At 45.9% G+C, this 125,298-nt stretch overlaps 1 protein-coding gene across 7 annotated transcripts; it reads right to left on the bottom strand.

The window, feature by feature from the left end:
• Positions 1 to 4,733: 4,733 nt before the first annotated feature.
• On the bottom strand, positions 4,734 to 63,481 carry LARP1 (La ribonucleoprotein 1, translational regulator). Of its 7 annotated transcripts, none has more exons than XM_066590454.1 (19): positions 63,061 to 63,481; positions 37,346 to 37,407; positions 34,361 to 34,426; positions 29,033 to 29,192; positions 27,023 to 27,151; positions 25,335 to 25,487; positions 22,877 to 23,039; positions 20,639 to 20,783; positions 20,355 to 20,529; positions 18,159 to 18,331; positions 16,784 to 17,170; positions 13,357 to 13,480; positions 12,732 to 12,937; positions 10,906 to 11,012; positions 10,366 to 10,523; positions 10,127 to 10,271; positions 9,936 to 10,045; positions 9,731 to 9,858; positions 4,734 to 8,290 (listed from the first exon to the last, which is right to left on the bottom strand). In XM_066590454.1, the coding sequence occupies exons 1-19, from the start codon at positions 63,266 to 63,268 to the stop codon at positions 8,090 to 8,092; spliced, it is 3,000 nt and encodes a 999-aa protein (XP_066446551.1). In that variant the 5' UTR covers positions 63,269 to 63,481; the 3' UTR covers positions 4,734 to 8,089. The 7 variants fall into 7 exon arrangements, with proteins under 7 accessions (XP_066446551.1, XP_066446552.1, XP_066446549.1 ...); XM_066590455.1 differs by having other exon boundaries at positions 25,335 to 25,484; XM_066590452.1 differs by having other exon boundaries at positions 16,784 to 17,173; positions 63,061 to 63,480.
• Between the last annotated feature and the right edge of the window lie 61,817 nt (positions 63,482 to 125,298).

The raw sequence follows: 125,298 nt of genomic DNA, 5'->3' as shown, positions 1-125,298 counted from the left end.
GGGAAAAGTGAGACGGAAAAGGACCTGGGGGTACTAGTGGATTGTAGACTAAACTGGAGTAACCAATGCCAGTCAGCTGCTGCAAAAGCTAATAAAATCTTGGGATGCATTAAAAGAGGTATAGGGGCGAGGGATGAGAACATTATTCTCCCACTATATAAGGCACTTGTCAGGCCTCACATGGAATACTGTGTACAGTTCTGGTCACCGGTGCTCAGGAAAGATGTTACAGCGCTTGAGGGGGTTCAAAGAAGGGCAACTAAATTAATAAATGGAATGAAGGGACTGGAATACCCAGAGAGGCTAACAAAATTGGAATTATTCACCCTGGAAAAAAAGACAGCTAAGGGGCGATCAAATAACTATGTATAAATACATGAGGGGACAATACAAGGATCTCTCCCATGATCTGCTTATACCCAGGACTGCGACGGTAACAAGAGGGCATCCGCTACCTCTAGAAGACAGCTTTCATCACCAACACAGAAGAGGGTTCTTTACTGTAAGAGCAGTGAGACTGTCGAACTCTCTGACTGCCATTATGGAGTTGAGAACAAATCCCCCCCACCACCACCACCTCCAATGGGCTAATTGGCTTCTGCTTGTTTTGTTTTCTTAACCTTCCTCTGGATCAACAAAGGGGGTGGGGGCTGGAAACAGGCTAAACTAGATGGACATTGTCTCTCTTCAGCCCAACATACGTTACTATAATACAATATACAGGTGGGTATCCTACTTTCCCTAATTTCATTTGAAGGCTCAGGCCCAAACAGAGATGTTTGCTAAAGATGTGTGTCCGTAGAAAAGAATGAAAGCCGATGAAACTCAAACCAGAATAAGGGGACGTCTGGGTAGGCTGTCTGTAGGGAAGTAAAGGAAGGCAAGGATGTCCCTCTGACTATCTGTTGTACCCGAATGTCATTAGTCATTTTCCAACCCAGAAAATTAGTCATGTGCAGTTCCGGAGAAAATCAGGGTGATGAAAGAGTGGAGTTAGAGGGCCAAACTTTTTACATACGGATCCCGTGCCCACCAAAGGATCACAGGTACTGAAGAGACTTGAGAAAGAGTTTGAAGAATATAATCGGGTCTGCTGTTAGCAGGTAAGCATAGAGGTTTATGAATCTGGGCTAGACAAACCCATCTCCAAACTCACTACTTTTTCAGACTATGGAAATACCAGTCTAAGAGACTAAGCAGGATTGCTGCGGAGTGGTACCATCTTGGGTTAGGGTTTGAGACAGGACAAAGTATGAAAACTAAGCGGACTCCTTTTCGCTTCCCACACTAATTTAGAAAAGACTGCCTAAAGTCATTTAAAGAAAACGTTTGGGGGCCTAAAAGGAATCATATCCATTATTAGAAAATTAATAATGCTGAACCAAGACTATTTTTTCCCATTGTACGTCGGAGTCAGTCAGGGTGTACAGCTGAGGGGAGTCAGAGAAAACATTAATGGCCAATTAAATAATTCTGCCACTTAAAAGGAAAATTGCTAGGACAGGTGAGTTACTTTCCCCATCTGGAAGCGACACATTTAGGTGATCAGACTTCGTTAGATTCACTTTGAAATTACTCAGTTGACCGAATCTGGAGAATTTGTGAAGGATAGAGAGAAATTACATGCTAGGTTGCGAAACATACATAAAGTCTACATACAATGCCAATTTGTAACACTAAGTCAATGTGAATAACGTATGCATTGGGGTTATTGTGAATAGTAAGTGAGGTGTTTCGTCACTATCATGTACAGTAAGGAGGACAGAGTATCGCTGATAAGTACCATTCTTAACAGGGAAGGCTGCAGACAAGATACCATTGGTATGAACCTGAGCCGTAGGATCCCCTAACAGAGCCAAGATTTTCCTGAGGATCTTCAATCTGTTCAACTGATGAGCGGAAGAAAATGTGGTGAAGTCTTTACACGTGGGTGGGGGTGGGAAACGCACACAAAACAAAAACAGTATTCCGGACATCCACCAGGTGTAAGGAAATCAGTCCCTTAATTGTATGTACCATCCCATACGAAAGACAAAATGTGATTGTTCTCAGAAAAACAAAGTAATCTTGTAGATAGGATACCTTTTAATGGCTAACAAAAATACATGATGTTATAACAAGCTTTCAGACATCTCAGGGTCCTTCTTCAGGCTCGATGGAACAAATCTAAAGACATATCTAATAAATACACATGATCACATGGGAGGACATGAACAGGGTGAACTTAATTTACACAAGAAAAATACCAGAGACAGAGGGTAAGAGGGCACAGACATGTTGGAATTAATACCATTTAGATAATTAGGGAGGGATGATCATAACAGTAAATAATTAGTCCAGTGACAAGGAATACAAAATCTCTCCTTAAGACCTGCAAACAAGGAAGATGGAATAATACCTCTACTGCACCACCTGTTGGGATGGTAGAACTTCAAATCAATGTATGAGTTTTTACCATGTCTGTAAAACAACTATTGGGAATAGCACTCCTTCTGGGTGCTCTCCTTGGGGAAAAATGATGCCCCCCACCCTCCGGGTGCTCTCCTTAATGACACCTCTCCGGACCTCATTCAGACCTTTCATATTCTCCACTGATGCAAGAGCCCCGCTCCGAGGTTGATTCCATTCTTCAGGGTATCAATTAAATAAATCTTTATATTTGTTCTATTAAGCCTGATGAAGGACCCTGGGAGGGCCAAAAGCTCGCTATAACCATGTATTTTTATTAGCCATGAAAAGGTATATCTACAAGATTACTTGATTTCTTTTACTGAGAACAAATCACATTTTGGTCTACTGGCTAACATGGTACAAAACCCATTTTTTTTGTTTTACCCAATAGGATAAAATAGATGACCTACGCAAAGCAAATGTCCTGAGATACATCCATAAAAAAAAGTGGAGATCACCACGCAATACAAAATTGGGAGGCCACCTGCAAACTCCTCCATGTCTGAGGACGAGGAAGCAAAATCAACCTGGCCCTAGTTTGGGAAATAGACGTTCGCCACAACCAGCGAATATGAACCCTATTCTTTTGAATGGGATCATACACAGGAGAACTTTTTTCCCCGCATGGCGGTGCAGGAAAAATAATCGCAGCATGTCCCATCTTTCTGTGTTCTCTTGGAACGCATTGCCCATTGTTTTACATGTGGTGGGAAAACACACCGCACAGTGAGAATAATGGGAAACACTGGCCAATGAGCCACGCCGGAGGATCGCAGCTGTACTGAAGTGATGGGAGGCATTTAACACAAAAGCGCCTCGCATCTGCGGGGATATCACACGAGCGCGATATCAGGAAGAGTTTCACAGCCCGATATCAAGCTCGGCCTTGTGAAACTAGCTCATCAGAGAAATCTGCCATTAATTTCTGACTTAAGGTCCATTATAGTATGTGGCAGGTTTTTATGAATGGCTACAGTGACCCCCTCAGCCTTTGACGCTTCGATAGCCCTATGGTGCCACACAGTATAATATGAATTCTTGCAAGCTGGGAGATGCTTAAGCTGAAAAGGAGCTTCCTGGAGAAAATCAACTGAATCTATGAAGAGAATATAAAACTTTGTTCGTTGAGACCTCCAGAATTGTACAAGTAGATTTTTACAGTACCCTTGATGAGCAAGGAAAATTAAAGTGGGGAAGAGACTCCAAAAGAGAAAGAACATTGAGGAACACACACTGGGGAGTGGGGAAACCAAGACAAGACGACATACCAAACAGTCACACAAAGGGAAACAAAAACAGCTGGAAGCATTCAGCCGCTGGCAATTTAGGGAGGTGAAAGCCACACTAAGAGCTCATGTCCATGGGCGGGTTTGAATTCCGAGATCCGTGTGGGGCACCCGGATGCCCATAGACAATCATGGGCCCCCGCAACTTAATTGAAGCACACGGGTTTGTTTTTCGTACCTTCCAGTCTGGTAAACAAATCACAGCATGCTCCATTTTGCCACGGATCCCGCAGGGACCTCTTCCATTGAAGTCGATGGAAGCAGTCCGATCTGCGGCACACCCAGAACTGTCGCTCCAGGTGTGCCGTGGGTGCCGCAGGAAAGCAGATTTAAAGAAAATCTCCACTGCGCATGTGCAGAGGCATGTCGGCCGGTGGGCCCGCCCACATGCACAGTAGAGACGACCTGCACGCATCCGAACTGGCAAGTGATAGCCTCACGTCGCAGGCAGGGTGGGATCCCACGGCTGGGCTCCCGCACACGGAACCCAACCCACCCGTGGACATGAGGCCTTAGTCAGGGGTGCACAACTCCAGTCTTCAAGGCAACACAACAGGTCATGTTTTCAGGATATCTTATAGTAAGAACACCTGTGGCAATGTCTGAGGCACCGACAATAATTACATCACCTGTGCAACACTGAGGAAATCCTGAAAACATGACCCATTGGGGCCCCATGAGCACTAGAGTTGTGGACCCCTGCTCGAAGTGGTAAGCAGCTCTCCCATACCCCAGGCCATAGTGATGGCTAAAAGTTATTAAAAGTTTTTATGCAAGTGCAGTCCCAGAAAACCCCCATTAAACTCATGTGGCTTGCCATAAAGGTGCACACCACAAAATTCCCCCGCAGTAGGATGTCAAACCAAGTTCTATACCAGCACCCATTCCCCACAGTCGTGTACCTTGGCGCTACATTATGTCACAGCCCATCTCGGTAGGATGATGAAATCCCAAGAGAGTAAATTAACTAAATAAATCATAACACATAATTTGGTCTTTTAAAGGTTTTTATTTTTATACATTTTTTTTTGTATTAAAAAGGAAAAAGTAGAATTACCACAAATTACCATGACTAAAGCACAGCTATAAGCAAATCATAACGCAATAAGAATGGATACTCTGAATAATATTAATGTTATAATACAAGCGTCATTCAAGTATTTTACATTTTATTTTTTTTTTATAATTTTTTTGTGTGTTTTTGCTTTAAATTTGTCTGTTCTTTAATGATTTACTGAAGTATAACGGGCAAGATTATGTACTTGTAGCATTCCATGTTGAGGGAAAGCAGCTTGCATGGAGTTTTAAGTCAAATCTTTGCGTGTGTGTGGAATTTTGGAGGTTGGCATATGATTGCATGGGGAACAATTGGTAATGATGACCATGCCAGAACCTGATTAATTAAGAGTTTCTGGAAGTCTGATGTCTTAAGAATCTAGAACAGTTGTGAAGCCTAGAACACAATAGTGTGCACTCCCATACCAGGGCCTAAATGCCACTGGAATACCAATTACACACCGGGTAGCATGAAATGAATGGTATGAAGAGATTCCCTGTGCTGGCAACTAGGTAGCTTGGTACCGGTAAAAGAACGTCCAGTACTAAAGTAATGAAATATCTTGTATAAGGTGCAACGGATTTGGAAATGGCCTTTTTTTTCACTTCCTCGAAAACCAAAAAATTCAAAAGAGGAGCAAATTAAACCAAAACTTGGACATGTAGTCAAGTCTATAAAAATGGAGGCCAAGAAGGGGGTTTGTAGTCATGACCGATATCTATATATAATATATCTATACATAATAGAAGATATAGGTTTTCTTAGCACAACCATCCTCCCCCCTCACCTCCGCCCACCCTGGAAAAAGACTAATTTCGGGTTACAGTTTACCCTTTCCGCTGCATAAAAGTGTAAAAAGGAGGAGGGGGTACCAAGAGGTTGTCTTAAAGCACCATCAAGATGTCTTCAAGGGGATTTTGAGGGTTCTATAGACACTCATTCCTGCCCCTCACCCATACTCCACAAAAGACCACTCTACTAAAAAAGAAGAAAAAAAGTAGGGAACCGCTGGCAGCCAGACACCAGCGATGGTGATCGCAATTTTGATTTTTAGCTTCAGGCAATACGAAGGGAACCGTTCGCTTCCCTTAAGTCGCCAGCAATAAAATATTTCCTTAAGGATCCAGCCCTATATTTATTTGAATGCAATAAAACCCTATTGCAGAAGAAATGACATCATGCAGCGAGAACCAATAGTTGAGGGGAACAGGGGTATAAAATTTCAAAAAAAAAAAGAGGAAATGACGACCTCTCGATTTGTGAGTCAGCAGCAGCAGCAGCTGAATCGGAAAAGAAGCAGGGAAGCAATTCTGCATGGTGGCCAAAACCATAATCTATTTGCAATGAACACAAAAATACCATGGTCCGGCCCACAAAACAGCTACCCCCGGGGGACACTAAGTTTTTTGTTGAAATCTGAGACTCTTGTAAAAATATAATTGATCAATGCACAGGCTAGAGGACCATATGTGCGTGAAAGCCACAGGAGGATACAGTAACTTGAGGATTGCAACATTGTGTTTGTCTTGTAGCGTCACGAACACGCTTCTGAAGGTTGCCCTAAATCGCCTGCCTTGACCCGCCTAACCAATTATATGAAATGTCAGTTCACATTGTATGGAATTGGCAGTTTATGCCGAAGCCAAAAAGTTTACGTAAAATGTACAAAGGATTCTGCACCTTGTTCAGACTGCTCTCCCATCAGAGGCGGCCATGAGTTGGGAGGTTTTTTTTTTCCCCCCCTACCAGATATACCAGCTTCAAAAGCCAAGATGGTAACGTGGCAGTGATGTGGTTAACTCAGTCAAAAAATGAAGGATGTTCTTGTTATCTTCAGCCTGTAGAGAACTCAAAATCATGGTGGACATGGAGGACCTGGACTTTTCCCAACATTTGGTAGATTTATATGCCTAAATGACACAGCAGATTCACAACAACCAACCCTGTGTGTATACGTCTATATACGTGTGTATACATGCTTATATAAAAAGATATATATACGCACGTGTACACACCCCAACACCTCAATTCAATACTTGCCAGGATGGGGGAGGGTGGGGATGAAGGAAGGAGGGGGGGGTTACAGTTATTTTCTGCATCGAGTGACAAACAGTCCTGTAAATACCCGATTGGGTACAGCAATGGTCAAAAAAAATCTAAAAAACAGGTGGCAGTGATGAAAGGGGGTTGAAATCGTTGCCACACGCCGTCACCACTCTGCAGTCTTTGCTTCTGATTGGCTGCTGCCGATCCTTGTGTAAAATGGCAGCTCTCTGCAAGTTTCAAGGTTACAATAAGGCAACTTTTTGTACTCTGTTTAATCATCGCTTAGAATAATTGTAAAGGGAAAGTGAAGGCAGTTTTTTGTGATTTTTGTTTGTTTTAAAGTTTTTTTTTTCTAGTTTTTTTTCCCATTTTTTTTTTCTTACGCAGCCACTTCCTATTAAAAATTTTTCTGTAGTTTTCTCTTTCATAGTCTGAAGTAACAATAAAACAAAAAAAAAAAAACAAATAAAAATATATATATATCTTTAAAAAGAAAAAGGAAAAAAAAAAAGCAGGGCAGTCGTGAAAGCAACGTGCTTGTGTGAAGGTGTTGTTTTAACAATTCCGCTGTAGGAGCAAGTGAAGCCTAGAAATACACCGCCACCTGGTGGACAACTGTTAGGTCCTCCACGTTGCAACTGGAAGAGGAATCCTTCTCAGAGCCACAAGATGACAGCAGATAGACCCCAAAAGGGCTTCAAAGCAAATTGTTTTTTTTGTTTGTTTTTTTAACTAGCTATGTATGTGATGACATCTTGTCCTTTCAAAGCCAGTAACAGCAAAATTCTGGTAGTCCATTCAGCAAATCAGGAGCAGAGATGATGCCTGCAATTGTTTTGCCACCCAGGCAGCCCCTGCTCACAGGGAGGGCAGCATTTCAATAATTTAAAGGAAAAAAAAAAAGATTAAAATAAAAAATTCTCTCCCTCCCCGTACGAGCCCCTCCCTCCAGTTTCCTGCTAAAGGGGAAGAAAAAAAAACAACAAAAAAAAAAAACTAAAATTTTTATATCCCTAAGCAAACTAAAATTTTCTTCTTTCGTTTGGGATAAGCATCCGCCACCCTTGCAGGAAAGCCATGGGATCAGTCAGTTTTCTCCAGAACGTGGAGTCTCTGATTACGGTATAATCATTTCCGATAGGAAGTGGAGGGAAATCCCACTCTGTGAACCATACATTCCTCCCCACCGCCAGGAAATCTCCCATATGTTCACCCCCATAAAACCAGCGCTCTTTTTTTTCGGAGCCTTCTAATTTCCTCCTCCTGATCTTTCGGAATCAAAGGCGGCAGATGAGGGTTGGCTTTGGCCTTTGGCGTCCTCCTTTGTTGTGTTACTGGATGACTGGTGACCTGATCCTTTGCTGGAAGACTGAGAGGGGTATCTTCTCCTACCTTCACCTGCGGACAGAGAGGGGCGCCTCCTAGAGCCTGCATCTTCTCCCATCGGTGGCTGGAAAAAGGAAGGGTGAAAATCCCATTAAACAAAAATTCCGATGAGGTTTAATACAGCTGTGTTAGATTAGAAAAACATGGCTGCCGTCTTCCAGAAACAGCGCCATTCTTATTCATGGGTGGCGTCTGCTATATCGGCTGTGCGCCATTCACCTGAAGTAGCCTGGGCTGCAATACCACACACAGCCTATAGACAAGTGTGGTGCTGTTTTAGAAACAAACACCCACCCTTGTCTAATATTGTACATGCCTACACAACCTCAGCCATCATTACATTAGGACCTTTTTTTAAATTACACAATTGAAGGCTTTTCCTGGACTCAAAAAGGGCTTCGTTGCAACCAGGAATTAAAGGGGTTGTACAACAATCAACTGTAAGCCCCACAGATACCCAGAGCAGGGATGCGGTGATCCCCTCTTCTCCTCACTATGGGCTCACTGCACCCAGACAGTGATGTGGAGATTATATGGAGAAGCAGTTGCACATGTGGGGCGCCGGTCCCTGGGGCTAATGGAAATAGCTGAGTACAAGCACTTTTCAATCTCCTCTTTACTATGAGAGGGTGCGATGAGTCCACAGTGAGGAGGAGAGGGCGACGAGACCCCTGTTCTAGGCATCAGTGGGAGTCTCAGTGGCGAGACCCCCACAGATCAGACTCTTATCACCTACCCTATGGGTGTAAAAGTGTCAATTGTGATGCAGCTCTGTGCTCACGCATGTGCACTGTCACTCATTCATTCCAGCAAATCAATGGGTGTTCTGGTAATCGTAAAACTGAAGCGCTCGGTATCTCCGCTGATCAATGGAGTGGAGAGTGCACAAGTGTGACAGCCTCTCCATTCATTCCTGGATGCTCAGGACCCCCGTTTTTGGAATTGGCATACCCACACCAGTCAGCAAGATATCCCCTATCCTGTTGATAGGCTCTAACTTGAGCCTATCAACAGCATAGGGGATATCCTTGACAACCCAAGATTAGCAACCTGTCCTAAAAATTGATAATCAATATAAAATTGGTAGGGGTTCGCCTCCTGGCACCCAAACCAACTGCCAGTGACATTATGTTCATCAGTCACATCACCTGACAGCAGATAGAAGTAAATGCGACAGCAATGCCAGACCTTGCATGGTGCTGTGTCTGCCGCAGCATTTGCCCGATTGCAGTGATCACTTGAACACCTGATTGGCGAGGCTGTCGGACTTCCATCACTGTTATATTGATAACAAATCCTAAGGACAGGTCATCAATGTAGGTCCTGGATAACCCTTTTAAAGCGCATCAACCCATTCTATAATGTAGGCCATGATACATTATAGCTGAAAGCCATTTTCATTTATTACAGCTCTGCATGAGAAAACATTTACAGTCGCTTCCTAACAAGCATATTCCAATATTTAACACCTTCAGGGCCACCACACGTGTCCAGCGTTACTTACATCCACTCGGAAATCCTCTAGCCGGCGGAATTTACTCAGGTATTCCTGCAACTTTGGATCGATATCCAAGTTTTTGGCTTTGGAATATTTCAAAAAGGCCCAAAATTTCTCAAGTCCGTACAGTTGACCTTTGAAGAAAGAACAAACGATTACCTTAATGCAAAGACGAATGTATAAGTATACATCAAGAGGTCCCAATCCTCACCTGTCTCATAATCCCTCCGGGTTTCTTCCTGGAAATCCCGGAATATGTCCACTCTGAACTTTTTCTCGAGGCCATAACTGTAATATCGGAAAAGGCACTCCAAGCCATACCTGAAGACAAAGGCAAACGTTAGGCTTGGAAAAGCGAACAGCCAACATATTCACAAATAAACCCAAGAAACTGTCACCGACCTGTAGCCTTCCTTTCCATCCTCAACCGCAAGCTGCCGGAATTCTTCATACATCTTCTTGTTGAAGTGATCGCGAAGGAAGAAAGACCAGAAACGGAAGAGGGTGTTCATCTCTTGGGACTGGCCAATGCCTAGCCGTTTCCTCTCTGGGAAGGAAAACAAAGAAAATAAGTAAAATTCCCAGCGTGAGGGTAAAGGGTGATCAGCAGTCTTCATGGTCACGAAGCCTTGTCTCCTTACCATTAAGGCAACGTCGGCGGTACTTGTGGTAAACATGTTGTGTGAATCCATTCTCTTTCAGCAGCTCATGAGATGGATGTTGGAACTTTGGCAGAGACTGAGGTGTACATCCGTAGTTGCTCAATGCTGGAGCACCTTCAGAGGGACTGGTGTTGGAGCTGCAGGAAAAATGGATGTATTTCTTAAAGGGCAGCCACTTAGGATATCTATACATTCTATACATTCATCTCCTATGAGCTAGGCCAGATACACCTGGCCATAATGCAAGTTGCACCTAAAGAACGTGGGCGCAAATCTCATTCAACAGCAGCACATAGACACCCATCGGTAAGCAAGAACACGGCCCATTCACTAATATGCCATGAAAACAATACTTCGTGTGAATAGGTTTACAGGTTATAAAGGGCCCGTTTGTGGAATTACACAAGGGCCCGAAAATACGTCCCTGTGCATCTGGAAGAGTCACATGGGTACATACCGAAACCAACATAGCAGGCATCCAAAATTCTTACTAGATTCTACTATAAGCTCCCAACTTACCTCACGGAGGCAGTTCGTGGTCGATGTTCCCTTGAATCCATTACCCACCCAACGTGGCATTCCATGGGTGGGTTAGAGCTGTGACGCGTTTTTCTTTTTCTTGGCGTCTGAAAATTGAAAGTGTTTCAGGATGTTAAATAATGGGCAATCCCGTCATACTGCCATTTTCCTGTCTCAGTATATGCTGCTGTTGCTAGACTATGCCGTCACTTGACCCTTTGGCGCCACAGTGATCACCATGATGAAGGAATGAAGATCTCTTTGGTATTCCCCCCGTACAGTACCACCACATTCTAGTAATCCTTGGGGTCTCAGTTGTTCAGTGTGCAGCTCCAGGACATCAAGTAAACTAGATAGGGTGGAGCGTAAGAGGGGGGAAGCTCAAAGACCGCAGGACCTAATGAGGCATAAAGGCAACTTTGTAATCCTAAAAAGTTTGCTCCATTGATGTACAAGGGGACTCTGGCCATGACGCAGCCAAAGCCGGGCTCATAGGTTTACCGCGTATTACGCGGGCTCTGTACACAGCATTACATTACCTCATAAAGTTCCGATTGCATTAGCGTCTCGGAATTGCTTAATACGTGAGCGTAAAAAATATAAAAGTGTAGCATGTTCTATTTTGTCGTGTATATATGCAAGATAGAGCCCATTGTTCTCTATGGACATGTGTGTATATATATATATATATATATATATATATATGTGTATATATATATATATATATATATATATATATATATATATATATATATGTGTATATATATATATATATATATATATATATATATGTGTACATACATACATACATACATACATACATATATATATATATATATATATATATACACACACATACACATACATACATATATATATATATGCGTGCCCATAGACATATAATTGAGTATGGGCAGTATGTATATACACCATTGCGGGAATTTCGCCACCATACGCAGCAGTATACAGGGTCACGGCCGGCTCCATAGCTGTTAAAATGCTGCTGGGCCCCTGCAGTGTTTTACGTTTACTGCTGTGTGAGCCGGGCCAAAGATGACAGTGAAGCCCTGCAATCTCCTAATCATACAGAAACCAATGCAGGCTAGTTGCTGTGACCCGCTGTACATATCGAAAGAAATCCAACCCTGCTGGATTCTGTGAGCTGCAGGTCATGGCGGCGGCAGCAACTTGCAAGGCAACCGCATTGAGTTCTACCAGATTGTGAAATCACAGGGCTACACTGCGGAAGGCAAAGTCACCATGTAACCCTAGCCTAAAGGTCCTATCAATGTGACATGACCCCAAGTCAAAGATTGGACTATATCTGGCCATTACTCTAGGGCTTGCACAGCCACTCTGGCCGCGCACAGGAAGATTGCAGTGTCACACTACAGCATGCGTCTAATTACTGTTCATAGGGTTGTGTTATCTGTAACCTACTGTGACATGACAGTCACAAAAAATCCAAAACTCTTGAATTTTTAGTCACCGGACTAAGTCATACGTTACTTTGTATCAGACAGCAAGTTACCTGTAAGCTGTGTGCAGTTTGGCCATTTTTTCTAAGATCCAAATCACACCAAGTCGTACAAGTTTCTTGCTCATGCGACCTTTCGGTCAGGGCGCTTTCACACGTCGCTGATTTGCTGCAGATTTTGGTGCAGATCTGCAGCATATTTCACCATTCCAATTTAAATACAATTGAAAGAGTGAAATCTACTGCAGATCCGCAACAAAATTTAACAATGTGTGAAAACACCCTAAACCAGGAAAAGTAACCATACCAACTTCTATCTGCATCTGAAATCATCAAGACAATTCCTCACCTTTGCATCAATCGTTCTTCCCTCTTTCACTACAGGGTAAAACCGAGGAGTAAGCGTGGGATCTTTCAACCGGGGCGTCCGTGGGGTGCGGGGCGTCCGAGCATTGCGGTAATTTGGAGATTCAGGGACTGTGGTCGGTAGGGAACGGGCAATTGTGGAGGGTTCAGGAGCACCAAACAGCTTGTTTGCCAAGGCATCAGTGGGAACTGCAAATTAGTAACAATAGCAGAAAGTGTTAAACTCCAGGATACACAAAGTTACATTTCTCTACCTATAAAAACGGTAACGCCCCCCCAAACATCTCTTGCAATGCTTTTTGGATCTCACAAAACAGACCCTGCTGGCCATTTCCAGTACTGCAGGACAACTGGAGCATACAGCAGAACGCCCATCAAAATAATGTGCGTCTATTAATTGTTATACGAGATCAGCCCTCTAGTGGAGAGAGCAGAGAGCTGCACGCAATGCATTTGTTAATGGAGAGGAGGATCCACAAGCAGGGGGACAAAAATTAGCATATAGCAGTAGTTTCTCAAAACGTTTAATAGGAGCATGTCATGGGAGTAAAGGTCCATCAATTAAAGTCATTACCATTCCAGAAATGTACGTGATGCTAAATGATTACCTTGCTGAAATCTTGGAGGTCCGGGTGGAACTTCCTGATTTGGATCGACAGGCGGTTCTGGGGTTAAAGTGTCAAACTGCTCCCGAGTGATCATGTTCACCTTCTTAAAGTTCTCCACTTCTTGCTGCAATGAGAAAGGATGCAGATTGATATTAATAGCACTGAACTGGTTGTACTACACCGGAGATCGCCACATGTCATGTAACCCTTAAAGGAGTTGTGCCAAGTTTAAGCTTCTGTCCTGTTCACAGGATAGAGGATAAAGGTGTCTGATCAGTGGTGGTCTGACCGCTGGGACATTCACCGATTACAAGAATGGGGTCCTTTGACCATTATGAATGGAGCGGCGTCGGAGCACGTGTGCTACTACTCGCAGAGTACGGCGCTCTGCTATAGGCACACATAAAGGGGGACATGATGGACGCCAATTCTTGTGATCAGTGGCGGCCCCAGCGGTCAAATCCCCACCGATCAGACACTTATCACCTGTCCTATAGATAGGGGATACGTTTAAAACTTGGTACAACCCCTTTAACAGTCATGTTCATCTAGATTTCTGATTGGTATATTCACCTCCATCTAAGTACTTGGTAATTAACATGTTCTCTAGTACAGGAACCAGTGAGGTGATAGGGACGACTTAACACCACGATAACCCCAACAACTTTTTGGGTCCCCTTTACATGGAACAGTTCACTCCCAGCGACCGAACGATGAATGATAATTTGTTTGCTATTCAGTTTATGCAGGTATAAAAAAAATAAATAAAAACTATGATCGCGTTGTGTAAAACAGACAGACCGTCATTAGTCTGTGAATTACTGCCCAATTACGCTTAATGAAGTTGGGCGGGCAGAAGCGATCTCCGACATGCTCCACCTCCATCCACTGAGCGATTATTGCTTCTGCGTAAAATCACAGGAGAGATAATCGTTGGGGGTGACTTTTACATCGTTCTGTGTAAAAGGAACCATAGAGCTTACAGGACCTTTACAGAACAGATATCGCCTCCTAATGGTGTTCAGGGGGATACAGAGTTGGGTGATCCTTGCTTAATAACTCCTACAAATGCAGCCATCATCAAAAGGGGTTAATTAAAGACACGTATAAGAAAGCAAAACTAAATATCAAAAATCGAAAATGAGGAATTACAGCAGTCGGAGCAACAAACCAAGTAATCCCTAAGAAGTGAAGACCATCTAGCAGTACCTTTAAGATGCACAGGCTCTGGAGAGAAGACCACCACCTCTACGAGAAGTACAAGAGGACGCTCACTGAAGTGAGGCCAAATTTTAACGTTAACTGAAATGAATTGCTGATCTGTTCTAGAGAAGCTTCATAAAGGGGCAACGTACCGTGTGCCTCCCCCCCCACCCCCAATCATGCCCACCACTAGAATGTGCCCATTGACAAGTCACAGGGCTATACTATCCCACAATGCAAGGTGAGAGTTGGAAAGTGCTGTGAGGGCATGTGACTAACACATCACACAGTCAGTACACCACAGGGTACATGCCTATGCTAGACCATGTGTCAGGCAGGGGGGGAATATATACCATAAACGCCATCAAGAGAACCGGGGTATAATGACCATTTACTTTAAAGGGGTTTTCTAAAGTTCGGGAGAGAAAAAAAAAAAAAAAAAAAGCCCCCCCCCCCGCTCAGAATGGTGTAAAGAAAACAGATCTACTGGGCAGCTTACTATCCTGCGCCGGAGCCCCAGTGCCGGCCGATGGAAGTCATGTGCAGTTCGTTGTACATATGAGCGATCACAGGCTTCAGCGTCCGTGGAGGAATCACCACTAAAGCTCGGCTGAGCCGTCACACGTAAAATGAATGGCATCTGATCGCCAGCCAGGTTCTTCTGGGTTTCGAGCGGCGGGCACCAGGGATCCAACACTGGGCAGGGAGCCACAGCAACAGATACGTCCATTTTTTAAATTTTTATTTTACACAATTTTCAGCCTGGATTTTTAAATTTTTTTAAAAAAAGGTGACCTTCAGGTTTTAGTACCAAATCTTGTTCCGGGACTGATTGAAGCAGTTATACTACCTGCTGTTGGTCTTCTATGCCAATGTCCCTCCCATCCCACTGCTTCAGACTCACATTTTTAGCGGATATCTTCAGACTGACTAATCCCCTCAGTGGACTGGTAGTGTTAGACTACCAATGCACTATACCTGCTGTCTGATTGGCCATCAGTGTTCACGTGGTTGGTGCTGGCCAATCAGAGAGCAGTGCACAGTATGTATTAGGTAGCTTAAAAATCGCAGCTGCCATCCTTAACAGTTGAAAACAGGATCCCGAACCAGCAGATTGGAGGGGGGAAATAAATCAGCAGAGGACGACAGTAGCAGGTAATATACTCCATCTTCTGGTCCTGGGACACAAAACCCAAGGGTTGTTTTAAGTCCAAAAAACCCCTTTAAAAGTGAAACACTTCCCTGGAGCCACTTACTGAAAGACCAGAAATTGCTTCTAAACCATTTTTATATTAAAAGTGATCTAAAAACCATAAGAAATCGGACATTCCGAAAAATTTTTTTCCTTAACAGCATTAGCAGTTTTACAACAGCAGCCTGCATTAAGAAGAAAGTAGCCTGTATTCTGCTGATAGCTCTTGGGAATATCAGATTACCCATAGTTTTTCGGGAAAGCTCTTAATCATTTTCTCGGAATGCTTGCCCCCAGAGGTAGTGTTTAGGCGATTGCTACTTAAAAGGTGTTGTACCAAGATTACAAGTTACCCCCTCCTGTCCATAGGATAAGGAATAACTTGCTTATTGTTGGGGGGGGGGGGGGGGGGGGGGGGTCTCGTTGCAGAGAGCCCTGCTGATCTTAAGAATGGGCATCCCAGGTCCTCCATCCCCCATAACTTGCTTATTGTTGGGGGGGGGTCTCGTTGCAGAGACCCCTGCTGATCTTAAGAATGGGCATCCCAGGTCCTCCATCCCCCATAGGAAAGAGGAGACTGAATGGAGCTTTCAATGGAACTTTGGAGATAGCCAAACGGTGAGCACTCTGGTATTTCGATAAGCCCTACAGAAATGAATGCGCACTGAATATGCACATTCAGCCAGTGCTCAATTCATTCTATCACTGCCGGGAAAGAAGTGACTGGCAGGAGGGCACAGGGGTCCCCTGTTCTTGAGATACTGCTGAGACTCCCCACCTAAGATGCCAACTTATCAGCTAGTTATTCCCTGTTTATAAGATAAGGGATAACCTGCAATCGTGGTTCAACCCCTTTAAGTAATGCTCTTCTAAACATGATCTACAACATGATTGGTAACTGCTAAGTGAACAGTTGTGTACAAGGGGCCTACCAGAACTTCTAAACTACAAGAGTCCTCAAAGGGCCTTCAGTGACCTCCTTGAGGAGTCTGGTAGGGACCTGGAATTTGGGCAACACCCCCTTTTGCTTACCTTGATCTGTGAATACTCTGGTTCAAACTGCTCCGTCCACAGGTCCTGCTCGTAGTAGTACAGACCATCATTGATTACTTTGGCCCATTCTGAACTCATCTTCGCCCGAGACGTGTGGTTGCCGGTCCGATCTCCGCCAGGATGCTTGCGCAGTGAAGGTGGGGTTTGAGTGACAATAAGGATTTTGTTTACATCCCGGTCATCGATCTCATAATCCGAGTCCTCATCCGACCAGTCGGTGAAGGTGTTCTTCCTGCCGTCTATCTGCTCCATCTCCTCGTCGAACATGAAGTCCAGCTCTTCAGGCTCATCCTGCTCTTTGGGAGGTTTTGAGGGTGTCACTGCGGTGGGTGACGTCTGTGCTACGGGTTGTTTCGAGTCATCTGGCTTCTAGGTGAAATCAAAAGAAGCATTACTACCAAGTATCAGCAGTTGGAAAGAACAGACGGTTACGGAAAGAACATCGAGTCCCTCATCTAAACTTTCAGCAGGATTTACTACATTCATCTCAATCACAAAACATTGCTGTAAAAAGGGATAAAAATAGACAAAATATGGATGCATGAATGAAATTAGAAGGGAGCAGGCTTTTTTTGTCCTGCGATAACCAACCAGGACACTGTAGACCACGAAGAGGCCACGCTGCTCGTCAAGCGCCCTCCAACATCATAACATATCGATGGTTTGTCCTTACGGGGGGTAGAATTGATGGCCCTCCCTTAACAGCCAGCATTTTTTTTTAGAAGGCATGGATGTGCTACGTGATTGTCTGGCATACAGCCCTGGAACATGGATTTCAATATTTTTGTTGTTGCCCCTGTAAGAAAATAAGACCTAATCCCAAAGTTGAAGAGTATATGAGAAATCTGCATTCCGCGACCGCTGCTACGACTGAAGTAAAGAAAGCGTACCTGAAGTGGCCACTTCTGCTACAATACATGCATGGAGCAGTCGTTGGACCTGTATACATTCCAAGGACTCAACGTGAATCTCCGTGCCCATCATAGCAGGAGGCGGCCATTTTGAATACACTTACTTTAGTCAAAGTAGCGGAAAGTGGATTTCTGCTTCTCACCTTCTACTATTCAACTTTACAATTGGGTTTTACTCTCTAACTCTTACAAATGCCACAAAATTGAAATTAATCTTCCAGGATTTTGTCACGGATCATCCACTATGTGTGAACACATATGCCCTTGCCGCCACAACTAGTCACCTCCACGCCTAACAAGCCCTAACTGCCTGGCCGTAAGGAGACTGTACCGACAGGGCATCAAGGTAAAACGAACACAGGTCAGTGCACTTATCTACAGGTCAAGAAAAAGGTTGCAGTGTTACACTTTGGTATGTAAGACGCTTAGTCTGAAATCCTAACCTTGGTTTTGGCTGGAGAAGGCCGTGGCCTCTTCTTCACTTCTATCCAGCTCTCAGAGTCCAGGTCTGGTAAACTGGCAGAAAGCCCTTTTGGCATGGTCTTTAGGTTGCTCACTTCCTCGGTTTTAGTAGCCAAATTAGGGCTGGAGGTCCGTGGAGAGCCAGGTGCAGATTCTGGAAACACAATATGGTCATTAATACAAAGATGGCTGTACCACAGCATTGCTGTGGAATGGGCAAGATGGAGGATTAGGCATTTTAGTTCAATTTCATACATTTTACCATTTACACCTAAGAAATTTACATATCCGGCTCTACTCTGCTCTGACTCTTAACAATTCACTCTTATCCAAAACTATATACAGAACTCTGCCCCTTGTTGCTGACTTCACGTCTCCAAGCATCTTCTGCTGGTTCAATGTCTTTAATCAGTCCAAGCAGCTGAACTGTTTTGAGGGACATTCAGGGTGGAATTTCTGAAAAATGGCATTTCATACACCAATCAAAAGCTCATTGGACTGGAGTAAGATGCGCCAACTTTTATTAAGAGGTACATGTCTTTATGGTAAAATTTAGAACATCTTAGGGTGTCCCTGTGCCAAAAAATGAGATCTACACCAGCTATTATCAGACTTACACAATAGTTTGGCGCCATCTACTGGTACAAATGTAATAAATCCACTGGTCCAATGGTACTCATGCCCTCTCCTGGCTAACTTTAAACTTTTTTAAGCAGTTCCTGACAGCCAACAGACTATCAATGCCTGGGGTGAGGAGCGTGGTTACAAAAAGCTCATAGTTAACAAGGAAGATGCAAGACCACTATCAGGCCAGTGGATTTATTACATTTTTGCATAGATAGATGGCACAGAAAAAAATCTATCCCTGATAGCATCATATGGGAAATATGTCATGCGCCAAAATTTGTAACTTTTTCTACCAGAAAATTGCTGAAAAAGCCATGGTTAAGATAAATATGCTGCATAATACGCAGTAAATGGAACCCATTGATTTCTACTAATTCATATCTGTGCATTTTTTGCATGATTTTCAGTTGTGTGGGCAAAAAAACCCCCCCAGCATGTCCAGTTTTGACCCATTATACAGACCAAAGCAGGCCATAAAAGTGGATGGGACTTTGCAAATCCGAGAGACACGTGTGTGTGCACTGCGTATGTGTGCATAAAACAATAGTCCACTCTTGTGTGGTCTTTTACATAATACACATAGCACACACAAAAAAGGGTAAAATAAAATATTGTCCTCTTGTATGTATGGAGTGGTGGCTGAATACACATGCTGTTGCTCTACTAGTCTCTATGGGACTGCGAAGAAGTAGAGCGCTTCACTGTCTCCAGCAGTCCCACAGATGGAATGGCAGTGTGCATACTCAACTACCATTTGAGAAACAGTACGACTGTCCTCAGATCAGTGGGGGTCCCAATAGCTACTCCCGCACCAATCGAACATTTATCCCCTATCCTGTGGATATGGGCTAATTTTAAAACTTGGAAGAACCTCAAATTGGGAATGGGATCGAGCTGCAATACCACATACAAGCTGCGGGCAGGCGTGGCACTGTTTTCGGAATGCTTTTCTAATCCTAGACAACCCTTTTAAGATCATTAACTCATTAATAAAATGTCTCTTTTTGCAAACCAATTTTGGATCTAGGGTTTTCTGGGGAGCTCTCTCTTTCTGCTATTATACAATGGCGCCATCTGCTGGCTAGAGCCAGTACTGCGGTATGTGACATGCTGGAGAGGCCCCCAACAGAGTGGCCAGTAATCTACAGTAACAATACCCTGTCGGACGTCTTCAGACATCGGAAGCTGTACAGCGTTCAATCAGAATATCTTTAGACGTCAGACAGTGGATTGGAAAGGGTTAAGAGTTCAACCTGTTTCCTGAGAAGCACGGAGCAAAGTATTAAGTCCTCGCTCACACATTAGGCAATTTACGGCGCTTTACTTTGCCCCGGCATTAAGCATTCCTCATCATTGACGAGGAGTGCTAAACGCTCAAAAAAAGAACATGCACCGCTCGAAAATCAAGAGTCTCATGCATGGGCCCACAGCAACCAATCACAGTGCTGCTTTCATTTTCCAGATCAGCTTAAGAAATGAAAGCCAAGTTCTGATTGACTGCTATTCGCACCAAGGCTAGATCAAACAAACAAGTCCACAAACGCACTCACCCGTCTCCTTCTGGAACCCCTGCCTTGGTACAAACTCTGGGCAGTTAATAAGCTGGGTGAAGTCCGTCTGAGAAGCATCAGAAAGAGAAGGTCCGGGCAGAGGCCAAGCATTGGGGTCCTCTTTTCGCCTGATCTTCTCGTCGATTATTTCTACAACTTTACTATCTTTTAGTGCCTAAAACAAAACAAAACAGTTAATAAAACAAGCGTTGCACCCCGCCCTTCTGTAAAACAGGGCAGGGGCCAGGAAAACGCCCAGGTGCCACGCGGATTAACCGCCTCACCTTAACTATAAGTCCAATGTCAGTGGTGAGAGCCTGCACCCGATGAAAGCTGGCTATTAACCCAATGGGCAAGAAGCCCTCAGAATCCATCTTCCTGCGCAGGAAGAAGTCTCGCTGTAGATTGTCCACACTGAAGTAGTATTCACTGAAAACAAGACAACTGAAGGTTAGTTTCCATCAAACTACATACAACAAGTACAACGCTGCTTCAGTTTTTTTGGATCTGGTGATTTGCCCACGACATAAGTAATAGATCCCTTAACCCCTCAGTGACCAAGTTTTTTGTTTTCCCCCCTATTTTCGCTTTTTTCTTCCCCCTTTTAAAAAATCATAATTCCTTTATTTATCCATCGACGTAACTGTATGAGGGCTTGTTTTTTGCGGGACGACTTGTATTCTTCAATGGTAATATTACTGTACAATACAATGTACTGAAAAACTTAAGTGGTGAAATATGGAAGAAAAAAATGAAATTCCGCCATCTTTGGGTGCGTTTCTACGGCGCACAAACTGCAACAAAAATGATATGATAACTTTATTCTATGGGTCAGTATGATTACTGCGATACCAAACATGTGGGTTTTTTTTTTTTGGCTGTACTACTACTTCTTTTCAAAGATATTTCTTTTTTTCAATTATTTTCTGCCGCCATTCTTCTGAGCGCAATAATTTTTTTATTTTTCTGCTGACGTAGTTGTGTGTGGATTCACTTTTTTGCGGGATATCCTGTAGTTTGCATTGGTACCATTTTGGAATGCATAAGCATTTCTGGCGTTCTGTACCTTTTTTTTTTCCAGATGACGTTTACTGTGCGGTGTAAATAATGCATTACTTTGATAGATCTGACTTACGGAAACAGCAATACCAAATATGTATTTTTCTTTTATTAGATTTTATTATAAATATGGCCAAAAGGTTTTTAATAAAACTTTTATTGCCTTTTTAAAATAAGTAAAATTTATTGATTTTATTTTTTTTTTTTAGTCCCACTGGGGACCACAACTTGCAATGCTTTGATCGCTCCTGCCGTATGATGTAATGCTATAGCATTATCTCATACTGTAATCTGACAGGCAGTCTATCAGGCCAGCCCACAGGGATGGCTTGATAGGCATTCTGCCATGACAGCCCTGGGGCCTTTCAGAAGGTCCCCAGTTGCGATGACACTCGCACGTCTCCCTGTGATCTTATCGTGGGGTGCCGTACGGGACCCCCGAACATCGGTCAGGGGATTTAAATGCCGCTGTTAGAATTGGTAGCAGAATTTAAGAGTCAACAGCCCTGATGAGCCGCGCGGCTCATTGGAGGGGATGCTTTGCGGGTGTCAGCTGTTAGAAACAGTCGATGTCCACTTAGGATAGGGGTTAAGTGTCTTGATTTGTGGGGATAAGTTTATATCTCGGGATAACCACGGATCTCAAGACTGGCTTCTATCTGAAAAAGGGATCGGGATGGAAGGTGAAGTGAAACTACTACACCCAGCATGTACTACATGACAGGCACGCTGGGAGTCCAGTTATCAACATCTGGAGTCACATGTTGAAAATCAATGCACTGGGCTGTGCAGTTGTATTATGTGAGCTAGCAGAGAATGGCGCAGCCTGCGGCTTTCTAGCGGTTGGGAACCTATGCCCTGACAATACATGGTGGGAGTGGTAGTTACACAACACTGGACTATGCTGCTGTATAACGGAGCTAGCACAGTCTATGGAGGAAGATTAGGCTACCATCCTAAAGTTTACATCTGGAACTAATTAGCCATTTCAAATCAGTACGTCCGTTTGCAGGCGCAAAAAGTACAGTAAGATACGCCGCTGCCTGCGCAAAAACACATTGCTTACATGCGCTTACGTTCGTTTGAAGCCGGCCTTTGACCAAAATTCACAAGGGGCGGATTTTCCACATAGAATATTCGCAGCATTTACATCCGCAGCAGCGTTGCGGAGAGGAGCACGAAATCAATGCAGAAATGGACCTGCGATGCGGCGTTTACATGTGCAGCATATCGCTTCTAGCAGTGGATTGGGTGCAGAAAGCGTGCGAATTTCTGCCACAGACGCAAGTGGAGAAGACGAAATCCACAATAGCGGCTGCTGATGTTCCAAGCAGAAATACGCAGATAATGCGCATCAGGAATCGTGTATTTTGAAATCATATTTTATCTGTGAAAACGCTACAGATTTTCCGAGCGCCAAACCTGCGGCAAATCGTTGTCATGTGCCCGCCATTCCCACTTACATCTGCCTCTTGATGTAGTCCTTCAGCAGCTCCTGGTCCACGCTGTACAGCTCCGAGCTGCTCATGTTGTCGTAGTAGTAGGTGATGTTACTGGAATATTTCGGACCTCGGGGCCCGTCGGTACCATCAAACTTCCTGTACCCGTACGAATAGTCAAAGTGAGCTGTGGGAGAAAAGACGAAAAAATGAGGAGGTGATAATCAAGATGGCTGCCCTGTACCAAACTACTATGGTAGAGCGGTGCATGTGGTTGTAGTCACCGGCATCAGAGGAAGCACCCAAATGAGGCCAAAATTAAACTAAAACTCTCTAGACAACTTTGTAGCAGCTTTTCTCACACCCCTGTACTGTAAGGTTCCGCTGTTACTCCTCCTGGAAATTTTGCAATACACTGACAGGCGGGTATTACCATTCGCCTTGTCAATGTCACTACGCAGAGTCCAATCAGGGCCTGTGTAGGAGGCACGCCTCATTGACAAGGGAATGGTATCAATCTGGTGGTTTGAGGTACAATAAACATGGATACTTGCACAACTACAGGGTTGGCGTCCACGGAAAAGTAGGCCGCACCACACTCCTATGACAGCTGTCTGAAAGATCTCTGTTGCCCCTAGCAACCAATCACAGCGCACCTTTCATTTTACCTCAGCAATATAAGAAATGAAAGCTGCGCTGTGATTGGTTGTTACGGGGAGCAAGGACAGGTTTTCTTTTAGACAGTGTTCATAATAGTGTGGTGTTGGTCTACCCTGTTAACCCCTTAAGGAAATGGTCTATTTTGGCCATAAGAACGTGACGATTTAGGGGGAGAAAGGGGCGATTTTCATCTCCACTTTTCAAAAGCAATAACTGTAATTTTTCCATCGACACGGCCGTATGAGGGCTTGTATTTTTTGTGTGGCAAACTAGTTTTTATTGGTACCATCAACTAACTCAAGGCCAGCTGCACACAAACGGGTCAGATTCCCCATGCGGGAGCCCGCAGCAGAATACGGCCTTGTGCCCAGCCAGCAACCACGCTTACCCATCTTCTTTCTTTACCATTTGTACTGCAGGACATGCGCAGTACAGATTCTTCCCATCCCTGCTAGGCGATGACACAGAATTCATGACCCGTCCGCAATTGCCATTGCGGACAGGCCGTGGGTCGGACGGCTTCCATTGATCTCAATAGAAGTCGTCCGTGCTGACGCCTCACAAAAATAGGTTGTGCTGCAATTTTTTCCTCAACTCGCGGAAATTGCAATTATGTACCAGCCTGCAAGCAATGCAGACTGGTACTCTTGACTATAAAAAACTAAAAAAAAAAAAAAAAAGTTAATTAGTAAGCTTTTGCCACTTTTGCAAAATAAAACCCCTTTTGTTCTCTTTTTTTTTTTACATAGTTACATTTAACCCTTTGCAATTTTGGATTCAGGGTTTCCTAGGAAGGGAGGGGGCGGCTTTCTCTTTCTGCTATTATACAATGCCGCCGTCTGCTGGCTAGAGCCAGTACTGCGGTATTGGACATGTTAAGAGAGACCCCCAACAGAGCGGCCAGTAATGTACAGTAAGAATACCCTGCCGGACATCTTCTGACATCGGAGCTGTACAGCCTCCAATCAGAATGTCTTCAGACGTCAGACAGTGGATTGGAAAGGGTTAAAGTCCCATAACGTTTTTATGTCTCCACGGAAATTGTTCTGTGAGGGCTTGTTTTTTAGGTGACGAGCTGCAGTTTTTAGTAGTACCATTTCGGGGCACATACTGCTTTTGGATCACTTTTATTGTATTCTTTTGAAAGGCAAAATGAACAAATTAAGCATTTATACAAATAGGGGAAAGTGTATAAAAAGGGTTTTTCTTTTAAGTTTTTTTTTTTGCATTATTTATTTGCATTTTTTACGTTCCTGTGGGGGACTTGAACCACAAACGCTCTGATCCCTATGATATGGCATTGCAGTACTTCTGTACTTCAATGCATTATCGCTCACAGGCCATGGCAGGTCCAGACATTAGTGTACGGCAACCGGTAGCCATGGCAACCCATCGTCCCTCCATTTGTGTACCCCTATTAATGCCGCAATTTACATTGATTGCGGCATAGAAGAGGTTTAACAACGAGAGGCTGGCCAACAGTCACAGCCGACTCCCGCTTCTGGATGGGGCGGGCTCACTTACATCCTGTTGCGTTTACCATGCTGCCAGGATGAAAAACGTACCGCCTGTGACGTCAAGCAGTTAAAATAAACTAGTTATAGGAGGTCTTATTTCTAGTGTTACTATATAACGCAGATACATCATGTGCCTACATGGGAACAGAGAGGCTGAGCGCAGGGTCTTCTGGTGGGCCCAGGTTCTGCTTCGACAAAACACCACTAGTTCTATGTACTTGAGAAAGTTTAGAACCCAAAATGAAGTGGACGTGCCCTTGTATAGTATATGGGAGGCTGGGTCCCAAGGCATCCATTTTACTTACAGCGAGTGCCCCCACGACCACGTCCTCTCCCTCTTCCCCGTCCACGACCCCTTCCTCTGAAGCCACCTCGGACCGCACCTTCGCTCTTCACACTGGAAGTGTCATCATAGTCAGGCCATTCCCTTTCCTGCTTGTTATCAGGATACCAAGCTACTGGGGAGAAACCACCACATTGTAAGAGCAAAATCTAGTCTTTGGAGCATGAAATTAGCTTTTAGGCAACTTTAAGGTAAAGACCCCCCCCCCCCCCCATACACATTAGTGAAAAGTTATCTGAACCCACCGATTTCACGATAACCCCTTTAAAATTAAAGCAACACTCCAGTATTGGGACAAAACCAAAAGGCGTATTTATAGACCTGTTGCCCTCATTAATTGCCATATAGTCTTTGATCTGCTGCTCTCTTGGGCCCCATTCTGGTGACCCAAGATGGCCGCAAAGCTTTCTAGACTACTCGATATGCATAGTTCATCAGCAGTCTAATGCATTAGACACTGAGTGACCAGCAGCACTAGCCAATCAGTGCAGAGAGCAACATGTAGTGGCCAATTACAACTTCAGTGTCTATCGAGTAGGTTAGGAAGTGGCGTGGCCATCTTGGATCACCAGAACAGGACTCCAGGAAGCAGTGGACCGGCAATAATACAAAGGGAATCGGGTAGCATACATTTATATTCCACAACACTTCTGCTTGATTCAACCCAAACAACCAATCGCTGAGAACCAGCCAACCCAAACAACCAATCACTGAGAACCAGCCAACCACTGAGAACCAGCCAACCCAAACAACCAATCAGGTTGTGAATCGAGCAGAAGTGTTGTGAAATATAGATATATGCCATCGGGTAATATAACCTTCCCCCTTTCCTGGCCAGGGACAAAATTTTGCTATAACCCCTTTGTAACTTGGGCCTTCGTTGGCAAATTGTCCACACCAACATGTCACAGTTTGAAAACGATACATTCTAGGGGTTAATATTTTTTATTTGATGCTTTTTTTCCCTCTTTTAAGATATTTTTTTGGCATGGATTGGCCTTTCTTATGGTACCAGGAGAGGGCCAGTACCATTTAATTTCATGTTTCAAACAGAGAAAATGGGCAGAAATACAAAAAAAAAAAAAAAAAGAAAATTTTGAATTTTATACTAATTTGGTGGGAGAAGAAAATTCTAAAAAAAATCTCACGCTGCGCATAACAAAATGTGTACTCCAATTTATAATCACTGGAATACCTAGTAATACTATTTTTTAGCATTACCTGGCTCACATTTCATTGGTGAGAGCTGATCATTGCCACTACTTCTCACTTTATAAGGGCAGAACTGACACTGTGCCGGCCCAGTCTGGCAACCATGTGGCACTTCTGGATTTCAATGAGGGTAACGTTATCCTGAAGTTATTTCCTATCACACCGCTGGATGAGTTGATCATTTAGCATTAGATTTTAATTTTCAAATAAAGTAACATAGTAGCAGAATTCTAATTGCGGGACTTATTTAATGACATCTGAAAGAAGCAGCCACATCCTCTTACTACACAAGTATTTGCTCAAGTCATTAGAGCTACAGAAACAAGTGAATGTAACAGACTTAATCTCCCAGAAGTCGCCACCCAAATAAGTGCAACCTGTTTTTGTGTCAATATTGCCAAGTACATAGACTGTACAATGTTAGGAGGAGGAAGGTACCTTTGGGGTCACTGCTATTGAGGGCGTGACGCTGCTGCTCATTCTGACGATTGTTTCTTGAAGCGGTTTTCTCTCTCGGTCCGTCTGCCTTCATTTCTATCTGCAGGGGAACCCACTTGTGTTTATTTCCTGTTAGAAAAAAAATACATAAACTTGTTATATATCATTTATACTAAAATCGAAAGTATTTTAAATATAAGCCCTACCCTGAAAATAAGCCCCAGCTACACTGTTTTGGGTAAAAAAAAGAAGAAGAAAAAAAGCAGTAGTTACCTAGCAGGCGCAGGCCAGGCAGACTTGCTTGCAGTTCTCAGCGCTGACAGAACATCGCTTGCTGGTAACTGTTTGTAATGAATGGTTCTCAAGCACCGCGCTTGAGAACCAATCAGAACAATCGCTTGAGGGAGGCGGGGTTTACAAACCCCATTACCAGTAAGTACCGCCTGCCAGAACTGCAGAGACCCGCGGAAGGGACCCGCACTGCGCCTGCTAGGTAAGTATAGTACATGCCCCAAAAATAAGACCCTGTGCCGCTTTTGGTGCAAAAAATTAATATAAGACAGGGTCTTCTTTTCAGGAAAACATGGTAATGCGTTTTGTAAGATAAGCCCCTTTAAAAGAAGTCAGGCCATCCATACATTTCCAATACAGGGGAAGTGTAACATTACATGCTGGCTAACCATGTAATGAATAGACGGTGCAGGAGCTAATCTTACATATCGCCTCTCTCCATTGGCTTATGGCGGGGTGCTGATGCACGCTGCATTGGTAATCGGTCCCTGCAAGCTGCTTCATTACATGCCAGGAGATTGCTTGCCATGTTGGAGCCAGTTTAATATAGCGATATTGCATTACTAGCAATTCCCCAAACTCATTCTACTACCCAGACCACTACTGCAGAAACTGGGGCAATTCAGGTAAAGCAACCACAGAGAAACTGAACTCCCACCAGCTGTTCTTCCATTCCCATCAGCATAATACCCACATCATTAACGGAGTCTGTATTCTGTCAACAGTCAGCCGTAGCCCAAGAGCCCCTACAACCTTCCCCTTCTCCACTCACAGAGCTATAGAATGTGCTTATATGCACTCCTTGCCAAAACAAAAACAATCACACCCCTGGAAGAAGTTGCTATTTTGCTGCAAAACTCGTGCATGCAGTTCCATCTCAGGGAGAGCTACAAAAGATTAGAGGTGGTGTGATGAGATGAACGGTCTTGTCACCCGAGGCCCTAAAAGTGGTTCTCCGCTTGGCCTATAAGAGGCTCTCCGAGGCTCCTTTGGTGTAGTGACCTCTTCTTCCACTTGTGTAGAGCTTGTTGGCAACTAGACACCTCTACGATGCAGAGAAGAGATGTCACCCCGTTACCAGTGTCTTAGAGGGGCGCATTATTGGGATGTGAGAAGCTTGATGGTCGTATCGATGAATTGCCGCCACCTGGGCTGCTCTGACCAGACTGTTAGAAGGTGTTGGGACCAGTGGATGTGTGAGGGCACACAAGGCAACCGGGCTCAGGACCCCTGACAGACCACCAGTAGAGAGGAGCGTCTGACCAGACTGTTAGGAGGTGTTGGGACCAGTGGATGTGTGAGGGCACACAAGGCGACCGAGCTCAGGACCCCCGACAGACCACCAGTAGAGAGGATCGTCTATCAAGAATGAGCAGCTCCAATCATTTCATTGTTCACCATCCAGAGAAAGGTGGCTCCATTGTTTGGGCCCCAGTGTCCGTTACACCTGATGATAGGCACTCTGTGTATATCAAGAGTTAGAAGGTCTAACTAGACCCCAAGTAACTCTACTGGTCATTATAGGATGACATCGGTCACCAGCAACATAAAACTAAACAGCCATTCATCAAATAAGAAACCACCTTCTACACCGAACCAAGGACAGCCATTTTTAAAAGAGGTTTTCCAGAAATGTGGTTTTGTTTTTTTTTTAATTCCTCCACTGAAAATATCTAAAACGCGTCAGTCCAATATATATGGTGGACAATGTAAAAGCACCTTTCTTTTTGTGAGCCGATCTTTGCCCGTCATCATCTCCGTTCTTCTCCTCGCTGGACTCATCGGATTTGACCCTTTGATTCTCTTTCCCGTCTGCACTCTCTTCTTTCATCTCCTTCTTCCCAAACGACTTCCGGGCTGGCTGTAATTTCGGAGGCGGCTATAAGGCAAGAGAAACACAAGTTAAAACTACGGACTGGTCCACACAGTATAAGGCACTCGCACAATCCTAAATATTCATTACAGTTCCACTTCCAAGGGAAGGCCTTCAAAGGGAACCCGTCATTATGCTTGAGCCCCATAAACTACATTATGGGACTTAAAGATGATGGAACGCAGAGTCAGGGGAGTGGCGTCCGATACTCACCAGGCGCCCCGTTCCAACGTCATGTCAAGTTGCGGTGCGCAGACAGCGTGACTTCACCTAGCTTGCACACGCCAACTTCTATGTTGTAAGTACTACTTAGGGTGAGAACCATCAGCTGAATATACACAAAAAATAGTCGCTAAGGCGTACAAACCACTACTTTTACACACAGCAATGGTTCATTTGTTCTCGCTAGTTCTTTGGTTGATGGCGGCGTTTATGCGCAGGAACCACAAATAAGCAGGACTATCCAAAGGCCCCCCTCATACATCTACAACAATGGTCGGCAAACAATAGTTCGTTGACAGCCATTTCCATTGGCTGCCCATCCACATGAACTTTTGCCTTGACCAAATGTTTGTATATTTGGGGAGTTAACCACAGCCAGTCACCTCTGGCATGGACTTACCCCCCCCCCCCAGAGAGCAGAAGGATCAGGGGTTGAAATCCGCCGTTCCCCCAGCATCATCTATCAGGGTAAAGTTGAGCCGCCCTCAAACACAGATTCGGGTGACTAGACACTAATGTCTATGGATGCCTCTACAATGGGCCAGGTAAGCCTCCCCGACTGTTGCTTTTTTCATGCATGTTGCGTACGCGTCAATGCGGGCAGTAAATCCAACCTGATTTAACCCCCGATTCGCAGAAGCCGTTGTTGGAGACTTTGCATCATCTGACCAATCACCCACATTGCAAGAGACAGTCATAATAGAGGATTGTCTCCATTAGGGATAAAGCATGAAAACCCGTGATGGAGGGGAAAGTAAGTAAACTTTAAGGCCCTGCATCACTCATCCATCAACCACCACAACAGAGATCTTCAGGAGGTCCTAACGCCGGTCACAGATCCCGAGATATGCTAAAGAAAGCAATCAGAAGTGGGGAGAGAAACAGTCTGACAAATGAATTAAAGGGAATAGCAAGCGATCGCACATTGCTCGGACATGGTGATTGGTGCGTGTCTCCGGCACTAAAGGCGCGTCTAATATAGAGGGAGGTACATTGTTTAACCCCTTAAGGACACGGCCTATTTTGGACTTAAGGACGCAACGATTTTCGGGGGATTTTCATTTCCACTTTTTAAAAAGCCATAACTTTATTTTTCCGTCAACGTGGCCGTACAAGGGCTTGTTTTTTGCGTGGCGGACTATACTTTTTTATTTGTACCATTTTTGAGGGGAACACAATGTATTGCAAAAGGTTTTTTTTTTTTTTTTGACAGCAGAGAGAGAAAAGGCAAAATTGTATTTTAATTATTATTTATTTTAACAGAATCAAAAGAGCATAAATGACAAATTTTTTTAGGCGTATTGGTACGATTACAATACCAAAAACATAATTAAAGGTTTTTCCACTTTTGCACATTAAAAACTCTTTTCTTTTGGAAATAATTATTTTTGCATTGTTGAATTCAAAGCCACATAATTTTTTCTTTTTTTACTTCTCCATGTTTGGAGCTCTGTGAGGGCTTGTTTTTTGCATCATGAGCTGTGGTTTTTATTTTTACTATTTTCGGGTACATATGGCTTTTTTGATCGCTTTTATTGCGCTTTTTTAGAGGTAAAATAAATTTTTTTTTAAAACGGAGGAAAAATGCTTTTTAACGGTTATTGCTGCAGCAGATCGTGTGCTCAAATTATAGCACAGGTTGTTACGGACGTAATGATATAATGATACCACATATTTGGTGTTTTTCTTAAAAAGTTTTAATTTTTTCTTATAAAAAGAAGGTAAAAGGAGCAAAAAAAAAAAAGGCTTGGTTTGTTTCATAACACCGGTTAGGTCCCTGAAGGGGAACTGATCCATACCAGCTATCCATACCAGCTATAAATCGCTGTGGTATGGCGTTGCAGGACTTCTGTACTGCAATACCTTATCGCTGGTTATAGCGATCATAGGCAATGACAAAGCAGGACACCTGTAGCTGGCATCCTGCTGCCATGGCATCCGGTCGGCCCTCAGTGATTACATTGAGTGGGGGTGTCCGATGATATCATAGAGGGAGCGCGCTCCCTCTGCGAACCCTTTACACGGCGCAAGAATCGCGTTTTTTGGTCACAGTCCCCAAGAAAGAAAAGAAAAAAGTTGCGATCAAAAAGTCGTACGTTTGGTATTGCCATAATCCTACTACTTCATAGAATAGAAAAAGTCCTTTACGTTGCAATGTGAACGCCATTAAACAAGAAGAAAAAAAAAAAAAACATTCAAAAGTTATGATTTTTTGAAATAAGAGAAAGTGAAAAAACAGTCGCAGCGGGAAGTCGTTAAGCCAGGAAGGGGCACATCCATAGACCAATACATAGAAGTTTGCTTCCGGTTTGGAACGACTGACGGATGACCTTACTGGCACACTGGTCTGTAAGACTTCACCCATCGCTGGCATAAAGTGCAATGCTCCACCATACAGATGCAGGAACCTTCCCCTGGCCTTTACAGACACACTGAGAAACGCCGTTCAAAAATACTCAAGCTATTCTCTAACAAAAGGTGAAGAATGACTATGTACAACTTTAAGCACTTAAGTTGCAGGTGAAGAAGTCTTGGTGCTCGGACCATTTAACGGTGTTATGCTTTACCATTGATTACTTAACCCCAGGACAGGTCCTCATTAGCTGATCGATGCAGGTCGGGATCCCCACCGATCAGCTCTGTCAGAGTGAATACGAACAGCCCTGTCAGCATTGCAGCAGCCCATTTGTCATTGAATTCAATGAAATACCAACCTGGGCCATTGCAATACTGACATGCAGGCCCCGTGCAGAGCTGATCAGCGAGGATCCCGAGCGGCAGACCTCCACATATCAACTATTGATGAACTATCCTAAGGATAGGTCATCAATAGTCAAGTCTTGGAAACCCCTTTAAGCGAAACTCTCCCTCCATCTCCGAAATTGCAAGGCAGAGGACTATCTCCGATTGCATGTCACATCTTCACCTTGGCAATAACCAGTCCACTTTATGCCGAACCCCACAGACAAAGCCAAGAGCTTACAAAGAGCTCTCCAGTGATCAAAGCCAGAGTGCCCACTACGGGCACAGGGCTCTTAGCACCTCATTAATAATCAATTAGCCCCCAAAACAGCAGGCGCAGCATGCCGGCACAGATTTACTCATTCCTAAAAGTACAAGAATCCACATTGCGGTCCAGGCCAGTAATCCACCGAGTCCTGGAGGTGAGAGGAGGCATAATCTGCAGATTAACCAGGGGATAAAAGCCCGTGTCATCAGAGCTTAGGCTAGGACCATTTGAGCAAGAGGAAAAAGATGACAATAGTATAAGTAATGCAATGCGGTGTCCAGATGTAGCAGAGTCCAATTTGTCACTTGCTTGCAGTCGTATGCAAAAATCACAGATAACACAACATTGTATCGAGTCGTGCATCCAGTTCTGCAACAGGCAACAAACCCAGCTCTGCTACATTTGTATGCATAACCGACACATCCTCTCCGCTTCTAAACTGCAGGAAAGCGGCTAAAAACAGATTCTCTCTTTGCATACAAGTGACCACACATCTCCCTTACCTGTGTCCTCAAAGAGCTAATGAAACCCGAAACCTCCACGTGCTCCCAAGCCAAGTTACTCTACCCAGGATCCTAAAAATACTCCCCGGGATGAAGCTTTCACCCCGAGAGCAGTGCATGCTGCATCGGAGGCTTCCAGTCCCAGAATAGAGACTACCAGCAGCAGGCCCGGTGGGAGGACTTGGAAGGAGGGCATCCCCTAAATGGAAATCCTGCTCGGGGGACCTGTCTGTGCTATTCCTGGGTCACACATTGACTTCCAAGATCCTCGCTTGAAATGTGACTACAGTACAGCGCCGATCGCTGCCAATCACCACACATTCCACATCAGAGGAGAGGATTAATGGAAGACAAGTAGTGTTCCACCTTAATGCGACCGCCCTCTATGGCCGTACTGCCACTAACTGCTCCTCGGGACCCTCCGCCATCTTCCAAGATAGTCACTACGCTTCTTCAACTACTCTATGCATGCCGTACATTGGCAACGCATTACAATTACATGCACATTACAATTCATATTGGCCAGTGCTGCTCACGAGAATAGCGCTGGTTAAGGCGAAAGCAATATGCAGTAAATGACTGGCAGTGCCAAGTGCTCATCGGGTAGTGATGGAAGCACCAAGGCCATCTTGTAGTAGCCACAGGAACAGGTAGATCATGGCCAATGAGGAGGGCAACATCCAATGTTTCCCTTCTCCCTTTTTTTAATGCAGATTGATGTTGTGCATTAAAATAAAAATTGCAAGATGTCCTATTTTGGTCCATATTCTTGGCCAAAATTGTCCAAGAAAGTCTATGGGGGTGTATAAAAAAAAAAAACAAAAAAAAACCCAGCAAACACGGATGTTACATGCGTGTGCTGTGTTGTTTTTTTTATGGATAATGAAAACAGAAAAAGTGACATCAATTGGGCCGGCTTGCCTTTTTTGGCGCACATGCAAAACAGATGATGCATGGATGGGACCCGGACGTAAAAGAATGCAGACGCACAACGAAGACACATGCAACACGCACACATACACAGTGAAAACAGACCCTTTTCCCCAGACAGATAAGACACAGTACTTAAGGCCCCCCATATACATTAGACAATAGTTGTCCGAAGCCGCGACTAGCCAACGACTGTACATGTACGGGGGCCAACTGACTGAACCCCAAAAGGCATCAATGGAAAGAAGGATCAGCACTTTGAATTCCAACGCCCGATCCTTTTGGCCCCCGAAAGATAGCCCGCCACCAGAGCCGGCTGACTGTAGCCTCATGTAAAACAAATGAACACTATCGAATCGGGTGTTCATGTGTTTGGGGAGAAGGAAATAGGGGGTCGGCTGAACCAGCACTGAGTCAACAGGTAGTGAAGGTGTGGGCACCTAAATGTAAGTAATACTCAGGGGGTCGACCATACAGCTGGATAGCATTTACTAACAATGGGTTCTTACCGGTGTGCTCTTATGGGCGATCTCTCCAGGTGTTGGCCAGTTGGTGGCATCACCAAAGTCTCCAACCTGCCAAAAAAAAAAAAAAAAAGACATAAAGAATCACATGTAGTTTGTCATTGACTGCCATCCTTAATTTATCCTTGCGACAGCCAGCGCAGTCCGCCTTTGAACGCCAGTTAACAAGTCATGACCTACAAGGAAATGTTGAGTAGCTTTACAAACCCTAAGCTTTTTTTCCCCACCTTCTTGTTTTCTACAAGCAGCGCTACATTAAAAATTCTGCAGGTTTCTGAGCTCTAATCTTTCAGCAATACCTGCTTGATCAGGGTCTGCACCGAAGTTTGTGTGACGATGAGTATACCAGGCATTAGGTTGCAATGCTCTGTAGATTTTTATGTAACTAGAAATTAAGCAATAAGAGTTCTGATCGCTCCACTTCTTAGTCTTCTAGATGTGATATGATCGAAAGGAAGGAATGAGAAGGCAACGAAACAAACCAAGTGAATAGGTCATGTGTGGACATTCTTAAAAGTCACAGCAGCCTCGTAAAAATGCAGAACCGGCTCGGAGAGAACTTCACAGCTCCACTGAGAACGAAAGAGGGCAAAGTGCAGAAGTTATGCGGCAGCAGGTGGGGGAACCAGGGCTCGAGTTCAAGGTGTTGCGCCATTTTTAGAAGTCTGTGTACCAATTTGGTGGCACTCGCTTATCACTGACAGCGAATGCTGGCTTCAGTCAGCTTCATTACCAACGTTAAAGGGGTAGAACCAGAATTGACTTTTATCACCTATCTGTAAACTAGTAAAGTCTGATGGGTAAGGGTCATTGAGAACCCCACCAATCCTATGAGTAGGGTTAGTGCCCCACTCTCCTCTTCACGGTGGGCTTGCTGTATTCCCCGCAGCAGGGAGGAGGTTGAATGGGGCGGCAGTCATGCATGCACGGTGCGGCTCCATCCATTTTCAATGGCAAGCAAGAGATTATACTCCGCCATTTCCGTCAGATCCATTGAATGGAATAGTACAACGCACATGCAACTACCTCTCCATTCAATCTTCACATCACTGCGGGTGGATGCAGCAAACCCACAGTGACGGAAAGGTGGACACGGGACCACCGTTCTCAGATGAGAGACACCCCCTCAGACTTTTATCACTGGGTGGTAAGTGGTTGTACCATAATTGACTTTTGGGCAGATTTTTTACAACCAGTTAACTCTTACACAAGCTGACTGGGCCCAATAATTGGCCCCTATGCGTATGCTCCTCCTCAGCCCATAACTGAGTGGACAATTGCCCATCGGCCGACTGATCTTTCAAGCACGGTGGCAAAGACAGCAGACGGAGAACAGATTGTAGCTGCGATCATTTGTCTCCATACTGGCAGTCATGTTAAACGACTTAAGAGTGTCAATCAACGTGCTAGATTGTCTGTTGGCGCTCATAAATGGGCAGAATGCCAGCTCTAGGAATGGCGCCCTCAGGCTTCGGTCACACGAAATCCGCATTGGGAAAATCTGATGTGAAATTCTGATAGTCCTAACAAAAACACGATGTGAGCTGGGCCTAAGGGCTCGTACAGGTGTATGCAGTCTTCAGTCCATGAATAGGCAGCGCCTTCGCGGACTAAAACACTGCGTATTCCACACGCTTATCTGGACTTATTCTTTGAATGGGTTCATTCCCATTTGCGCGCCCCGTTGCGATGCAGAAAACAAATCGCAGCATGTTTTCTGTTAGCAATATTGCCCATGGCCTTCAATGTGGCCAGCGGCGGCCCCCATGAAACCAATGGGAGAACATTGCGATCTCCTGCCGCGGCGGTGACAGCTGCAGCAGGGGATTCCTTTAGCGATCTTCTCCCATTGATTTCGATGGGGCCGGCACTGCTGCCACTAGTCCCATTGAAAACAGGGTCACAGTGAAATCTCCTGCCCCGGCTGTGCCAGCTGCGGCAGGGATAAAGGGAACCCCTGCAGGGAAGGGAGGCTGTTCCCTTGTGAAAATACCTCCCATCCAGGGGGTTTCAGAAGCACTGCGAGAGCGTTACCAGGCCGTGGATCACAGCCCGATATCGCCCTCGCCAATGTGCAGGAGCCCTTAAAGGGATAAAGCTGACAGTGCATAACAGCAGAGTACTGTTAAAGGACTCGCGTAAGCACGGACTCGCACTAAAGCAATCGTGTGCGGGGCTCAAGTGTTGCAGCAACAGCCGAGGCTGAAAAACTGGTCTTAGTGCCCACAGCAACCAATCAATCACAGAGCAATTTTTATCTTTAAGGCAAGTCTAAAATAAAAAGCCAATCACCGTTGCCAGGGGCAAGGCAGCCAGTTATACGAGAAAATACACTTGTAGTAACATACAGAACTATTTTGTTAAAAATCGGCTGGGGTTTGCTACCCGGGACCCTGGCCGATCAGCACTGCAATAAATAGCACAGCAGACTGCTCCGATCACTGTGTAGTGGCCGGAACCTGTAATGGCAGGCACAGCTGTCATAGGTCATTTATAGTATTTGCGTGTAAACCCCCTGAAAGGATCGGCTGTGTTGAAATGAAACATGGCTGACTCTTTGTCGCCTCCATGTCCCCAAAAAGTTCACATAAACCTTATGGGACCTCAGATTGCTAGGGACTGCTGGGCAGCGCTAACGAGATACGGCTCTGCGATTCTTCCTGCGACACGGATAATGGTTTTGATAGTATTAGGAGATGGAGGAGAGGAGGATATCAAAAAACCTACTAGCAATTGTATGTATGTATGTATGTATGTATGTATGTATGTATGTATGTATGCATGCATATATACACAGTTTTTAAAATTTGTTTTTGTTGCCCCTTTAAGAGTTAATTTTTGCATTGCAGGCAATAATCACGCTGGTTCGTGCCAGTTGTCAGTAAAGCAGCACATGGTTTATCCATGGCACAATCTGTTGGGACTAACAACCCCTGCAATAAATGATTAGTAGAAAAATCAAACCCTTACCTTACTGCCTCGTCTTGGCCGATTGGCACCAGCTTTTACCACCTTGGCAGGCGCAGGAGGATCTGCAAGAAGGAGTTACAATGACATTATTGTCTTAGACATAAATCATTAATGACTGCATGACAAATCATAACCATTATGACTGTAAGCCATGACAACTTGTAGCTGTAGAGCGATGAGTACCCAGAAGGCATGGCATGACAATAAGAACATGTATAAACATACAGGGTTGGCACTGCCCGTAGATAGGTGGCCATCACAGGCAATTACACTGCCACCCTAATATATCTATCTTTTTCACATGGGACGGAATATTCCGCAATAACCCTGCAGAAAATTCACCACCAAGATATGCGCTGCCAACGTACGGATTTCGGTGCACAATTGAACCGCCATTGAATAAGATAGGGTGACATGATCCCCGTTCTCATTATCGATGGGGACACCCCTTGGTCTGACCACCACTAACCCAAGTTTTAAACTTTTCACAACTTGTAGAGCTCACACACACACAGGCGCGTGCAATTTTGGTCTGTGAAGCTGCCACCATTTTCATCTCGTTAGGCGTATTTAGTGCGTAGACTTTTTTTTTTAATGCACATGTTGTATTTGTACTTGTAGCATTTACTGGCACAAAAAAAAACAAAAAAAAACACGCAAGATGACCCAATTGCTGTCACAATTTTTTTTTTTTTTTTTTTTTTTAACCCACTATCTCCTGGCGACACGTGCAAAATTGCACTGAATATGCAAGCTACTGCATATTTGCTGTGTTTTTTACGCAATCCCATAGATTTTAATGGGCGAATTCAGTCCATGATATGGACCAAAACAGGACATGCTGGGATTTTTCTTACGCATGCAAAACCCCCCACTTATCTGAATGCCCTAATCTAAAGCAATGGGGTTCATACGGACAGTCATTACATGCTCATGAGGTGTTGCCGTCACTTCAAGGCCCAATGTCCACAGGTGGATTCGAATTGCGGAATCTGCACGGGACACCCGCGAGGATGATCCGCAGTTCAAGCCGCCCATAGAGAAACATGGGGCATCCACACTTCAATTAACACCTGCGGATTTGAATTGTGGATGCCACGTGCGGAAAAGAAATCGCAGCATGCTCCAATTTACCGTGGATTCCGCGTAGATGGGCTCCATAGATCTCTATGGAAGTGCGAGATTCACAATGCATCCGCAAGCTTTTAAAAATAATTTCGGCACTGACACGCGGGTCTTCCGCTGCAGAGATCTATGCGTGCCGTGGACATGAGGCCTTATGGGTATGCTCACAAGGGTCAAATAGGTCTTGGAATTAGCTGTGGAGAATATGCAGCACTTGTAGTTCAGGCATCGTGGGTAGGATTTCAGAAATCGCATCCATATGCTGCAGAAAAATTCCGCAACGTAAATTGAAATTGCGCTGTGGATTTTAAATCCGCTGGATGTCCGCGTATACTGTGGATGTTCAGTCTTCCAAAAAATGAAAAGGTGAAATCTGCAGCAAATCCACACCAAAAATCAAGAGCGTTTGGTGCAGATTTGTCACCTGCCCTAGAAGAATTGTACAGGACTAGAAAAAAACTTGGCTGCTTTCTTGCAGAAATAGCGCCTCACTTGCCCACAGTTGTGTCCGATATTGCAGCTAAGCTTCACTGCAGTGAATAGGGCTCGGCTGCAGTACCACTCACAACCTGTGGACAAGTGTGGCACTGTTTTTGCAAGAAAGCAGCCATGGTTTTTCTAATCCTGTACAATGCTGTTAGGCTGGGTTCACACTGGGCGGATTTGCTGCAGAAGTTCCGCGAGGATTTTTTGCAACAGTAATTCAGCTCCAAATTGTTTTTTTTTTTGCTGCAGATTTCACCCTGAAATGGAGTGAAATCAGCCTTGAAAATATGCGACATAAATAGACATCCAGTAGATTTAGGCTGGGTTCACACAGGGCAGATTTGCCGCGGTTTTGCCGCAGAAGAACTGCTTCTGTGGCAAAACTGCTTCAAAGGTTAATATGGGCTTGCGGATTTTCGTGCGGAAAAATCCGCACACGTTTTTTCCCGCAGCGCTTTACTTTTTGCCGCGTATTTGGTGCGGATTTGGCTGCGTCCATAGAGGTCTATGGACAAAAAAGCGCTGCAAAAAAGACTAAGGCTGGGTTCAAACGGGGAGTATTCCCGTCGGAAATCTCGCGGTTTGGCCGCAGCAAAAACCGCGAGATTTCCGCCGGGAGAACCGCAGCGGTTTAAGCCGCGGTGGCTTTGAAGCGGACCGGCCGCATGCTTTTCCGTTGCGGCCGGCGCTCCCATAGAGGAGAGCGCGGCCGCGACGATAATAAACAAAAAAAAAGTAAACAGACATGCTCAATCTTTGGAAACCGCGGCCGCAGCCGCGGCTTTAATCGGATTTACCGCAGCGGATTAGACGTCCCGTGTGGACGAGATTTCTGAGAAATCTCATCCACATGGCTGGCTAATCCCGAGATTAGCGGCCGCGGGCGGATCTGCTGCGGCAAAACCGCGGCAAATCCGCCCTGTGTGAACCCAGCCTAAAGAATGAACATGCTGCATCTTTTAAAATTGCAACGCAGTTGCGTTTCCGCACTGCAGCTGTGCGGGGAAAAAAAACAAACAAAAAAAACGGTCCCGTGAGAACAGCTTTTTGGCAAATCTCATTTGTGCTGCATTGCACTGCAAACGCAGTGGTTTTGCCGCGGTGCGGATAAGCAACGGCAATCCATGGCAAAACCGAGGCAAATCTGCCCTGTGTGAATCCAGCCTAAATCTTCCCAGTTAAGAAGCATGCGGTCAGCTAGTAGACAGTGTTGCCATTTATTGTTTAAAGGGGTTGTCACTATTCATGACCTATTTTCAAGATCGGTAACCAATAAATAATCCACAGAGGTCCACTACTTGGGATCCCCACTGATCAACCGATTGCCAAGCCCGCTTTCCGTATGGCCAGTGTTGAAAGCAAACAGCGCTGTCCGTATTGTAGTGGCCCGGTTTGGTACTGCAAGCACAGTTCCCAATGAACTTCAACGGGAGGAGTGCCTGCAGTCTCAAACCAGATAGCTGTAATGTTGAGAGCGCCATCTGCAGCACCGTGGCGGACCCCCGCTGATCAACTATTGTTGACCGATGGTGAAATAGGTCATCAGTGGTTAAAGTCCAGGACAACCCCGTAAAGAGTTGGGCGCTTTATTGGCTCTCGCTCAATTTTAGACTCTTGTATAATTAAGAAAGTTTGCTGTCTAGAAATAAATCATGGTCATCTTTGCCATTCAGGAACCCAAAAAAGCTGAATGGGGGCATAACTAACTACATTGGTCATTTCTCAGCTTTTATAGAAAAAATGAACCTAGGAAGCCATAATATGCCTGAGTGCTTGTGTAATATCTTTATATACACCCCCCCATATACAAGGTTGTGGCCTGGAGACATGTACGGGCAGGGTATAGCGAGATTACCAGGGGCCGGCAGCAGCCCGACTGATAAGGCGTCCTTCAGAAAACATATGGAACTAGTAGCTGGCGTGACGTGGCCCTAGACGCAGTGACAGTGCCCGGGGCGTGTCTGGAGCACATATGGCTGCGGTGGCAACTCTAATCTCGTAGAGCAGCAGCACAGCGGCCGCTAGGATTAACCCCTCGCACATCCTCGCAGGACATAAGTGGTTAAGGATCAAGTGTTCCTTTCCTAAGACGAGGAAAAGCTCCAGGAAAGATTGACAATTTACATAAGGAAGAAATCCGGCTGGAGAGGGGGCTGAGCGCCGCAGGATCAGCGCCCATGTGATCACACACACGCTCGCTTGTGACAGGATGGATAGAACATGCCCCGAAGCGAACACACCGCGGTGAAAGGAGCCCCTGATAAGAGCAGATCAGACCAGCACTTGTCCTACGCAGGGCTAATGCCCACGGACGGACTTCTGCCGCGTTTCCTGCGGCGTTATCCTGCAGCTATTAGGTTCTGTGGAAACTGATAGAATTTCGCGGCGTAAGCATTGGAAGGCAGAAAGCCATCGCGTGAAAGAAATCGCGGCATGGTCTAGCTTCCGTGGAAAAATGCGTGGCCAGCTTCGTAGTCAATGGAAGCAGTCTGTCCCGCGATACTTCCGCTGTGCGCACAACGTATCGCAGGAAAACACGTCCCCGCCTACCGCCGGTCCATCATGTGCTGCACTGCGTATGCGCGCCGGATGGGACTCTCAAGGGGGATTGGGAGGGGAGTATCGGGGTCTTTGGGGGAGCGCCGTGTCGGACTCTGCTGCGATATTCCACTGGCGGAGTCCGACACGGCCGTGGACATGAGGCCTTACATGGCACCATCGTTAAAAAAAAAAGTTAACTCAAACACGTAAAAGTGAACAATAATCGTTCAGTCTAAACGCACGCCAATTTTTTCTCTCACGCAGCATCGCAGGAGTGAAAACATCACGAATGAGAAGGAAACCATTGAAAATCATTGGCGTTTTCACTCGCTCTCGCATCGCAAGAAAATCGTCCCCTTCATGGGACGGGGGAATAAAAAAAAAAAAAAAAGATAAAAAATTCTCGACTGAGTCAATGTAAGTAGTAATAGTCGTTCTGTTTAAACACGGCCATCAAGAGGGTGAGGAGCGATAATTCGCTCACTAGTCACGCTGTTTCAGATTAATGAACTGTTTTTTGTTTTTTTTTAAAAGCGTTGGTCGATCAAAAGCTGCAAAGTCCCGGCCGTTCGTATTTAACAGCTTGGGAATGAATTTGCGCGGAGATTCCCCTACAAACGATATGTTGGCAAGCCACTAACGAACAAGAAGCAATTGTCATTCATGCACTTCAACGACTTTTATGAGCAGCTATCTGAGTGGTTGCTCCATATAAAAAGGTGCCATTAGGATGCGTTCACACCAGCGGATTTTTAGCAGCAGAATTGCGCACCGACTAGTTTGTATTTTAACGCAGATCCGCAGCAAACGTCAAAGCCGCAATTATATTGAATGGAATGGGTAAAATTTGGTGCGGATTTCGGTGCGAACCACTTAGGGACTTTCTCGCTATGGAAAATCCGCAGCAAATCCCACCATATGTGCGCATGACCTTAGGCCAACTTCACGCACGCCTTTCCACAGCGCAAACACAGAAAAACCAGAGGGAACTAAATCGCGGATTTTAGGACCAGCATTTGAATGGTTAAATTCTGCAGCAGAAATACACGTGAAATTAGAATCTGCAACGTTTTGCAAAAACGCAGTGGATTTGTTACGAAAAATTTCTGCGCCAAGTGAAGATTTTTGAAATCCCCTCCACATGGCCTGCATGGTAAGCGCTGCGGAAATTCTGCAACAATTCTGAGGCTGCAGTCATGCTTAGGGGGGGAATCTCCATGCAGATTCATTCAGAAGTCGTTCAAATATGACCGTGACTTTACGCCCATGGACAAGCAGCCTTATACCTTTGTGTATTTGCTGTGGATTTTTTTTTTTTTAAATGCACCACATTGATTTCAACAGGCCATTTACCCGTAAAATACGCAGCAATAAAAATACGCTTGTGCGAGAGCGGCCTTACTGATACTTTATTCTACCTTCACACTTCATCCTTTCCAATCCACTGTCTGACGTCTTCCTACATTCTGATGGAAGCGTGTACAGCTCCAATGTCAGAAGACGTCCGACAGGGTATTCTTACCGTCTATTGCCAGCCACTCCACTATCAGAGCCTCTCTGGCGCGCACACACTGGCTTTAGCCAGCAGATGGCACCGTTGTAGAACAGCAAAAAGAGAAAGCCTTTTAGGAAACCCTGAATCCAAAAGTGGATTGGAAAGGATTAAAGGGGTATTCCATGCAAGTCATCCTCTCTCCAAGTAACCTAAAAGGGGAGCCCTTTATACCGGCAGATACATCGCTGACAAGAAGATGTTCGCACTCGCTGTATTAGTGACTGAGAGACTGAATGATCGATATTTAAACCGAACGATAAGCGAATGCGCCAACGAGGCTTTTAATTGCCTGCGTAAAGCAAACGATTCATCTTGCGCTGTTCAATCGTTGGCTGCGCTTACCCTTAACGATCATCGTTCATTTTCGCTCGTTTGAACGCTAATGTAAAAGGGTCTTTCAGGCTGATTCACACGGGCGGAAGTGGTTTGTAGGCGAATACATAGTGTATTCAAGGACTGAAACAAGCAGATTCCCGGTGTATTTCGGCCCATCTGCGGTTTTCCCCGTACATAAATATGCAGCGTATTTACGGTGTAAGAATACACCCTGTTTCCCTTAAAATAAGACATAGCATGATTTTCCAGAATTTTTGAGGATGCAAAATGATTTTTTAGGCTTTTTGAGGATGCTTGAAATATAAGCCCTACTCCAAAATTAAGCCCTGCTAACAGTTAATTAAAAAAATCAATTTAAATAGTGTCCAGGCAGCTATACATGTAAAAAAGGTAAACCCTTTTGAACAAAAATTAATATAACACACTGTCTTATTTTCGGGGAAACACGGTAAAATAGGCAAGAACGCCCAGTCATTTTTTCCGTAAATACACGTTTTATGCAAGTCGATTCCCTTCTATAGTCTTTCCATCCGTGCTACGCACCGAAATATGCCGCTTATTATTTCATGCGACCGAAATACACGTGAAATGGGTTCTATTAACCGCGTAATATGCTTCCTATATACACCGCGTGAAGGAGCCATCTCCTGCACCCTTCTGTCCCTATTGCTACTAGTACGCTAGCCATCGCAGAAAGTGACCCGATGAGCAATGAGAAAATTCTGTGAGAAGCCAAATCCTCCGTGATTCTGTCTCAGGAGACCTCCGGACCCCCTCACATTAGACACGAGTAACAAGCACTCCGCTACTTGTAGCCGCTGATCAACAAGCAGAACCTTATCACACATCCGTAATTATGAGATAAAACATTAACAAGCGGCGCCCCCTTCACACCTGAGCGGACAGCAGCAGGCACGAGACGAAGCGAGACGTGGCTCACGCACATTGGACGCCGCGCCGACCAAAACGCGTTTCAAGGGGAAGCTATTTTAAGACGGAAAACTGAGAACACCTGAACCAATATCAGATGGCTCCCAGCTGGAAGAGGAGGAAAATAGCGATCCGGTGTGTGCTTTTCGTTTAGTGGACGCTTTCGGCCTGTGACTTTGGTCAAGGTCTAAGCTACGTTTAAGAAGAGATTAATGGAATTTCATGGTACGGATACGGCCGCCCTGCCCCCACCACAACCTTCTCCGGAGGAAGCAGGTTACATACATAAACAGCAACTGAAACCTTGGAGAGATGAGATCCACGGGCGACATCCCTGCGCTGCGAGCCGCCGGGCCTCTCCGAGGACAGAGGAGCGCAGGGCGACGGGGATCGGAGAAATAAGACCGCTAGCGGAAAAACTGCTACTTATAACCATCATCTTAAAGTGTATTCTGACGGGCGCAACATGTATCAGACGGCACCGGAACACCTGTATGCCCTATTCTTGTCTATGAAAAGTCCGGGGTGGGTGGTGGGTGTCCGTGGAACGCACGAACAGCACGCAGACCGAGAAGTATGACCGCACCAGAAATTTATATTTTATGTATATAAAGTTTTTTCTTGATTGCGCGGCCCAGCCTATCGGGCTGGCCGTGCGTGAAAGTGGCCTAGCTGACGTCACGTCACTCCTGTGGAGATTAATGGGAGCTGAAGCGGCCATTACACTTCCAGAACTTCCACCTCCGATGCCAGGGACGGGCGCGGAAGTGTAACAGTAGCTTCAGCTCACATTGATTTCAATAGGAGCGAAGTCAGATTGGCCATTTCCACTCCCCTCTCCTATGACGCACACCCAGCCCACTACCTTGACAATGGGCCGGGGCGATCAAGTGATCGCTGGGGATCCCGTATGTCAGGTTCCTGCCAATACGTTTTGCCCAGGAAAAAACAACTCTGCTCTTATATGTATGCATTAGGTCTCATTCACATGAGCGACACAGCATCGCCGCGCTGGTCCGTGCGACATCGCTGCGGTTTCTCACAGCGATACCGCGATTTTGTAGCGCTACAAAGTTGCGCGACTTGAAATATAAGCCCTACACTGAAAACATGCCCTAGCTGCAGAACATTTTTTTTTTTTCTTTTACATACATACATACATACATACATACACACACATCCCCTTGGAAGAATATTCCACACAGCAATATGTAATAATGCTGTTTCAAAATCCGCACCTCTGCCAGCTTGTGTATAGGGACAGAACAGCCCGGCAACATGCTGCAGGCGGGCAGTGCCCAGTGGCGGCCACCTCTTCGATTTGAGAGTTCCGTTCCAGTGCCAAAACTTCAAAGTGTGTTTATTCCAAGCCGCTGCACAAATCCGGCCAAGGTTCGCTTTAAAAGTGCAGGGCTGAAATATGCCTAAAGAATCCAGGTGTTGGAAGAGAGCTATTTACTTGTGCTGGAGGCTCCACATAACCTCTGCTAGCGGGGAGGAACAGCAAATCCCTATAGGGCAGAAGGCACAGCATGCCTGCAGCGTGCCAAGCCAATCGCTGGGAGACAGCTCATACTCTGCGCTCACATCTGATAAGGTTAGTCCTTGCTGGGTGAGAACCCATGTCACGTTGGTTCAGGTGCAGCAAGAGACCGCAATATGGGATGGTTCTCAGAAACAAAAGTCATCTGGTAGCTAGAACTTAATTAAGACGATGTTACAGCAACCTTGTGAACCTAATTAGGGCTCCTCATCAAATTAAGATAGATCAAAAAAAAAAAAAAAAATGATGAACACGCACCAAAAAAACCCTGAAATAAGCAGACGCTTGGTCCGTGAAAACGCTGCGTATTTCACGGACCGAAACTAAATAAAAATGAAAGTGCCGCCTCCCCCTGCGCTAAATAAACCATGGATCAATAGTCTCTGTGCCAATACTACTACTCGAGAGTAAACGGTGGCTCTGCAGGGTAACAAGGCATTCATTATATCGCCTTTAACTCCCCTCCCGTAATAGCGCATGTGAATTAAGTATTCCAAAAAGGGGTCATACTTAAAGGGGCCATACAGGACTAGACTATTGATCTATCCTCAGAATAGGTCTTCAATAATTGATTAGTGGGGGTCTGCCGCTTGGAATCTACGCCAATCAGTTGACTGCAGTGTCTTCTCAAGCCTGTGACATCATGTTCATCGGTCACATGGCCTGAGAGCAGCTCATTCCCATTCAAGAGCTGCAATACCAGGCACAGCCACTATACAACGTACGGTGCTGTGCCACTTTCACTCCCACGAGCGCGGCTTTCACTTCCATCAGTTGATCGGTGGGAGTCCCAAGCACCTGCTGATCAACTATTGATGACCGATCATTAGGATAACTCATCAATAGTGCAGTCCTGTAATATATCTACAAGGCCTCCACATACAGAGAAATGCAGGCAGGACAGAATGACTGTCATTGAAACGCATGCACACTCAGCAAGTGTGGGGAGAAGTTGGGAGAAATAGCCAATGGCTGAACGATCAACTATTGAAGGTGTGTGTGCCCCTTTAGGGTGCAGCTTTAGCAAGCTTCCTCCCAGCTGGAGGCAAGTCTGAAATTAAAGGGAATCTGTCAGCTACTTTGATCCCCATTAGCTAAGCTATATGGAGCTCAAAGCAACTGATACGCGGAGACCGAAGATGTAAATTATCATACTTACCTCCCCCATGGCGTCAGCTGTCAAACCCGCCAATGAACACTTCCGACAGGCTACATGGACAGAACGGGAGACAATATACTGCATGCCTATGTAGTCCGCGGAATGCATTGCAGTAGTGGGTTTGAGAGCCGACAGCGGGGCAACAGCAGGGATGGCAAGAATAAAAAAATGGACATCCCCGGACTCCGCGTGTCAGTTACTTTAAGCCCATAAGCTTAGCTCTCTTTAAGTCTCTTAGAGTCTTTTTAAGATCATGTAAGAAAAGTCCCACTGCCAGAAATTGTTGCCTCCCTGCATTTTTCTCAGCATATTTACGAGTGAGGCCTTACCTCTGGGACCACCGCCAATCCTAAAAATGAAGGAGCCGCTGTGCTACCATAGTGCTGTATCCCACTTCTATGTTTTCACTGAGCAGCAGAGCTCCGAAGCACCTGGCTATGCAGGGAACTGGAGTGGGTCCCATTGAGTTGGACGGGGTCCCATGGGGTTGGACGGGACCCCGTTGCAGTTCCCTATACAATGGGAGGCTGGGTTGTCACTGTGTAGCGAAAACTGGTGGAGGCCCCTTCATTTTCTGGATTGATGGGGTTTCCCAGAGGTCGGACACCACCCTTATCATAAAAAACATAGTGATTGTATCACTCTATAAGATGGAATACCTCTTCACTCACGTGCCGAGCCGCTGCTGGCGTTGGCATTGCCGCTTTCTGCGCAAGCAGTCAGCCTATTAGTACAATATATATTTTTTATTTCTTATGACTGGAGGGTGCCATCTAACCCAGTACCAGAATTATTTGCCAATTCACACCGCCGACACTTCACTTCATAGACCCCCATACACATGCAAGTGTGGCTCATCCCCCGAGAGTTCAAGGATCGGCATGCAGAACTTTAACATGTCAGACCATTCCATCCGATAGGCCCCCCATACAGATTAAAACCATGTGGGTTCAGCCGACATTAATGTGTGTGGCCACACTTAGAACTCCATTGAGGGTCCAAGCAGCGCCAGGCGACTAGCTCTTTAAAGACGTATAGTGCCCACTGTACTCTCTGCAAACAACTCTGTGCTAATTGGACGACTCCTGGGAACGAACGCGATGGAAACTACGCACTTCTATTAAAAGGCTTTCACAGCGAGAAAAATCAAGACACTTACATGATCTTCAGGTATTGAGATACAAGCAGTACAAGAACAACGTCAGCCTTGAGTAACGCACTAAAGGGTTACCGATGGTCATGTGGCAGGAAAGCAAACATAACTGCAGTGTACAAATGCAGATCCATGAAGACTCCTAGATATCCTCGAGTACACCCAGAACAAAGCAACCATACAATAAAATCCTGTGTGCGGCGTTCACGGACCGACGAAGGGTCAACAAACTATCGCAATACATACATGTGGAGCAAAGGACATCATTACGATTGACGTTACGCCACAACCACGATTAATAGGCAGGAGGGAACACCAGAACTTCAAGACTAGTAGTAGTGATGTCACCTTAGTGATGTCACCGCACCAGCAAGGTGACATCACAGAGTCATCTGCTATACTTTGGGCTCAGGTCCATCCCTTCCCCCCTTGTATAGGGGGTTTTAATGTTCCCATCTGTTATAGAAAGTTATTTTTTGTACATTTTGGCCACACACATGAACAAAGCAACTAGAAACAAGCATTAGAAAAAGCAAAATAACATGCAGATCACCATAATTGTATCATAACGCATCTCACGGTCGCAGCTCCGACACCAGAGAAGCTATTTTTGAACACAATGCCCAATGTTCTCTGCACCCTCCCCCCCAGAGATTAAAGCCCCACCTCTACGTACCCCACCCTACCATGACCGACAGCTCCAGATCATCAATGGCCCATCACCGGGATCTCCAGCTCGCCTCAGATAGAAGAGACTGTAACTAGCAGCTGGGAAGGGTTTGCTCCACCTCTCCATTACCCCCACCCATTGGTTAAACTGCAAACTACTCCGAGGAAAGAAAAAAAAAAAGAAAAAACACACATATGCAGCCGAACACAGAAACAAGGCAGCATCCAAGTTCGCAAAATACTTGGCAGGCTGTGCCAGTCTTTCAAAGGTCTGAGGCTGCAGCAAGACTTGTCCGTCCTACCTGTTGCATCAGCATTACTCCGTTCTGTAACACGACTAGTTAATCCAGCCCCGGCAGCGCTTTATAATGCTGCCCCGCAGCTTCAGTTATCGCCGCTTTCACAATGCAGCTCTAGTATTTCACGTCCCGACTTGTCAGGATGGTTTGAGGCCAGCTATTAGGTCTCACCAACCCAAAAGGCACAGCGGGCTTCTAGGTCCTGAGGCTTCACAGGTAGATAAAGAACTAAGTAGACAGCAATATTGAGTCCACACACTATATAGCGGCACACATAGTCCCTACGGCTCAGTAGTATGGGCCCGTAGGATAGGAAGCACGCAGAACTACATTATAGTCTTGCATTAAAGCGACCCTCTGGGACAGGCGATATTACCAGCTTCCGATGGTACGGACTTTGACTCGCGTTTTGCAGAAATGCTGTGGAACTTTCCACTGCGGAAAATCCACCATATATACGTTTTGCGTAAATATACCCCAAACCGGAGGGTCGCTTTAAATAATTCTACCCCGGTCTGGGGAAGATTAACAGCAACGCTGACCCAATATTCACCAGTCACATGACCATACAGTCAAGAATCCCAACCATATGCTTCATATCGATGGACACTGCAGTCATATGACCCAACGAACGCATCATCAAGGATGATGCTCACATATCACAACTAGGTGCCAATGACCAAGCTTGTCCTATATTTCAGCATACTGTTGCCCCTACTAATATATGCCCACCCCAGACCCCTTTAAAATCCCCTTTTTAAAGGAAACGTACATTAGGGCCCATTCACACCTACGTCTAGGGCTTCAGTGGCCAGGACTACAGAAACAGCCGAATTGGTTGTTCTACATTGTTCCCATAAGGCTAGGTACAGGCCAGCCCCAACGCCAAGTTGTGCTCAAGAATTTCACTAACTTCCATAAGAGTTAAGGAAACCGCATAGATCAGTTTGTCCATTTTCCAATCACCGATGCGCATAGCATACGGGTTGGTATTCCCATTCTAGCCATATTTGGCTGAGACAGGAATACCCCTTTGAATCGTGGGGCTTAGATACAGATCTAAGAGGCTTTGCCAAATCCCCATCATGAACGATTCCCTACAAATTAGACCATGTCCCTCAACAAGAAAACTGGTGGAGAAAGTGCATAGACGAACACACCACCAAATCTGGGTCCTTTTTTCAGGCTTGCCAAATTCTTTGCCCAATCTAGAGCGCTGATCAACCCCGTATGCCAATCGGCACTTCTTTTTTTTTTGACCATGTGACAAAAATCGGCTTATGGGAACAAGGGATGACTTGTACAGCTGGCCTATGGAGACAAACAATTGCAAATTTACACGGTGATCATCAGCAAGCATATTTATGCTTTCATAAATGAGACAATCAGACGATTAACAAGCTTTTGTAAGAATGTTCAGGCCTGATATTCAGCCTTTGCAAAAGGACCATTCGGGTCCTTTTAGCTGGTCCAGCTCTTGGCCCAAACTGTCAAGTGGCATGTCAGTCAACACTTGTTTAATCTCCTTTTACACGGGTCGGGAATCTGTTTATTGGAGTGAAGGATCACTTGTACAATTATTTGTCCCCATTGGCCAGCTGTAAGTCTCCCTGGTCACACGGGAGATCTGCTGAGTATTTTTATCTTCAGTCGAAGAACTTGGTGGCCCTTCTACATGGCCCAAAGGTCAGTAAACAAGCGTTTTAAGGAATATTCGGGCACAATAATCGGCCCGTATAAAAGGACCTTTATGCTCAATTTCTCCTTCAAGGAAGACTGGCTGGATAAACAGGTCTCCCCTCCTCCACATCTAGCAGAAGACAAGCAACCCCCACTCAAACAAATGGTCAAACTTGTACAAGCAACATAATGTATGTAGTGAATGGAATCCACCCCACACTCTGCCAATGCCGTATGCCAACATCTATCATCACAACGACTAGTTTATATGGCACCGACAGCAGCTATGGAGGCCCCGGAGTGTACACAAACAGGACTGTTGTCACTACAACCCTCAAAGACTCTACACAAGGTGTCATAGGGATCGAAAAACAAAACATGGGAGTCATAGAGGAGTCAGGTACAATGTCAGTTGCCAAGATGCACATGCAAACTAGAAGGTCCAGGCTATTCCACCATAGCAGTGGGGTAGATGACGCTTATGGCATCTACGTCAAGTCTATGATTATATGCTACACTCAATGTTATTAGGAGACGACGCATGGGGGGAAAAAGTAAGACTGGAAACAAATAACCAAATGCTTACAATTCTCCTGAAAAGGGTTGCAAAACCACACAACATTTGGACAGGCAGGAAACTTTACCATGTAACCTGTAAGCCATCTATTCCCTTTTAAAGCCATCAGATGATAAAATGAGCTGCGAGCGGCCTACAACCGCATATGATAAAATAGTGACTGGGCGCCAAACCACACGAGCAAATAAGTGATCCATGTTGTATGCACGGCAGCCACCAGGTAAACTTGGGCAGAGGCCAGGATCATGGTGGTCTGGGTTATTCTTTACAAAAGGGCCAAATGCACCTTTAAAGTGGTTGTACGGGTGTCTTTTTTATATTGATGACCTATCTTTGGGATAGGGGGGCCATAACTTAGGGTCTTCACCAATCAGCTTTTTTCCTGGTGCCACTGCCAGCGTCGTTAGCACTAGAAGTAGATCGCACGATAACATTGCAATGGCCCGGTTTGGTATTATAGGCACAGCTCCCATTGAATTCAAAGGGAGCTGTGCCTGCACTACCAGCCGGGGCCACTGCACTATGGACAGCGCAGTCTACTTCCAGTGCTGTCCTTGCTGACCGGCGGCATCAGGAATCAGTTGATCGACAGAGATCCCAAGCGGAAGACCTCTGCCGATCCTCTATTAATGATCTATCCTGATGATACGTCATCAGTAGAACAAATACTCAAAGTCTCAGACAATCCTTTTAACGTCATTGGTTGTATGGATCCATGATAGGTCCTTACTATTCTCTTCATACGAGTCTCCAATTTGATACGGAGACTTCCAAAGGTTCATGTGGATTCTGTATTATGCAATATTCTCCCACAAACCATTGCTTCTATGGAAGTATATGGTGCCTCATGGAGAGTGTCGACAGTGTCCCTATAGGCCAGAAATACAGACCCATACAGGGCACATTCTGTGGGTAACGGCGCCAGGTCTTAGAAACAGTACAGACACAAGTCCGAGTGCGGTCCGACCCTCGCCGGCGGTGGACATCGCCTGTCAATATCTGCTCTGTGATACAGACTGGAATAGGACATACTGCAATTAGTTTTTTCCCCACGCGGACCTGCTGTGCGAATAGCCCAATTGGCTATAATGGGTCGACACAGATGGGAAATACTCGGAATGAGCCCCAAGTCTCTACCATCGCATTTAAAGAGAAACATAAGGAAGCGCTTCCATTGCGCCAATTTCAAGTGGATTTTCCCCGATGCCAAATCTGCTCTGTGCCAGTTCTGCTGGATTGTATCAGCTCTTCGCCTTGGGCAATATGTAACAAATTGGAAACAGATAAGATCATCACTAAGTCTTTGTTTACATTGGCGTTTTCGTTTCCGTTTAACGGCTCCATTACGGGAACAGGAATCCGGAAACCACTGGTTGAACAGATCTGTCTTATGACCGAACGATCGTGAACAAACTCCATTGACCATAATGGAGTCCGTTTGGCTGTTCTCTATTTTAACGGAAATCTGCGATGGACGCTCCAAATGGATCACCGGTGCTGAAGTAAACAAACACTAAGATAGGCAAGTCTGGTAAGGCTACGTTTACACGGGATGACGGGCGCAGAAGTGATTATTACTCCTGAGAACGGAGGTGGAGCGCGCCACAAATCTTTCGGACATCCACCTCTATTCACTGCAAACAGGCAGAGATTGACCGACTCCTGTTTATTCCCATTAATCGCTAATTTGGGGAACAATCGGCCCATGTTAATCGTACCATATACCTTCTTGGTGAGTGAGAGAAGAACAGTTTTTAATGTACATATGTCTATGTGATACCTGTAGGCACTGTCTTTTACGTCAGCGTGTCATTAGCACCGTTCCTGCCTTTTACATGCGGCAGATCATTGCTAGTATGGGAATGAATGTTCATTAATATGATCGTTAGTCCCGTAAGTTTGCGTTTGCTGGAAGCATATTACATATTCGGAGACTGCAAAAATCGGTTCCGTATATCTAAACTTGGTCTGCTTTGGCGGCAAGCACGTGGTCATCGGCAAGACCTGGTCAAATACATGGAACAGTCGTAGAATCAAATTTTCACTATTAGATAAGAGACCTTCAATGACCATAATGGAGTTTCTAGACCATCAGACTCAATGTTTCCTAGTCTAGGTGACTCTTCCGTCCATTAGAAGCACTATGGTTCGCTATGTGGGAGTAAAAGGGCGACACTAAGGAATGAGTCAGAGCATTTTTAGGGCGCTTTCACCCAAGCATATAACGCATTTTTGTGCTTGTAGAGTGTCCCAGCCCAATCCCCATTCTGAATCCACTGCATCATAGATCCCCACCATACAAGAGTTGGGGCCCGTAGACACGCAGTAAGGCTGGGACACTCATCCGTAAAATGAGCGCAAAAAATGTGCCCATAATACACTTGCGTAAAAGTCGCCTTAGGTTATATTGACCGTTTATTCATCTGAATGACATTTGCGGGAATCCACCGTTTGTCACAGAAGACCCCATAGAATATATTTCCAGCCGCAGATATTTCTGCAACATATCTGCCCCGTGGCGACGCTATAAAAGGGTCAATCACACGATGCATCACTATTCAGCAATTTTAATAGGACACACGAAAACACGAAGCCGATTTCTCAGAATATGACGGCCAAACCGGCATATGCCGACAGCATCTGATCCGTCCCGAGCGCTGGTTATATAGCAGACGTATTTAGCTGGAATGGAGGAGATTAAGTGATTAACGGAGCAAAACGCATAATCATGGTTCTCTGTATGTGAAGCACCTGTCAGGATGTAATACCAACACTGACAATCTATAGGACCCGACCAAGTATGTAAACCCTGTGGACCCCCCCCATTTTATTTCCTATTGGGCCATGATACACTTCTGTCAATGTCAGATAAAAGGGATTTTGACAGAGTCTAAGGGCGGCCATACATATTAGATGTAGAACAGCCAACCCTACTAATTAAAAGCGGATTGTCCTATCTCGGGGTTTCACCCCTAGTGCCATCCCAAAGCCATGGTAGTTGTGGCTACATATGCGCAACGCTGCTCCATTCACTTCAATGGGGGCACAGGAAATAGCTGAGCACTTCAATTCCGCAATCTCCTATGGAAGTGAATGGACATGCGCGGTGCGGTCAACTATTTCAAAGCTTCCTGAAATGGGAACACGCCATTAAATTAGGACTGAATCATCATATGATGTGTATGGGGCCTCCTGACTCATCTGATGACAGAGGGAGATAAGGATCAGGCAATTGGATTTCAACTGCCCGATCCTTTTGTTGTTGAGGAGATAAGCCATTGTCAGAGTTGTTTGGCAGCAGCTTTCTCCTTTCTCTATATTGAAAGTACATGTGTAGCGGTGTTAGGAAAGATGGCCTAGAGCTATCTGAATAGTATGGGCAGCCGAAAACGGACCATAATCTACTGGAGTAAACTGAAATTCGACAATCAACTTTGGGTTGAAATTTTTAGTTTTTGGAAAGTTAAGACGCAAAACAAATTGGGGGAGAAAATTAATCAACCAAGGCGAGTCAGTGAACTCGAATTATTGAGGACTACAATATTTATGGCCTAGTATTAGGAAAGGTCACTAGCAAGAAATCTGTGGTGGTCCGAATCCCAACATCCCCATCAATCAGCTTATGGAAAGGGTCCTGTCCCATTCAAGTTGATTGAACCGAGCTGTAATACCGGGCACCGCCACTACCAAACATATTGAGCCCAACCTGGTCAATAAAGTGGGCATAGTGCTCACGAGAGTGCAACAGACTTTTTATTCAGCTGATTGGTGGCGCTGTTAGAAGCCAGACCCCCAAATCTGTTAGTAATAAGAATTAGTGCATAAAAGATACCCCAGCCGGTTACTTATTACACACACTTTTAGTGACGATTTCGGGACAAAATCCTGTCCTGGGACCAGCGAGTGGAGTATTATACGTGTACTTCATCTTCTCTTCCTGGACTTCGTTTGGCTAGTTCTCATTCACTTTTTAGATGGCCACCACCATCTTTAGACTACCAGAGTACCCATAGTGCATTGGCATGGTTAGGACTACCAATATACTTTAGCTGCTCTGTCATTGGCCAGCACTGCTCACATGATCAGAGTAGTTCTGTGTCTAGTCGTAAAAGGCAGCTACTATCATGGTAACTCGAAAATGGAACAATGACCCAAAAGAACGAAAAATCAAGTACAGGCAAGATACCCCTCCTCCACCCCTTGGAATTTTGTCTCGAACCTCAATGGTCGCCTTAAAGGGAGCAACTCTCCTGACTCTACCATAACGCCACAACCGTATCCACCATTTAGAGTGAGTGTCAGCATGTTGGCTCAGCCTTTATCTTATATATATATGGCCAACATTAAAGGGACTCCCACGAGAGGTAAGACAGCACACCAAAAGACGTAATTACATCCACAAATAAATTAGTACCGCTGGTGTAGAATTTCTTTTTAGCGTTCAACGTTTCGGGTACGGTTACCCTTCATCAGGCAAATGTTGAAATTAGAGAATGAGAAAATGAGGCCAAGTTCAGAAATGCCAGAAGGAAAACCTGGATAGAAGAGGTCCAAGTCTGTGGAGATTGGCATTCTGAGCCTTGCCTAAGCCTCGCTCTTTTTCTCTGCCTTCAACATGTCTGATGAAAGGCATCATACTCGAATCGTTGCGCGTTAATAGGAAATCATATACAAGCGGTACTAATTTGTGGATTCAATAAAATTTTCAAGCAACTACATCTTTCGATGTGCTCCTCCACCTCTCTTCTTGTAAGGAACTGTATTATATTAGTAGAAGTCAACCCAAGAGGAACATGCACCCACCTATCCTACTGATGAGGTGCATTGGCCAACATGTGCGTTTAGCATTAAATGAGTTACCTCAGAAAATTGAGCTCCCACCCCCTCTCTACCCCTCTGCACTATTTGCAATGGGGAGAGGTGGGACGGGGGCGGGGCTAATTTGCGGAACTTAGCCCCGCCCCTTCCCATTACAAACAGTGCAGAGGGGCGGAGAGGAGGCAGAGAGGGGGCCGGGCGCTCAGTTCCTGCACTTGGCTCTTCTATCCTCCCCCTCTGCACACGAGGACAACGTATATTGGCTCGGCGTGAAAACCGAGCCGATATACGTTCGTGTGACTTCACCCTAAGGGTGCTTTTACACAAAGCAAGAAATCATGAATTATTACACCGTCCGTTTACACAATCGCTTAAGCTTTTTTTGATCATTCGCTCTTTCACACAATTGATGGTCTCTCAGGGGATTGTGTCGGTGAATCGGGATGATTGAACAATCGTTTTTGACATGTAAAGACTGGACAATGATTTATGGCTGCATAAAAATGAATGGCGAACGGTTAACAAAAGAATTATCATCCTTCGTCACTTAATCATTGACCATTCGCGAGATCCAATGATTTGAGTGATAATCGATCCATGTAAAAGAGCCCTAAGGTCTCAGTGGCGAGAAGCATGGTAGCAGCTCATCTACCAAGGGATCAGGCATACTGAAATCCAATATGCCCAATCTTTCTTTACCAATAAATTAATGTATATGTATGCCTCAACTAAACGAGAATTTGTTCGCTTCTCGTATCTTGTTCAGTTTTTGCGTACAGAAAACTGAACGGATCGGCCCGTGTAGACAGCCAGGTGTTCACTTATGAATGGTTGCCTGCTTACTGTGAATGAAGGCGGGCAGGCCGGAACGATTCACGACCCGCTTCGCCTCCATTCACTAGCAATGCTCACTCCTGTGTAGAGGCACAGGAACGACCTATCAGGCATCGGCGCCTGACAAGCCATCCCATATAAAAGGTCCCTATGAAGCGATTGTGAAATAATGCCTGCATATTGAACAAGGCCGTATACATGTGTCATATATATGACTAATATACTTTTGAGAAAAAAAAAAAAAACAAAGATATATCTATATAGACATTTTTTTTTTTTTTTTTTAAAGTGGGGAGGAGAAAGAAAATTAAACAGAAAATAGCTGTGCCCCCAATGAGGTTTAAAAAACAAGCCAGACATGAATTTCCTATGGGGAGAAATAAGCCACTACCTGCGCCAGGCAATACTGCTGTACCCACGGGCGAGTAACAAAGCGTCTCAAGTACGTTCACACGTAGTGAAGTTGGTGTAGATTTTGACGTGGATTCATGACAGACTTCACCTCTTCAACTGAAAGCGTAAAAAAAATCAGCTGCGGATCCACCTCAAAAACCGATGGAGATCCCCAACAAAATCTGCTACGCATGACAAGGTCAGCGCAACTCTGAAGCCCCTCCTACTGATCCCCCTGTGTCAGGAAAAGTGAACTAATATGGCGTTTGGCCCAAATAGTCTTTTTTTATATTTACACTTGCCTAAATTCATCTATCCTGTGATAAAAGTAAATTCTGGGAATAACCCTTAACGGGTACGTTCACACATAATGGAATTGGTTTGAAGTTTCCACAACGGAAAACCTGCACAATTGGGGAAAACTTGTGTGGTGCAGAGTGCCAAGGCAGCATAAATGCAGTCCTAAGCTTTTGCTCACAACCTGAAGGTTGTGAGTTCAATGGTTGGGTGGCCGGCTCAAGGTTGACTCAGCCTCCACCCTTCCGAGGTCGGGAAAATGAGTACCCAGCTTTGTGGGGGGCAATACATACATTACCTGAAAGTGCTGCGGAATAAGTTGGCGCTATACAAATAAGATTTATTTATAGTGAAATCCACACCAAAAACCGGAGTGGCTAATAAAAGTTTGTATTCTCTCCAACTACAGTATACGATACGGCTGCAGTCACATGAATCAATAGTATGATGATGTCATGCGGGCGAGTTAACCAATCGCAGCGGGCTACAGCAACTTTCTGCCCACAGTGATTTCGGGTCCACAGCAGTGATCATACAACACAGCCATGGACTACATACCCAGTTTCCCTACCCTGAGTATACAGCAGTGTATCCTGTTGGATCCATATGGAGTCAGGCAACAACAAAATTGAGGTTTGCACCCATTAGAAGCCATATTACGGTGGTATTTGCCCGACAGCAATGCTTAAAGGGGAGAATCTGCATTATACGGCGCCATAAAAGCACCATATGGTGGCGTATAAAGCAGGAGGGACACTGTACAGCACCGAGCCTCCGGGCAGATGGCCATAAAGGGTTATGCTCTTCATTGGGTGCCTCTATGTTGGCCAAGCAGGGGCTGCCAGCTCTCATCTCAGAGACCCTTCAGAAGAGGGCAGCTATGAAAGATCACTTTCCTTTTCTCCTTACTACATTTCTAACAGCTCTCCCTTCCACAGTGTTACGGATTGAAAGCAGGAAGTACCCATTGAATTAAGTTGTGTATTCAGATGTGCTGTTTTTTTTTTTTTTTTAGGCCCTTTTACACGGGCTACAAAAAGCTCATGGTTTCCAAAGGGGTTCGTTCACATGAGCGAGGATTTGTAGCCTGAAAGAATTAGTTGGAAGCCATGAGTTTCACATACATGCGTTTTGTAGCCCGTGTGAAAGAGGCCTTATGTCCACGGATGGAGCGGGATACGTCCGCAGAGTTCCGCGTTTTAAAAATGCAAGTGCCCGCGTAATTCCGCCGTGGAAATCCCAAGGTCTCAATCAATACTATATTAATGGAAACCTCCCATGGCGGAAAAACACGGTGAATTAGAACATGCCGTGATTTTTTTTTCCCACAGCGGAAATCAGCTGCAGAATCACGCATGTCAGAACTGAGCTACTAGGTTCAATAGAACCTAATAGCTGCATTATTCCGCCGCGGGAAACTCGATAGAAATCCGTCCGTGGGAATTCACCCTTAAAGTGGACCAATATAAGCAATTTAAATTATGTTATTTTTAAAGTCGCAGAATGACTTAAATTGTCATGATAATGCGTATCCGCTATTGCGGTTTTTTTTTTATGCATCTAGACTAAGTGGACGATTTTGGTCATCTTGCCATGACACATATCTTGATATTTGTATGGCGCCAACTTATTCCGCAGCGCTTTCAGGTAATTTATTTATTACCCCCCCCACCAAGCTGAGTACTCATTTTACCAACCTCGAAAATATGGAAGGCTAAGTCAACCTTGAGCCGGTTACCTGAACCATGCGGGGATTGAACTCACAACCTTTAGGTCATAAGCGGGAGATCAGGACTGCATTTCTGCTTCCTAAACACACTGCAATACAGACTTAAAAAAGCCACACGTATGCAGCAAAAACGCATTTAGTAAGCACATACAAACACAATAAAAGACCATGTAAACGAGCCTCAAGGTTATGTTCTGGCAGTGGATTGCACTGGGGGATTTTCCACGTTCATCCTGCCACTAAAACGGCTTTGCGCTGTAGTTGCAGAATTGAAAATGGCCTAAAACGTGCCTGCTAGAGATGAGCGAACATACTCGTTAAGTTGATTTACTCGAGAGAGAGAGCATCGCCTTTTTCGAGTACCTGCTGGCTCGTCCCTGAAGATTCAGGGGGGGGGGGGGGGGGTTGGGAGAGATCTCTCTCTTTCCCGATCCCCTCCGCAACCCCCCCCCCCCCCGAATCTTTAGGGACGAGCCATGAGGTAGTCAAAAAAGCTGATGCTCTCTCTCGAGTAAATCGCCTTAACGAGTATGCTCGCTCATCTCTAGTGCCTGCATTTCTGCAGTAACACCTGCGGTTTTGTTGTGAAATTGCGCAGCGCGGATTTAGCTGCCACGTAATTCTATCCCGTGTGAAAGGTCCTTTACAGATTTTAACACCACTTGTGAAAGACCCTCTAAAAGCATTTTTCCAGAATTGGGCCCTCGTGTTCTTAAAACGGTACAAATAAGACTTTGGAGGGTTCTAAGGGTGAATACACCGCAGGGTGAGCCGCTGCGCTGTTAATGAATTAATGGGGATGATCAATGTGACACTCCCCCATAACAATGTCATTGTCCTCAGGTGTGATGTCACATGGATGTCAAAATCCCACATAACCTGTTCTCACCGTTTACAGAGAGCAGCGTCGCAGGATCGGCCGCATCACAAATTATTAGCATTTAAGACCATTAAGCCAAACTCTTAACTTTTGGGACACTTATTTTGAAACTAATACATCGTTTCACTTTTTTAGGTCTAACAGGTTCTTTTCTGGTTTTGGAATCTTCTGATTGTTGCAAATTTTTGTCGGACAACTAATGCCGCTGCCCCGAGGAGATCAGCTGATCACTGCAGATCTAGCTGAAGGGGAAGGAACAGCTGAGGGCACCCACGTATATTTTTTGCTGGAGTCGTTCTTTTTGGCTGCCTCCTACTCAAGCTAATGGGGGAGGAGATCCTAAGCAGGGGAACCCCTCTATAGCATCCATGCGGCCTCCAAAAAAAGCTGTATGGTAATAAGTTGTCTAAACAAATAAGCTGTCCGTTGCCAATGGCAACCAATCACAGTGCAGCTTTCATTTTAGGATAAGTGAAAGCTACGTTGTGATTGGTTGCTATGGGCAACAGTAAATTTTCTTTTAGACGGCTTTCATTAGTGTGTGATGCCGGCCTACTTTTCCATGGCCCACCCTGTACTTTTTCCATTGTGACTTTACATCCCATCGCATTACTAAAAGGCCCTTACATAGGGGTTGACAATCAGAGGCAAACATTAGTTTGCCAGATTATATACCCCCATACAGCCATCAAACATGGAAACAATTGTTCGTTGGACGACTGGATCCTCTATGTGGACATAAAAAAAAAAAAAAAGCACATAGACTTCAACGGCAGCGATGTCTTCTAATGCACTTCTGGTTCCGACCCCAATGTGGTCGTCCAGTTCTGCTGATCAGCGCAGATCCCACTGATTAACGATTGATAGATCAGTAATGGATTGGCAGAGATCCACTATTCGCCCGGTTGTCATTGGGGACAGCGTTGGAAGCAGACAGCTCCATCCACATTGTAACAAGTCAGTTTGTTAATGCAGGCACAGCGCCCATCAAATTTAATCCCAACGCGACCGCAGCAATGCAGACGGAGCTGTCCGCTGTCCCCACTGCCATCCGCCTGGTCAGCAGAACCAATACCCTACCCCGAGGACAGATCAGAAATGGTTAAGTCTAAGAAAACTCCTTTTAGGGTGCATTAACACATAGCGGAACTGGTGCAGACTATCCGTAGCGGAAAATCCGTATCATGTCAAGAGCCGCACCATTGGAGCGCCTACTGACCGACGCTGTTGCTGATCAGTTGACGCAGAAGTAGGATGCCAGTCACTGAGGAAAGATGGCGGCGCTCGGTAGTTGTTGCTGGTGTGCTTTTGGTGCTGGCAGTGAGCGCAATTACGTACAAGCAAACAGCCATTTGTACACGTCTATCGCGCTCCTGTTAGGGCCTAGCGGCTTAAATCTGTCGCGGATCCGCAGCTGAATCTGTCAAAATCTGCATCAATTGTGCAGTTTATGATGTGGAATTGATGCAGATTTTCCCTTTAACGAGCAGGAACTGACGAATGTGAAGAGGCCTGTAGGCCACACGGATCCCAAAGACATGAGGCCTAACAACTACAAGGTGCAAAACGGGTCAATAAATGCAATCAAAAGTTTAATTAAAAGAAAAAAGTTCCAAAAATTGCGTCACAAGTTTGTGATACACAAGGATCTCCTACAACGCCTTTCGCAATCATCTTTTACGGTCAGATCTTCCAACTTTGCTCAGGAGTCTAATTGCACATGGAAGCTGTAGGAGGAGGTGCTAGAACTCATTAGCACATGTTCCCCCCAGCAGTTATGATTTATGCCCACTAATTGCCACTTATAGCCGTAGCTATTTTTATCAGCGCAGTGCAGCCTGTACAGTGCCAGCGAAGCACGGGAGTCTCGCCAAGGCGCAGCCATCAGCACTGTGGCCGCTGCACCATCCCAAATAGGTAGTCAGCAGCGCTCACCCCCCTCCTCCGCTGCACGCACATGGCGGGCGGAAGCAGCTCTGTCACTCCTATCCGCACACCAACAAAACTTTCCAAGTAACACAAGCGCGATCGGCCGGCAATCAGCGCCGTGTGCACAGCGCCGAGGCGCTCAGGCCTAGGAAGAGCGACCCACGTTGCCTGTCTCTGCAGTGGAATGCTGGGTAGTAAGTAGCAAGAGGTGGGCGGGGCTTGTAGAACGTTGGACCGTGAACGTTCCATAATGGAACGTTGGACTCTGGACGTTCTGAATGGAACGGTCCATTAGGAAGGATGAAATGGTACGTTCCACAGCGCGGCTCCAACTGTCCCTTTAACCCCCCAGTGCCGATCACGTCATGTGCAGTGCAACGAGGACCCATCGAGTGTCTCTGGGTGCTGGTAAGGAGCCAGTTATCCTCCACCCAGGCCAGACTGCAGTGTCATCAAAGGGTGTACTAGTAATGGACACCCCCCTCCTCCTTCTCCAGTCACCGCCCCCTCCCCCATGTCACAAGCCTTAGTAAAAAAAAAAAACGGGGGGACAAGCAAGTGACCTTATAAGCGCCTCAATAGGTGACCCCCCAAAAAGGAGTAATCGTACAAGCACATGCATCCTTAATGGCAGGGACACTCCCAGCAGCGGCAGCGCCGCCCGCAGACACCTACAGTGCAGAGATCACACAGCATGGCACGCTGCACCCCATACCATGCCAACTGCGCCGGGCAATGACAGAGCAGCCACAACCCCGCCGCCAAGCAGCGCGATCACCCACCTGCGGAGATCTGGCCATTCACCGGCCCCCCACTTGGTTTGATCCAGGGGTTCACCTTGGGCGGAGGAGCCTCCACGAACTCCTTGCGCCCCGGCCCGTCCTCTCCGTCCTGCCCCGGCTCCTTGCCTCCCTCCGTGTCCGGTGGTGGTGGCTGCTGCTGCTGCAGGGGCGGCGGTGGCATGAGCGGAGCCTCTACCTGGGTCGCCATGTCCCTTGCCCCCAGCACCACCACCCGGGCGGGGACGAGCGCTCCGACCAGCCGGTGGGTTCCGCTCCGCACTGATCCCGTGGAGGAGGCGGCTGTGGAGATGGCTGGACACCGGGTGCTCGATCACCGGGCGAAATCCCGAGGTTACCGCTGCAATATGGAAGCCAAGGAAGACCACGCGATGGGCTGTGCGGGGCCGCGCTCTGAGACACGCCGACGTGCGCGCACCCAGCGCCGGGGGGAGGGAGGAAGGGGCGGGGATCGGAGCCGGGGGTCAGCGGGAGCTCCATTCATGCTTCATTCTCAGCGCTGGTGATTCTCTGCTGAGACTTGTAGTTTTACTAGTAAAAGTCCTACAGTAGTGCTCTGCAGGTGTTGTAGAACTACAACTGCCAGCGTGACCTATCAGCAAACTGCAGGGGCATGCTGGGAGTTGTAGTTCCGCGGCAGATTACAGACCGCTGAAGGCCTCAGTTATCATCTGTCCAAGAGAAATATCTGTCGTTGTCGCCCATAGCAACCAGTCAGTTCTGAATCTGCTACAATTGGTTGTTAGGGGCAACAAAGACAGATTTGCTTAGGGCAATTTTGATAAGTCTGCCCCTGAATGTTCCTTCTTAGTGGGGTGGTCACAGTTATACTCAGCCACCCCTTATAGTAATAGAGCTGGGGGACAGCTATCCCAAGGGGGTCCCCCAATAATGAAAGGAAGGCTCTGCTCAAAGCATGTGTGGGTTAGGTAAAACAGCATGCGGTTAGGTGCCCAAATTATAGGTAACGTGATGGCGCCGCCAGGGGTGTCCCTGGCCTTCATGCAGCTGGAGGCGAAGCGTGAGATGGCACCCCACAAGAAAAAACACAAATTTCACTCATTTTACAGGCATTAACCCTTTCCAATCCACTGGCTGACCTCTGAAGACATTATGATTTAAGGCTGTACAGCTCCTATGTTGGAAGACGTCCATTGGGGTTCTCTTACTGTATATTGCCAGCCTCTGCTGTCGGAGCCTATCCAACGTGTCACCTCATGCAGTACTGGCTTAAGCCAGCAGATAGCGCCGTCGTATAATGGCAGAAAAAGAGTAAGCGCCCTAGGAAAACCGGGATACAAATTGGATTGGAAAGGGTTAAAGGGGTTGTCCCGCGCCGAAACGTTTTTTTTTTTTTTCAACAGCCCCCCCGTTCGGCGCGAGACAACCCCGATGCAGGGGTTAAACAAGAACACCGGACAGCGCTTACCTGAATTTCCGCGCTCCGGTGACTTCTTACTTACCTGCTGAAGATGGCCGCCGGGATCTTCTCCCTCGGTGGACCGCAGGGCTTCTGTGCGGTCCATTGCCGATTCCAGCCTCCTGATTGGCTGGAATCGGCACGTGACGGGGCGGAGCTACACGGAGCCGGCATCCTGCACGAGCGGCCCCATTGAGAAAAGAAGAAGACCCGGACTGCGCAAGCACGTCTAATTTGGTGATTAGACGCTGAAAATTAGACGGCTCCATGGAAACGAGGACGTTAGCAACGGAGCAGGTAAGTGAAAAACTTCTGATAACTTCTGTATGGCTCATAATTAATGCACAATGTACATTACAAAGTGCATTAATATGGCCATACAGAAGTGTATACCCCCACTTTGTTTCGCGGGACAACCCCTTTAAAGCACCAATACACAAGATAACCAACACAGATTTGAACTCTTGAGACTTGTATGAAGTAACGCAGTAAGGCCGTCTGCACACGACTTGTTTTGCATTGCAGAATCCGAAGCGGGCATCCGCCTCCGGATTCTGCAGCAAATACTGCCCATAGCACGTTATGGAAAACCGCTTATTCCTGCACACGGGCAGAAATCAGCTGCGATTTTCCGCTCGCAGATGAAAAATTGCAGAATGCTCTATTTTTCGGCGGCTTCCATTTAAGTCAACCGAAGCCATCGTCCTGCGGCCCTTCCACTATTGACATTGCAGAAAGGTTGCAAATTCCACGTCATCACTAGGCAATGATATGGGAAAAGAAGGGGTTTAAAAAAATATATCAGTACTGCGCATGTCCAATGGCGAGCCGTCCAGATCATAAGCAACACAAAAAATGACAGGTACGTGGGGTCACCGGCCGGGCAAAGAGTCGGATTCTGGTGCGGGATCCCGCATACGGAATCCGACCCGTTCGTGTGCAGCCGGCCAAATAGTGCTCCCAGTAGTACCGTAATAGTGGCCCCCTGTACTAATGACCCCGTTAGTGGTCCCAGCAGTAATAGTGCCCAATGTTAGTGGCCTCACTAGTAACAGTGACCCCAGTAATGGCCCTAGTAGTAATAGTGACCGCATTAGTAACCCCAGTATAATAGTTACACCGTTAGTGGTTCCTGTAGAAATAGTGCCCGCGTTAGTGGCCTCACTAGTAACAGTTACCCCAGTAATGGCCCAAGTAGTAATAGTGACCCCCATAGTGGCTGCAGTAGTAATAGTGCCTCCTTAATAGCCCTATTTGTAATGGTGACCCCGGTTAATGGCCCTGGTAGTAATACTGCACTCAGTTAGTGTCCCCAGCAGTAATAGTGACCCTGTTAATGCCCTTAGTGATAGTGACCCCATTTGTGGCCCCAGTATTAATAGTGACTCCAGCAGTAATAGTAGTCCAAGTAATCATAGTGACCCCCTAAGTAGCCCCAATAGTAAGTAACCAACCGTAATGGCCCCAGTAGTAATAGGAGCCCATTAATGGCCCTAGTGGTAACAGTGACCCAGTTAATGGCCCCAGTTGTAAAAGTGCCCCTAGTAGTGGCCCCAGTAGTAACAGTGACCCCCATATTGGCCACAGTTTTAATAGTGGCCTCTTGAGTGGGCAGGAACCCAACATCTCAAGTATTTCACTCACTTGGCCTGTAGATCCAATGCGGCGGCGCCCGCTGCTGTAATCAGTCTGTAACCCCTGACCTATCCGCCCAGCGTCTGCGCTGCGTACACAGGGGGGAGAGTTCAGGGGTCACAGCCTCTGATAACAGCAGCAGGGGCCGCCTGGATCTGAGGGTACGAGTCACTTAAACGTGACAGAACATTAATCTATAGGAGAACAGCTTCGCACTTGGTGTATCGGACCTCTCTTGATTGCGGTCTCTCCTTCGGAGCTGTGACGCAGCTCACAATCCTTTTGCAGGACTTCGCTCCTATTCTTTTCTATGGTGGAGAAAGTTGTTCAAGCATTGATGCGCTAGTTGATGTGTAAGTGTATAAAGTGCAGGGTAGTGCCATTAATGTGTTAAAGGTAGTCAAAAAAAGTTAAAAGGGTTGTGTGGGACTTTTTCTATTGATGACCTATCCTTAGGATTTGTGACCTGTCGGGATTCGCCGCTCGAGATCCATCAGCTGATTCCAGGAACTGCGGACAGTGCTGGAAGCAAATAGCGCTGTCTGTATAGTAGGGGCCTGATTTGGTACTACATTAAATTCCATTGGATCTGTGCCTGCAGTACTAAACCCTGCAATACAGACAGCACTATCTGTTTCCAGTGCTGTCCATACTAACAGCAGTGCCAGGAATCCCAAGCCACGTCGATCATCTATTAACCTATTTTGTGGATAGGTCATCAATAGTTAAAGAGCTAAACAACCTTTTTAACCCCTTGGAAGTAGGAAAGTTAGCATGTTTAGTATAGCCTCGTTCAATAGTATGTATATAGTGGTAACTGTTCCTATGAAAATGATAGACCCTGCCCCACAGAGAAAATGCCACCAGTGTTGGCCTTATGTTAGATGGTACCCTGTGCAAAAAAAATTTTTGGGTGCCCCTGTCCTAAAAAAAATACTATATATTGCACTGATAAGCAGCCTGCCTGTATTCTGCTTGTGCAAAAAACAGCAAGATATCAGCGCAGCCACACTAGAACAACTCAGTGAATAAATACTGTACCAGACCCAAGCTCAGTACATAAATACAGCATCAGAACCAATCCCATAACATAAATACAGCAAGAGAGCCAAATGCATAACATAAATACAGAACCAACTTCAGTACATAGATACAATACCAGAACCAAGCTCATAGTATAAATACAGCAGCAAAAGCAAACTCATGAAATAATTACAGAACCAAAACCAAGCTCAGTACATAAATACGGCACCAGAATCAAGCTCAATGTCATAGCACGCTGATGCTCATCTTGTTCACCTGCTGCTAGGGGTGCTATCATGCATCTCTGCGATTCACACTTCTACTCTGCTCACTCCCGGACTTTTGCATTTAGGGCTTGTGCACACTTTTTAAAGAGCTCGTGTGTGCTCCCATTACTTGTCCCCCTCCAATTCGGGTCCTGCACTTACTATAATAGGCATCGACCCCCCCTGTGGTGGGTGTCTACGCGATTTGGTCTCATCCTGCAAGTTGTGGGAAAGCCTTTGCTTGTGCTCCTGGTTCTGACCTTCTGCTTGTATTTGACTATCCTGACCTCTGTACTCCTTGACTTCGGTTCTTTATCCTGGATTCTGTTTAGTCTGCTGCCTGCCCTGACTAATAGCCTGGACCTTCTTTATACACTTGTGCTGCCAGCCCTGAACCAAGCCTATTTACTACGTGGCAGTTCAGACCTTCAGGTACCGCGCCTTGGCCCAGAGCAGCGGCAGTAGCCTCACACCGGGACTAGCTGTGCATGTAATGGCCTAGGGACCCCACAGCAAAGCCAGCATCCCACTTGCAGGGGTTAAGCCTGAAAACCGGGGTTCCCAGGTGCTGCCAGTGCCGTTAACTCACAGACAAACCAGCCTGTGGCAAGGTGGATCCACATCCTCTTGTCTGACACTCAATACATAAATACAGAACCAAAACTAAACGCATAATATATATAAAGTACTAGACCCAAACTTACAATATAAAGTACCAGAACCAAGCACAGTGCATAAATACAGCAGCAGAACCAAGATTATAACATAAATACACCACCAAAACTAAACTCATAAAATAAATACAGCATTAGAACCAAACTCATAATACAAAGTACCAAAACTAAGCTTAGTACCTAAATACAGCACCAAAAACAACCTTATTACATAAATACAATACCAGAACTAAGCTCAGTACATAAATACAGTAGCATAACTAAGCAATTGTCCTGCAGGGTTGCCAATGGCCTGACAGTGACGCCTCAGAACATCAGAGGGGAGGAGAGAGCCAAGAAGATGGTAATTCATGTAGCTCCACAAGATACTGCCATACAGAGGAAGAAGATCATCTGGTCAGGTGGCCCTTAGGGGGTGATCACCCCCCCACCTTACATCCACCTGATGCCTCTCCTACAATCTCGTGGCTGGCACCCTGTATGACCATATGAGTGGCAGCTGTGGCCTGCCATGAATGCCAGAAGTGCTCAAAATGAGAAGAACCTTAACAATTACAAGTCTCCTGCCGCCCAATAAAGAGGATGATGGGTAACTAGTGGAGCCACCATGTTGGGTAATACAGTCCGTAATTGTGGCATCAATTCAACGAGTGCTTGAGTTGAGTAAACACTACCACTTGGACTGTTGTCTAGTGCTGACCATGTGCTATTGACCAGAGTCCACAGTCCCTCTTCGTTCCGAGATTGTATTAGACTGCTACCTCCTCATCCAATCATATCCCACAGATTCCCGACTGGAGAGAGATCTGGGGATTGTGCTGGCCAAGGAATCACCTGGATACCTTCCGAAGCATGCCTGTTTGCTGTGCGGGGCCACATGTCATCTTCCTGGAAAATGGTGTTGGGTATGCCCTGAGGATATGGTAGTGTGACGGGCAATAGCCACTTTTGCCTCTAAGGTCAGCGCTCTGGAAAGGAAAGAGTTAAAACACCACTTTAATGACGATTAATGAGTCCAATCACAGCTCTGTCTACAGAGTTTGGAAATTTTAAGGGTGTATTTACAGGGGCAATTTTTCTCTTGCAATGGAAGACCCCAAAAAATTTGTATTGCGCTCGCATGTACACATGAGTGGGAGTCGATGGGTTTTTGCTCCCATAGGGAATAATGGGCGATTGTCACGCGCCTTTTTCATTCTCACAAAACGCATCGCACTCGGATAGAAATCGCGGGTTTGGAAGTGCTATATCAGTCTGAGTTTTTCAGACCCATATTGTACTTGCGGGTGTAAATGTACCCTAACTGTCAGTCCTAGAGCATACAGCTTAGAGGGAACAGTGGCTGCAGCACCTCTTCAACATAACGGCTTGCTGTCGATGTGTTCTTGATGCATACTGAAGGTGATTGGTTGTTGATGCTGATGGCTCCCCAAACCATGATTCCACGTTGACTATCTATGTGGCGTTCCAAAACGGTGGAAGGATCAGCCTGATTGCCACAACTCCCCCAGACGCTCACGCGGCGATCATCATTGCTGAGAGAGAATCCCCATTCATCGCTGAACACCACACTGCACCATTCACCACACCAGGTAGCTCAGGAGCGACACCACCAGTGTTCAAGACGATGGGCAGTTTGAGAAATACGCTGCTTGTTGACAATCAACCAATCTTGACCCCTTAATGTTTGCCTATACGTCTTTTGACAGTGGCCATTAAGGGGCTTTATTCTGCAGCGCCGTCTTTAGACGGTGGCAGCATGAGAAGCCGGGTCTCCATCTGTCACCCATTGGACCCTTCAGATGTGATCGCGGGGTCCTGGTGGATTCCTATGGCACCCGAAGGCTTGAATTTGTATTCGCCAGGTGTGCCACTTACGGCGGCCTATGAGGGTCAGTCTCTGGCTGAGCTTCATAGGCTTTCTAATGTACTACCATACTGAAGTATAGTAATTAGAGATGAGCGAGCACACTCGGTAAGGTCAGTTACTCGAGTGAGCCTCGCTCATCTCAAGTTACTGCCTTCTCCTCCGAGCGTGCTCGGGAGGGCAGCGCGGTGCGGCAGAGGGGAGCGGAGGGGGGGAGTGAGAGAGATCTTCCCTCGCTACCCCCCGCCATCCGCCGCTGACCACCGCCGCCCCCCCGAGCACGCTCGGAGGAGAAGGCAGTTATTCGAGATGAGCGAAGCTTGCTCGAATAACTGACCTTACCGAGCGTGCTCGCTCATCTCTAATAGTAATGTATTAGAAGAATGAAAAAAAGATGCTGATAATCAAGCCCCCAAGTGGGATAAAAATAAAAAGTTTAAAAAGTCTAAAAAAAAAAATAATACAAATAAAAAATGTAAAAACCCCACCATTTCCACTTTGCTATGTAAAAAAAAAATCACAAATGTGGTATCACTGCATTCGTAATGACCCAGAGAAAAAAGGTAGTTCATTATTTAACCCACACAACGCTCGTCATGACGAAAATAGCTAATTTTGCCTATTTCGACTTTCAAAAACCGGAATAGAAAGTGAGCAAAACATCACATGGATCAAGATTGGTACCAATAAAAAGTACAGCTCATCTCTAGCCATAAACACAAAATACATTTATTCTTTTTAATAAGTGTGAAAAAAAATGTCAATTAGGTATTGGTGTAATTGTACCGGCCTGTAGAATTAAAGGGGTTGTCCCGCGCCGAAACGGGTTTTTTTTTTTTCAATAGCCCCCCCGTTCGGCGCGAGACAAACCCGATGCATGTGTTGAAAAAAAAAAAACGGATAGTACTTACCCGAATCCCCGCGCGCCGGGATCTTCACCCTCGGTGGACCGCAGGTCTTCTGTGCGGTCCATTGCCGATTCCAGCCTCCTGATTGGCTGGAATCGGCACACGTGACGGGACGGAGCTACGAGGAGCTGCTCTCCAGCACGAGCAGCCCCATTCAACACAGAGAAGACCGGACTGCGCAAGCGCGTCTAATCGGGCGATTAGACGCTGAAAATTAGACGGATCCATGGAGACGAGGGCGCCAGCAACGGAACAGGTAAGTGAATAACTTCTGTATGGCTCATAATTAATGCACAATGTACATTACAAAGTGCATTAATATGGCCATACAGAAGTGTATACCCCAACTTTGTTTCGCGGGACAACCCCTTTAATTTAACATATTATTTATACTGCATGGTGAACGCTGTTAAAAAAAGCAAAAAAAAAAACATGCTAGAATTGTAGATTTTGTTAATCTTGCCTCTAGAAACAAGCGGAATAAAAAGCAATCAAAATGTTAGATGTTCCCAAAAATTAGGTGAAGCCTAGAGCTCATCCGGCAGACAACAAGCCGTGATAGAGCTCCATCAATGGAAAGATAACAATGCTACGGCATTCTCTTGGAATGCAGCGACACAAAAGCAAATCGTCAAAAAAATGTTTTTTGTGTACAAAAATAGTAAAACATGAAAAAAAAACGATATCACATCATTTATTTTGCACAATGAACGCCGTAAAATGAAATAAAAAAAAAACCAAATGATAGAATGAGTATCTTTTCCCCAATCCTCATAAAAAAATGAATAAGTTATACAACACATTATATGTACCTAAAAAGGATGCCATTAAAAAATACAACTTTTCCCACAAAAAACAAGCCCACATATGGCTATGTCAGCGGAAAAATTAAAAAGTTATGGCTCCAGGAATGCAACAATGAAAAAAAACTGGTTGGTCATTAACCCTCTCCAATCCAATTTGTATCCTGGTTTTCCTAGGGGGCTTACTCTTTTTCTGCTGTTATACAACAGCGCTATCTGCTGGCTAAAGCCAGTACTGCATGAGGTGACACGTTGGATAGGCTCTGACAACAGAGAGGCTGGCAATATACAGTAAGAGAACCCCGACGGACGTCTGCCAACATCGGAGCTGTACAGCCTTAAATCAGAATGTCTTCAGACGTCAGACAGTGGGTTGGAAAGGGTTAAGTTGCAAACAGGCTTGGTCACTAAGTGATTAAAGAAATCATCATCACTGATAGTGGAGCATCCGAATCTGTCTGTACAGTCCGCAGAATGTAGCCCATTGTGGAGCTACTGGATGACCCCAAATGTGTCGATCTGTACTCCATCACACTAAGGATGCCTCCTTGCCACCCCCACCACCACTCCCCACACAATAAATGTGCTTTCTTATTCCCCCCAAACAGTAAGTATCTCAGCTTAGATTCCCTTCTGCAGACATACCTAATGGTGCCCGCACACAGTATGATGCCCCTGTACGCGGCTTGGCACAGCAGGCGCTATGATGTCACTGCATTAGAGATGAGCGAGTATACACGTTTCGAGTAATTACTCGATCGAGCACCGCGATTTTCGAGTACTTCCGTACTCGGGTGAAAAGATGCGGGAGGAGGCGTGGCGGAGTTGGGGGTAGCAGCGGGGAACAGGGGGGAGCCCTCTCTCTCTCCCTCTCCCCCCCCCCACTCCCCGCTGCAACCCCCCACTCACCCACGGCGCCCCCCGAATCTTTTCACCCGAGTACGGAAGTACTCGAAAATTGCGGCGCTCGGGCGAAAAAGGGGCGTGGCCGAGTAGGTTCGCTCATCTCTACACTGCATCACACCTGGCAAGGGTCACAGGGTGACTTGTGGAGCCGGGAGATGACTGCTCTCTGCTCCATCATTCCGTGCCTATGTCCTGAAGGTACAGGTGAAATTAATTAGAACATGTTCTAGGCTTCCCGGGACAACCCCTGAAATCCAGGACTGTCCCGCTTGATCCAGCACAGTTGGGGGGCATGCCTGAACCACTCTCGAGCCAGATTTGCAGCACACCCTTATTCGCAGACTATAGCAGTTGGCACAGTGGAGCGGGCGTGTTGCAGAGGGTACAGCACAGACACAGCTGGAGCAGGGTATGAAACACAGCAATGAGAGTCTACAAGTGCCATTCCGGGCAACCAGATACTGCAATCTGCTATACCCTGCCCCAGCTGTCTCTATGTACCTGCTGATATAGTACACCAGTCTGTGAGGGCCACTTCACAGCGCCAGCGCTGCTGTCTGCCATATTCTGATTTAGCTGCCCATATGGCATATAAGTCTGTGAATGCAAGTCCAGAGCACCCGCAGACAGCAATGGCTGGCACTATTGGTAATGCAGACAACAGCAGCTGGTGCTCTGTAATGGCACTCACAGTCTGGTGTGCCATATTGCCTAAAATGTAAGGCCCATCTATGCGGGCATAATTGTTGTCCATGTGCTGTCCATATTTTTTGGTACCCGAAGACTAGCGTGTCTTTTTGCAGACATATAGACAGAGCATGGCGGGCAGCAGTGAGTGGCACTCATGGACTGGCGTGCCTCCTCAGCTGATACGTTGACAGCTGAAGCAAATATGGCAGCAACTGTTGATCAGTAATGGTATTCACACACTGGCATGTCATATCAGATGAAACGTTGAGTGATATCGTTGTGTGTAAATGCTGCCATCTTTCACTCTTCGGCTGATGATTTTTAGATAAGCATAAAATCCATTGTTCAGCTGAAGAGAAGATAACTCAGACCGCATGCTGTGTTTGCTATCCAAGGTGCTGTATTCTCTACTGGAGCGCTGATTACATTATATTCAGTTTGTGGCAGAACAAAGGAGCTAAATGCAGAGAACAGACCACCTGCTGTTCTCTGCATACAGGCCCTGGAAGCTCATTTACATGCAAATGAAGCTGCATTAGTATCTATTAGCAGTTTATGCAAAACAATTCTTTAGAACAATTATCTTTGCGAGTACACGGGCCTTAAAGCACGGTGCAGCAGCTCAGGCCTGGCACTCCGTAGTGGCACTCACAGATTGACATGTCAAATGAGCTGAAATGTTTAGAGCTGGAACACACTAGGGCAGAAAGGAGCGGCTGGCGCTCTAGAATGCCATTCACAGACTGGCATGTCATAACAGCACTCACTCCTGATACTCTGCCCTTTAAACTTGCCAAGGCTTTCTCTCACAACTACGATGATACTGGAACAAGAACAGGTAAATATACATCACCTTGGTTATTGGCTGCACTTTCGGAGGATCTGTGACCCCTTGATTCTTGACACAGGTGGAGTCCCTACAACCTGACATTGAGGGCATATTTGTCTAATTTATAGTTATACCCATATAATGTGGTTTTGCTACTGTTTTTGTCACACTTTTACTGATATGGTAATTAAGTACTACTGGGGTACATATGAACATACCCTTATCTTGCCTCTCAGTACACCCCCTTACTAAAAGGCCAAGACTTGTGGAGACAGGCATTTGAAGTATGCTTTTGTCAGTTTCAAGTGAAACTCAATGTTACAGTTGCAATCGGAATTATTCAAGCCCAACTGCAAATTAAGTTTATTTGTCAAATTTACAAAATTTCAGCTGTTTGTCCCCCCAAAAATCCAAGAAGAACAATTTAAAGAGCTCAGCACAACTAATATAAGAAGTGGTTTCTCCAAACTATACACAAAATGCCACTTTTAATCAATACTGCCGTCTCAGAATTATTCCTCCCCCCTGAATAGAATCCCTCATAAGAGTACACATTTCCAGATCAGATATTGTCTCAAGCACACCTGATGCGACTAATCGAGGGCTTCATTAGTTGCATCAGGTGTGCTTGAGATAAAGCACATCAAATATCCTGCACTAGCTAAGACTTGGCTGACAGTGACCTTTGATTGCATGTTAGGAATATGGCTAAGTCAAAAGAGTGGTCCAAAATGTTACGAAAAGAGATCATTGCATAGCCTTCACAAACAAGCAAAAGGATACAAAAATATAGCAAAGACACTGAATGCTCCTAGAGATATAGCTGGAAGCAGAGTTCACAAATTCAAAGCTAAAGGAACACTGGCTACCTGGACATGGCAGAAGGAGGAAGTTATCACCAGCTGCCACCAGATTCTCCAGGAGACAGGTGGTCAAAAACCCCTAAGGACCTGCAGTACGTTTTGGTGGCAGCAGCCATTGATATTTATGTTTGCACAGAAGGCACCTGCAAAATGCTGAAGGTCTTTATGCCCAAACGTAAAGACGTACACCGCTCCTGACCCAAAAGCTCAAGGAAAGTTGCCTATAGTATGCTCCAAACCATATAAATAAGCCACAAAAAGTTTTAGGATTTTGTATTGTGTAGCGATGAAACAAAATTGGAACTTTTTGACCCTATGGATCAGTGATATGTTTGGAGGAGGAAGAATGGAACATATGCTGAATAGAACCCCCTGCCTACAGTGAAGCATGACGGTGGCTCAGTGAAGCATGGCAGTGGCTCGGTGATGCTCTGGGACTGCTCTACTTCTTCTGGCACGGGAAACCTGCAGCGTGTGGCTGGCATGATGGAGCCAATCAAGTATCAGGAAAGCCTAGGAGAAAATATAAGGCTTTGTGTAAGGAAGCTGAAGATTGGGCGTCATTGGATTTTCCAACAGCAGAATGAACGTAACATACCTCAAAGTCCACCAAGGATTGGTTTCAGAAGAGCTCCTGGAAGTTCCTGGAGTGGCCATCACAGTCACCCAACGTGAACCCCATGGAAAATCTTTGGTGGCATGTGAAGAAGGAGGTTGCAGAATACAAACAGAAGAATATTATGAAGTAGAAGCCATTGCCCATGAGGAACCGGCTAAGGTTCTTCAGGAACGCTGTCAGAAGCTGCTATCTGGCTATGCATCACATCTGCAGCAGGTCAGAACAGCAAAAAGTCTTCTACTAAGCACTAAAAGACGCTTGTCAGGAAGGGGTTGAATAATTCTAAGATAGCAGGAGTCAGTAAAAGTGGCATTTGGTGGTGAATTTGGAAAAGCCGCTTGTTACATTAGTTGTGTTGAGCTATTTAAATTGTTCTTGTTTGATTGGTTTTTTGCAAAGAGCTGAAAATTGGGCAAATTAACCTAATTTGCAATGGGGGTTGAAAAAAAATTAGTTGCAACTGTATATTTCATGCCTGCAGTGTTTCATGCTATAGGTCTTGTATTTGATTAGAAAAAGAATCCCTGTGGCTCCTTGTGGCGAAGAGGTTTATGTACACTTGGCACACTGTGACTCATATGTACTTTCCTTTATGCTACTGTACTTGTAAAGTGAACTTGAAGTAATCCTCTGTATTAGCAGTACTACCGGTTTGCTTCTCACAGTAAGAAGGTGTGTGCTCAGTCTTGGTTAGAGCCTCTCGATCACTTTACTACACCACAATTTAAATCTTGCTACCAATTATTACTTTACAGCACTTCATAGGGTACCAGTCCCATCGGTGTAGCCACCAAGTTTTTCAACAAAAGTTTGCAATATACTTAACTCATTCTTCTTCTGTTCTCCAGAGTTGACCACTTTTCATGCACCATGTTATAGGGCTCAAAGGTGAGGGAATGGGGAGTCTGGGCATCTGTGTCCATTTATCACCTATGTACAGGACATTACATTTATCTACAGGTGATAAATATCTGATTGCTGTGAGTCTGACCATTGGGATCGGCAATGATCACGAGAACAGCACTCCCTGAATGGCCTCATGTGAATGGAGCCGCAGTGTGCATGCGTGACCATCACTCTATTCACATCTATAGGACCAAGGGAGACTACCAAGCGCATCATAGACCCTCAGTCCTGTAAAAGTGGATGCAGTGTTAGTTATTCATATGCACCGCCGCTTCTTTCACATGGGGCATTCAGGATGTGCTGTTCTCATGATCACTGGAGGTCTTAGCAGTCGGGCCTCCAGTGATCAGACTCTTATCACCTTACCTGTGGATGGAGATGAATATATTCAGGGGTTAACTCTTTCAATTTCAATGAGCATCGTGTAATATTTTCATTTTCCCTATGGTGGCGCTACAGAGGAATTAAACAATTGCTATGAGGTTCCTTCATGAATTATAGTTGGTCATTGGGGATTTCCACAGCAGGAGAATCTTACATGGGCCAATGAACGACTTATCGAACGTTCATCCAACAGATCATTAACAACCACTGTCCCATGAATATATGCCTGCGATCAGCTGACAAATGAACAAACCCTCTTGTGTCGTCTGATTGGATCTTTTCTGCAGCTATAGAAGACCTTGTTTGTTGGCACTAAATCCCCTCTTGTAAACAGGGAATATGTTTCTGATAAACATGGAAGTGACCGGCCACATGGACAATCTCAAGTATTGAACGAATGTTCATGCGGGCATTCACTTTGACCTCCAGGATCACCTGGTCCAACCCCCTGCTCAGTGTAGGATTCACTAAATCATCCCAGACAGATATTTGTCCAGCCTTTGATTTAACACTTCCATTGAAGGAGAACTCACCACCTCCCGTGGTAACCTGTTCCACTCATTGATCACCCTCACTGTCAGAAGGTCTTTTTCTAATGTCTAATCTGTGTCTCCTCCCTTTCAGTTTCATCCCATTGCTTCTAGTCTTGCCCCTCAGATATTTGTAGACAGCTATTAAGTCTCCTCTCAGCCTTCTTTTTTGCAATCTAAACATTCCCAGATCCTTTAACCGTTCCCCATAGGACATGATTTGCAGACTGCTCACCATCTTGGTAACTGTTCTCTGAACTTGCTCCAGTTTGTCTATGTCTTTTTTTAAATTGCGGTGCCCAGAACTGGACACAGTATTCCAGATGAGGTCTGACTAAGGAAGAGTAGAGGGGGGATAATTACCTCACGTGATCTAGACTCTATGCTTCTCTTAAAACATCTCAGAATTGTGTTTGCCTTTTTGGCTGCTGCATCATATTGTTGACTCATGCTCAGTCTATCATCTATAAGTATACCTAAGATTTTTTCACATGTGCTGCTGCTTAGCCCAATTCCTCCCATTCTGTATGTGCTTTTTTCATTTTTCTTGCCCAGATATAGGACTTTGCATTTCTTCTGGATAAATACCATTCTGTAAGTCGCCGCCCACTGTTCAAGCTTTTTTAGATCTTTTGGAATAGTCTCTCTCTCTGCTCCAGTGTTACCTATCTCTCCTAGCTTTGTGTCGTCTGCAAATTTGATCCGTTTCCCCTCAATTCCTTGCTGCAGATCATTTATAAAAATGTTGAACAACATTGGGCCTAGGGCAGAGCCTTGTGGTACCCCACTTGATACATTCTTCCAATCAGATGTGCAGCCATTTATGACCACTCTTTGAGTTTGATCACTAGGCCAGTTGTGAATCCACCTAACAGTTACCTTGTCAATCCCATATTTGGTCATTTTTTCAATAAGAATGGTATGAGATACTTTGTCAAATGCTTTACTAAAGTCAACATATACTATATCCACCGCATTTTCCTGATCAACCCAGTCGGTGATTCTGTCATAGAAGGAAATTGGATTTGTCTGGCATGGCTTGTTTGTTACAAACCCATGCTGGCTCTGATTAATTACTCCATTTTTATCCAAGTACTTGCATACATGCTGTTTAATAATTTGTTTAAAGATCTTTCCTAGTATAGAAGTCAGGCTCACAGGCCTGTAGTTTCCTGGATCCACCTTCTTCCCTTTTTTGAAGATAAGGACAACATTTGCCCTATTACAATCTTCTGGGACTTCTCCTGTTCTCCAGGAATTTTCAAAGATTATGGTGAGTGGTACCTCTGCTGCTTTCTCTAGTATCCTAGGATGTAATTCATCTGGACGTTGGGACTTGAATTCATTTAAGTTATCTAAATGTTCCCCCACCATCTCTCTGCTTATAGATAGTCTGCATTCTTTTATTCCCCCAATAACACAGGAAAGATCAGTTGATGTTCCATCTACTTTCTGAGAAAAACGATACAAAGTAGGAATTTAAAAGTTCGGCCTTCTCAACATCATTCTTAACCAATTCACCATTTTCATCTTGTAAGCATCAAATAGCATCTTTGACTTTTCTTTTGCTTTTGACATACCCCCCAAATCCTTTTTTATTGCCTTTGGCCTCTGTTGCAAGCCTCAATTCATTATTAGCCTTTCTGACACTTGCCCTACAGTTTCTGCAGACCGCATTATATTCTTCTTTAGATATTTCCCCTCTTTCCATTTGATAAACAGATTTTTCTTTGTTTTTAACATGTGTGCAAGTTCTGTGTTCATCCATCCTGGTCTCTTTAAATGCTTTCCATTCTTCCTTCTTTCAGGGATTGTTAACGATTGTGCTTTGAGAATCTAATTTCGCAATATTTCCCAACCCTCTTGGACATTTCTGTCCTTAAGAACATCCAGCCATTGGATTCTTCCTATCCTCTTTCTGAGTCCATTAAAATCTGTCTTTCTGAAATCCAACCTTGAGGTCAGAGTTTTCTCAGGTCTTCCTCCCCTTTTTATCCAAAATACAAGAATAGCATGATCACTCCCTCCTAAGGTCCCAGCCACCCTTACTTCCTCAACCATTTCCTCCCCGTATAAAGTGATGTTAATGTCATGTGAAAGCATTGTCCAAATTCCACTACGTATTTTGGTTGGAAAATCAAATTGTGCCTTTGGGCTTCAGGTGGTCTCCCCACTCTTTAAGATTCACACGAGTCGTTATGGGGAGATCGCACTGTTTTCTTTCAGCTGAAGCCTGCGCTCACTTGTCTTTCCAGGTGGTGGTTGCTCTATAGGCCACCTGTAAACCTGTTCAGTAAGTAGCTCTTGTAGTGTAAAACCACTAATTCACCTTGAAATACACAATTTTAAGCCGATGGAAGCTCCTTTGCCCAGTTGATATTTTGGGGTAATGGTCAAGCAGGTGCTTGTTTTCCCTGCAGAGGGGAAGGGATAAATATTTGCAGGACAGACACTAATCAGTGCCAGCCTTAGGATAGATAGCACTTTATGAAGAATTTTTTGTGGCACCCCTTATATGAAAAAACTATATATATATTGCATTAATAGGCCATCTATTTGTATTCTGCTTGTGCAGAAAACAGCAAGATAACAGCATACCCACACCAGAATATCTCAGTGAATAAATACTGTACCAGAACCAAGCTCATAACATACATACAGCACCAGAACCAAGAGAATAACAAACACAGCCCCAGAACCAAACAGATAACATAAATACAATAGCAGAACCAAAGTCGTAACGTAAATACAACAGAACAAGTTCCTAACATGTGTTTGAAAAAGGAGGCTAAGCTATCCTCCGAAACGCGTTGCCCAAATGACCAACTTTAGTTTTTTTTATTTTTTAATGCACTAATATTGTCAAGTGTACATAGTTCCACTAATAAACCCTGGATATTTAATCTCCACCTGTGGATTATAGACTCCAGGCCCTGATGAATACCATTTTGGCGTATCGCAGACCAGGATTGGGGGGTGTTCTCAACTGAGACCGGCCTCCACTGTTGCGAATGTGTCGGCCGGTGTGTTGAGAGGACGCCGTAGCCATAGAAAGGACGTGGCTAATACGGAAATTCCGCAATGATGATTGCGTAATGGCTGCGGCACGGATGGCTTCCATTGATTTCAATAGAAACCGGCCGTGGGTAGCCCGCAGCAAATTGCAACATGCTGCGATTTCTTCCCTTCAAGCGGAAAATCACAATCAATTTCTGCTCATGGGCAGGAAATCGCGTTTTTCCATAGCATGCTATGGGCTGGATTTGCTGCGAAATCCGGAGGCGGAATCCCACACCTGACTCCACAATGTAAATCCGCCCGTGTGCAGGAGGCCTTAATTATATGGCCATATTTCCTGGAGCGCTGGGTACTGTTCACTTATTTTAGGTTTTGTACTTCACATTTCCGTGACCTACATTGATCCTTTCCCATCCCATTGATGCTTTCCTTCTCTCAATCATCATATCAGGGATTCCATGATCATTGCCCATTGGATAATTGATAAGCAACTAGGGACTTCAAGTGTGACGGACTGCCCCCCATAGGGTGACCCAGTCACACCAGGTAAGTCACGTTTGTTTTTACCTCGCCATCATATTTCTTTACCATCCCACCCCTGGAGTGCTGCCTTTATTCATTGTTACAGCATACACATAGCACTAGAAGCCAGCTTATAACTGAAATACAGCACAAATCAACTTCAGTACATAGATACAATACCAGAACCAAGCTCATAACATTAATACAGTAGCAGAACTAAGCGATCATTTTGCATGGGCGCTGATGGGCTGACAGCAGTGCCTTGGAATATCAGAGGGGCAGAGACAGAGCCAGGAGGAGGATAATTCATGTAGCTCCTTAAGGCCGCCTGCACACACATGGGTCAGATTCCGCATGCGGTATACCGTAGTGGAATCCGACCCTGTGCCTGGCTGGTGACCCCCGCGTACCTGTCCGCAGTTTTATAATCTGTGCTGCGGATGTGCCAGCTGGCGCACATGCACAGTACAGATTATGCCGCGCCATCACTAGGCGATGATGTGGATCATGCGACCATTCCGCAATGATGATTGTGGAAGGACCGCGGGTCGGATGGCTTCCATTGACTTCAAGAGTATGTAACAAGAGTATATAACATCACAGAGCTCTAACACAGTTATCACACTATTTTTGCTGTATATGAGGCTAGCCGCTAAAAAAATTAATGACTGCCTACAGTCTACTACAGCAAGGGGCCATGTATGACATGATTAACAGAATGTGCCCCCAAGTACAGGCCGCCTGAAGTCACCTTTACTTGCACCTTTAGGGTAAAGTTAAAGGGCCTACCTAAACCCAGCAAGCTCTTTTTAAATGACCATATACACCCTACAGCAGTTAGATACTAGTGAACCAGGCTACTGGTCACCCGCTCTATAGGATGTAAACTTCTAAATGACCCACATCAAACAGTTGCCTGGGTGGTAGAACCCAGGTCACCCACCCGCCCTCGCTGGTCGTTGCATTGCAATGTATCTAGAGCATCCCAATAGTACACAGTCAGCAACTGGTCAGCGAATCAGAGTTTTAAAAAAAGACTCGACTATCAAGGAAAATGCAATGCCAGCATCAGACCCCAGGCGGCTATTGTACCAGCAATGTACAGTGAACACAGGGATGGGATTAAAGGATCTGTGTGACCATAGCATGCCTGCACAGCATGCGGACCACCAGGCCAATGTTTCCAGAGGGGAGGGGTTGCAGAACTGTGATTTCAAATCCTTTCATGTACCCTATTACATAGTATTACTGTAAACAGCTTCTTTCAGATCACCCTGGCCTAAAATGGTTAGAACTTTTTTCCTAAAACTTCCCCGTATCCTATAAACACTGGATCAGCTTCCTTGTTTTTTTTCTTTATGCAACAATGTATCGGTAGTGGTACTTTTTGATAGCAGTTTTATGACTTAAAGGGGTTTTCTGGGACTTTAACTACTCAGGATAGGTCATTAGTAGTTGATTAACAGGGGTCCATATTTGTCAGACTGCAATGGGGGACTGGAAGTGTAATAGTAGGTAGCACTCCCATTGATTTCAATGGAAGTGAAGTTGGCTATTACATCTCCTTCCTTGACTATCTATGACAACCGCTGGCAAGCTGTAGTGACAGCGGGCCAAGCGATCAGCAGGGATCCTGAATGACGGACCTCCGTTAATCAACTCGATCCTGAGGATAGGTCATCAGTAGATAAAGTCCCGGAATACGCCATTAGCTCCTTAACATTACAGGACGTAAGTTTACGTCCTGTCTGCGAAGTACTTTACGTACTGTGGATGACGCAGATTCAAAAGCTGAGCCCGCGCCATCCTGCGACTGATTGCAGGGCTCGCCGCTTCAGCAGTGGGGATAGATAAGAATAGAGAATCCCGCTGTTAACCCCCTACATGCCACGATCTATGTGCAGCATTCAAAAGGTTCACAGAGGGAGCATGCCTCCTCTGTGATGTCATCAGCACTCCATGATGTAATCGCAACAGCTTCTGGTGTCCTGGCTTGCCATTCCCTATGATCGCTGTTCTAAGCAATAATGCATTGCAGCACAGAAGTCCTGCAATGCATTATCATAGCTGTTATGCGTCAAGGCCCCTACAGGGACATAGAAAAATAGTGTAAAAAAATAACAAAAAAGTCAACTTTTTTTGCAAAAAAAAATTTTAAATACCGCACATTTGGTTTCATCGTATCCATAATGATTGTACAATAAATTGAACACACATTTAGAGATGAGCGAGTATACTCGCTAAAGGCAATTGCTCGAGCGAGCATTGCCTTTAGCGAGTACCTGCCCGCTCGAGACAGGAGGTTCGGGTGCCGGCGGCGGGCAGGGAGCTGCGTGGGAGAGCGGGGCAGAACGGAGGGAGATCTCTCTCTCTCCCCCCCCCCCCCCGCTCCCTCCTGCTGACTGCCGCTACTCACCGCTCCCCCGCGCCGGCACCCGAACCTTCTGTCTCGAGCGGGCAGGTACTCGCTAAAGGCAATGCTCGCTCGAGCAATTGCCTTTAGCGAGTATACTCGCTCATCTCTACACACGATTTATTCTGCATAGCAAAAAAAAAAATTTAAAATGTAGGTAAAATGGTTATTTTGTTTGTTTTGCCTCCCACAATATGCAATAAAAGTGATCGAAAAAGCTGTATGTACCCAAAAATGGTAACAATGAAAACTACAGTAATAGGAAAAACAAGACCTCATACGGCCGTGTTGACGGAAAAATAAAACAGTTATGGCTTTTGAAAAGGGGATATGAAAATCCCAAAAAAATCTTTGCGTTCATTGGGCCAAAATAGGCCGTGTCCTTAAGTGGTAAAAGAATACTCGTCATTGGATAAAGTCAGCTTGGTTGGGTACATGGCTCTACAGTCGCGGCCTCACTGACTCTATCCCCGTTTTGTTATTCCCTAATCGGCTCACTTCGCAGGGACAGGCTCTTCTTACACTCTGTGCTTTCAATGTGTCAAGTGGGTGGTCCCCACCGCCCACTGTCAATCAAGTCCGACATCAACCACTGAGAGTTAGTGGTAGGGACCGCTGACTTGACACATTGAGAGTGCTGGGAGCTGGACTTAGGACGAGTCCGTCCAGGCAAAGGGAGATGAGTGTTGGAAAAAAGGGATTGAGTCCCCAGGGCCTTGGCTGCGCAGTTATGCAGCCAGCCCTGCTGACTTTATCCATTCAGTAGCTTGCTACCAATAGAGGCAGACTAAACAACTGCTAAGGGGCCCACAGGGCCCTGCCCCATTCGCTGAACCTTTATCTCTCTGCTCCCCAACTGCCAGCTACCAGTAAGAATCTTCGTTCTTACAACAGTCATGCAGCTGAGCTTGACACTGACTGGAGCGCTCTCGGCATCATCAGGCCCCTTTTGGTTCGGGGCAGGATGGGAAGATTGTACAGAGACCCATCATAACTGGAAGAAATCTTCATGATAGCCTAGAGCCGGACAGAGAAGAAAAGAGAAAGCAGACATCTCCTGTGACTATTGGAGGTAACTGCACTAAAATCACTATCACAGGAGGTAACTGCACTGTAATCACTATCACAGGAGGTAACTGCACTGTAATCACTATCACTGTGTAGAGTTGCTATCTGACTGTTATATGTTGGTTGCAAAAGTTAGAGGTCTACCAAAGCTGAGATGATATATCTAAGCCTGCCATATTATAAATGTTGTCTAACAGAACATTGATATATCTTTTATTTTCTCCTCTGGGGAAAGGCCCCAATTCCAAGTTTTGCTATAGGGCCACATGACTTTTATATACTTTCCTGTATCCAATGACAGGTCCTTTTTAAAGGTATAGTCAGTCTTCGATAATATGTTTTAGATATGAGCATTCTCCAATGATCCTGCTACTTGGATCCTTAGTTATCAGCTATAATCCAATTGGCTAAAATGGCGTGAATTATACGGACAGCACACGGTCGGGAAATACGCTGTATGAATGGGCCCTAAAATGTGTTATGTCGTTACTAGAGATGAGCGAACTTACTCGTTTCCAGTAATTACTCGATCGAGCACCGCGATTTTCGAGTACTTCCGTACTCGGGTGAAAAGATTCGGGGGGCGCCGGGGGGCGGGGGGAGGCGTGGCGGAGCGGGGGGTAGCAGCGGGGAACAGGGGGGAGCCCTCTCTCCCTCTTCCCCCCACTCCCCGCTGCAACCCCCCACTCACCCACGGCGCCCCCCGAGTCTTTTCGCCCAAGTACGGAAGTACTCGAAAATCGTGGCGCTCGGGCGAAAAAGGGGCGTGGCCGAGTAGGTTCGCTCATTATATTGTCAATTTAAAGGGATTGCCTTATCAGAGGGGGAGGGGTCTCAAGCAGGAGAGCCAAATCTGTCATGTATAGATGCCTTTATAGGGCACATAGACAGGTTCTTTAATGATTATCTATTACTGCCTTGGATGTCTTTAAAAATCCTTTATTGATCTCGCGGTTTTACCGCAGCGAAAAATCACGAAATTTCCAGCGGGAAAGCATAGCTTCAAAACCCACTGCACTTAGCCGCAGGTTTTGGAGCGGCTTGGCCGCATGCTTTTATGTTGCGGCCGGTGCTCCCATAGAGGAGAGTGCGGCCGCAACAGAAAAAATACAAAATAGACATGCGCAGCCGGGGAATCTGTACCACAGCGCCGGCTTCTGCTGGCTTTGCTGCGACAGATTGGCCGTCTCGAGTGGACAAGATTTGTGACAAATCTCGTCCACATGGCTGGATAAGCCCGGGATTAGCGGCCACAGGCGGATTTGCCGCAGCAAAATTCCGGACGGAATTTCCGTGGCAAATCCGCCCTGTGTGAACCCAGCCTCAGTGCCGCTGCATGAGACTTCCATGAGGTTCCATATTCTCCCCTAGACACTTCAAGAGCGGATACCTGCTTAAATGGGATGTCCAGTTGCAAACTGTTGATGGCCTATCCTTGGATTAAGTCATAAATAGTAGATTACTGGGGTCTGGCATCCAGGATCCCTGCCTATCAGATATTTAGTGGGTTTTTGCACTAAACTGATTTCTGCAGAAAGCAGACAACTCTGCTTCCACTGCAGCGGCCAGACTTAGTACTACAGGTATTACATTTACATGAAATACCAAGTCAGGCCACTGCAGTGGGAACAGAGCTGTCTGTTCCCTGCAGACATCTGCTCAGTCCATAAGCACAGTGGTAATATAAACAGGCGGCAGACTTCTGTTGTTTAACTATTGATGGTCTATCCTAGGATAGGCCATCAATAGTTTACAACTGGACAATCCCTTTAAAAGGGTATTCCCATCTCAGCCAACTATGGATTAGATGCAAATAGCCATCCTAATGGCCCAGTCACCAGTGGTCAGAACTACAGAAGCATCTGTTTCTGGCTGTTCTATGCTGTTCTGAGAACTCCCTTTCACTGCTGTGAGAGTTATTGAAACAGAATAGAACAGCCAGTTTAACAATATCCATAATCCTAGCCAGTGTTGGCTGTGGGGGTGAGTTGGGGCAGGGTTGGGGTCCACACCCAGAGGTGGGATCCACAAACAATGCTGGCCTTAGGTTAGATGGCACCCTGTGTGGAAATCTTTTTGTCGCCTTACTCAAATCATAAGAAAAAAGTTTTATACATACATATATATATATTGCACTGATAAACAGTCTGCCTATATTCTGCTTCTGTAGAAAGCAGCAAAATAGCAACATACTCACACCAGAATAGCCCAGCAAATAAATACTGTACCATAATCAAGATGATAACATAAATACAGCCCCAGAACCAAGCTCATAACATAAATACAGCCCCAGAACCAAGCTCAGTACATAAATACGGCCCCAGAACCAAGCTATGTACATAAATACAATACCAGAACCAAGCTCATAACATAAATATAGTAGCAGAACTAAGCGATCATATTGCAGGGCCAACGGCAGTGCCTTGGAACATCAGAGGAGAGGAGACAGAGCTAGGGGAGGACGCTGCTGCACAAAGGGAGAATATCATCTGGCCTTGAGGACCTAAAAGATGGTGATCACTCCCAGCTTATATTTGCCTAATACCCTCCCACGTGGCCGGCACCCCATGTGGCTGCACAAGTTGCATGTAGCTAAGGTCGGCCATGCCCGCAGATATCTATAGAGATGTGAATACCCCTTTAATAGGGCATGTGATGGAACATGGCCCAATTTTCATTGCTTCCCGTTAAAGGCCCACAGAGGTATGGTATGAGTCGATAGCAGGCGATGGGCACATAATGCAGATCTGACGCCACATTTATAAATGGGAGGAATGATAATATCATTATTAACTCATTAGGCAGTAATTTGCATATAATTTAACAACTCACAGAGCAAAGTCTCTTCATAAACAACTCTGGACCCCTGAATGATGTGAACATAAACTCAGGAGGAAAAGATCCCTAAATCACGTCACTAAAAATAAAACTACCGGCCCAATAAAGAGAAGCATCCAACAAGCAGGCGCTCACATTCGCTCATCCCTTTTAATAGACTCGGTTTGGCACCTTGAGAAGCAAGTAAAGGAACTTTTGCCAAGTTTTCCCTGCATTGAGAAAATGACAAGTTCCAGAGGAACATTGTGGCTACTGGAAGATGAGCCGCCGGTGATACCAGAGGGCCAGTGTGTGTGCTGCTTGGTGAAACAGGACTCGGCACAGTTACATTTCCTTCTACTGTCCACCATGCCAATTCTGTCTTGCTTTTTATGCCAACATTAATCCAGCTTCAATCATTTTGATTGATGAAATCTTTGACAGCAGCGAGTAGCAGTGATGAATGAACTTTGGAAATGTTTAGTTCAGCCAGTTCGCTTTTACAGAACGTTCGGTTTGGTCCGTATTGGTTTGAACCCAACCAAAAGTTTACCTAAAATTGGTGGATAATGCTATCTTAGGGTGCATTCCCACGAACGTATATCGGCTCGGTTTTCACGCTGAGCCGATATATGTCGTCCTCATGTGCAGGGGGGGGGAGGATGGAAGAGCCAGGAGCAGGAACTGAGCTCCCGCCCCCTCTCTGCCTCCTCTCCACCCCTCTGCACTATTTGCAATGAAAGGAGGTGGGATGGGGGCGGGGCTAGTTTCTGAGAATTAGCCCTGCCCCTGTTCCACCTCTCCCCATTGCAAATAGTGCAGAGGGGCGGAGAGGAGGCAGAGAGGGGGCGGGAGCTCAGTTCCTGCTCCTGGCTCTTCCATCCTCCCCCCACTGCACATGAGGACGACGTATATCGGCTCGGCGTGAAAACCGAGCCGATATACGTTCGTGTGAATGCAGCCTAAGAGCTATAAAAGCCCTGTATAACATGTGTGTTATATAGGGCTTTTATGACTCTTAGGGCTCATGTCCATGGGCAAAATGACATTTAAAATCCGCAGCGGATCTCCCGCGCGCGGATCCGCACCCCATAGGGATGCATTGACCACCCGCGGGTACATAAATACCCGCGGATCGTCAATAAAAGTGATTTAAAAAAAAATGGAGCATGAAAAAATCTGGACCATGCTCCATTTTCATGCGGGTCTCCCGCGGGGACGGCTCCCGCGGGCTTCTATTGAAGCCTATGGAAGCCGTCCGGATCCGCGGGAGACCTAAAATAGGAATTAAAAGCATTTACTCACCCGCAGCGGGCCGCGAAGCTCTTCTCTTCCTCACGGCTGCATCTCCCTTGCTTCGGCTCGGCGGATGTGCCCGGCGCATGCGCGCGGCACGTCGACGACGTGACGGCGATGTGCCGCCGGCGTCAGGAATTCATCCGCCGGCCGAAAATGAAGATCCGGCCGTGAGGAACAGCTGATCTTCGCCGTCCGCTACGGAAAGGTAAATGCTTTTAAATTGCTATTTTCAGCGCTCATGTCCGCGGGGCAGGAGGGACCCGCTGCAGATTCTACATGGAGAATCTGCAGCGGATCTGATTTTCCCCGTGGACATGAGGCCTTAGTGTTGTACAGTACTGTTCAGGACTAGTGTTAACCCTTTCCAATCCACTGTCTGATGTATAAAGACATTCTGATTGAAGGCTGTACAACTCTGATGTCAGAAGACGTCCGGCAGGGTATTCTTACTGTAGATTACTGGCCGCTCTGTTGTCAGGGGCCTCTCCAGCATATCCCATCCCGCAGCACTGGCTGTAGCCAGCAGATGGCACCATTGTATAATGACAGAAAGAAAAAGCCCCCTAGGAAACCCTGAATCCAAAATTAGATTGCAAAGGGTTAAGTGAACCGAACTAGTAGAACCATGTTTTGGATAGAACCTTGCAGAAACTTAGCTTCAGGTTAATGCCGAACCAAACTTTTTACATAGTTTGACCAACAGCAGTCCTAAACACTGCTGTAAAGCACAAATAGCTATAAATGCCCTATATAACACTATAGCTCTTAGACAGTGTTATACAACAGTTTGATGGCTTTTGCTAAACTTCCGATTCGGCTCGAACCGGCTGAACTGAACATTTCAAAAGTTCAATCATCACTATTGTCAAAGATTTCATCAATGACGGTATCCTGGGGTGACTCCGACACCATAAAAAGGAGTTCTCCTTATTTGCTAATGTTTTATTATGTTTACCCAAGTCTTTGAAATGTTTGCTGAAGATGTTTGAGAAACTTTAATGTCTTTTGACCATTGCATATTGTCTATGCAAGTAGTGAATTAGACAGTGCACAGTACTGTTAGGGTTAATTAGTTCAGCTTAAAGGGGTTGTCCAGAACTTTTACTATTGATGACTACAGATGAGCGAGCACGCTCTTCTTGAGTAATCGCTTACTGGTCCGAGCAGATTTTTTTTTGGGGGGGGGGGGGGGGGCGATGTAGCAGGGCGGAGAGAGATCTCTCTCACTCTCTCCCCCGCTCTCCCCCGAATCTGCTCGGACCAGTAAGCAGTTACTTGAGAAGAGCGATGCGAAGCAGATAGCGCTGTCCATATTGCAGCAGCCTGGTCTAGTACTACAGGTATAGCTCCCATTGAATTCACTGAGAGTTGTGCCTGTAGAATCAATCCGGGCTACCGCAATTTTGACAGCACTATCCGATTTAAGAGCTGTCCAACCTGATACCGGCCCAATGATCATAGGATTGGCGAGGATCCCGAGCGATGGATCTGCACCATTCTACTACTGATGGCATATATTGAGGATAGGTCATCAATAGTAAAAGTCCTGGAGAACCCCTTTAATATTAGTTACACACACAGCCAATCAGTGTTAGGCTAGTGGCTGCAGCATATAAGGTCAAACACTCAGTTTTTAGAATTTGTAGCTGGTTGGAGGTTTGGTGTACTCAATTCAGGAAGCTACTTGCTTTGCTCCCAGTTTAAGAGAAGCAGATGTGGAAGCCTACTTTTGAGTAGAAGAACAAGTTTGCTATCCGGACACCGGCACTGCAGGATACTATAGGACAGAGCTTTGGCGGCTGAAGGAAAGAATCCCTACAAGAGGCTACAGACTCCAGGACAGTGATGTAAAACTGACAGTAGTGCAGTACGGAGATCAAAAGCTAGCTGAAGGGGGAATACAGCCACCGCCAGTACCGTGCCTCCATGTTTGGATGTTGTACCAAATACTTATGGATCGAGTAAATGTGAGTTGACCTGCCTGTTTAGACTTTTTTTGGGGTACACCCTATATTACATAGCAGAAAATTCCATGCAGGAAAAAGTGTCATCCACGCTTGCTTGCAGAATAAAATGTATAATCTTCCTTTATTTAAACATATTTAAAATTTGCCAGGTATACACATCTCTGGACCAGACGCGTATCGGCTGCACAGAGCCTTCGTCAGTGGTTCCTGATTGGCTGGAATTGGCACACGTGACGGGGCGGAGCTACGCGATGATGTGTAGAAGGGGGCGGAGCAAGAACGCCGCTGCTGCCGGACAGACCCGAAGGCAGAAGACCCTTCTGCGCAAGCGCATCTAATCAGGCGATTAGACGCTGAAGTTAGATGGAGACGGGGACGCCAGCGCAGGGAAGGTAAGTGAATAACTTCTGTATGGCTCATATTTAATGCACGATGTATATTACAAAGTGCATTAATATGGCCATACAGAAGTGTATACCCCCACTTGCTTTCACGAGACAACCCCTTTAAGGCTGTACAGCTCCGATGTTGGAACACATCTGTCGGGGTTCTCTTACTGTATATTGCCAGCCTCTCTGCTGTCGGAGTCTATTTCATGTGTCACCTCATGCAGTACTGGCTTTAGCCAGCATATAGCGCCGTTGTATAACGGCAGAAAAAGAGTAAGCCCCCTAGGAAAACGAGGATACAAATTGGATTGGAAAGGGTTAACTACTTTCAAGCTGTTTGGGGGAATATAGTAAGAAAAGCCACTGTGAAGAGGAAACATCTACTGTGACATTTACAGCCCTTAAAGGGGTTGTCCCGCGAAAGCAAGTGGGGTTAAACACTTCTGTATGGCCATATTAATGCACTTTGTAATATACATCGTGCATTAAATATTGGCCATACAGAAGTTATTTACTTACCTACAGGGGGTCCCCCCCTTGTGCTGGCGTCCCCGTTTCCATGACGCCGACCAAACTTCTCCTCTGGTCGCAGGAACAGTCGCGCTTGCGCACTGAAGATTCTTCTTCTGGATGGTCCGGGCTCACGAGCTGTGTCCTGGCTCCTCCCTCTTCTCCGCATCATCGCGTAACTCCGCCTCCATCACGTGGTGCCAATCAGCCAATGAGGTGGCTGGAATCGGCAGTGGAGCGCAGACAGCAGAAGAACATTCACAGTGCACCATGGGAGAAGACCCGCGGTGCACCGTGGGAGAAGACCAGCGGCGCCATCTTGGAAAGAAGAATCTTCAAAGTTGCAGAACAGGGATCCAGGTAAGAGTTTTTTTTTTAAAATAACACATGGCAGTGGTATTCCTTTGGAGTGCCAGGGGGATTGGGCAAAAAAAAAAAAATTTGTGTTTTGCCACGGGACAACCCCTTTAAGTCATGTTCCCCACTCCTGGGCACTGCAACTACATGTCCCATGATACCTTGCTCAGGCATCACATAGGAAAGTGTGGCCAGACCACTATACATTGAATAGCCGCTTTATTGGAGACACCGGCCCTCTCACGATTGGAGTCTCCCTGTAAGATAATTAGACTAGTAACCCAGGAGTGCAGCATAAAAGCAAGTGAGCAAGTTCTGTAGTGGATCAGTTTCAGTGTGAATCCACATTAGAATGGAAAAATCCAGCGTTATGAGCAATTTCAACTATTGATGACTTATCCTTAGGATAGCTCATTGATAGTTGATCAGGTCTGCTGTTTGGGATCTGCTGTCGGTGCGGACATTGCTGGAAGCAGTTAGCACTGTCAGCATCGCAGCAAACTACAGATTCAGAGCCCATTTATTTCAATAGGAGTTGTGCCTGCAGTACCAAACCAGGCCACTGCAATATGGACAGTGCTATCTGGTTCCAGTGCTGTCTGCACTGACAGCAGGCTCAGGGGTCAGCTGATCGGTGGGGATCCTGAGAAGCAACTTGATTTACTATCGTTGACCTATCCTGAAGATAAATAGTAAAAGACCTGAAGAGCCCCTTTAAGTCTATCAGCAATAATTATCTCTACTTCTCCCTGCAGTGAGCTGAAGAACCCTTTTAAAGAAAGAAGCCTAGAGAAAACTCAGTGACAACAGCACTATATACAAGGTTATGTAGATCCGTCAAGTTTGTAGAATTCTAATCATCTGTTTCTGGGAAAGCTGGGTGAGAATCATTAATCCTTTCCAATCCACTTTCTGACATCTTCCTACATTCTGATTGAAGCTTGTACAGCGCCAATGTAAGGAGACGACCGACAGGGTATTCTTACCGTCTATTGCCAGTCATTCCGCTGTGGGAGCCGCTCTGGCTTGGCTTTAGCCAGCAGATGGTACCGTTGTATAAAGAGAAAGCTTTTTAGGAAACCCTGATTCTAAGATTGGATTGGAAAGGGTTAAAGTGTGTTCACATGTAGCGGATTTGGGGTTGATTTTCTGAACCTGAAAATTTGAGTCAAAATCTGTAGGATTGGAGTGGACTTTGACATGGATCTGCAACAGACTTCCCCATTTCAATTAAAAAAGGTGAACTGTGCTGCAGATCCATGTCAAAATTTTGGTGTGGATCCAAAATATGCTATGGATTTTGTTGCATGTCCGCACAAAAAGCCGCCACGTGTGAACGCACCCCTTGGGGTGCTAGTGTAAGGGGGTGTCCTCTGGGCTTCCCATACATGTGCAACAGTTGGTGTTTGTAGTAACTGGTCTCTAAAAAATGCTTAAAGGGGTTGTCCCGCGCCGAAACGGGTTTTTTTTTTTTCAACTCCCCCCCCCCCCCCGTTCGGCGCGAGACAACCCCGATGCAGGGACCTAAAGAAAAATCCGCACAGCGCTTACCTGAATCCCCGCGCTCCGGTGACTTCTTACTTACCGGCTGAAGATGGCCGCCGGGATCTTCTCCCTCGGTGGACCGCAGGGCTTCTGTGCGGTCCATTGCCGATTCCAGCCTCCTGATTGGCTGGAATCGGCACGTGACGGGTCGGAGCTACACGGAGCCGGCATCCTGCACGAGCGGCCCCATTGAGAAAAGAAGAAGACCCGGACTGCGCAAGCGCGTCTAAGTTGACCATTAGACGCCGAAAATTAGGCGGGCTCCATGGAAACGAGGACGCTAGCAACGGAGCAGGTAAGTGAAAAACTTCTTATAACTTCTGTATGGCTCATAATTAATACACAATGTACATTACAAAGTGCATTATTATGGCCATACAGAAGTGTATAGACCCACTTGCTGCCGCGGGACAACCCCTTTAAGAGGGAGGGCGCTGATTTGGGCGCATGCTGGAAGAGGAAGCCACGACATTTTGTTGCTCAGAGTAGAAGAGAGCATCACACAAGGTAGACCTGACGCCGAACAAGAAGCAGTAAAAGAGTTTCCCGGAGGGGGCGAGGCTGTAGACGCATGACAAAAACCCAAACAAGACCACCACCAGCTCACCCAGCCAGCCAACCTGCCTCCCAGGGAAGGCTGTGCCCACCCAGAACCAGTGCCGGAAACAGGGGCGTAACTAAAGGCTCAGGGGCCCTGATGCAAAACATGAGCTGCCCCCCCCCCCCCCCTTTATCTGTATCTGTACCCGTACCCATACCTAAACCATGCTGCACAGAGACATAACTTGAAGCTCCTGGGCTCCAATGCAAAACCTGTAACAGGGCCCCCAACTATAATGCTTTATTCATAGTACTGGGCTCTCTATATGGAGAAGAGAGGCCTTATGGACCCCCTAAGGCTCCTGGGCCCGGGTGCAACCGCATCCCCTTGCACCCTCTATAGTTACACCCCTGGCCGGAAACCGTGTTTCATTACAACCATTAAAACTGTTAATTTAATGGTAATTTCCACGCTACACCAAGACTTGCAGTTGTTTAGAGTTGTAAGTTCAGGTGCAGCTCGACAATTAGCAATAAAGCATCATTATCCACCACCGTTAATGCTGATGTAATAGCATCCTCATTGGTGCTATTACACCTTTAACACTTCTTAAAATGTCTTCTGCTTTACTTTTTGATGCCACTTTTTATATAGGTCAGGTTTCCCTTTCTTATCTCATTAGTGGTGTTTTCTAATCCTCCTCCTCTTTCTGGAGACAAGAAGGTGAGAAGCCTTTGAAGGTAATGAGTATAAATATTTGCAGTTCCCTCAAACAAATCTGTGATGAATCAGCTGGTACTCGCCTTATGTCACATAAATCCTGTTCGTTGGGAGCAGCAAGTTCCAAGATCACAGCTTCACTTACTATACAGAAGGTGAATATGGAGACAAGAAAATGAGTATATAATGTTTTTGCGTTCCATCACATTATATGCAAAATCTCCCCACAGTAATAGGATTGTGCAGTCTGGCAGCGGGAGTAAAAGCTGATTCCACTTTATTTAATTCTAATGGCAATGAAGTTCATGTTAGGAATAGATAGTCGAACAAGACTGCAAAAACATTCACATTATTCACATGCAAGGAAGGAACAAGCATTAACCCTTTGTAATCCAATTTTAGATTCAGGGGTTTCTAGGGGGCTTTCTCTTTCTGCCATTATACAATGGTGCCATCTGCTGGCTAGAGCCAGTACTGCAGTATGGGACATGCTGGAGAGGCCCCCGACAACAGAGCAGCCAGTAATCTACAGTAAGGATACCCTGCCGGACGTCTTCTGACATCAGAGCTGTACAGCCTTCAATCAGAATGTCTTCAGACGTCAGACAGTGGATTGGAAAGGGTTAAAAACACTCATTGTAAGGAAAAATCCCTCGTCTAGAAGTTGTTGGAATCAAATGTCACTTTTTCTGTGTGATTCGAACGTTGAGATAAGTAAGTGATTACAATATCAGACCAAAAGGATCATTTATTGGGGAAAACGGACTCCTTGTAGGGAGGCTCTAGTACCCTGTTGTACCGCCTCTAGCTTGGATACAAGATATGATACAGGCAGGCATGGAGGCCCTAGTACCCTGTTGTACCACCTTTAGCTTGGATACATGATTTCATAGAATCATAGAATGGTAGCATTTAAAGGGACCTCCAGGATCACCTGGTCCAACCCCCTGCTCAGTGCAGGATTCACTAAATCATCCCAGACAGATATCTGTCCAGCCTCTGTTTGAGCACTTCCATTGAAGAAGAACTCACCACCTCCCCCAGTAACCTGTTCCACTCATTGATCACCCTCATTGTCAGGAAGTTTTTTCTAATATCAATTTGTGTCTCCTCACTTTCAGTTTCATCCCATTGCTTCTAGTCTTTCCTTGTGCAGATGAGAATAGGGCTGATCCCTCTGCACTGTGACAGCCCTTCAGATATTTGTAGACCGCTATTAAGTCTCCTCTCAGACTTCTCTTTTGCAAGCTAATCATTCCCAGATCCTTTAACTGTTTCTCATAGGACATGATTTGCAGACCGCTCACCATCTTGGTAACTCTTCTCTGAACTTGCTCCAGTTTGTCTATGTCTTTTTTAAATTGGGGTACCCAGAACTGGACACAGAATTACAGATGAGGTCTGACTAAGGAAGAGTAGAGGGGGATAATTACCTCACGTGATCTAGACTCTATGCTTCTCTTAAAACATCCCAGAATTGTTTTTGCCCTTTTGGCTGCTGCATCACACTGTTGACTCATGTTCAGTTTATGATGTATTAGTATACCAAAGTCTTTTTCACATGTGCTGCTGCTTAGCCCAATTCCTACCATTCTCTATGTGCTTTTTTCATTTTTCTTGCCCAGATGTAGGACTTTGCATTTCTTCTTCTTAAGACCATTCAGTTAGTCACTGCCCACCATTCAAGCTTTCCCTACAGTTTCGGCAGACCACATTATATTTTTCTTTAGATATCATCCCCTCTTTCCATTTGATAAACAGATTTTTCTTAGTTTTTAACATGTGTGCAAGTTCCGTGTTCCTCCATCCTGGTCTCTTTAAATTCTTTCCATCCTTACTTCTTTTAGGGATTGTTAACGAATGTGCTTTGATGATCTAATTTCCCAACCATCTTGGATATTTCTGTCCTTAAGAACATCCAGCCATTGCATCCTTCCTACCCTCTTTCTGAGTCCACTAAAATCTGTCTTTCTGAAATACAACTTTGAGGTCTGAGTCTTCTCAGGTCTTTCTCACCTTGTTATTAAAAATTCAAGAATAGCATGATCCTTGCCTCCTAAGGTCCCAGCCACCTATACTTCCTCAACCATCCCCTCCCTCTTGGTAGGAATTAAGTTCAAGATAGCAGATCCCCTTGTTTTCTGTTCTACCTATTGAAAGATAAAGTTGTCAGTAAGAGCTGATAAGAATTTGTTCGACCCATTACGGGCAGGTATGGAGGCTCTAGTACCCTAAAGCCTCTAGCTTGAATACAAAATGTAATACAGGCGGGTATGGAGGGTCTAGTACCCGGTTGTACCACCTCTAGCTTGGATACAAGATGTAATAGGGGTGGGCATGGAGACTCTAGTACCCCGTTGTACCACCTCTAGCTTGGATTTAAGATGGAATACGGGGGGGCATGGAGGCTCTAGTACCCTGTTATGCTGCTTCAAGTTTAGATATAAGATGTGATACAGGTGGGCATGGAGGCTCTAGTACCCTGTTGGGCCACCTCAAGCTTGGATACAAGATGTGATACAGGCAGAATGGAGGCATACATGTTCTGTATGGTATCCTGCAGCTTATTATTCGACATTTGCTGTAACTAAGCCTCTAGATTGTGCAAACTCCTAGGATGCTGAAGTTGGCGAAAAAAATCTGGTGACAGGGCAGATTATGGAAGGGTGGCAATGTTGTGGAGGCATTCTTGTGATACCCATGTGTGTGCGGCTGAGCATTATCCTGCTGGAAAATGCCTCTTGGAAGCCGCCATGAGAGGAACACACGTAGCCGCAGGATGTCCTGAACACATTGCTGAGCTGTCATTGTCCCTCGTACCACTACTAGGGGTGACCATCTGTGGTTTGCGATGGCCCCCAGACCATCACACCAGCATTGTGGGCAGTATGCCACTTCACAGCAAAGGCAGGATTAAGCCGCTCACTCCTAGGTCTCCAGAAGACAGCCTTCGTTATTGCCCAAACTAAACCTGGATTCGTTGCTGAAGACAACCCAGTTCCACTCTACAGCAAACTGAGGTGATGATTCCTATTACGGAGTACACGTAATGGGTTCCGTGAGACCAAATGTCCTTCAGCCAAGCACCTGAATATGGTTCCAACAGACATGGGGCCTGTAACAATGGTAACACCTGTCTGTGGAGGGTGGACAACAATACTGTTGGAGGTGCTTGTCGAATGATCAGACAATCCTCTCTACTGGTGGTCTGTCGAGGACGACCTGAGCCCAGTCGCCTTGTCTTCATGCCTTCGTGCATCCACTGGTCCCAATACCTCCTAACAGTCTGGCCAGAATGGCCCAGGTGGCAGCAATTCATTGATACAACCAGCTTCTCACATTCCAATATTGCGCTCCCTCTCAGACTCTGTTAACTTGGCAAAATCACTTCTCTGCGTCGTAGGGGTCAACAAGTTCTACACAAGCAGAAAAAGGAGGTCACTACACACAAGGAGCCTCTGAGAGCTTTTTATATAGGCCAAGACTGGATCCACTTTTAGGGTCTCAGATGGCAAGACGGCTCATGTAATCACACCAGAACATCATTCATTTGCATATCTGCCTGAGATGTAACTACATGCTGGGTTTTGCAGCAAAACGACTCCTAGACGCTTGATTTTTTTTTTACAGTGAATGTAGTTACCTAGTATTTCCCAACATAAAACAAATTGGGCAATACATTTTCAAATAGTCACATAATGGCATGGCAAGCAGACAATAAACACTTATGTACGTGTGGTTGATCCTAAATGCAAGCATCGGGTGTCACGTCTGCTATCTCAGCAGCGATGTGCCACAGTGGACCAACTGACCCAGCAGTACAATAGCAGGGAAGCTAGACAGCTTTCCACAATGACCAGCTTGTGTGAACTGGAGTTTAATAGCTAAAGAATGACAAGGATGCCTCTGATGACCCTATGTCATCACCAACAATGCCTCGCATGGACCCAGGAAAGACTTCAGTGGACCTTGGACACATGACAGTAGGTCATCTGGAGTGACGCGTCCCGTTTTCGTGCTGAACCATATGGATGTGCCAGGTCTGCATCTGGCATAAACAGGATGAAGCTGTATTCAAAAGCTGCACCTTTGGAGTTCACCAGGCCTGTGGTGGGGGTGTCATGGGAAGCATTTTGCTGGCATGGCCTAGAGCTGTTGGTCACCATACCACAATCCTTGAATGGTGAACACGATAGAGACCTGTTAGCTGACCGTCTCCACCCATATCTTCAGGTAGTCTTCCCTGACCACAGTGCCACCCTTCAACAGGACAACACTCCATGTCATCAAGCTCAGGTCTCAAGGAAATGGTTCGAGCAAAGAATTCTCCTCCCTCCCTTGGCCCTCAAACTCACCGGACTGTAATCCTATTGAATATGTTTAGGATATGTTGGAAAGGGCTGTGAGATCTCCCACATATGTGCAAAATGTGATATAACTAATAAAGCTGCAGTGGGTGTGGGTTGAATGGAGGATACTCACCACCTTATGAAATCTGTTCCCTAATGTCTGAAAGCTGTGATCGCCCAAAAAGGTAGAGCAACCCATCATTGAGAAGGTGTTGCTAATGCAGTGACCGTTCAGTGTATGTGAATGCGTTGTAGTCCATGTTTCTCCATGTGTCAATGTATTCCTCATGCACAAGGAAAAACCATGTGCAAGTAGGACTGTACTATGTTTTTCTTTAATACAGACTCCATATGAAGCAGCGGCATAACTATAGGGGTCAAAGCTGTTGTAAATGCGACCAACCCTAAAGCCCAAGGAGAGCCGTGGCCCCTCTGCACCATGTTTGTGAGGGAGTTAGTGTAGTGGCTGGGACCTCCAAGGAGACCCATGGCCCCTCTGCACCATGTTTGTGAGGGAGTTAGTGTAGTGGCTGGGACCTCCAAGGAGACCCATGGCCCCTCTGCACCATGTTTGTGAGGGAGTTAGTGTAGTGGCTGGGACCTCCAAGGAGACCCACGGTCCCTCTGCACCATGTTTGTAAGGGAGTTAGTGTAGTGGCTGGGACCTCCAAGGAGACCCATGGCCCCTCTGCACCATGTTTGTGAGGGAGTTAGTGTAGTGGCTGGGACCTCCAAGGAGACCCATGGCCCCTCTGCACCATGTTTGTGAGGGAGTTAGTGTAGTGGCTGGGACCTCCAAGGAGACCCGTGGCCCCTCTGCACCATGTTTGTGAGGGAGTTAGTGTAGTGGCTGGGACCTCCAAGGAGACCCATGGCCCCTCTGCACCATGTTTGTGAGGGAGTTAGTGTAGTGTCTGGGACCTCCAAGGAGACCCATGGCCCCTCTGCACCATGTTTGTGAGGGAGTTAGTGTAGTGGCTGGGACCTCCAAGGAGACCCATGGCCCCTCTGCACCATGATTGTGAGGGAGTTAGTGTAGTGGCTGGGACCTCTGTAGTTAACTGTAGCTCCTCCATGAACTAATGGTCCTTTTACATTGGCCGATCAACCAAGCACGAACATTCATATGAAGGCTCATTTGGCCAACTGTTGACTCGTGTAAAGCTGCACCCAATCCGCCGATGAACAAGCAAATACCAGTTCAGCAGCTGATTGCATCTTTTGTGTAGCCGAAAAATGATCGCTTTCGGTTGCACATCTCCACGTGTGACAATACTCTGTGGGGACAAACAGTTGCATGAACAATATCCGTCCTGCATAGATTTTGTATATGAGTTTGAAGGCCGGGTAGAGGAGTGTGAATCTTGTTGATCGGCACTTATATATGGGAACAATTCGCTCCATGTAAGAGGACCCTTACCATCCTCTCTCCTGGATCCTCTACAGATCCGCTACAACAGCGTCAGGACATTGTATACACTGCGTATACAGTATCCTACTGGACCAAGTGTGGTAGTGTCTGAAACCAAAGAAGACCTGACCCAGTAGTGAAGAACAGAAAGTAATGTGGTGGTCTGGTTTGGGGGGTTGAATGTACATTACTATTACTTTGGTTAGCGCTGTTCATGTGATTTGGGCTGGCCAATCAGCGAGCAGTATGAAGTGTCTCGGACACAGTATGTATTAAGCAGTTAGAAGATTGCTGCTGCCATCTTGGAAGACCGGGCCAGGAAAAAAAACACTGGATCCAGGGACAATGTTGCAGAGGATAGGCAGTAAGCAATAACCCCCCCCCCCCCCCCCCTCCGCTTCTCAAACAAACCTTTGTACCTGGACTGTAGAGTCACTTTAAGGATGTCCTTAGACTTGACAAAACTGTTGTGAGATCACTCATTCAGCTGTCTTGCTCAACTCCTCTATAAACATGCACACGTGGCTCAGCATGGGCAGCGGTGGAGAATTCTACTTTTCACTGTGGACATAATAGTAGTTGTAGGACAAATCTAAAAAAGTCATATAAATTAATAACAGTGTTATTAACGCACAAGAACAAAGTAGGGAAAGAAGAATCAGATAACGGAAGAGTCAATGCCAAGTAAGCAGTAATTAACTGATTATGGACCCTTATCTGCTGGGCAGAGGCCAGAGGTATGACTATGGGGGTGCAGAAGTAGAAGTCATACCTGTGGGGGCCTGAAAGTTTCTCTATGCAGCACTGTCTTGTGGAGCTACATGAATCATCCCCACTTTGGCTCTCTCTTCCCCCTCTGATGTTCTGAGGTGCAGCTGTCAACCCATTAGCGCCCCTGCAACACAATTGCTTAGATCTGCTGCTGTAGTAATGTTAGGACCTTGTTTCTGGTACTGCATTTATGTACTGAGCTTGGTTCTGGTGCTGTATTTATGTTATGAGCTTAGTTCTGGTACTATATTTATAATAGCTGGGTTCTGTGCGGTATTTATGTAATGAGCTTGGTTCTGGTTCTGTATTTATGTATAGAGCTTGTTTCTGGTACTGCATGTATTTACTGAGCTTGGTTCTGGTGCTGTATTTATGTTATGAGCTTAGTTCTGGTACTGTATTTATAACATAGCTTGGTTCTGGTGCTGTATTTATGTATAGAGCTTGTTTTGTTCTGTATTGATGATATGAGATTGGTTCTGGTACTGTATTTATTCACTGAGCTCTTCTAGGGTGTGTTCACTTCTATGTTGCTGCTTTCCACACAAGCAGAATACAGGCAGACTACCTATTAGTGCAATATATATAATTTATTTCTTATGATGGCAGGGAAGCATCAAAAACACTTCACAACTGGGTGCCATCTAACCCAAGGCCAACACTGTTTGTCACAGCGGGTAATCTGCCTTGTCATGGCTGTGAGTGGGCGGCTGGAGCTTGTGTCCACTTCTGTGAAAAGATTGCACTAGCTGTGAGGACAAAGTTTGTTGCTCTGCGTCCTGTGACCTTTTTGGATAAATAATTGGGTGAAGGACTTTGATAAATATACAACATTTTGCTTTGTTTGGGTGACATTGTACACAGCTCCATGCACCTTCATAATATCTTATCAGATTATAAAATAGTATTAACATAAAAGTAGAATATCTACTCCAGATAAGTTTTCTCCACACTGATTGCTAGGCATTTAATTTTTCTCTCATCAAACGGATAAGCTCTGTAACTTTAAAGAAATCTCTCTGTAGTCATCTCATTTTTATCTTGGGAAATAATTACAATGACAGGTTACACCTCAATAACGCAACTAGAGGCAGATAATACGAATAGTTGATGGTCACAGCTCACCTCTTCCCCTTCCCTGCAGCAAATCTGCACAGGTCACAAAGCATGCCCACAACATTTTTTTTTACAAAAGTCAATAAGACATTTTCTTACTAAGTTTTCTTATGCCTAACTATCTACTGTAAGGGAAATCTCTGGAACTCCTTTTGCAGAGACTTAAAGGGGTTTTGTCATTTTTAAAAAAAGTATCTAAGCTTACCTATTCCTTCCCTGTCTATCTCATTATCACATCTTCTCCTGGTTGAGCTTCTCCAGTGCCCCAGGTCAGCTCACTGCAGGCTGGGACCAGCTTGTTATGAGGGCTGCATATCTCACATTCCTTCCGGCTGGGTCAGTGAAGGTCACATCCCTGTGCTGTAGCTTCACTGCCTAGGAAGGAATTGTAATCTATTTCAGAGATAGCTCTCTTGAACAATCTCTGAAGAAGATAGGCAGTCCCCCTGCTGGCCTGTGAGCTGTGACGTAACGTTCATTGGTTGGCAGGCAGAAGACTGCCAACCAAATGTACATAACCTCACAGGAAGGAGAGGAATCAGGCAGCTGGAGGTGAAGTGACCTCCTGACTGCAGGAGAAAGGAGAAGATAGGGGAGGTGAAGATCTGGTAAGTTGATTGATGAAGAGGAATAGATAAGTATAGAATTTTGTTTTTTTAGTGACAGAACCCCTTTAACCCCTTGAGTGGCACGCCCGGAAATTTTCCGGGACGAGCTCCACTGCTCATAGTGACATAGCCGGGAAGATTTCCGGGCTATGTATCACTATGGGAGCTGCAGAGCACAATGCCACAAGCTGTGGCATTGTGCTCTGCCTGCACAGACCCACACAGAGCAGTGCAAGGGCTTTGAAAAACCAGCAGAAGATATTGCTGATATGTCGGCAACCTCCTGCACTGGTTTGTTTACAGGTTGCCATAGAGACCATTGGCTTGTCAGAAGCAAGCCGATGGTCTCTGTGGCAGGGAGAGCTTGGTGCTTGTCTGTCAGAGGACAGCTAGGTACTAGCTCTTACAGCAGAGATCAGAGAAAACCTCCGATCTCTGCTGTGTTAACCCTTTACATGCTGCAGTCTATGTGACTGCAGCATGTAAAGGGCTGTCACCATCGGACCCCTGGAATGTGATCAGGGGTCCTGATGGGTCCCTGTGGAAGTCCCCTAAAGGGACAAAAAATAAATAAATAAATAAAAAAAAAAAAGTTAACAAATTATTAAAAAAAATAATAAAAACACTTGTCTCCCTTTACTTTGTAAAAAATCAAAAATACAATCACACATGTGGTATCCGTGTGCGTCGTAATGACCCAGAGAAGGAAGTTAATACATTATTTAACCCCTTAATGACATGGCCCCTTTTTTTCTTTTTTCCCCATTTCTTTTTTTCCTCCCCCCTGTTTAAAAAAATCACAGCTTGTCCCGCAAAAAACAAGCCCTCATATGGCCATGTCAATGGAAAAATGAAAAAGTTATGGCTCTTGAGACGCAACTGCAAAACTAGTTGAAATTCAATGATTAGACCATTTTAAAAAACCTGCCCTGGTGGGCACGACAGGGTGGTAGGAAACCCGCCACTCAAGGGGTTAAGGAAGATTGAGTCCCCCATAATCATGAAAAGAAAGCATAATAATGCGGATGTCATCGTGTCAACTTTTGAGAAGGGATATAAGGGAGATTCAAAGTACTGTGGTCCAGAGTAGCATGTCTTGCATGCTGTTCAAAATTTTTGACCATATGCCCTCACCATTCATATAGGAAACGCTCACGACTTACAGAATCTAAACCAATAATAGTACATCTGATGTCTTCAGCACACCCCAAAGTGGATACAGACCCCCAAAACTAATACAGACCACATGCCCACCCAAATATAGACCACAGATCATACTTCTAAAATAAATATAGACCCCAGTCATGCCTCCTGAAAATGCAGGCCCCCCCTTTAAATAGATAACAGAACCCACCATTATACAGACCCTAAACCAAATTATTCAGAACCCTAGTACATAGGTTGCAGAGATGCCCGATGGTACTGAGATCCGGATTTTGGGCTGGCCAATGAAGTTAGTAGAGGATCTGCTCCTCAAACCAAGCCTCAACACTGCCTGCTGTATGACATGGTGCTTGGTCTTGTTGGTAGAGACATGGAGCTGTACCAAAGTATTACCAGAAGGAAGGTAATACCACATTGTTCAGAATGTCTCTGAACTCATTGGAGTTGACTAAAAAAAAGATAAAATAGGTCAGCACTACCCAATGGAAATATATCTCAATAGAAATCTATAGGTGCACGTTAAACCACGGCTGCAACATACAGTAGAAGCAGAAGCCAAAAATGGCAACAGCACGCAAAATAAATTTACTATCAGAGGTATACATACCTATAATCAATACTCTAACCACATTAAATGAGATATATTTCCATTGGGTAGTGCTGATCTATTTTATCTTTTTTTGTACAAATATTGTGAAGCCCTACAATGTCCTATACTGATTGGTTGCTCAGGTGACATCCCACCACGATACCCCATTGGAGTCTGTCAACTCTACACCTTGTGGCATTCTGATGGTTGTTCTTGTATGATACTCTCCTTTATACCTAATGCTCACACATCCAATTTGCATATCGTCTTCAGAGATTGGTGGGCATCCCAATACTTTTGTCTACATAGTGTATACAGACTGCAGACCCGGCCACCAATTCATAGAGACCCACCCAATTATTAACAATCCAGAATATCTCTCTGATCTTAACAGACCGCAGACAAATATCCCATTTCCAGTATACAAATCCCAGACCCCTACTTATGCAGACTAGAGATGAGCGAGTATACTCCCTAAGGCTAACTACTCGAGCGAGTAGTGCCTTAGCCGAGTATCTCCCCGCTCGTCTCTAAAGATTCGGGGGGCGGCGAGGGAGAGTGGGGAGGAACGGAGGGGAGATTTCTCTTTCCCTGACTCCCCCCTGCTCCTCGCCGCAACTCACCTCGCTCATCTCTGATGCAGACCCCTCATTAATGCAGACCCTAGACTACACAATGGCTGATACTGTCAAAGCTGATGCTGGAATGGATATCAACCAACTGAAAGAAGCAGTGCAAAACCCGAAAAACATGGAGGGAGCTCGCCTTTAAGGTCGCCGAGGGTCGTGAACAGCTAAATGGCTAACAACAACAGACCACATGAACAGATACCTACTTCTTCCTGTTCCTGCACTCCCCTTTACTCCCAAGCACTGGCAACATCCTGACACAAGGTTCATCTGCAACCGAAAGGCTTCCAATGCAAATATCTTAACCTATAGTTCCAAAATTTCAAACAAGCAACTAGCTGAGGCAAGACGTCTGCTACAAGCAGTGATGTAGATAGAAAGAGAGCAGATGACAGTCATTAGCAGGCCTCAACTTCTGAGGAGTCCATAGGCCCTCAGCACTACAGTGGAGAATACTTGAATGAGGTAGCTCAGTGGTAACAGGCATAGCCGCATATACACGAATGCTCCATTTTGCTTGGTTGGGCATCAAAGGGGCCCCTAAGGGATTCGCTCTACTGATCTCTGCAGTCCTAGGTGTCGGATCCCAGCCGATCACACATTGCTGACCTAAAGATACACCATAAATGTGCTTTCCTGGAAGTCACTCATATTTGTATATCAAGTAAATAGTTAATAAAAAAACGAAAGTTGTAGAAAAGATTTTAAAAGTTTATGCAAATTTTTTAAGTTTACGCCCTGAAGTTTTACTTTCTATTTGGACTATTTAGTTAAGGGGTTAATGTAAGATCCAATCTCCTTTCCAGTAAGCCCTTTGCACTGTGACTGCAGCTCTGAGTTTCCTCTACATTTACATAAAGGGATGTCAGCATTTACTGAGCCGGGAGCTTCTATTACGCAATCTATGCAGACATCCCAGTTATTTCCACCTACTGTACACTGACAGCAATAGCCACCTACATACCTTATAGATTGACCTCAATGGTTAAATAGGGCTCCGACCACGAGCTTGTAGGGAAGGTGGGGGGGGGGGGGGCACCAGGCGGATGTAGGCTGGGGGCGATTGCCTACCTTAGTTCTGCTTGGTCAGATTATCTACCTCCGTGTGGCAGTGTCTGATAGAGCTACACAAATCATCCTCCTCTTGGCTTTTTCTTCTGCCCTCTAATGTTCCGAAGCACCACCATAGGAACCTTCATAACACAGTTACTTAGATCTTCTACTGTATTTATGTTATGAGCTTGGTCCTGATGTTGTATTTATACTATGAGCTTGGTTTTGGTGCAGAATTTATGTTATGAGTTTGGTTCTGGTATTGTAAATATGTACTAAGGTTGGTTCGTGCCGTACTTATTTTATGAGCTGGGTTCTGGTGCTGTGTTTATGTTATTAGTTTTCATACTGAAATAATGTTATGATCTCGGTTCTGGTGCTGTATATATGTTATGAGTTTGGTTCTGGTGCTGTATTTATGTAGTAAACTTGGTTCTGGTACTGTATATATGTTATGAGTTTGGTTCTGGCACTGTATTTATGAACTAAACTTGGTTCTGGTACTGTATATATGTTATGAGTTTGGTTCTGGCACTGTATTCATGTACTAAACTTGGTTCTGGTACTGTATATATGTTATGAGTTTGGTTCTGGCACTGTATTCATGTCCTAAACATGGTTCTGGCGCTGTATATATGTTATGAGTTTGGTTCTGGCACTGTATTCATATACTAAACTTGGCTCTAGTATAGTATTTATTCACTCAGCTGTTCTGTTGTAGATATGCTACTTCATTGCTTTCTGCACAAGCAGAATACAAGCAGACTGCTTATCAGTGGAATATATATAGTTTTTCTCTTATGGTGGGAAGAGGTGCCAAGAAAAATTCTGCAGAGAGTGCCATCTAACCTAAACTGGCACTGGATAGATAGATAATAGATAGATACATATAAAAAGATCCCTGACTAAAATACTGATGACCTATTCTCAGGATAGGTCATCTGTATCACATTGGTAGGAGTTTGACACCCAGCACCCCTGCTGATCAGCTGTGTAAAGAGGCCAAGTTGTTCAGGCAATAGCGCCGTAAATTTTGTAGAGGTTGTGTTTGGTAATGCAATTCAATCCCATTAGCTCTGTGTGCTGTTGTCTTTTCAATCAGCTGATTGACAGGGTGAATGAAGATAGACCCCACCCATTTGACATTGAGGATCTATGCTGAGCATAGGTTATCAATACTTGAGTCCTGGAAAACTGCTTTAAGGGCTCATTCACATGAGTGTACTTTCTGTGCGAGTGAAGTCTACAATGTACTGGACTAATAGTAGTCAATGTGCCAATTCACATATCCATTTTTTTACACGTCTATGTAAAGAGAAAAAAAAAAATCACAGAATACAAACTATTGTGGTCTAATTTGGGGATGAGACGCCCATTCAAGTCAAACGGGGACACGAAAGAAAGAAAACCCAAAGAACATAAGGAGGACGTTCATGTACTGTCCGTATTTCACAGATACATTGTTAAGAGACAGAAAAAAGAAATGGAACCTGTCTGAGTTTTTTTATGAACATCAAAAACCGTTGATATATAATATAACATGTATATATAGACCTCATACAGCACTGCACAGGGATGAGAACACGGCCGTTATCAGGGTGATTCTGTATTATCTGCCTCCAGCTTTATATTAGAGGTGTTACCTGTCATTGTAATCTTGCTTATGATGATTATAAGATGATTATTAATGAAAAGTGATCACTACAGAACAAGGAGTGTCAGACTACTATGGGTGGAAGTTGCAATATTTCATGATTAAGAAAAAAAAAAAATATATATATATATATATGCTGTATATAGAAATAATGAAAAAAGCCTAGAAACATTAAAAAATATGTTTAAATAGACCCTAGCTCTTCATTCTGCTTATGCTCATCTTACAGCTCATCAATCTTGTAATATGCTTTAATTTTTTTTGGTCTTACGATTGAAAATCAACTATTAAGTTTCTGCCACTTGGGGTCTCCCTTCCAGCACCTTTGCAATCCACTGCCTGTTGTTAGGCATATGGTTTCTCCAGTTACAGGGACATGGGGACACTGCTAGTTGCTACACGCAAGAGAGGGGTGGGCATTCAGATGCTGCCTTGTAGCTAATTAAAGCAGGGCGATGCAACATAGCATGGGAACTGGAGGAGAGGAAGTCCTGGTTAGTACTGGCAGAATGGCTGCTTAAGACACCCCTCCACCTATATGTGAATTTCAAACAGCTGAACAATAGGAAAAACTACATGGAAAACTGAAATGATAGAGAACAACAGCAGCAGCCAATTAGAACTGTTTTTGAACATTTTTTGAAAGCTCAGGTGTTCTTTGAGGGCATTTCCACACGTAGTGGAAAATGGTGCAGATTTTCTGCAGTGGAAAATCTCATAGCATAGCATAGTAGAGATGGAAGGGACCTCCAGCGTCATCGGGTCCAACCCCCTGTTCAGTGCAGGATTCACTAAATCATTGCAGACAGGTATTTGTCCAGCTTTTGTTTGACGACTTCTATTGAAGGAGAACTCACTGCCTCCCATGACAACTTGTTCCACTCATTGATCACCCGCACAGTCAGGAAGTTTTTTCTAATATCTAAATTGTGTCTCCTCCCTTTCAGTTTCATGCCTTTGCTTCTAGTTTAGTCTTTCCTTAGTGAAAAAGGTGCCATGCAGGACTCAAACTCCAGTTTCCCACATCCAAAGTAGCATACCTAACCTCAACCCTAAACTGCACTCCTGAGTCTGTGCCAAAATCAGTTCTCCATCAAATACAATGTCACAATCCACACCAATAGTGGTAAATTTTGGTGCGTATCCGCAACAGACTTAACCATTTCTATTGAAAGGGTCAAGTTGCTGCACCAAAATCCATGTCAAAATCCGCACTGATGGTGCAGGATGAGCGTCCTATAAAAGAGTGGCTGGATGCGCACGCGCCAGATTTCGGCATCAATGAGCTGTTCTGCAGCGTGTTCCGAGACTGGAGAGGGTGAGAAAGCTAGTGGGACCCGGTCTAACACATCATGGAGAATGTCATTCATACTATGCTACGCCGCAGGGTGGGATGGAGTTGCACCAGTATTTCCCAACCAGTAGTCCTTAGAATATGCTCAGTGGTTCTGTCCAGAAAATCTGCCACATGAGCTGTGAGATTATGGAACTCTCTGCCTGAGGACGTGGTGATGGCAAAATCGGTAGAGGAGTTTAAGAGGGGACTAGGCGTCTTTTCATTGCACTATGATATTACAGGATATAGATATTAAACAGGGTTATTGATCCGGGTCTTGGAGTCAGGTAGGAACTTTGAAACGTTGATCCAGGGATTATTCTAACTGCCGTTATAGATTTGGGAAGGAATTTTTTTAACCAAATGGGGTAAATTGGCTTCTGTCTCTTTTTTTTTGCCTCCCTCTGGATCAACAAGGGGGGGTGGAAACAGGCTGAACTAGATGGACATTGACTTCCTTCAGCCTAACATACTATGTTACTATCTGAGCTCATCCCAGAGAGACTAGATTGTGAGTGATCGAGCAAGTACAAACTCTGTACATCACTACAGAATATGTCGGTGTCATATAAGTAACAGTAGGTCAATTTTTAGAGGAAATACTAACTTTTTCAACTCTTTTTAGCCTTCATTTATTGCAAAAATGTGACTTTGTACAAATGACGCCATAAAATAAAGATTACAGTTCACTGATGAGGCAGGAATTCTTCTGATATTAGACTCTCCAGTAACATGCTGACTGCAGAGAAGGTCGGGGTAGCACCCATGTCCTATGCATTGTAATCAGCAGCATCCAGCCACAGCTAACTGCAGATTGGGTGTGGGCCTCGGGGCGAACTGAGCACTGATAATACCAGCGGCAGGGAGGAGGGGGCAGAGCATTGGTGCCATGATAAAACCTGCTGATTGATTCTCTATGGCATCCAACAAAACAAGCGCTTACAAAACCCCGTGCATACAATAGAGGGAGTTCTTGAACGTTCAGTCATTCGGGAGCAGAGTGTATTGTATAGGGTGGCGGAGCAGTGACAGAGCAACCGTGCCTATGTCATATACAGATTAGCCAGGGACGTGGCAAGATTCTCTGCCGCCATGTTTGCTCAAAAAGAGGGATTATACGGTGGGCACATCTTTTGCATTCTGCCTAGCTTTTTCTAATTACCCCACTGGCAGTCACTATTTATATGGGTGGTATATATACATTGCAGACCCCAACTCTTAGGAAAATGCAGATTCTCCAAGGGGCGGCTTCATTCCTCCTTTTCCCGTCCTTCCGCTCTATCCATCTTTAGGGTCTCACAAGTTTGATATATATATATGTATTGTAAGAAAGTCCTACAGGGGGTGGGGGCGACAAAGACACACTGGACCAGAAAGTAAATAAAACTTGCTTCAGTTTTATTTTAAGGTAAAGTCCAAGCAAAATAGAGAAGTCCTCTCAAGATAACAGGTGCACCCCGCAGGGTGCTCAGGTCCATGCAGTGAGGTGTTGCTCCCTCCTCAGCTTAACAGACACTGACTCCTTGGGAGCTGCAGTCTTTTATGCCCCCATTGGCCGCCTGCAGTCGGCCAAGAATTCTCGCAGCAGGACCCGACCCAAGCCCTTGCAGAGAGCAACGCGGCACTCACCTGCTCCCGCGGCCCCGGATCATTTGTGTGTTGGCTGCCGGGCAGCCAGTGCATGCGCAGACCAGAGCCGGCGGCTGGGGAGTGACATTTTTGTGCGGAGCTCTGCGAGCCCAGAAATAGAGCATGCCGCGATTTGTTTTCTGCGCGTCATTTCGCGCAGACAAATCGCGGCCATCTGCATAGGATTGCGCATTGTAATGCAATCCTATGCAGGCGTGTACGGGCGGAAATTCTGCGGGAAATCCGGCCGCGGAATTTCCGCCCGTGTGCAGGGGGCCAATAACGGGGTCAGTGCCTACAGCTGAGTCTCCTAAGAACCAGGGTGAAGTTGTGGACTGGACCGCCACCCTGTCCAGACTAAGAGCCTGGGAGGGAGATATACTCCATCCACAACCTCACCCTTTAACTGCCTACAGTATATATATATATATATATATATATATATATATATATATATATACACACACAGGGAGGTGGACAAAAATATGTACACACACCAAAGCTGTAGACTGCTTCTATTTCATCACAACCCTACACATTGATCGTCCACGCTGGGGTTTGTCGGATGCGGGCTTTCCAGTCTTTCTGTATGCGGACATAATCTTGAATACTGTCTTGTGATACAGCAAAATTTTCCGCTACCTTTGTTATATCTCAGGCAGATGTACAAATGATTAGAGTTGTGGTGTAATTATATGAACGGTCTTGTCACCAGAGACTCAAAAGTGGTTAGAATAGAAGAGATTTCCCCCCGTTACCAGAGCCTGAGAGGGGCGCATTATTGGGATGTGAGAACCTTAATGGTCCTATCGATGAATTGCCCCCACCTGGGCCGTTCTGAGCAGACTGTTAGGAGGTGTTGGGACCAGTGGATACATGGAGGCACACAAGGCGACCGGACTCAGGACCCCCGACAGACCATCCACACAGGCGGCGCCATCCTTACAGACCCCCGTGTCTGTCTGAACCATTTCCAGGCACTTGGCTGAAGAACATTTGACAACCACTCACTGTCGCCTCTGTTTGCAGTGGTGTCGTGAAGGATACTGGATGCTACAGAGTGGAACTGGGGTGTCCTCAGCAATGAATCCAGGTTTAGTTTTGGCACTGACGACGGCATTGTTCATATCTGGAGACATAAGAGGTCGACGCCTCAAACCTGCCTTTGCTGTGGAGCGGCACACTGCCCCCACTGCTGGTGTGATGGTCTGGGGGGTCATTGCATATGACAGTCGGTCCCCTCTAGTATTGGTAGGGGGGACAATGACAGCTCAGCGATATGTTCAGGACATCCTGCAGCCTCATGTGTTCCTCTCATGGCAGCGTCCAAGAAGCAGCAGGATAATGCTCGGCCGCACAAATAAGGGGGTCACAGGAAGCCCCCACAACATTGTCACACTTCTGTGGCCACCCGGTCACCAGATTTATCGCCAAATGTATGGGAGCATATGGGACACCAACTTTGACAGCCTATGGGTTTGCACATGTAGAGGCTCAGTTACAGCAAATGCGGAGCAATATGCCGCAGGATACCATACAGAACCTGTATGCCTCCATGCCCATTGTATCACATCTTGTATCCAAGCTAGAGGCAGTACAACAGGGTACTAGAACCTCCATGCCCGCCTGTATCACATCTTGTATCCAAGATAGAGGCGGTACAAAAGGGTACTAGAGACTCCGTGCCCGCCCATATCACATCTTGTATCCAAGCTAGAGGCGGTACAACAGGGTACTAGAGCCTACATGCCCGCCTGTATTACATCTTGTATCGAAGCTAGAGGCGGTACAACAGGGTACTAGAGCCTCCATGCCTGCCTGTATCACATCTTGTATCCAAGCTAGAGTATATATATATACACTCATTGTAAAATAAATAAATATAAATATATATGTGTGTGTGAATATTAAGACACGGAGGTTGTGGTGGGCGATCGTGCTGTCTGACGCCACTGTGAAGCATAAACTGGACTGAGATGGATGCTGCATTGCTGGTCGCCAGGGCAGGCCTCAGCTACACAGTCACGGACACGACTGCCCAAGCCATGTCTGCTGAATTCAATAGTGAGAAAGAAGGGACAATCTGAGATACACCACGCATCTGCTGCCTATAGCCCAAATTTTCCTAATTGAAATATGTCGGAGGCTCTGAATGGAGCCTCCAACACAGATGTGAATGCAGCCTTACCGTACCATATGTTTGGTACAGCATCTGTTGCTAAAATAGCCGCCAGAAGTTATATGACAACTCTGCTGCCATCTGCTGGTAAAGTTGTGTTAGTGCGTGTAAACTGTTGGTAGTAATATATATCAGTTGATTAAAAGGGTTGTCCGGTTGCTAGACAACATCCTTTTTAGTAGGGCTGACTGTAGTAAAACAACAAACTGAGCAGTACTTACCTCTACGCCGCCAGGTTCCAGCGGTCACCTGACTTCCTTCGACATCAGATGTCATAAAAGACACCGTGAGCAGAGCAGAGCTGCAGTGCCGGATCCCGATGACGGTAAAGAGTTAAGTACTGCTCAGTTTATTGTTTTATTATAGGCAGCCCTATTAAAGGGATGTTGTCCAGTAACTGGACAACCCCATTAACCCCTTAAGGACCAAGCATGGTAAATATACGACACTTGGTCCTGGGCTATAATCCCCACTGATAGCAAAAATATGGCGCGGCATTAAAGCCTCTGCTCTTGCAATCAAGCAAGAAGCAGGTTGGGTTCTCGGCTGTCAGACACCACCAAGGACCCAGAGGAGAAGAAAGAGGCACTATGTACTAAAAAGTGAAAACAGAAGTGTTAGTTTCCCTATGCAACCCCGCAATCACGTGACCGCCGAGTGCCTCCAGTCGCAGCAGAGCTGCAGGATCCTTGCAGACCCTGATCAGCTTTACCAGTGGCTATTGTCACTACAGGGGGATGTTTTTCATCGTAATTGGGGCTCCTATGGATGCGGCCCTATGAAAGCCCCAGCTACAGTGAAAAAGTGTGAAAAAAAAAGGTGAATGACCCCCAGTGGTCTTATATGATGTCATAGGTTACATAGATGGTTACAAAAATAGTTACATAAATAAGTAAAAAAGAATTGCAGAATAAAATAAAAATGTATACATAAAAAAGATAATGACCCAAAACCGACGCCAACCAAAACAGTCACCCTGTAATCCAAAATCATACAAATTATATATAAAAGTGTCTGAAACAAAATGAGGAACCCGTTCCTATACTTTATTTTAGTATTAATATACAAATTTTAAAAAATGCCAATAGTGTCGCCTATATCAGCCCCAGTAATAACAGTATTACTATTAAGGTCACTGTGGGGGACTTTATTACTACTGAGGCCACTATGAGGGTCCCTATTACCACTGGGGCCAATATAGAGGACACTATTACTACTGGGGCCACTGTGGAGGTCACTATTGCTTGCTGACAGCGGGAAGCCATCGGAGGAGGTGAGGGGGAACTTGGCACAGTATTTCCAGTCAAAATCCGCACCAATCTTATTTTTTGGAAGCGACCCTTACTTTTTATAACGACGGAGGTAAAATCATACATTGTGATAAGCCCCGCCCCCTGACCACACCCACTGTCCCATTCTGACCCTGGAAAAATCTGTCACCTTATCGCATGTTATTATGGGGTAGGTTATATTTAGGAGCTCAGTACAGGACTGAGTCACTCTGGATTCAACTTTTGGAGAAATTATACAAAATAGGATTAAGACTAGAGATGAGCGAACGTGCTTGGCCACGCCCCTTTTTCGCCCGAATACCGCGATTTCCGAGTACTTCCGTACTCGGGCGAAAAAATTCGGGGGCGCCGTGGCGGCACGGGGGGTAGCAGTGGGGAGTGGGGGGGAGAGGGAGAGAGAGAGGGCTCCCCCCTGTTCCCCGCTGCTACCCCCCGCACCGCCACGCCTCTCCCCGCCCCCCGGCGCCCCCCGAATCTTTTCACCCGAGTACTGAAGTACTCGAAAATGGCGGTACTCGGGTGCGTAAGTACTCGAAACTAGTACGTTCGCTCATCTCTAATTAAGACCATCTCGCTGATTGTGTGTCTGCTGTCTTCTTTCGAGGTGGCTCCTGTTTACTGTGAATGGAGGCAGGAACACTGGATCGATCCCAAGCCTGCTCCAACTCCATTCACTTGAACAACTTATGCACCCTACAGTCGCCCCGTATAGAGGGTCCTTTAGAAGAAAGGGAAAAAGAAGAAAGAACGATTCTTCCTCCTTTTTTCCTCCTCCTTTTTCGTCTTCCACTTCCTCTTAGTTTTTTCCTCCTCTTCATCTTTTTTTTCCTCCTCCACCTCCTCCTCTTTTTTTCCTCCTCCTCCCCCTCCCCCCCCACCCTCCTTCTTTTTCCTCCTTTTCCTTTTCTGCTTATTTTTAAAAGAAGGAAAAAGAAGATAATTGTAGAGAGTTTTGAGTTTGCGCTGAACCACACTTTTGGCAAAGTTCAAACTGAAAAAAGGTTCTATTATTTTGGCTCATTCAGCTCCATAGACGAGTAGGTATATAAGTTTTTATTATCTTTTTAGGTAAAAAAAAAGTTTAGGGACGGAAGGAGCAGGACGAGGAATGGAGAGCTGGAGGCAAAGTGGAGGGGGGCACTCATGACATTCCGGCAGCGGACCCGCTAAAACATTAAAACGGCCCTAGTCATAGTCACAGATAGGGAGGGAACAGAGCATCAAGGGTCTGACCATTAAGCCAGAAGTAGTTATGGATGAAGGATCCTGATCGATGTTGGGAGGGTTCATGAACTAAAAGATAGAGTGCAGATAAATAGGTAAAGAAGGTGATAATAAGCTTAGTACTAAGGTCCGTTTACAGCGAATAATAGCGAATGAGGTCAGAGTTCGCTCGGGCAGCCTGTTTATACAGGCATATAAATTGTTGGCTCGTTCAAACGAGAAATCGTTCAGTCATTCCCATTCGCTGTATAAGTGAATGAGAAGGACTGAATGATCAGTATTTAAACTGAATGGTAAGTGAATGAGCCAGCGATAATTTCTATGCCAGCATAATGTGAATGCTGAGCAAAAAGTGAACAATTTTCTTGTTTGTCGTTTGATCGTTACACTAACAATTATCGTACATTTTCGCTCCTTTGAACGATTTTTTGAATGAATCATTCCACGTAAAATGGCTTTTAGAAGTTACTAGAGTGGAAATTTGTATTTTTATTCCAAAATTAGGGCGAGCACCCACTGGCGTTTTTTTACCTGCGTTTTGCGTTTTGCGTTTTTCCTGCACAGGCATAGAGATAACATGTGTTCCTGTCCACTGGCGTTTTTTTTGCGTTGCGTTTGCGTTTTTAACATAGGAACTGTCAGTTGCATATGTGTCCCTATTTTTCTCCTAATGCACCCATGAATGTCAATGGAAATTAACGGAAAACGCAGCGAAAAACGCAGCGAAAAACGCGCGGAAAAAACGCGAGAAACGCAAACGCCAGTGGGTGCTCGCCCTTAGGCATTAAGTTATCCTTAAAGGGGTTTTCCAGTCAAAAATACTATCCTGAGGATAGGTCATCAATAGTATTTTTGACCAGAAAACCCATTAAAGGGTGCCTACTAGAGATGAGCGAACGTGTTCTTCCGAGCTTGATATTCGTGCAAATATTAGGGTGTTCGGGATGTTCGTTATTCGTAACGAACACCATGCGGTGTTCTGGTTACTTTCACTTCCTTCCCTGAGACGTTAGCGCGCTTTTTTTGGCCAATTGAAAGACAGGGTAGGCATTACAACTTCCCCCTGTGACGTTTAAGCCCTATACCACCCCCCTGCAGTGAGTGGCTGGGAAGATCAGGTGTCACCCGAACATAAAAGTCGGCCCCTCCCGCGGTTCGGCTCAGATGCCGTGTGAGTTAGTGAGGGACAGTGCTGTTTGTACCGGAGCTGCTGTAGGGAAAGAATTGGTAGTTAGTGTAGGCTTCAAGACCCCCCAAAGGTCCTTATTAGGGCCACTGATAGCTGTGTGTTGGCTGCTGTTAGCAGTGGCATTTTTTTTTTTCTCAAAATCCGCTCTGCAGAGCGTTGCACCTGGCATTAGGGACAGAAGTGCTGCATAGGCAGGGAGAGTGTTAGGAGTGAGTGTAGCCTTCAAGAACCTCAACGGTCCTTTCTAGGGCCATATTTATCCGTGTGCAGTACTGTCCAGGCTGCTGTTAGCTGTGCTGCATTTTTTTTTGCTTCTCAAAATCGCCTTTGCAGAGCATTGCACCCTCCATTGATACTGCAGGGAAAGAATTGTATAGGCAGGGCCACAACACAGTTATTATTCATTGAATATACGCAGTGCTGCCTTTTGCTTGTAAAACAAGTGAAAATAATTCTATTTGTCCTGCCTCTGTCCGTCCTAAGGGTGGTGGACACGTGTCGGCTGCGTGTGCAACCTGTAAAAATCATACGCACCCAGCTACGTTTTACTCCTGGCTTCGCCATTTGCTTTCCTTAATTGGGAAAAAAAATACCTGCTCTGCCACAGTTAATAACTCTGCTACCCTCACGTTCTGTGACACATTAGCAGGAAAACAGCACAGTTATTAAACTTAGATTATTCATTCACTAGAGGCAGTGGGGCCTTTCGTTTTCAAAAAAGGGAAAAAATTATATTTGGCCTGCAGTCTTGCGCCAATTTATTAGCTGCCTGTGAAATCAAATCACTGGTAATACAGCATGCTGAGGGGTAGGGGTAGGCCTAGAGGACGTGGACGCGGCCGAGGACGCGGAGGGCCAAGTCAGGGTGTGGGCACAGGCCAAGCTCCTGATCCAGGTGTGTCGCAGTCGACTGCTGCGCGATTAGGAGAGAGGCACGTTTCTGGTGTCCCCACATTCATCGCCCAATTAATGGGTCCACGCGGGAGACGGTTATTAGAAAATGAGCAGTGTGAGCAGGTCCTGTCCTGGATGGCAGAAAGTGCTTCGAGCAACCTATCGTCTACCCGCAGTTCTGCGCCGTCCACTGCTGCCAATCCGAATCCTCTGTCTGCTGCTCCTCCTTCCTCCCAGCCTCCTCACTCCACTACAATAACATCTGCTCAGGAGCGGGAACACTCCCAGGAACTGTTCTCGGGCCCCTGCTTAGATTGGGCAGCAGCGGTTCCTCTCCCACCAGAGGAGTTTATCGTCACTGATGCCCAACCATTCGAAAGTTCCCGGGGTCCGGGGGAAGAGGCTGGGGACTTCCGCCAACTGTCTCAACAACTTTCTGTGGGTGAGGAGGACGATGACGATGAGACACAGTTGTCTTGCAGTGAGGTAGTAGTAAGGGCAGTAAGTCCGAGGGAGCAGTGCACAGAGGATTCGGAGGAAGAGCAGCAGGACGATGAGGTGACTGACCCCACCTGGTGTGCAACGCTTACTCAGGAGGACAGGTCTTCAGAGGGGGAGTCAAGGGCATCAGCAGGGCAGGTTGCAAGAGGCAGTGCGGTGGCCAGGGGTAGAGGCAGGGCCAGACCGAATAATCCACCAAGTGTTTCCCAAAGCGCCCCCTCGCGCCATGCCACCCTGCAGAGGCCGAGGTGCTCTAAGGTCTGGCAGTTTTTCACAGAGACGCCTGACGACCGACGAACAGTGGTGTGCAACCTTTGTCGCGCAAAGCTCAGCCGGGGAGCCAACACCAACAGCCTCACCACCACCACCATGCGCAGACATATGATGGCCAAGCACCCCGCAAGGTGGGACGAAGGCCGTTCAGCGCCTCCGGTTTGCACCCCTGCCTCTCCCCCTGTGCCCCAACCTGCCACTGAGATGCAACCCCCCTCTCAGGACACAGGCACTACCGTCTCCTGGCCTTCACCCACACCCTCACCTCCGCTGTCCTCGGCCCCATCCAGCAGTGTAGTTCAGCGCACCGTCCAGCCGTCGCTTGCGCAACTGTTGGAGCGCAAGCGCAAGTACGCCGCCACGCACCCGCACGCTCAAACGTTAACCGTCCGCATAGCAAAATTCATCAGCCTTGAGATGCTGCCGTATAGGGTTGTGGAAACGGAGTCCTTCAAAAGTATCATGGAGGCGGCGGCCCCGCGCTACTCAGTTCCTAGTCGCCACTACTTTTCCCGATGTGCCGTCCCAGCCCTGCACGACCACGTCTCCCGCAACATTGTACGCGCCCTCACCAACGCGGTTACTGCCACGGTCCACTTAACTACGGACACGTGGACAAGCACAGGCGGGCAGGGCCACTACATCTCCCTGACGGCACATTGGGTGAATTTAGTGGAGGCTGGGACAGAGTCAGAGCCTGGGACCGCTCATGTCCTACCCACCCCCAGAATTGCGGGCCCCAGCTCGGTGGTGGTATCTGCGGAGGTGTATGCTTCCTCCACTAAAGCACCCTCCTCCTCCTCCTCCTCCTCCTCTGTCTCGCAATCAAGATGTGTTAGCAGCAGCATGTCGCCAGCAGTCGGTGTCGCGCGGTGTGGCAGCACAGCGGTGGGCAAGCGTCAGCAGGCCGTGCTGAAACTACTCAGCTTAGGTGATAAGAGGCACACGGCCCACGAACTGCTGCAGGGTCTGACACAGCAGACCGACCGCTGGCTTGCGCCGCTGAGCCTCCAACCGGGCATGGTCGTGTGTGACAACGGGCGTAACCTGGTGGCGGCTCTGCAGCTTGGCAGCCTCACGCACGTGCCATGCCTGGCCCACGTCTTTAATTTGGTGGTTCAGCGGTTTCTGAAAAGCTACCCACGCTTGTCAGACCTGCTCGTAAAGGCGCGCCGGCTCTGCGCACATTTCTGCAAGTCCCACACGGACGCTGCCACCCTGCGCACCCTGCAACGTCACTTTAAGCTGCCAGTGCACCGACTGCTGTGCGACGTGCCCACACGGTGGAACTCTACGCTCCACATGTTGGCCAGGCTCTATGAACAACGTAGAGCTATAGTCGAATACCAACTCCAACATGGGCGGCGCAGTGGGAGTCAGCCTCCTCAATTCCTTTCAGAAGAGTGGGCCTGGTTGGCAGACATCTGCCATGTCCTTGGTAATTTTGAGGAGTCTACCCAGGTGGTGAGCGGCGATGCTACAATCATTAGCGTCACCATTCCTCTGCTATGCATCTTGAGAAATTCCCTGCAAACCATAAAGGCAGCTGCTTTGCGCTCGGAAACGGGGGCGGGGGAAGACAGTATGCCGCTGGATAGTCAGGGCACCCTCCTGTCTATTTCTCAGCGCGTACAGGAGGAGGAGGAGGACCATGAGGAGGATGAGGAGGAGGGGGAAGAGACAGCTTGGGCCGCTGCTGACGGTACACCGGCTGATTGCCTGTCATCCTTTCAGCATGTATGGCCTGAGGAGGAGGAGGAGGAGGATCCTGAAAGTGATCTTCCTAGTGAAGACAGCCATGTGTTGCGTACAGGTACCCTGGCACACATGGCTGACTTCATGTTAGGATGCCTTTCTCGTGACCCTCGCGTTGCACGCATTCTGGCCACGACGGATTGCTGGGTGTACACACTGCTCGATCCACGGTATAAGGAGAACCTGCCCACTCTGATTCCCGAAGAGGAAAGGGGTTCGAGAGTGTTGCTATACCACAGGACCCTTGCGGACAAGCTGATGGTAAAATTCCCAGCCGACAGCGCTAGTGGCAGAAGGCGCAGTACCGAGGGCAAGGTAGCAGGGGATGTGCGTAGATCGAGCAGCATGTACATCCCAGGCAGTGCAACAGTCTTTAAGGGCCTGGCCAGCTTTATGGCTCCCCACCAAGACTGTGTCACCGCTCCCCAGTCACGGCTGAGTCGGCGGGAGCACTGTAAAAGGATGGTGAGGGAGTACGTAGCGGATCGCACGACCATCCTTGGTGACGCCTCTGCCCCCTACAACTACTGGGTGTCGAAGCTGGACACGTGGCCTGAACTAGCGCTGTATGCCCTGGAGGTGCTTGCTTGTCCTGCGGCTAGCGTCTTGTCGGAGAGGGTGTTTAGTGCGGCTGGGGGAATCATCACAGATAAGCGTAGCCGCTTGTCAACCGACAGTGCCGACAGGCTAACACTCATCAAGATGAACAAAGCCTGGATTTCCCCAGACTTCTGTTCTCCACCAGCGGACAGCAGCGATACGTAAGCAATATGTAGGCTGCACCCGCGGATGGAAGCTACGTTCTCTCTCACCATCCAAAACGGGGACATTTCTGCTTCATCAATCTGTGTCTAATATTCCTCCTCCTCCTCCTCCTGCTCCTCCTCCTGAAACCTCACGTAATCACGCTGAACGGGCAATTTTTCTTAGGGCCACAAGGCTCACTCAAATAATTTTTCTGGACAATTTTTATAAGTTTCAATGCGCTTAAAAGCATTGGAACTTTAACTTGAACCAATTTTTCGTTACACTGGGCTGCCTCCAGGCCTAGTTACCACTTAAGCCACATTAACCAAAGCAATTAATGGGTTTCACCTGCCCTCTTGGCTGGCCATGGCCAATTTTTGGGATGTACATTAGTACTGTTGATACAGCAATTTTTGTGGGCCCTCGCCTACAGTGTAATCAAATTAATTTTTAGGCCACCTGCATTACAGCTGACGTTACCTCAGCTGTGTTGGGCACTGCAATGGGATATTTTTATGTACCGCCGGTGGGTTCCAGGGAGCCACCCATGCTGTAGGTGCACACGGAGTTTTTAATACATCTGTCCACTTCTAAAGAACCCCAGTCTGACTGGGGCATGCAGTGTGGGCCGAAGCCCACCTGTATTACGCACGACATTACTACCTCAGCTGTGTTGGGCAATGCAATGGGATATTTCTATGTACCGCCGGTGGCTTCCTGGCACCCACCCATGCTGTGGATCCACAGGGAATTATAAATGCATCTGTTTCCACTTATAAAGAAACCCAGTCTGACTGGGGCATGCAGTGTGGGCCGAAACCCACCTGCATTAACCCTTTCCAGTCCACTGTGTGACCTGTGAAGACATTAGGGTTTAAGGCTGTACAGCTCCGTTGTTGGTAGACGTCCGTCGGGGTTCTCTTACTGTATATTGCCAGCCTCTCTGCTGTCGGAGCCTATCCTACGTGTCAGCTCATGCAGTACTGGCTTTAGCCAGCATATAGCGCCGTTGTATAACGGCAGAAAAAGAGTAAGCCCCCTAGGAAAACCATATACAAATTGGATTGGAAAGGGTTAAGCACAACATTACTACCTCAGCTGTGTTGGGCAATGCAATGGGATATTTTTATGTACCGCCGGTGGGTTCCAGTGAGCCACCCATGCTGTAGGTGCACACGGAGTTTTTAATACATCTGTACACTTCTAAAGAACCCCAGTCTGACTGGGGCATGCAGTGTGGGCCGAAGCCCACCTGTATTACGCACGACATTACTACCTCAGCTGTGTTGGGCAATGCAATGGGATATTTCTATGTACCGCCGGTGGCTTCCTGGCACCCACCCATGCTGTCGGTCCACAGGGACTTCACAATAGGGAGTTGTACCTGCCTGTGTCTATGAATTAAAAAGCCCGGTCTAACTGGGGCATGCAGACACCTTGACAGAATGAATAGTGTGTGGCACATAGGTTCCCCATTGCTATGCCTACGTGTGCAGCTCCTGATGGCGGTGGCACAGGATTCTATTTCTCATTGCTTCTGTACAGCATTGTGGGCTATCGCCCCACCACTTTTAAAGAGGGTCGCTGCCTAGCCGTGCCAACCCTCTGCAGTGTGTGCCTGCGGTTCCTCCTCATGGCAGACGCACTTCTAAATAGACATGAGGGTGGTGTGGCATGAGGGCAGCTGAAGGCTGCGCAGGGACACTTTGGTGTGCGCTGTGGGGGGGAGGGGGGGCGGTTGGTCAGCATGTAACCCAGGAGAAGTGGCAGCGGAGTGTCATCCAGGCAGTGATTGTGCTTTGTTGGAGGTAGTGTGGTGCTTAGCAAAGGTATGCCATGCTAATGAGGGCTTTTCAGAAGTAAAAGTTGTTGGGAGGGGGGGGGGGGGCCCACTCTTGCCGGTATTGTGGCTTAATAGTGGGACCTGTGAACTTGAGATGCAGCCCAACATGTAGCCCCTCGCCTGCCCTATCCGTTTCTGTGTCATTCCCATCACTTTCTTGAATTGCCCAGATTTTCACACATGAAAACCTTAGCGAGCATCGGCGAAATACAAAAATGCTCTGGTCGCCCATTGACTTCAATGGGATTCGTTGTTCGAAACGAACCCTCGAGCATCGCGGGAAGTTCGTTCCGAATAACGAACACCCGAACATTTTGGTGTTCGCTCATCTCTAGTGCCTACCCAATAGCGGTTTTTTTTCTGCTGCAAATTCGCTGCGTTTTTTTCCCAATTGTCAATGGGACTTTCTAATGTTTCTAACATTAGAAAGTCCCATTGACAATTGGGGGAAAAAAAGCTGTGAATTTGTAGCGGAAAACAAAACGCTAGTGGGTAGGCACCCTAAGGCTGGAATTGCACATGCAATTTTTTATGCAGATTTTTTTTTTTTTAGCCAAAACTGGATCCTGCCGTGAGAAAAAGTAGAAGTCTGTCCTTTATATTCCCCATTCCTTATGAACCCACTTCTGACTTTGGCTCAAAAAACTTCAGTGATGTTCTCACACTTCCCCAGAAGAAGATAAAACGCATTGTGTGAAACCATCCTTAGCCCGGTGTCTTGTTGGTGTATTTCTGCACTTTTTTTCTCCATAGGTTTCTCTCTATAGAACTTCAAAAACATCTAATAAACTACCAGTGGGTCCCAAATATTCCATAAATACACTGGCTGCTCATGTACACTGAATGGCCACTTTATTAGATGCCCCCATCTACGAACACATTGACCCTCCTTTGGCCTTCAGAACTGCAGCAATTTTTAATGGCGTCCATCCACGAATACCAAAGACCCTGGGTGCGCCAAGAAAACCTTCCCCACACCATTACTCCACTTCCCCCTGAACTACTGATACCTGACAGGATGGCTGCGGTTAGACGGGGCAGAAATCTCGCAGAGCGGGACCACACGAAAATTCCTCGAGATTTACACAGCAACAAGACAGCTTCAAAACCTGCGCTGTTCGCTGTGGGTTGGAAGCGGCTTGTCCGCCTGTATTCCGCCACAGGAATCTCTGCCTATAAAGAGGAGAGAGCCTGCAGCGGAAACACAATTGACATGCTGCGGATTTGATTTCCGTGCCTCGTCAGTGTCAGCACAACTTGGCCGCAGCGGACTGCCTGCAGCGTGTGGACGAGATTTTTGCAAATCTCGTCCACTTTGCTACTTAGTCCCGGGCGTAAGAATGCAGGTGGAATTTCAGTGCAGAAAGTCTGCATGGGAATTCTGCGTTAATTCCACCCCGTGTGACCTCAGCCAAAGGGTTCATCGACTCATGCTGCTTGTGCCAAATTCTGACCACTTCCCATCAGAATGGGGCAACATAAATCTGGATTCATCAGACCAGGCGATGGTTCTCCACTGCTCAGTGATACAATTTTGCTGTCCCAAGGACAGGTCATCAATCGTTGATCAGCTGGGGTCCACGGGTTGGGTCCCCTGCCAATCAGGTCATTGGCCACCTGCTGATAGCTCCTCAAATGCATGAAGCTCGGAGATGCCTATGAAGCGATAGATACCATTTCTAAACAGGTGCACTACAGACTGTATAAGGGATTACAGTACAGTTATATTTAGTGACTTACAGTAGTGCTGGGGTCCCACAGCACTACTATTGCTGCCTCATGTAAAATGTATATATGTGTTTGGAAGTGTGTATAATTAATTTAACTTATGTGTATGACCTTAAATGGTCAATAAAGTGTTAAATTCTGGTGTTCCTACCACCTAACACTGCATGACTGTGCATAAGACATCCTAACCTGCTCTCATAACTGCCAGTCACCCCTAGCTAGCCTGGGATTGGATAGAGAGAATTCCCCTAGCTCAGGATTGGTGGACAGGAAAGATATAAAAGGTAGGGAGTGGGTGGGGTTAGCTAGTCTAGACCAGGGGAACCTGAGATAGAGACTGGGGAGCAACCAGGAGAAAATATTATCCACTCATGAGCAAGAGTCTAGTCCTGGAGCCAGCATAGTCCTAGAAGTCAGCCAGAGATAGAGACTGGGAAATTACAAGGAGGACATCTTTGCAAAGTCTTCCACAGAGAGCATCTACCAGAGTCACGGCAGTGGGAAGGAAACAACAAGTGTGAGTATGAGACTAAGTTTATGCTGGAGAGAGAAAAGAGAGCGAAGGAAAACAGAAGAGAAAAGGAAGAAATCCAGTCAGTTGATTTTATGTAGAGTGTTAGACAAGGCCAGGGATGAAAGCTGGGGGTGTTTTATGGAAAATAAACAGTTCAAAGTTGTTTTTACTATCTACAGTTTGCTTCCTGAAGTTTCTTCCCATCATCGACATATTACACTGAGGTGCCATCCTAATGCTTCAGAGACAAGGATTACTACCTCCATTTTTGCTTAGTTCTCCA

The sequence above is a fragment of the Eleutherodactylus coqui genome, chromosome 2 (genome assembly GCF_035609145.1).
Source record: "Eleutherodactylus coqui strain aEleCoq1 chromosome 2, aEleCoq1.hap1, whole genome shotgun sequence".
In the NCBI taxonomy this organism is placed as follows: Eukaryota; Metazoa; Chordata; class Amphibia; order Anura; family Eleutherodactylidae; genus Eleutherodactylus; species Eleutherodactylus coqui.
The sequence above is the reverse complement of the archived record's forward strand: the minus strand, read 5'-3'. Positions and strand labels throughout refer to the sequence as shown.

What these genes read in the sequence shown, in the direction of transcription:
- LARP1 (XM_066590452.1), bottom strand. Translation starts at nt 63,268, where the DNA reads ATGGCGACCCAGGTAGAGGCTCCGCTCATGCCACCGCCGCCCCTGCAG. An exon ending in GACTACATCAAGAGGCAGAT is followed by an intron (nt 20,784 to 22,876) that starts GTAAGTGGGAAT and finishes TCTTGTTTTCAG; the next exon opens with TGAATACTACTTCAGTGTGG. An exon ending in CCACGAACTGCCTCCGTGAG is followed by an intron (nt 10,524 to 10,905) that starts GTAAGTTGGGAG and finishes TTTTTCCTGCAG; the next exon opens with CTCCAACACCAGTCCCTCTG.